This window comes from Microtus pennsylvanicus, chromosome 20 (genome assembly GCF_037038515.1).
Source record: "Microtus pennsylvanicus isolate mMicPen1 chromosome 20, mMicPen1.hap1, whole genome shotgun sequence".
In the NCBI taxonomy this organism is placed as follows: Eukaryota; Metazoa; Chordata; class Mammalia; order Rodentia; family Cricetidae; genus Microtus; species Microtus pennsylvanicus.
The window spans coordinates 32563610-32678669 of NC_134598.1; the positions used below are offsets into that span (position 1 = coordinate 32563610).

The 115060-nt window shown below is 43.9% G+C and overlaps 3 protein-coding genes, 1 non-coding gene and 1 pseudogene across 7 annotated transcripts; 3 read left to right on the plus strand and 2 right to left on the minus strand.

Moving 5' to 3' along the window:
* The first annotated feature begins 12575 nt into the window (after nt 1-12575).
* Nucleotides 12576-20022, plus strand: Slc25a3 (solute carrier family 25 member 3). Of its 3 annotated transcripts, none has more exons than XM_075954009.1 (8): nt 12576-12727; nt 12953-13101; nt 14344-14468; nt 17357-17536; nt 18134-18315; nt 18740-18912; nt 19486-19596; nt 19682-20022. In XM_075954009.1, exons 2-8 carry the CDS (start codon nt 12957-12959, stop codon nt 19840-19842), a joined length of 1077 nt encoding a protein of 358 aa, XP_075810124.1. In that variant the 5' UTR covers nt 12576-12727; nt 12953-12956; the 3' UTR covers nt 19843-20022. The 3 variants fall into 3 exon arrangements, with proteins under 3 accessions (XP_075810124.1, XP_075810126.1, XP_075810125.1); XM_075954011.1 differs by lacking the exon at nt 14344-14468 and adding an exon at nt 14636-14757; XM_075954010.1 differs by having other exon boundaries at nt 12610-12731.
* On the plus strand, nt 18426-18669 carry LOC142839075 (small nucleolar RNA SNORA53). Its single transcript, XR_012908682.1, has one exon. It is a non-coding gene; the product is annotated as a small nucleolar RNA SNORA53 (small nucleolar RNA).
* Nucleotides 20023-26965: 6943 nt separating the features above from the next.
* Nucleotides 26966-45547, minus strand: Ikbip (IKBKB interacting protein). 2 transcript variants are annotated; one of them, XM_075954786.1, is made up of 3 exons: nt 45265-45547; nt 36482-36599; nt 26966-27823 (listed from the first exon to the last, which is right to left on the minus strand). In XM_075954786.1, the coding sequence occupies exons 1-3, from the start codon at nt 45432-45434 to the stop codon at nt 27074-27076; spliced, it is 1038 nt and encodes a 345-aa protein (XP_075810901.1). In that variant the 5' UTR covers nt 45435-45547; the 3' UTR covers nt 26966-27073. The 2 variants fall into 2 exon arrangements, with proteins under 2 accessions (XP_075810901.1, XP_075810900.1); XM_075954785.1 differs by lacking the exon at nt 26966-27823 and adding an exon at nt 34859-36004 and having other exon boundaries at nt 45265-45546.
* A 306-nt stretch (nt 45548-45853) lies between these two features.
* Apaf1 (apoptotic peptidase activating factor 1) lies at nt 45854-114646 on the plus strand. The gene is made up of 27 exons (XM_075954784.1): nt 45854-46413; nt 48215-48393; nt 48522-48711; nt 49897-50094; nt 59621-59804; nt 61762-61874; nt 62001-62132; nt 64050-64288; nt 65149-65316; nt 66714-66845; nt 68153-68266; nt 69329-69513; nt 70895-71021; nt 72374-72499; nt 73559-73690; nt 75071-75196; nt 78268-78429; nt 83110-83238; nt 85955-86080; nt 87751-87870; nt 92677-92793; nt 95405-95530; nt 103632-103751; nt 104859-104984; nt 106837-106962; nt 108826-108972; nt 112254-114646. The coding sequence occupies exons 2-27, from the start codon at nt 48256-48258 to the stop codon at nt 112398-112400; spliced, it is 3750 nt and encodes a 1249-aa protein (XP_075810899.1). The 5' UTR covers nt 45854-46413; nt 48215-48255; the 3' UTR covers nt 112401-114646.
* On the minus strand, nt 99049-99148 carry LOC142839065 (U6 spliceosomal RNA; annotated as a pseudogene).
* Nucleotides 114647-115060: the final 414 nt, after the last annotated feature.

Below are 115060 nucleotides of genomic sequence, written 5' to 3' on the forward strand. Positions count from 1 at the left end.
TTCCTGTTTTTGTTTCCTGTCTTCCAAACAGCTCTTCCTTTGCCATCACGTGCCTCCTCATCCACTTATTAGTAATAGTCTCCGCAGGAAAAGGCTCTGACGCTTGCCATTGGTCTGGATTCTTAAATTGCACTTGCTGCTTTCCATGGTAACACGTTGGCCTTTGTGTAAGAAAGTTTTAGTCCCACATTGCCATGGACAGGAAATAAAATTCTCGTCATCAAATTTACCCAGTTAGATGGCTAGCCCACCAGTGCCCTATGGTGTGTGAAGTCACTACCCCCTGCCTGAATGCAGGAATAGTACTTCATTTTAAAAAAGTATTATTGTGTGTAGGCACGTGGGGGAGGCACAAAGGGCATCTTTATTAACTTGGTTCTCTCTTTTATGTGAATTCCTTATTCCAAACTCAGACTCTGGCGAGCGCTTTTACCCTCTGAGCCATCCACAGGATCCCTTATGGCCAACTCATTTCCAGGGCTCATGTTTTCTGCTGTTTAGAAATTTGCAAGCAGACTGGGAAAACGCAGCCCAAGGGCTCCCCACCGACAAGTGTTGAAGAATGTGCTTGGTTAACTTTGGCTATAGCCCAGGTTCTTTTCAAATAAAACATAGAATGTTCTGCTTAACTCTACATTTTGAATTGTCCAATTCCTCTACAGTAAGCATATCACACTAGTTATTTTAACAAAATGTTTCATATGGGAATTGGTTAAAGAGGCACTGGAGACAAGTCAGAGGCTACACACAGAGACAATAACTGAAAACAGTGGTTACCACACCCAAGGGAAGACGCTGGTTTCCTGGAACTTCACCATGGGCAAGAGAGGAGCCTCAGACTTTGTAGAGGTCGGGTTCTGTCAGATAAAAGCAGTCAAAGTTACAGAAACCACTTTCTAGCCACTCAGGATATCTACAGAGCACCTTGAGAAAGAAACCCTGGGACTCGTGAGATGTTTCAGTGGGTAAAGATGCCTCCCCATAAGCCTGGGAACCTGAGTTTGATCCCCAGAACCCACACTGGTAGAAGAGAACTTGTAAGTTTTCTTCTGACCTCCACCCTTGTGCCGTGTGTGTGTGTGTGTGTGTGTGTGTGTGTGTGTGTGTACGTACGTGCATCTACTTGTGCATTGACAATAAATTTTAAATAAAAAAGGACACTAAAGAATAACCTTTTAGCCTGGTTCTAATCCAATATTTGGAAACTGCCGGGCAGAGAAGTCTATTTTGAGCTGTCAGTAATGTGACAAGTGACTTTGCCCTGTGGAGATCTTTGGACTTATACTCGGAATGAGAACTCAGATATCTCCAAGGTGGACTTGGTTATCATTCAGTCAGCATTTATGGAACAATTTCTGTACGTGTGCTGAGGATCATTTGATAAGCAAAACCAGTCCTTGTAGAAGATATATAGATAGGTAGATAGATATAATCCTAATATATATCTTAATTATGTGTTTGTGCTTCTGTGTGGGGTTTAGAGACAGCCAGTTACCCACAGAGGCCAGAAGAGGGCACCAGAGCCTCTGGAGTTGAGGGCACTTGTGCGCCAAATGAAGTGGGTGCTGGGAATCAAACTCAAGTCCTCTGTAGAAGCAGTGCATACTTAACCTCAGGTCCTTCTCTCCAGCTCCCTATCTCCCTCCCCTCGTGTAGGATTTATCTATCTGTTCAAGTGTGAGGGAGTAAACCACTTCTCATCTTAAGCAAATGCCTTTAATTTCATTCTGTGATTTGGAATGGTGGGAGTGAGTAGATTCAATAGCCTGAGTCCTAGCCAGGTGTGGTGACACACACCCATAATCCTAGCACTCAGGAGGCAGGGAGGGTTGCCATGAATGAGCATGAGGCTACCCTGGATTCATTAAAAAATTGTCTGGAGGGCTGGAGAGATGGCTCAGTGGTTAAGAGTGCCTGCTCTTAACCTGCTCTTCCAAAGGTCCTGAGTTCAATTCCCAGCAACCACATGGTGGCTCACAACCATCTGTAATGAGATCTGGTGCCCTCTTCTGTCCTGCAGGCATACACGCAGACAGAATGTTGTATACGTAATAAATAAATATTTTTTAAAAAAATTGTCTGGAAAAATAAAAGCAACTAAATAACGTAGAATATTATTTTCAGGTGTGTTGCTTTTGTTTATGCTGCATTTATTTAACTCTGTGAAGCTGTGATTCTTTGCCTGTCTAAAACACCTGATGGTCTAACAAAAAGCAAAAGAACAGCCAGGCGGTAGTAGTGCAGACCTTTAATCCCAGCACTCGGGAGGCAGAGGCAGGCAGATCTCTGTGAGTTCAAGGCCAGCCTGGTCTAAAAGAGCTAGTTCCAGGACAGGTTCCAAAAAGAATCATGAGTATGAACTCAGGCATGGTACCTCATGCTATTAATCCCAGCACTCCAGAAATTAAGGCAGGAATTATCACAAGTGAAGCCAGCCTGGGCTACAGAGTGAACTCGTCTCAAAACAGGGCAACAAGAATCATCTACTGACGTGAAGATTAATGAGAGAAGGGTTGATGAGCAAACTATTTCATGGTTTCCGAAGTCTCTCCCCACAAACCACCACCTATCACAGAGGGAAAGGAAACACCCTAATGAAGAAGCCTGACAGGGAGCCCAGAGCCCTGGGCGTCAAAGTCCACCTCATCAGTAACGCTTCACGCCAGTCACGCAGGCCTGCCCTTCTGCCCTTCTGTGTCATCAGGCCATCGTGCGCAATCTAAATTACTTCCTTTGAAAATATCACAGACACCAGAATGCACCCGGATCAGGACAGTGTGCCCTGGGCTTTTCAAAATGCCAAGGCCACAAGCAATGAAGAAAGAACTGCTCCAGGCTGAAGACAAAGAGAATCAAGGCCAAGTGCTGTGTGCGGTCCCAGAGTAGCTTGTAGACTGGGAGAAAAGTAGCTTCCGCTGCTCTGTTTTGTCTTATTTTTTTTTTATTTTTGCTATAAAGTATAACAGCAACAACAAAAACGTTTCTGTAGGGGCTGGGGAGATGGCTCAGTGGTTAAGAGCACTGACTTCTCTTCCAGAGGTCCTGAGTTCAATTCCCAGCAACCACATGGTGGCTCACAAACACCTGTAATGCCCTCTTCTGGCCTTCAGGCATACATGGAGGCAGAATGTTATATACATAATAAATAAATAGATAAAAACCGTTTCTGTATGTATTTTAGTTTATTTTAAAGCCAAGTTCTTGGTCCAGGAGTAGTAGCACAGTCCTTTAGTCCCAGCACTCAAGAGGCAGAGGTAGGTTGACCTCTGAATTCAAGGCCAGCCTGGTCTACGGATCTAGTTCCAGAACAACTAGGACTAAACAAAGAAGCCCTGCCCCGTGGTAGAAGAGATGGCTCAGAGGTTAAGAGCATTGGCCACCCTTTCAGAGGCAATGAGTTTGCTTCCCTGCAAACACACGGTGACTCACAACCATCTATAGTATGTTCTGGTGCTCTCTTTTGGCCTGCATGGAGGCAGAATACTGTACTTTTTTTTTTTAAAGTAAGTCTTCAAAAAAAAAAAAAAGCCCTGTCTCAAAACACCAAAACCAAAAAGAAGACAAGGTCTCAAGTAGCCCAGGCTGGCCTCTAGCTCTTTCAGGTAGCAGAGGATAGCCTTAAACTTCTAATCCTGCCACCATCACCTCCAAAGCTCCCGGACAGCAGGTGTGGGCCACCACACTATGTTTGTGTAGTACGGGGCTCAGACCCAAGCCTTGGACAACCAATCTACCAACTGAGCCACGCCCCAACCCAGCACGTTCCTTCTGCTTATTTGTGAGACAAGGTCTCACAGTGTAGCCCTGGCTGACCTGGAACTTTCCTTTGTAGACCAGACTGGCCTTGAACTCAGAAGTGTTGGGATTAAAGGTACCCTTTCTAAACCCAAGCCGCCCTCAGTTATGGCGTGTGTTAATTACTCTTCCATTGCTGTGATAAAACACCATGACCAAGGCAACGTACAGAAGAGGTTTGTTATATTGTAAACGTACAGTTGGCTTCAACTGTGGCGCATCCATTTGTGGGCAGACCCCTTAGTGTCCACAACATAAAGGCATCCTAAGTGGTATGGGGTTTGAACTATGACATGAGCCATTTTGCAAACCGGCTTTTTTTTTTTCTTCTCCCAAATAGCCTCTAAGTTTTCTCCTAAAATGGTCTGTGTCTTACCAAATCTGTGGCTGTGCCTATCTATCTTGGAGCTTATACAGCCTGTCCCTTTTGACACCTTTGATTTTACATAATCGAGAAGTTTTTCTGCTCTGTGTGGGGTACTGATGTGCTTGCCATGGCTAGCAAAGGGTTCATTGGAAGCAGGGATTCCTTTTGGGTGTTTTTTTTTCTTCGTTTCTGAGTTGCTGAGTTAGAACCCCAGGGGAACTTCAAGCATAACAGGCAAATACTAAGCCAGTTGCATTACATCCCAACCTTGGGGACTTAGTTTTGGTAACTGAGTATTTTCCATGCCCAGTGAAGTAATTCAGGATGTGATACCATTGTAGAAGCTCAGTGAGGCTTATTCTCCAGGCGTTATCCCTCAGCCGGTCTCCAGTCCCAGTCCCCTAGACGGTCACATCTCAGACACATCTGATAATAAGAATTTCCTCAAACTCCTCATTTAAAAAAAAAGATTTATTTTGTATTTGTCTGTATGAGTATTTGTGAGAGACAGTGTATGCCCATGTACCCACAGAATCCCGAAGAAGCCACTAGCCTCCCTGGAACTGGATTAAAGCAGTTGGGAGCAACCTCACGTGGCTGCTGGGAGCCATACTCCAATCTGGAAGAGCAGAAAGTGTTTTCCTAAACATTGAGCCGTCTTTCCAGCCCTTTTCAGAAAAAAAAAAAGATTAAAAAATTGTATGTACGTGTGTGAATGTATGCACCAAGCATGCAGGTGCCTGTGGAGGTCAGTAGGCATTTGATACCCTGGAGCTGTAGTTACAGGTGTTTGTGAGTTGACTGATGTAGGCTTATCTTATTTTTGTAAAATACATATTTATTTATTATGTATACAATATTCTGTCTGTGTGTATGTCTGCAAGCCAGAAGAGGACACCAGACCCCACCACAGATGGTTGTGAGCCACCATGTGGTTGCCGGGAATTGAACTCAGGACCTTTGGAAGAGCAGGCAGTGCTCTTAACCACTGAGTCATCTCTCCAGCCCCCTGATGTAGGCTTATTTTAATTTAATTTACCATTTTGTGTGTGTGTGTGTGTGTGTGGCTGAGCAATGGTGGCACACTCCTTTAATCTCAGCACTCAGGAGGCAGAGACAGGAGGATCTCTGAATTTAAGGCCAGCCTGGTCTACATAATGACTTCTAGGACAGCCAGGGCTGCACAGAGAAACCCAGTCTCAACGCACCCCCCACACCAACTTTTTGTGTTTATGTGTGTGAGAATAGGTGCCCACTAAGGCCAGGGGGGCAGATCCTGGAGTTCCAGCAGCTGTGAGCCATTCCACATGGGTTCTGGGAGGCAAACTCCAGGGCTATGGAAGAGCAGCAAGACCTCTTAACTGGGGGCTGGAGAGACGGCTCAGTGGTTAAGAGCACTGCCTGCTCTTCCAGAGGATCCAGGCTCGATTCCCAGCACCCACATCATGGCAACTCAACAACTGTCTGTAACTCCAAGATTTGACACCCTCACCCAGACATACATGCAGGCAAAACAAAAACGCAAACAAAGAAAAAAATGTAAGTAAATCTTTTGAACTGATGTATCCAGCAGTCTTCATTAGAGTTCTACACCTGAATCTCCAGGCAGCAGGAAGAGAAGGAGGGCCAGGGCCTGGCTTGGGCTCCTGAAGCCCCAAAGTCCACCCCCAATGACACATTTACTCCAACAAGGCCACACCTCCTAAAACCTCTCAAACAGTGCCATTTCCTAGTGACCAAGCATTCAAATCTATGAGCCTATGGGTCCCAGTCTGATTCAAAACCACCACAGGTCTCCATCTCTTTTGTTGCTGTTGGTTGGTTTGTTTGTTTTTGGAGACTGGGTTTCTTTGTAGAGCTTTGACTATCTTAGGACTAACTCTGTAGACCAGGCTGGCCTCTGCCTCCAGAGTGCTGGGATTAAAGGTATAGGCTACCAACACCTGGCCCAGGTCTCTATCTCTTGTATCCATTTTCAACGAAGAGGAGAAAAACACCTCGAAACATATTATCAGATGCTAGGACTGAACTGACATCAATTCTTAGAGATCCCAAATGCCACGTAGGTCACCAGCCTACAAGGAGACCTGGGGAGTCTAAAAATCAGTAGCTGGTGGATGAAATCTGTCTCACTGGGTCTCACCCATTGACCTTATGATATTTCTCTGGTTTTGAAATGCACGTTTAAAATGTATGAACTCAGCATTGGCAGAGTCCCTATCCTGGGCCTTTGGTCTGTGGGGTAAGGAGAGTTATCGCTAGAAATTCCAAAGCATCACAGTTATCACTAGACCAAAGCACTGACACATTCCTGCAGAGATCACAGACATTAATGTAGCACAAATTCTAGTTGGTCCTAATAATAAAAACCGAGTCAGATATAGGGGTTATATAGCAGAGAGACCAGATGCTAGAGTTCTTTTACCTCTACCAATGTTCAGAGCGAAGGGGCCATCCTGTCCTCAGACTGCATCTCCAGACTCCACCTGTGTACACCAAACCTCAGACTGCACTGAGCTCCTGTCTCCTCCTGCCTTATATTCCTGTCTCTGCCCAGCCGTATCACCGATGCCTCCATCTCCCTAGTACTGGGATTAAAAGTGTGTGCCTTCACTCTCTGGCCTCTAGTGGCTTAGCTCTGCACTCTGATCTAATTTTTAAAAAACATAAACAAACTATTACTACAGATTAATTCCACAATCAAGGCTTTATTATTTCTTTCTTTCTTTCTTTCTTTATTTATTTATTTATTTATTTATTTATTTATTTATTTTTGAGACAAAGTTTCTCTGTGTATCCCTGGCAGTTCTGAAACTCACTTTGTAGACCAGGCTGGCCTTGAACTCAGAGATCCTCCTGCCTCTGCCTCCCAAGCGTTGAAATTAAAGGTGTGTGTCATCACACCTGGCTAAGAACTTTGTTCTTTTTTTAAGATTTACTTATATTTTATACAAATGAGTGCTTTGTATATATACTTATAAGTATACTTCAGACCTGTCTGGTGCTCACAAAGACCAGAAGAGGGCACTAGATCCCAGGAACTGAATTTACAGATGGTTGTAAAGCCCCACGTGGCCCCTGGGTACTGAACTCGGGCCCTCTGTAAGAACAGCAAGTGATTTTAACCACTGAGCCATCTCATCTACCCACATCAAGGACTTAAAAGATGCAGGGATAACCAGGTATGTTGGTGCACGCCTTCAATCCAAGCATTCTAGAGGCAGAGGCAGGTGGATCTCTGCTGAGGCCAGCCTGGTCTACAGAGTGAGTTCCAGGACATCCAAGGCTACATAGTAGGATCCTGTTTCAAAACAAAAAGCAAGCAAACAACAAAACACCAAAGATACAGGGATGATGACTTCTACCATGTCCCCATTCAGCTGCACTGTGTGACCTGTGGATTCTAATAAAGTTAATAAGGCGGCTTATTCTTTGGCTCCTGGTTTGAAGATATTGAGGTGGCGGATGTTTCTTTCCTTCTTCCTACAAGTAAAGACATTTAGAAACACTGTACTTTTACCTAGTAGAGCTAGCCATGTTTTATCACTGTCTCTCTCCAGAGCTAATTAACTCTCCAGTTTCATGTCACAGTCCTCAGTGACCTTGATTATCTCCCCGTGGTGACCTACGTGTGGGTGCGGTGTGTGTGAATGTCTGGAGAGGTCACAGGACAACTTTGTAGAGCTGGTTTTCTCCTTCCATCTTTCTGTGCATCGTGGGAATCGAACTCAAGTCCTCAGGCTTGCTCAGCAGGCGTCTTTACCTGCAGAGCTAATCTCACCAGCCCCATGACGTCTTTACTGGCTTGTAAAGCTGCAGCTGTATTTCCCAGAATTCCTTTCCCTACATGGTTTTGAGTTGGGGTTGACTATGAGGAAAACTTGTACACTACTGGAAAAGTAGAAATGAAACAGCAGCGGTTACCATCCGAAGGTCACCTTGTTAGCAGGGCAGATAAGCACAGGGCTCTGTCAGCAAGCCCTGGATGTCATGCACCAAATTCCAGGCAAGGTGCCTATATAGCTCTGCGGTGAAGGGCGCCAGCTTTATCCAACTATAACAATATTATCTGGTGTTGGGAGAAGGGAGTAGAGGCAGGAGTAGAAAAAAAAACTTTATGAAATTTTTAAAAATAAAAGTCACCTTATAAATCTTCAAGACATCCTCCATCTATATCAGATCAAATTGTGTAGATGAGCCTGGGAAGTGGGGGCACAAGGTAAGCAGTCACTTTCACCTTCTCTGTCACTACCCCCTTTCTAGACCCTCTCTACCCCTGAATTCTTTCTGAGACTTCTGCCAATTGGAAAGACGCAGTGTAAGGGGCAGGACACAGCCAGACAAAGTTGCTAGGAGACAGCAGTGACACTGTGACCTTTCTCTGGCCAATAAAACTTGCTTGTCTGTTAATTAACTCAATCTTCCTGGAACACCAGCTCTCACCATCCACTTCCTGAACGTCTAAGTCCTACCTGTGTGTGGGAATGCAGGTCTGGTTGCTGTCACATCTGCGGAGGGATTAACATCAGACAGCTGTTTAACGATAGAACTTGGTTGACAAGCAATCCACTACTCTGGGGAAAATAAGTTCTTTCAATATTCCTTTGAGACCTTGTTAATAAGTAAATGAAAATTTCATCTGTGTCTTCTTAAGTGTACCTCCCTCATTCTTGTATTTTTTGTGTACAGCATTGGGCCTTATTTATAAGGGCCGACTTTACCTTAATATATACCTACCTGTAATATTTAGGGGGCAGCAGAATTTAGGAGGCTGTTGAGACAAAATGAAAGTATTTGCCAAGACTTGCAAGTGAAGATCCTCATGATAGAGGAAGACGATCATCTAGAAGTTGTTCTCTAACCTGTGTGTGTACATACGAGCACACACACACAAACACACCACACACACACAAAAATACATAAAATTTTAAGAAGCGGGAGTTTTAATATCTTGCCTAGATAATATTTTTAAAACATTTTACATTGGGCGGTAGTGGCCCACGCCTTTAATCCCAGCACTCGGGAGGCAGAGGCAGGTGGATCTCTGTGAGTTTGAGACCAACCTGGTCTACAAGAGCTAGTTTCAGGACAGGCTCCAAAGTTACAGAGAAACCCTTTCTCGAAAAACAAAAACAAAGCCGGGCGGTGGTGGCGCACGCCTTTAATCCCAGCACTTGGGAGGCAGAGGCAGGCGGATCTCTGAGTTCAAGACCAGCCTGGTCTACAAGAGCTAGTTTCCAGGACAGGCTCCAAAACAAACCACAGAGAAACCCTGTCTCGAAACCCCCCCCCCAAAACCAAACAAAACAAAATTTTACATTTTACGTGTTTATTTGGGGGGGCAATATGCACGTGAGAGCCATGACACATATGTAGAAACCAGAGGGCAACTTTTGCCAGTCTGTGGGTCAGAGAAACCCAGTGCTGGATGTCAGGCTTGAAGGTAGGCACCTTTCTCTGAGCTATGTGGACGTCCACCTTCTTTTCTTTCTTAGTGTTGGGGATGGAACTCATGGCCTCTCATACCACTGGGCTGTGTCTCCAGCCCTGGGATGGTTTGACTGAGAAATGTCCTCTGAAGTCTCTGGCACTTGTTGCCTTGGTAACACTGTTTGGGGGAGGCTGACCAATCTTGCTGGAGGCCTCATGGACCTTCGAGTAGGCTTGGAGACGAAAAGGCCCCGCCTACTTTCAGTTTCCTCTCTCTGCTTCCTGCTTTTCACTGAAGCTGTGAGCTCTTGGTTTCCTGTTCTTACCGCCATGCCTGCTGCGTGTTCATCATCAGGCCCACTAATTACTAATTATAAAAGCATGGCCTTTAGCTTAGGCTTGTTCCCAACTAGCTCTTACAACTTAAATTAACCTGTTTCTATTAACCTACTTTCTACCACGTGGCTTTTTGCCGCTCTTCCATTCTGTAAGTCCAATTTATTCCGTGGCTTGTTGGTGTCTCTCCTGCACCTAGATTCTTCTCCAGGTCCTCTCTCTCCCCAGAAGTCCTGCCTACTCTCTCCTGCCTAGCTATTGGCCACTCAGCTCTTTATTAAATAGATCAGAAGACACCTTTCACACAGTGTGATCAAATATACCGCAACACTAATGTAAGCCTCCCAAGTTTTTATGGAAAATGTTTTGTAATTTCTTCTTCTTCTTCTTCTTCTTCTTCTTCTTCTTCTTCTTCTTCTTCTTCTTCTTCTTCTTCTTCTTCTTCTTCTTCTTCTTCTTCTTCTTCTTTTCTCCTCCTCCTCCTCCTCCTCCTCCTCCTCCTCCTCCTCCTCCTCCTCCTCCTCCTCCTCCTCCTCTTCTTCTTCTTCTTCTTCTTCTTCTTCTTCTTCTTCTTCTTCTTCTTCTTCTTCTTCTTTTTCTTCTTTCAGACAGGGTTTCCCTGTGTAGCCTTGGCTGTCCTGAACTTGCTTTGTAGACCAGGTTGGCCTCAAACTCACAGTGATTCACCTGCCTCTGCCCAAGTGCTGGGATTAAAGGCATGTGCCACCACTGGTTGGCAAATTTTTACTTTTTCAAATATTTATTTGTATTGTGTGTGTGTGTGTGAGGGTATGTGTGCATGAGTGCAGATGCCTGTGGAGGCGAGAAGATGGTGTCAGATCCTGAAGCTGGAATCACAGACTGTTGTGTACTGCCCAAGGTGGCTGCTGGGAACCAAACATCAGTGCTTTGAAAGCGCAACAAGCACTCTGTTTTTTTTTAATTGAAAAAAAAAATTTCCGCCTTTTCCCAGCTTCCCATTTCCCTCCCTCTCCTCCCACTCCTCTTCCCCTCCCCCCACTCCTCTCCCCCTCCCTCTCCAGTCTGAAGAGCAGTCAGGGTTCCCTGCCCTGTGGAAAGTCCAAAGTCCTCCCCCCTCCATCCTGGTCTAGGAAGGTGAACATCCAAACTGGCTAGGCTCCCACAAAGCCAGAACATGAAGTAGGATCAAAACCCAGTGCCATTGTTCTTGGCTTCTCAGCAGCCCTCATTGTCCGCCATATTCAGAGAGTCCGGTTTTATCCCCTGCTTTTTCAGTCACTGTCCAGCTGGCCTTGGTGAGCTCCCAATAGATCAGCCCCACTGTCTCCGTGGGTGGGTGCACCCCTTGTGGTCCTGACTTCTTTGCTCATGCTCTCCCTCCTTCTGCTCCTCATTGGGACATTGGGAGCTCAGTCCGGTGCTCCAGTGTGGGTCTCTGTCTCTATCTCCATCCATCGCCAGATGAAGGTTCTATGGTGATATGCAAGATATTCATCAGGGGCTGGAGAGATGGCTCAGTGGTTAAGAGCATTGCCTGCTCTTCCAAAGGTCCTGAGTTCAATTCCCAGCAACCACATGGTGGCTCACAACCATCTGTAAAGAGGTCTGGTGCCCTCTTCTGGCCTTCAGGCATATACACAGACAGAATATTGTATACATAATAAATAAATAAATATTTAAAAAAAAGATATTCATCAGTATGGCTATAGGATAGGGTCATTTCAGCAACAAGCACTCTTAACCGGAGCTAGGTCTCTAGCCCTGTTTGCAAACTTGTAGACATCTTGTCAGTGTTTCCTAAACTCTGGAAGTATTTCTTCTATCCAAGACCAACTACATAATTTGAAGAACCTAGTACAAAATGAAGGAAAAACGTGGGGTCCCTTATTTGTAAATATTAAGAATTTTAAAATGACCCAGGAGAGCATGAAGCACAGGGGTAGACCTGGTGCACTCCAGCGGTCAGCCCACGAGCCAGCTGTGTTGGTGGCTTGGGTTAAATGAAAAGGGTTAGGAAAGATGAGGTAAATTTCCCAGGAAAATGCTAAAAGCAAGGTCTCGAACAGGTTTAATCTCTGCAGAACTCTCCTCCGTGGAATTAGACCACTCCTTGTTGATGTTAGGGTGATGATGACCTTCCCGAGCCTCAAGGAAGGAAGCCTCTATTGACTGTTTCCTTGCGACCAGGACGTTACTGTGAGGGAGAAGCTCTTTCGGGTATTGCGTGAGTTTTCCTGCCTATTCCTTCCACCCTGAACCTGGTGGAAAATTTAGACAGGCCTGTCTCTAAAGTCAGCGAGTGTAATTTTTTACAAGAAATACGATGGATGGCAGGAATTGAGACTTGATAAGATCTTGTAGCTACGGCCTAGCTTCGATCCATATAACATAGCACTTAAGCATTCCTGCTTTTACAAGTTCACGCCGGCAATCACTTAAAGACTCGTAAAAATTCCTGGCGCCAAGGAGACACACCTGAAGGTGAAGGGACAAAGTGGGTAGGTCACCTGCCAGGCCAAGGCCAAGAGTACACTATTTAAAAAAAAAAAATGCGCCTGCGCAATGCGGATCCGCCTGCGCACTCGCGGAGCCGGAAGGGCCGGGGGCGGCCAGGGGCGGGGATAAGGTTGCTAGGAGGACGCGGTGACGCTCGGGCTCCGCGCTGCTCTCCGCTAATGAGCGGCGCGCGGCGCGGTGACGCCGCGCGTGCGTCACGGTGACGGCGCGCGAAGGGCACAGATCTTCGGGCGGGGAGGACATTCGGCCTCTGTGAGCCGCAGCCTTGCCGAGCGAGCGGTTGAGTGTTCGCCATCTTAGGCAAGTGCGTGCGCCCGGGCCTGGCCGCGGAGGGTGCGGGGCGCAGAGCCCTGGGTCCCTGGTGGCCGCCGTCTTGGCGGTGAGCCCGGCCGGGCTCGGCGTCCCTAGGGGAAGAAGCTGTGACCTCCTCAAGGGCGCGGAGCCGGCGCGGCTCGCGGGGGCTCCGGTGACATTGCCCGGGGCCGGGGTCTCTCACCTCCTCCCTCTCTCCCTCCCCCGCTGCAGGAGGATGTTCTCGTCCGTGGCGCACCTGGCCCGGGCGAACCCCTTCAACGCGCCGCACCTGCAACTGGTGCACGATGGCCCCTCGGGTCCCCGCAGCCCCCAGGGCCCGACCCGGCGTTCCCGCCACCTGGCCGCCGCCGCCGTGGAAGGTGAGGTCACACCCTGCCCTGGTCCCGTGGTGACCCCCCTGCTCTGCCTCCCAGGCTCGGGCTGGAAGTCGGGGTGAGGACGCGCCGGCCCTGGACCGGAGGACCGGTCTCTGTCACTCGCCCTGCCCCGGGATGTCAGCCCTGCCGCCCTAGGCCGCCGTCGGATCCTTGGCCCTCCCTCAAGGGCGTGGAAGGGCCCAGGCCCAGCGCCACTCAGTGACCTCTATGTCCCCGAGGGAGTAGAGGCAGAGGCGGTGACCAACTTCTTTATCTCCCCCGTGAGCCCGCTTGGTCAGCCAAGTCAACTGGGTAAAGTCTCCTTTCTGACCACTGGCCAGCCAGAGTTGCAACTCCGTAACCTCTTCTTTGATGTGCCTCTATTTTCTTTTTCCCTTTATGGAAAAGGACCCCTTTGCGATCATACTTTCCAGGTTTTTTGGTTAGCCGATAGGAAGTCATCTTTTCTTGTGGTTGTGTGTGAGGTGATGGGAGGGGGTCTCTTGCTTTTGGTGCCACTGGGGAAGGAGGTGACTTGCAGATTATAAGAGGTGACGTCTCTCTGAGGTTATATTCTGGGATTCGAGGTGGTTCATTTAACGTAATTGTGGTTTTTAAATCCCAGTGGAGCATGGGTGCAGGGAAACCTGAAAACTGACGTGTAGGAGTCCGGAGAAGTTCTGTAAAACAGAAAGCCCCTCCCCCCCCAGTCATTCACGTGCGCCTGCTGTCTTAAGTGTGAACCGAAAAGCCCTTCCGCTTTTTCGTTTTATTTCCTACCATTTTCCTCTGATTTAAAAAAAGCCAAAGCAAATATTTGTGTGCTTAACGTTTCTGACTTCAGGAATTAAGCATATGTTGGTTAATAGCCGGGGTAAACGTTAAAGTTAAGCAGGTTTTGCATGTGTCAGATGCTCTTTTTGAGTTTGATTTGTTCCTGGTCCTCTTAGCAACTGCTTGTAGTTGAAGTTACCAGCGCAGGAAGTTTTAGAAAGTCGTCAAATTAAGAGGCAGTTGATATCTCACAGATACACTGACTAATCATTTTCAGTGATCTAATTTGATAGCGACTTTCTTGCAGTTTACTTATATAAGAATTCCTCTTTCCAGCTAATCGTAGCTGGTGCTAAAGCTGCATAGTAGTTATGATCCTTTTTCAAAAGAAAATAGAAATTTTTTTTTGATTTTCCCCTGGATTTCTCAATCTCTGCAGAAATAATTGATTCTTTTTCTTCAATCAAACAGAGCAGTATAGCTGTGAATATGGATCTGGCAGATTCTTTATCCTCTGTGGAGTTGGAGGAATAATTAGCTGTGGCACAACACATACTGCATTGGTTCCTCTAGATCTGGTTAAATGCAGAATGCAGGTTTGTGTTGCATGCTGGACTAATGCATTGTTGAAACATGGTTGCTAAGTTGTAAGATATAGACTGCTACTAACAAGAGGAATGGAACCCTAACCACCCTGGAGGTAAGTTGCTGAGCACTAATTCGAGTGTAAATTAAATGCACGGTGTGTCTTGTCTTATTACAGAGTACAGTTGTGAATTTGGCTCCATGAAGTATTATGCACTGTGTGGCTTTGGTGGGGTCTTAAGTTGTGGGCTGACACACACTGCTGTTGTTCCCCTGGATTTAGTAAAATGCCGCATGCAGGTTTGTATTGGCATGAGTGGTTTTATTTCTATTTATTCAATATATTTGTTTTTATTGCATAAATAATATATTTATATGTTAGCATGTGGGTGGGTGTGTATGGAGGTAAATAGACAGTCTTTGGGAGCTGGTTTTCCACTTACACCAGTTAGAACTGGGCTGTTCCAGGTTGTCAAGCTCGTAGGCAAGCGCCTGCCAACTTAACTGGCATGGGTGTTTTGTATGTGTGATTTATCTTACTAATTAAAAAAATTGTTTTAAACTAAGCCGGGCGGTGGTGGCGCACGCCTTTAATCCCAGCAGAGGCAGGCCTCTGTGAGTTCGAGGCCAACCTGGTCTACAGAGCGAGTTCCATCCAGGACAGGCTCCAAAGCTACAGAGAAACCCTGTCTCAACCCCCCCCCATCCAAATTGTTTTAAACTAAAACGTAATTATGTCACTTCCCTCTTCCTTTGGTCCCAACAACCTCTTTCACGCATCCACTTCCCTCTCAAATTGATGGCCTTTTTTTTTTTTTTACTGTTGTTACGTATTGTGCTAAAGATGGAACCAAGGCCTTAAGTTTGTGTGTTAGAAGCACCCTCAGCCACCAAGTTGCATCTCCAGACTTTTGTTTAGTATTGAAAAGGGTTTGTTTTTACTTTATTTGTTTGGGTGCTTTGCCTACGCTTATGCACCATGTGTGTGCCTGGTGCCCAAGGAGGCCAGAAGAGAGCATTGGATTCCCTGGAACCTGGGGTACAGATGGTTGTGAGCTGCCGAATGGGTGCTGAGAATCAAACCCAGATCCTTAGGTGGCTGAGCCGTCTCTCCACCTCAGTCCCAGCTATTTAGAGAGCTTCACAAACACGATGCAGAGGCCTCACAACTACTGAACTCAGGAAGCAAATTTCTAGTTCCTTTTAATTTTCCTTTTTTAAGTATGTGAATGCCCAAGGAGGCCAGAAGAGGTGTCACATCTGGAGTTAGCAGTGGTTGTGAGTTGCACCCATGGGTGCTGGGAACTGAACTCTGCTGGGCGAGCGATAGCAATATGGACTCTGAGCTTCTCTAGTTGTCTTTGCGTGTGCCTCTCACACGTGTGGGTGCTTTATTAATTGTTCTCGTTATAACTGCTGGTATTCAGTGCTGGCCAGAGGTCTTTTTCAAGGCCTACTTGTTTTAAAACCCTAAGTAGTCATTGCATAAGTATTTTATATATCAGAATGGGTAATCAATCTTCGTGAGTTAGGTGAAGTAGCTTCCAGTCCCTCGATATTGATAACCAAGGCAAAGAACATGTTCAGTTTGCGAAGAAGCTCTTATTGTCTTCATAGGAAAAACTTGCCTCTTCTGTATATTTATTTTTATTGTTTGAGATATGAGATGTCTTATAACTATTAAAACAAAAGTAATCAAACATTAAAAATTTATTTGACCCAAACAGGATTAGAAGTCTCCTTACCTAAAAGAGAAAGGAGGGTGAAATATTAGGAGGGAGAGAGGAAGGTGATGCATACCAGCCATTCTAGTACTGGCAGAGGTAGTGAGATAAGCTCCCTTTACCCACTGGGCATTACCTGGGTAGATAGGAAGTGTAGCTTCTCTGAAACATGCATGTCTTTGGGAGTGAATTTAATGTCTGAAGTGAAAGAGATTCTTAGAAGCTGTACCTCTAAAAATTGTATTTAGGTAATCTAATGTTAACAAAGGTTCATAGTGTAGTATAATCTATTTCCATATTTAGGCACTAGCTTTAAATTGTTTAAAAAGGTAGTGTTAGGTGTGGTGGGTGGCACATGCCCAATCCCAGCAGTTTGACGCCAGACTGGGCTGTATAGTGAGAGAGATCCTGTCTCAAAAAAGGTAGTAAGAAGTAAGAACAGTTTTATTTCTTGTTGTTGGGATTTTATAGCTTTGACTGCAGGTTAAGTATAACTTAAAGGAAGCTAGACCTTGATATAGAAGTTGTTTCTACTTACAAAGACAATCTTAAGTGAGCCTGGGAAGTGGCGGCTCATGCTTATTATAATCCAGCGCTTGGGAGGCAGAGATACCAGAGTTGCTATGACTGTAAGCCAGCCTGGGATAGAGACCCTGTTTTAAACCACCCAAATCTTACCAGTTTAGCTGGAAAGATGGCTCAGTCGGTAAAGTTAGGTTACTGTGAAGAGTTCAGTGATATCCCGAGCACCTGTGTAAAAGTTGGGCGAGTCTGTAATCCCAGTGCCAGGGAGGATACAGGAGGATTCCGCGTGTTTGCTGAACAGCTGGCCTGAGATAGGCACAGTAGTGGAGAAGATCCCAGGTGGAGATGTTCCCAGCATCAACTCTGGTCTCCACGTACATGCACATAGAAGCATACACTCATACATATACCACACAGATTTTTAGAAAGCAGAGGTGTTTAGCTTATATTAAACTGAGAACTGGCATATACCTTTTTTGTAGTTAATTAAATTTTAAAATCAAAAAGAAAAATATAGTAGAAAAAGGTGTGAAGTGTTAGATATTTTTACTTTTTATAAAACTCATTGTAAAGAACTTGCAAATAAAAACTTCCACATAGCTAGATAGCTAACATAGCTCTTTGATTTTATTAACGTTTCTCTTTTAAAGGTGGACCCTCAGAAGTACAAGGGCATATTTAATGGCTTCTCCGTCACCCTGAAAGAAGATGGTGTTCGTGGTTTGGCGAAAGGATGGGCCCCGACTTTTATCGGCTATTCCATGCAAGGGCTCTGCAAGTTCGGGTTTTACGAAGTCTTCAAAGCCTTGTACAGCAACATGCTTGGTGAGGTGTGTGGTTTCCTCTGACCCTAAAAGTCCTCAGTGTTAGGCTCATACAGGATCTTGTGCTTTTTGTTTGCCTTACCTTGTTTCATAGCTCAAGAAATGGCCCAGAAATGGTGAGCAGCCTGTCCCAAATCATAGAGATAGGGTGAAAAGGTATATTTCATAAAAATTCTATGCTCTTAGTATGCTATGTTGAATTTCTAGATAAGTGTGGTTGGTGTGTGTGTGTACGTTAGTGTAAGAGTCTAGAGTTATGTAGTATGAGATTAGCTGTATGTGTCCCATAGCTATTCAGAACATGTACATCGTATATAGTATATATTTGTAGTTAAACATTTGGTCATGAGCCTGAGAGACAATAGAAATTTATTCTGATACTGTTGTTTATAGACTCTATAATAAGAGGAGTTCAGACCAGTCAGGTGGGGGTTGTGTGTATCTGTTATCCTAGAAGAGTTAGTGTATGTGTACCTGTCGTCCTGTCGCTCAGGAGGCAGGAACAGAAACCAGGCTTAAAGACAACGGGAGAGGAGAATTTCCAGGGTCTCGAGTGCTGTCGTAGAAGGGGCGGTTCACATCTGCTGTGTCTTCTGATTCCAGGAAAACACCTATCTGTGGCGCACATCACTATATTTAGCTGCTTCTGCCAGCGCTGAATTCTTTGCTGACATTGCCCTGGCTCCTATGGAAGCTGCTAAAGTTCGGATCCAAACCCAGCCTGGCTATGCCAACACATTGAGGGAGGCTGTTCCCAAAATGTATAAAGAAGAAGGCTTGAATGCGTAAGTCACCATTCGTCAGTCCGGAAATGAGTTGATGCCTGTCTAAGATCTATTGGCTTGTTAAAACATTGCTAGTTAAATTGACAGTTAATTTGCATGTTCCGTATACCAACATGCTTCCTTAGATCCACCTTTGTGGATGGATCTTGAATTGAGTTCTGCTTGTAAACTTCTTGTTTCTTGTAGTTCCAGTTCAAGAAACATCCAGCAACTTTGTTGGTTGTACAGTCAAAGGTGCTTGAGTCATTGGCATGTGAGATCAATATACCTGCATGGTAGTCGTAGGTTCGGACGGAAATGACTGCATTATGCTGTCATGTGTTACCGTCAGGACTCGACTGGTGTGCGGACACTTGTGTAGCTGAGGGAAATCCCTGCGAGGTTAATTTAGGTGCCTATGTAAATTAGTGTCCTGATCTCTTAGGTTCTACAAAGGTGTGGCTCCTCTGTGGATGAGACAGATCCCATACACCATGATGAAGTTCGCCTGCTTTGAACGTACTGTTGAAGCATTGTACAAATTTGTGGTTCCTAAGCCCCGAAGTGAATGTACAAAGGCGGAGCAGCTGGTTGTGACATTTGTGGCAGGTTATATAGGTATGACTTACTTACATACTTACTTATTTACTTAATTATTTATAGGCAGGGTCTCACTATATAGCCCTGGCTGTCCTGGAACTCACCAGATGGCTTTAAACTCACTGAGATCCCCTCCCTGTCTCCCAAGTGCTGGCATTAAAGGTGTGCACCACTACACCCCAGCTGGTATGAATTATTTAGAACACACTTGTCCATCAAATTAAGGACAAAAGTTGTTTTATAGCTCCTATTATTATTATTATTATTATTATACCGCTATTATGCCTGAAAATGCATCTGTCTGTCTTACAGCCATCTGTCTCCATTTCCAGGGGATATGATGCCCTTTTTGTGATCTGCGGGCTTGCCATTTGTGGGCATACCAGACATGAATGTGCTATGCATATATACATGCAGGGAAAATACTCACGTGTAAAAATGAATAAATCTAAAATTAAAGATTTAAATAATAAAACTAGAGAGAACAATGTAGTGACACATAGCTATGATCCTAGCACTTGGGAGGCTGAGGCAGGACTCGCTGTGAACTTATCTTGATTTCCCCCTTCCTTCTCTCCCTCCGCCCCTCAGCTGGAGTCTTCTGTGCAATTGTTTCTCACCCTGCTGATTCTGTGGTCTCTGTGCTGAATAAAGAGAAGGGGAGCACGGCTTCCCAGGTCCTGCAGAGACTGGGCTTCAGAGGTAAGATGGCTTCCCCCAAGGAAGAGCACTGCTTGGGGGGGGGGCGCTCCTCCACCTGTTCACGTTTATTTCCTCTCTGCACCAGGCGTGTGGAAGGGCCTCTTCGCCCGAATCATCATGATTGGCACTCTGACTGCACTGCAGTGGTTCATCTACGACTCCGTCAAGGTCTACTTCAGGCTCCCTCGCCCTCCTCCACCTGAGATGCCAGAGTCTCTGAAGAAGAAGCTTGGGTTAACTGAGTAGATAGTACATCAGAGAAACATGGACTGAATCTGCTTGTTGATCAGTGTTGAAAAAAGTGCAAAGGAACTTTTATATATTTGACAATGTAGGAAATTGTCTGTTCCTGATATAATTACTGTAGTACCCTTGCTTAAAGCAAGAGTTTCAAACTTACTGCTAAATAAACCCATCCTCTCAAGATGTCTGAGTTTGTTATTTTAAAAGCTGGTATTGAGCTGGTGCAGGCCTTTAATCCCCGAGTTCAAGGCCAGCCTGGTCTACAGAGCGAGTTCCTGGACAGCTCAAAGCTACTCAGAGAAACCTTGTCTTGAAGAAACAAAACTAACAAAAAATTTAGTGCTGAAAAAAATGTAGTCATAAAGTAGCTTGAAGAATTAAGACATCCCTCGAGGAAAACAATGTAAACTAACCATTGGTATTATTCCTAAATTATCCCTCACTCAAGGAGGTCCTGTATCGAAGTTTTCAAAGCATAAGCACTCTTTTGTGGTTTTATTTTGACAAGTTAATTTTATACAGTTTTTCCTTGAAGTCCTTGGTTATTTGGTGAGGCCTATCAAACTATATAAGGTGTATCTGGGGGGGGGGGACTGGATTAACTCAGGAATTCTGTTGAGACAAGGGTTTCACTTTTATCTCCCTAGCTGCTGGTCTGGAACTCACCACAGGCCAGTCAGGTGATCCTCCCTCAGGGATTACAGATAAACGCCACCACAATTTGCAAGGATTGCAATAGTCAGAAATGCTCTGTCTGTAATTCTGCTTTCTAAGAACATGGAACTAATTTAGGAGCCGTGCATCTAGTTAGTTGCATGTTAATTCCTCTGCCATCACCTTACACCTTTACTGAAGAGAGAAAGGAAGGGTTATTGGGTGTGAAACTTTGAGTTGAAATTAGGTCTACCAGATGGTCACTGTGATACTTAGCGTCAGCCGCACGCCTTCGTTGCTGCCATGTCACAGAACACCTAAGTTGGGCACAAAGTCTCAATCATTTTGAAGTTTTGGGTCTTAACAGTCTTCAGCTTTTCATTTGTCTGGGTGGAAAGGTTCCCTGCCAGCATATTTCATTAGTGACTGTCTAGAATGTGGCTCCAGGGCAGCTGCGCTTGGTGTTCAAGGTCCAGTGATGCTCATTTAGGACTTAACTGCTTCAGAACCTTCCAGCAAAACTTCCTCCATTTGACAAATCCCAGATAAAAGAAAGGAAAACTGATTTTTTTGTTTGTTTTTGTTTTTAAACAGGCCCTCCATATATTCTGACTGGTCTTGGACTGACAGACCTGTCTTCCTGAGGACTGTTTATTGAAGGTGTATACCACCATACCTTGCCCAAGACCAAATGTCTTGCTGGGAGGGTAAGAACAAGTGGGACTGGAAATAGAAATAGATTGGTACAGCCAACCCAGAATAATCAAGGACCTAAGACTACTCAGGGCACACAATTAGCCATTTTACTGAAGAAGCACTCTCTGAATGGAGGAGTCACGAGCAGGCGTCATTCGTGGGTGGTCAGTGCGAAGTAGTTTGTGTCCAAGCTGAGAGAACTGCTCTCTCCAGTTAGAGTTCAAACCATTGCTGATTGCCACACAAGCGTTTGCTCCTCAAAATCCCAGTAAAATGTCCACTTAAAATTATATTCAATGGGAACGTCTGTGACCTCAGCACTTGTGAGATGGAGGCAGGAGGATTGTTAGCTTGAGGCCAGTCTGGGTTTCTTAGTACCTCTGATTTCAGATGCACTAATAAGTGTACTAATAAGAAGTATGCAAATCTAACTTAATACATGTGTTGTTGAGGGTGTTTTTTTTTTTTTAAACATTTAATCACGTGTGTAATGTCCATTCTGTAGAGAACATCTCTGAGAAAGGAGTACATGAGATTGGCAGGTCAGCTGAATTGTGTTGGAACTAAAAGGTGTCTATACTAATTTCCAGAAGCTCCAAAGATGATAATTACTTTTATGAGCAATTAAGATCTCAAAGTCTGATTTTGCTAGATTGTTTGCACTGAGTGTAACAAAATCAAACTGATAAATGCTTATGTAATGAGTTGGTCATATTTTAACTGGGCCTATTAACATTTCTGTGATACTGGAGAAGGGTCCAAAGTGTGCTGATGAGTCAGGAAGTCTTGCTGTTAACTTGGGAGTTACATGTTGCTTCCTTTGCATAGGAAACTGTATGGTTGTTTTCATAGTTTTTTATTATTAAGGAAAAAATCTTCTGTTTAAAACCTCAAGTACCGTTTATTATTAAGGAAAAAATCTTCTGTTTAAAACCTCAAGTACCGCACGGTGCCAAGACAGCCAGGGCTACACAGAAAAACCAAAAAGAAAAAAGAAAAACAAAACTGACTTTTATTGTTTTTGGAACAAAGTTTCTAAATAGCCCTGGCTATCCTGGAACTCACTGTGTAGACCAGGCTAGCCTTGAACTCAGAGACCCACCTGCCTCTGCCTCCTAAATGCTGGGATTTAAAGCTTTCACAATCACACCCAACAAGAAACAAACTGATTTTAAATTTAGAGGAATCTCTAAGTTTAACACAGTTGAGTGCTATGCCTTTCCTGAAATATTAAATTAAAGAGATATATAAGTAAGGTAGCTTTCTTTAGATTAATACACTGGTGACTCCCAACCATAAGATTATTTTTGTTGCTATTTCATAACTAACTTTGCTGTTAAGGGTTGTAATGTGATACCTACCTGTTTTCTAATGGTCTTAAGTGACCCGTGTTGGTTAGAGACTGAAGTGTGACCTGGCAAGTTTCCACAGTGCAGCAATGTCAACGTTTTCCTTCTCTCCTCCCCCTCTGAGAGATGATTTCTCTGCTTTATAGCCTTGGCTGTCTTAGAACTTGCTTTGTAGACCAGGCTGGCCTCACAGAGGTCTTTCTGCCTCTGCCTCCCCAGGGCTGGCATTGTTGAGCGCTAAGCATGCAGCAGTCACAATTAAGCTTGAATATACTAAATGACAGTTTTGGTGGGTCTCCTGTATAAAATACTGTTTCTGTCCAATACTGTGGACAGGATTTCGTGGCTTGCTTTGAGGGATGCAGTGATTTGAAGATGGAGCATACTCGATACAAGAGGCAATACCATTCCAAAACCCAAACCTCAGTACCAGGCGCTTTGCCCAACTTCTCACAAATGAACAGGCAGGCACTTGGCCAGCACTCCTGGATGAACTGTTGCTGATTTTATTGACTGCACATCTGGCTTGATTTGAAGTGTTTAAGGACATGCCACAGAAAGGCAAAACATCATCAAGACTAATTGCAGGAGGGTATTGGGAAGTACAGCCAGAGGACATGATGAACCTGAGTGGGATGTCTCTACCACTCGCTAGTGCGTTCCTTTCACGTGTGTAGTGAACATGTACCAATAAAACTTTTAAAGATCAGACAAGTGAAAAAAAAAAAAAGACAACCTCTCAGTAAGTATTGAAGTAATTTTCTACTGATAGGCAAGAACATAAACAAAGGAGGACCAGGTATCTATTACCACATGTATGTCTTTAACATTGTCAAAGGGGCCATAGTGTATAACATCCATCTGCCAGGTGGCGTTAGGCAACAGACCCCGGGGGATAACCCCTGCACATTGAAGCAGGTTTTTTTTTTTTTGATTTTTCGAGACAGGGTTTCTCTGTAGCTTTTGGTTCCTGTCCTGGAACTAGCTCTTGTAGACCAGGCTGGCCTCGAACTCACAGAGATCCGCCTGCCTCTGCCTCCCGAGTGCTGGGATTAAAGGCGTGCGCCACCACCGCCTGGCTCATTGAAGCAGTTTTAAGAGGGTAAGGGGGGCACAAGTGGCACATGCCTGGGACAAATATTTACATTGGGAAACTGGCAATTTTGGAAGAAGTTATACAAATTCTGTGGAGACAGATGGAGCTGCTTGTGAAGAGCCCTGGCTTTCTCTAGGAGATTCATACTGGCTGTTAATATGATGGTGTCTGTGCCCTCGTTTCCTTGAGTCAATATCGATAATTTGGAGTGAGATCTAATGTGTGAGACAGGTACCAGAGCTCAGTCCTCTGACTTAAGACCTCTTGGATGAGCAGCACAGTGTTGGCAGTGGGGATCAGCGAGCCTCTGACTTGAGAGAGAGGGCCAGCACACAAACTGCCTGCCCAGCATACTGACTGTCAGAAACAATGTTAACGGGCTGGGTCTGGTACTCCATGAGAACTCTGAGAAGGGCCAATAGCTCACCCAATTGGACGGAACCAGATAAGAGATAATACATGTAACATCTTTGGAGCCAGGATGCTGAATAAGAAAACGATATCTGTTTTTATTGGAATCTGAAAAGGCTAGGGTGTCATAAGGGATGAGAGTGGAAGAGGGGACTATGTGGGGCTGTGTCTTGATTGGAAGTGTGGGGAGTCCTGCCAAGACCTTGTCCCGCCCTCCCCCCAAATGATTGTCAATAGTTCCTGCAACCATTTCCTGAAACAAGATAAGAGTCTGCCCAGAGGGACTGGCTACTCTTTAAAGAAAAGGGGAAGACAAGTTTATCTTAAAGTACTGGAGGCTGCCACCATCTTGAATCTATTAATTGTGTTTTTACGCTGACGTCTAGGTGCCTGGGCTTGGCATGATTATAGATCTAGATGTTGGTTTCTGGATTTGTCTTTGCTGGGTGGGTGTTTTGTTCCTTGGTTTCTGTTTCCTCTCTGGATTTGTGGAGTGTGTTGGTGGCTGTGTGTTGCTTGTTTTCCTGGTCTGCCCAGTTGGTGTGTTCACGGAGTTCCTGGAGGCTGGGCTACTGGGATGAGTTGGAAGGAAGGTTGAAGAAGAAGGTCTTTGCCATCCGTTGAGGTCAGAGAGGAAAGAGATGACAGCAGGTTTTCTGCTACAGAGCTGGGGATGAGACTGGGGGGTGGGGGTGGAAAGCAGGAGAGACGTGGCTCCGCCTGCCCTGGGAGGAGCAGCCCTTGGGTTACTGGGTGCCTTCTTGAGTTGGGGGTTGGGACAGAGCAATGAGTAGGGGGAACGAGAAGGGGAAGATTAAAAACAAGTAGGAAAATTCCAATATTTTCTTTTTTTCTCTATTCTTATTCTCATTTCTATTTTTTTTTAGATTTATTTATTCAAGCCAGGTGATGGTGGCACACACTTTTAATCCCAGCAGAAACAAGGGAGGCAGAGGCAGGCAGATCTCTGAGTTTGGGGCCAGCCTGATCTATAAAGTGAGTTCTAGGACAGCCAGGGCTACACAGAAAAACCTTGTCTTAAAAAAAAAAAAGAGAGAGAGAGAGAGACCGGATTTATTTATTCATTTGGCAGATCCTCTTTTCTCCCTCTGTTCTCCCCAGATCCAGTCCCCCAGTCTCATCTCTATCCTTAGAGCAGAACATCTGTGGCAGCCTTCCCTGCACCCCCATTTCCCATCTCCTGTGGACCCCACAGATACTCCCCTTCTAACCTCCCTTCTCTATTCATCACTCTTATCCTTTTTTAATTTTAATTTTGGGAGTGTTTAAAATATTTACTTCAGAAAAATAATGTTAAGAAAAGCCTGACTTAGTGGCACATGCCTTTTCTTTCTTTTTTAAATAATGACTTATTTTTGTTTTATGTTCATTGGTGTTTTGCCTGCATGTGTGTCTGAAGGTGTTGGATCCTCTGGAACTGGAATTACATAAAATAGCGAGATGCCATGTGGGTGCTGGGAATTGAACCCAGGTCCTTCAGAAGAGCAGCCAGTGTTCTTAATTGCTGAGTCATCTCTCTAGTCCTGGCACAAGCTTTTATCCCAGCACTTGGGAGACATAGTCAGGTCCGAGTTTAAGGCCAGCCTGCTCTATAGAGTGAGTTCCAAGACAGCCAGGGATACGCTATTTTAAAAAGTCAAACAAATAAACAAAAGAATCACAACATGCAGACTGAACACTGTAAACACAATAAGTAAAATAAATCTTTTTAAAAAATACCTTTTTTTCTTTTATGTGTATGAGTATCTTTCCCTGAATGTATGTCTGTGTACCACGTGAGTGCCTGGTGCCAGCAGAGGCTACGCGAGAGAGTGAGATGCCCTGCCATGTGGGAGCTGGGGCTTAAACCCAGTGTCTTCTGGAATGGCAGCCAGTGGCAGTCAGTGATCTGACGACGGAACCATCTCTTCAGACCCTTGGTGTTTCTTACACGGCAGGCTCACACTGAGACAGCATCGTTCCTTTTCCCGTCTCACTAGCTCCGCGGCTCTCAACCTTCCTCATGCTGTGATGACCCCACCACCACCAAAGGGCTTCATTGCTACTTCATAACTGTAATTTTGCTACTGTAATGAATCATCATGTAAGTACCTGGCACGCAAGTAAGCAGGTTGCAACCCACAGGTTGAGAAACTGCTGCAGCCCTAGGCGCGGCTTTTCTTGTATGGCCTACCCTATCCCCTAAACCAGCAAGGACTCACTGTTACCAGATTGTTCGCCCGGCTGTAACCTTTCTAGTTTCTTTCCCTCTGATTGGGTATGCTGCTCCAGTCGTGACCCCTGAGGGGACTTTCGTCAGCAAGGGTCCCAATCACACACACGCAAGGCTCGGAGCTGGCTTGCCCTGTCTAGTTTCCCACTGCTAGTTACTCCTTTCCCTGCTGTGAGGAAGCACCTGACCAAAAGGGTTTATTTTGGCTTAGGATGTGAGGGTGCCGACTATCCTGGCAGGAAAGGCCTACCTGACAGAAGTGTGAGGCCCAGAAGCGGAGAGAGATGAGTGCGGGTCCCCTCCCTCCGTTCCTTTTTCTCAGTGTAGGACCCCATGCTCATACTCACGGCGCCTTCCCACCTCCCCTAAAGCCCTCTGGAAAGGCCCTCACAGATAGGCTCAGAGGTGTGTCCGCCAGGGGGAAGTTACAAGGTCCACCAATTCTTTATATATTCAAATGTTCAGTCTGTTTACCTGGAGAGATAGCCCAGCCTCGAGGAGTGCTTGCTGCGCTTCCAGAGGGCCCACCCTCGGCTCCCAGCATCCATGTCAAAGAACTCACACCTGTCTGTAACTCTAGCTCCTGGGGATCCGAGGATCCAATATACTCTCTGGCCTGCACAGGCACCCCTACACGGTCACACACATATATGAATAAGTTAAAAAATATTATGGAGTAAAATAGTATCAAACACAAAATGGAATTTATTCCAAAATATCGGAATTTCTATTATCAGTCTTTTCATAGCAGAAATATCATTTCTAAAAAGTTACCTCTCTCTAAATCATTCCAAACTAATCTGAAATACGCGTTATTTCGTCTTTAATATCCTTAATCTCAGCTTGGACTATTGTTAAATTAGACATTTTTTCCTTCAGAAAAGCGATTTCTTTCTCTCGTTGAATTAAGTCAGATCCTAGCCTCCCAATGCGTAGGGCTAAGTCACTCACTAGTGGCTCCAGGCGCGAAAAGTCCTTCTTCAGATTGTAGACCTTCGGTTTGAGGTCATTTGCGAAAGCCACTGCTTTCAGGACTTTCGCTCTGTCTCTTTCTAAGCTTAAAAACCGGTCAGCGTGCTTGTCGAAATCGCCCTGGAGCTCAGCCAGCCTCGTCGCGACTGAGTCGATTCTTCTGGAGTTTTCACTCGCCGTCTTTCGGAGGGCCGCTGTTCGGTCTATGCTACTTGAGAGGAGCTCCCCTATATTTTCGACCGTCGCCGTTTCTACCTTTCCGACTTTATTTTCCAGTTCTTGCACGGAGTCCGTTAAAGATGCGACTTCAGTTACCAAACCGGAAATGCGGCGTAGATCCGTCTTCACACCTGTAACCTTGAGACCCACGTCCTTGGCCGTGGAAGTTGTACCTTGGTCAACTTTTGCGATGTCTTGAGAAAGACTTGCTAACGTGTCATTCAGTGTACCATGTTTCTCGGATATCCTGCTGGACCAAATTTTCATCTCCTGAATTTCTTCCTGCAGGACCTTTAGACGAGCCGTTATCTGAAAAGCCTTTAGCTGTTCCATGAGAGTTTCACACTTCTGATACTATAAGGAAATAGAATACCACAGTGATTAAATTAGCCAGAATTTGACACTTAAAATTCAACATAAAGTTCATTGTTTTTTCTCCCCTTGACTTTATTGCTCTTTGGGAAAGCACAGCATAAAACACAGCTTTGAAAGAGCGAGCCTTGGGTTGGGGACTCTGGGTTTTGAATTCCAGAACTGAAAAGACAAAAAACACTACAAAACTCCAAAAGGAATTAGAAAAGAGGATTTAAAGTAATTCAAGTATATTGTTAATGAATAAGGAAAACACCCAGGACATTTCATAAAACATTATTGGAGTTGACTTCTGTTGATGTTCCTATAACATTGGTCCTCCGCTGTATAGAAACAGTGAGCTACCAGACACGGGCGTGTTTTCTCCATAGCTATGGAAGAAAGGATGTACCTAGGTATCGTTCCAGACTGAGGAGACAGCATATCCTCTTTTTTTCTCTTTTCTTTCCTTCCTTCCTTCTTTCTTTTTCTTTTCTTTTCTTTCTTTCTTTTTTTTTTTTGCCTTTCTTGTTTTTATTTTTCAGACAGGTCTTGCTGTGTTACCCAAGTTGATCTTGAACTTCTGGACCCAAATGATCTTCTGTCTGTCTTAGCTTTCTAAATAGCCTGACTACAGATGGGAGCCATCAGTCCTGGCTTTTCTTTCTTTGTGCTGTTGAGCCAGAACCAGAGCCTGGACATGTTAGATAAGGTCTGCCACACAGCTACATAGAAGTATTTTTTTTTTAATTTAAAGACACAGTCTTGAGTCTTGCTATGCAGTCCAGACTCGTGTGAAACTCCTGATCCCTCTGCTTAAAAAAGTTCTATTAAGCTATTTCAGGCATTAAAAAGGTATAACCAGGGGGCCAGAGAGAGTATGCGCTGCTCTTCCAGAGGACCTGAATTTGGTTCTCAGCATCCATGCTGGGTGGCTTGCAACCGTGTAGCCCCAGCTCCAGGGTACCAGGGTCCAGTCTCCCTGGGTACCTGTGTAGACATAGCAGACACACATACACTTTTGAACATCTTTGAATTGGCAGGGCCGATGAGATGCTCCGAGTAAAGGTGCTTATTGCCAAGCTGATGCCCCGAGTTCAAGCCCTGGGGCCCACATGGCAGAAGAGAACGGACTCCCCAAGGCTGTCCTCGGCTCGGCTGCTCCATACTGTACCTTTCTCCTGATGGTGAAGCAGTCTGAGCCAACTTCCCAAGCCGCATAGTGCGTGCAAGGAGGATCAGGGCAGTCTCTCATTTCGGGGAGCTTGCTATTGAGTTTTGGAAGCAGATTGTCAAGAAACTGATTATTTAAAACTCAGAAAAAAGACATGGAACAAAAAGAAGATCTGAGGGCAGAAAGCATCTTTCATAAGAATCGCGGTGTAACCTGCAGGCATGAGGTGTTTTCTAGGGTAACTAGACATTTCTTCAATGCTGTTGATGGGTCATTGTTCTTAGACAGCACTGGCTTTCTCAGTTACCCTTTGGAGATTGTTTAGGCTAACACATATGTAGTTTATCTAAGGAAAAAATGTAACACGCTCAGATTAGTCCTTTGTGTGTGTGGGTAGGAAATCAGTGTGTGTCTCAAGTGTTTTCTACTATTGCTCTCCATGTTTTTTCTTTTTCTTTTTTCTTTTTTTTTGAGATAGGGTCTCACTATGTACCTCTGGCCAGAAATGTCCTCTGTAGACCAGATCCATATGCTTTTGCTCCCTGGGAGCTGAGATCAAAGGCTGGTGCCCCCCTACATGGCACTACCTTGTTTTTTGAGATAAGGTCTCTCTATGAACATGGAGCTCACCAATTGGCTAGACTGGCTGGCCAGAGGGATCCTAGGTTCATCCTTTCTTCATCAAGAGCTGGAATTATAGGCATGCACTCTGTACCCAATTTTTTAAAAAGATGTATGTATGCATGTATGTATATTCTTTCTGCATGCATGCCCGCATTCCAGAAGAGGGCACCAGATCTCATTACAGATGGTTGTGAGCCACCCTGTGGGTACGGGGAATTGAACTCAGGACCTCTGGAAGAGCAGCCAGTGCTCTTAACCACCGAGCCATCTCTCTAGCCCTTAAAAAGATTTTTTTAAACATGTGTGTATACTTGTGTTACTTTGGGTATATTACATAGATCAGGAGCCCATGTGGGCCAGACGAAGGCCTCAGATGCCTTGGAAATGGAACTGCAGGAAGCTGTGGTCTCCATGTGAGCTCTGGGAGCCAAACCTGGGTCCTCTGCAAGCCGTCTTAGCCCCTGAGCCATCTACACCCCTCTACGCCCAAACTGTATGTGGTTGGTGGGGATCCAAACTCACTTTCTCAGCTTTGCCCACTGATCTATATCCCTAGTTCCCAGAATAGTATTTTTGAATGCAGATTTAAAAAGCAGTGGCTGTAACAGGAGGCGATTCGCTAAAATGAGGTAGACCAGTTAACTGAAAGCAGCACGGGGGCGGGGGGGGGCGCTTGCGTCATCACGTTTGCACCATCACGTTTGGTTTCGCCGTATATTTGATTTTTCTCGTCAATTTTTCTTTACGCTACATCAATGACTGGTAAAGTAGGTGATCAGAATGTGTTTTTGGTAGAGAAGTCTGCTTGTGATAAGGTTATTCAGAGCATGACATTAATGGGTAGCTACAAATAGGGAGGAAATCAAGTAGCAATTGCAAAATATTTTATTTTTAGGGACCATGTTTTGCAATACACTTATTTGCTGAAAAGCCTCCCATGGGTGAGAGGAACAGAAAGCTCTCTCTTGTCTATTTTATCACTAGGCAGTCACTGGCTAAGGCATCTACTTCTGTGGAGTATGTATTGTTTAACAGTATGGCTTAACTAAGACAGCTTAGGAAGAGTTCATTCTTAGGAGGCCGGGTCACTGCTTTGATTCATTTGGTGGCTCGGGAGAGGATTTATTATGAACTTCTAAAATGGAAACTCAATATGATGTGCTAACAGACTAGAAATGGTGAAGTTTTTTTTTTATTATTATTTATTTATTTGGCTATATCTCCTTCCTCCTCTCTCCTTCCCATCCTTCCTTTTCAGTGCTGGTGATCAAGTTCAAGTTCAGGACCTTGTATATGACAGGCAGGTGCTCTTCTCTAAGCTACATCATTAGCTGGTCCTTTACATTGTTGTATGTATGTACGTATGTATGTAGCACGGGTTCCAATTGGTCTTAATAATAAAGCTCTGAGTCAGCTATTGGGGGTGAGAGCTGAAGGATCAGAGAGGCAGAGTGCCAGCCACTAGAGTTCTTACCTCTGCCAATGCTCAGACCACAGGGGCATCCTTTCCTCAGACTGCATCTGTCTCTCTGAAACCTCAGACTGCACTGAACTCTGATAGTCTTCTCTTTGCCCAGCCATATCACTCCCGTCTCCACCCCGCTACTACTAGGATTAAGGGTGTGTGATCCTGAGTGATAGGATCCCCTCTGTGTGAGCTCTGTTTCTCTTTTAGACTGGATCAGTTTCGTGTAGCCCAGGTTGGCCTTGAACTAACAGAGATCCACCTGTCCCCGAGTCCTGAGAGTGAAGGTGTGTGCCTCCATTGCTTGGCCTCTAGTGGCTTAGCTCTGCACTCTGATATCAGGCAAGCTTTACCTTCTATCTATCTATCTATCTATCTATCTATCTATCTATCTATCTATCTATCTATCTATCTATCTATCTACCTATCTATTGTTTTTTTGAGACAGGGGTTTTCTCTGCAGCTTTGGAGCCTGTCCTGGAACTAGCTCTGTAGACCAGGCTGGCCTCAAACTCACAAAGATCCGCCTGCCTCTACCTCCCGAGTGCTGGGATTAAAGGCGTGTGCTACTACCACTCAGCTGCAAGCTTTACTTTTTAAAACACAAACAAAACATCACTACATATGTATACATGTATGCATGGATGTACATGTGTTTGTAGAGACAGAGTCACAGGCAGTCCAGACTGACCTTGAGTTCTTTATGTAGTTGAGGATAACCCTGAATTTATGATCTTCTTGCTTCCGTCTCCCAAGTGTGCAGGCCTGGTTTTATACAGTGTTGGGATAGAACCCAGTGCTTCAAGAATGCTAGACAGACACTCTGTCAGCTGAGCCGTAGCTCCAGCTCATCTTGTAATTTTAAAAATTCTTTGTCCGGGCAATGGTGATGCATGCCTTTAATCCCAGCACTCAGGAGGCAGAGACAGGTGGATCTCTGCGAGTTCGAGGTCAGCCTGGTCTTCAGAGCAAGTTCTGGGACAGGCTCCAAAGCTACACAGAGAAATCCTGTCTCAGAATACAAAAACAAAATTCTTTTATGATATCATGTATGTGGGTGTTCTGTCTGCACGTGTGTCTATGCAACACTTGCATGCCTGGTGCTTGTGGACGTCAGAAGAGAGCACCGAATACCCCGGAACTGGAATCACAGTTGTGAACTGCCACGTGGGTGCTGGGAATAAAATCCAGGTCCTCCAGAAGAGCAGTCAGTGCCCATGGAGGCCCAAAGAGAGCTGGATCCCCTACAGTGGGAAGGAGTTGAGGTCCCAGGGGACTGTGAACAGCTTTATCCAGTGGGTCCTGGGAACTGAACTCGGGTTCTCTGTAGGAGCAGCGTGCAGTCTTAACCACAAAGCTATCTCTTCAGCCTCTTATTCTGCAAGACTTTTGTCGTTAGTGTCCTGCTGTGTAGGCCAAATTGGCCATGAACTTGGACTCTTCCTGTCTCAACCTGGAGTTACAAACATGCACTGCCACACCTAGCTGGAAAACTGCTTTATATCTGTGCTGGCATTTTTAAATAAATGGACAGTACTCTCTATGAGCTAATTGGTATAATATTTACTATCAGTTACAGAGATACAAAAATGTATATTACAATATTGGCAATTTTCATAAAGCACAACAAAATGAAGCCTGTGCCATTACATATACCTGTGACCCTATTACTTGAGATGCAAAAGCAGGAAGATGGTGAGTTAAGACTAACCTGGGCTACATACTGAGACCCTGTCTCAAAAATAAAATAAAAAGCTCCAAAACACACACCAAAGAACAAAGGAAGATTCATTAAATGTATCTAGGTCTCTCCGATGACGACTCTGATAAATACGAAATTAAAAACATTTATTTTATTTTATGCATATGAATGTTTTGTGTATGTGTATGTGTCTGTGCACCACATACACGCCATGCCCGCTGTCTGCAAAAGTCAAAAGAGTGTGCCAGCTACCCTAGAAAATGAGTTACAGATGGTTGTGAGCCACCATACGGGTACTGGGAATCAAAGCCAGGTATTCTGCAAGAACAACCAGTACTCTTGACCACCGAGTATCTCTTCGGCCCCAAGGCAAATTTCTTTCTTTCTTTCTTTTTTTTTTTTGATTTTTCTAGCCGGTTTCTTTGTGTAGTTTTGGCTGTCCTGAAACTTGCTCTGTAGACCCAGCTGGCCTCGAACTCACAGAGATCCACTTGCCTCTGCCTCCCGAGTGCTGGGATTAAAGGTGTGTGCCACCACCGCCCAGCTCAGCAAACTTCTTAGCAAAGGAATACATAGACACAGATATTTTGATAGTTTTCTCATGTACTGTTTGCATTCTGCCTCTGTCTTCCAGTGCTGGTATTTCAGGCAGGCACTGCTAGACCCAGTTTCTTATGTCAGTGCTGGGTAAAGTCCTCAGCTTTCACAGCAAGAACTTCACTTACGAAGCTATCTCCTAGCCTTGTCAACTGATTATTATTATTATTTTGAGATATAGTCTCACTATGTAGAACAGGGTGGCTTTGAACTCATAGTTCTGCTTGCATTGCCTCTGTCTCCTGAGTGCTGGGATTAAAGGCATGCACCACCACCGCCCAGGCTGATGCTGGTATTAAAGGTATATGCCACCATGCCTAGCTCCAACCCTAATGTTTTAAAAATAAAATCAGTATGTAAAACAAACTTGGTTTCGTAAGTTGGGGAATCTTTAAAAATGACATAAATACATTACAGTGATCACAGTTTATTGTTATGTTGTTTTATCTTTAAAACAGGAATAGGCTTATTGGCATACTTTTTACTTGGTTATATTTATATATTGGTTATATATATATTTATATATTGGTTATATATATATAGGTTATATATATATATATATTGGTTATATATATATATTATATTTATATATTGGTTATATTTAGTTAACCCTAGTGTCACACAGTTCAAACTTTAGAAATTAAAGTCCAGGTAAAAAAAGGACTCCGAAAGCTCATACCTCAAAGCATAACCAGTTAACGGAAAATATTAATGAGGACAGAGTAAGCATATTTACTCACATTTTAAACCTCTTATGAGTAGCTGTAACACAGTTTAGAACCTTTGCGAAAGGGAAACTACTTCCCAGGCACCATGGTTTTCAGAAGGTGGCGATGCCTCACAGAAGAGCCCCCAGGCTCTCCTGCAGGCATATTACCTTTCAATTTACATAAAATCCCTACGAACGTGGCTGTCTGAACATAAAAAAGCTGCACAGGCAGGCATGCTATCAACCAACTGCAAGAACGGGTGACAGAAAAGGCATGAGAAACAGACACGGCTTTTAAAAACAGAAAACTGCCAGGCGATGGTGGCGCACGCCTTTAATCCCAGCACTCGGGAGGCAGAGGCAGGCGGATCTCTGTGAGTTCGAGACCAGCCTGGTCTACAGAGCTAGTTCCAGGACAGGCTCCAAAGCCACAGGGAAACCCTGTCTCGAAAAACCAAAAATAAAATAAAATAAAATAAAAACAGAAAACTAGGGTCACATAGAGAAATGGTAAGTGGTCTCAGTATTTGCTATGGATATATATATATATATATATATATATATATATATATATATATGTCTCTAGATACATACATATATCTCTAGTATAATAAATACAATTCATAATAATGTCTATTAATTATTGGAAAGACATGTAAATATTAAATATGTTGCCTAAAAAGTAGAGCAATATATATTTTAGAACTATTTTCTTGTTTTTCTTTTTCTTTCTTTCTTCCTTTTTTTTTATTTTTTTTTATTTTTTTGAGATAAGGTTTTTCTGTGTAGCCCTAGCTGTCCTGGAACTCCTTCTGAAGACCAGGCTTGCCTTGAACTCAGAGATCCACCTGCTGCTGCATCCGTGTGCTGGGATTAAAGGCGTGCACCACTACCTCCCAGCAGAATTATTTCTATTTAAAATGGTTAGAGTAAGTTTTACACCATAAAGGGATAAAAGTGTGATTATGTGGTCCATACTCCACTTATTCTCTGGTAAAGTGAGGCAGAGTCATTTCTTTAATGTAGAACTGGCTGATCTCCATTTAACAATACAGTCCATCAAAAGGTACACAGTAAACTTAATAGTCATCGGCTCCCTTATTTTCTAGGTTATATTTTCCCAAAGTCCCCTTTTCTCCTGAACTTGAATATGCTATGAAATCGTGAACTTTCCCTTTGAGAACCAGCAGTTCGTTTTGCATCTTTAGCAGGCTGTTGTCATACTGAATTCCCTCAAGGGTCTTCTGCATCTCCATTATTTCAGACACCGCCCTTAGCATATCGTCCTCCATGTTAAACATCTGCACAGTGAGGTCTTCCATTTTCTTTTCTGTCCCCATCAGGTCCTGAGAGACTCTGAGGACAGAGTGGATCGCATTTTCTATAGCTGGCAAATGGGCCTTGCACTCTTCAACTTTGGGTTCATAGTTGGCAAGTTTACTGGTCAGCTCCTCATCTCTGGCTAGGAGTGAATGTTGCTCTTCTTCTAGCTTCTCAACGGCTTTTGTGTCGGAGCTGAGCTGGGCCTCTACTCGGAGAAGATCCTCCTCTTCTTGTCTGTTTACTGTTCTGATGTTTCGTAGTGTGCTGTCTTCCAAATCTTTTAGCCGTTCAGTGAGCAGTTTCATTTCTTGCTCGGCTGAGTTAATTTTCATGGTAACTTGAGAATGTATATGCTTTGCTTCTGATTTGAAAGTGGCTGTATTATTGCTCATTTCTGCCAGGGTTCTCTCCCAGAAATCTGTAATGGTCTGGAATTTCTCATTAAGGCTTTGCATCTTCTGAGTGAGCATCTCTTCACTGTCCTCAATGTCATGTATGGATCTTTGGAGGCCAGACACTTCCTGTTCAAACTGGGTCATCAAAGCCATGGATGGTGCAGCTTCCTGCAGGATACTTTCAGTAGACTCCAGCTGCATTTACGACACAAACAATCCCGAGCTACTTAATAATTTTTATATTAGAGAAACATATTTTAACAATCAGGAGTATGATATATACAAGGTTCAAATTCTGAAGATACCTAAAATATCCAAGTACACCAGAATCACATGGACAGAAACATTCATCATTAATAGTTTTTAACAAATTTAGTAGAGTAGCCCTATGTTGGAAAAATATATTCTTGAACTCACAATCCTAGTTATTTAACATACCTTTTTCATGCGGGCATAGTTGAAAGAAATTATGTTCACGTTCTTGAAGTATACTGGGGTTTCCTTCTTCATGACAATGGGAAGTAATATAGGTGTCCTTTTCATGGCTATCTGGCTTTTAGGGAACTACAACTGCATAAGACTCGCTACCTCTCCTAAAGCCTACAATTTTGTTAGTTTCTGGCTGAAAGAAGACGGGATCATCTCCCCCAAGCAAGTTAATGAATGGATTACCTTGTCTGAAATTAAACTGATGGTAGTCTGTAGTCCTTGAAACTCTTTGCTTTCTATTTGCAGCAACTGGTATTGGGTTTCCAGCTTAGAAAACTTTTCTGATTGTTGAAATACAAGCCTGGAGAAGAAGAAAATAATGACTATCACTCGCTTCTGATAAGAACAAGGTGCATTCTCAAACGGTTGCTGCAGTGTCTGTGGGCTGACTTCACCATTCAGGTGCCTACTGAGTGGGAGGGGACGGGATTAACTCAATGCAAAGATGAGTCAGCTTTGCCTCTTTCCAGGGTTCACAGCTCAGTGAGTGAAGCAGAGCAGCATCTCTAATAGACGGGCAAAAAATATTTTGGAAGAAGTTAGGGTTGAACTATTTGTAATAAAATCTTTGATCTCAAAGCGCAGTGCTACTAAGCTACTACTAAGTCCCTCAAACTATCGTCCAGACTATGTTATCCTCACCTGTAATTGTATGTTTCAGGGAAGCAGAGGCAGGAGGACCATAAGTTCAAGGTCATCCCCCATTATATAGTGAGTCTAAGGCTCAAAGGTCAACTGGGGCTACATGAGACTCTGTTTAAAAACGGTTATAATAAAAAAATTACAGAAGAGAGCCATTGTCAGAGTGAGAGTAGAACACGCAAAGCAGGCTGTAAAAACTCTGTGTTTGACTATGCTCAGCAATATGCTCATAGCTATACTCTGCCTGTCATTCTACAGTAGGGGGACGGCCAGTTGATAAAGTGCTGGCCATGTAGGCATGAGGACCTGAGCACCATCCCTAGCACCCATTTAGAAAGCTGGGCATGGCGGTGCCCTTGTAATCCCACGAGGATCCGTCAGCCTTAGCTAATCAGTGAGACCCCATCTTAGTGGGAGGCCCTTACTCAAAGCACAAGGTTGTTGCCTCTGAGGAGGGATGACAGAGGTTGACCTCTGACCTCCACACACACACACACACACACACACACACACACACACACACACACTCACATGCACACTCACATACCCACACACAATTAGGGCTGAACGCAGTGGTAGGAAGGGTGCTTATCTGACGGGTAAAAGATCCCAGGTTGGAAGCCAGCACATATGCAAGCAAAGTTAGAGTGGTCTATTCATCTGGTAAATAGTAGAGTAGAAGCAAAAAAGGAAAAAAAAAATTATCCTTGGGCTGGAGAGAGGCTCAGTGGTTAAGAGCACCAGGCTGCTCTTCTGGAGGACACGGGTTCTATCCCCAGCACCCACATGGTAGCTCACAACTGTCTATAACTCCAGATCCAGGGGATCCAATGCCCTCTTCTCACCCGTACGCCACCAGGCACACATGTGATGCACATACCTGCAGGCAAAATATTCACACACATTAAAAAAAGCTACCCCAATCTCTAAGAATCCAATGTTTTACTGAGTTAGCCAGACACCTTATCCTAATCTCTGAAACAATGTCTCGAAAACAACAACAACAACAATAACAACAACAACAACAACAAGAAAAAAGTGCCAAGAGCCCAGGATCTAGATTAGTGGTTGCAAATCTTCCCTACATATTGGAACCAATGACCAGACAGCTTTAACACACCCCTAACTGGATCGCCATTTACAGAAATTCTTAATTAACTAGTCATGGATATGGCTTGGACACTAAATAGTCTAACAGCTTCCCAGTCAATCAATGCAGCCAAGCTGAGGATCACTTACTGATCATACTTTATAGTACTTTTCTAGTGAAAGACAAGAGACGCCAAAGTTTCAGAGTTGAGAGGCCTCTCAGAGTGCAGCTGTGTGTATCCTCGAAAAGGTGCCTGTGTTTTGAACTTAAAATGGTCTCACTGGATTGACTACTTGTAAGCCTGTGTAAATTTAAAATGGACACATTTGCTAAACAAATATTTACAGTGTTGGAATAAATAAGTTTCTTTTGATGATGCAGGTTAATGTCTATCATATAATCCCAGTTTATAGAATTAGCACAGCACTCAGGAGGCAGAGACAGGCGGATCTCCGTAAGTTTGACACCAGCCTGGTCTACAGAGCCAGTTCCAGGATAGGCTCTAAAGCTACAGAGAAACCCTGTCTCAGAACGCGCCCCCCCCCAAAGGAATTAGTAGAGATCAATTTCTCTTTTGTGTATTTATATAAACTTTTAAGCAAAACCCATGTAAAAAGCATGATTTTCCTAATTTTTAAAGTTGGATGATGATTAGACAATTTTTCCTTCCGTCTTTTTGTTTTTGTTATTTCATTTTTGTTGTTGCTGGGAACAAACCTACAACCTGGGGCATCCTGGGTAAGTACTCTCCTACATCCCATAATTGCTTTTGTCATATCATAATTTTAAGTGTTTTCCCCTCTTTAGTAGTATAGACTTACTGCCCAGTAAATGAGCTCATTTCAGTGACTAGTTTTATTATCTGTTATTGTATGTGTTACTCCACACACTTATCCCACAGAGGAGTAAGTTTACTCAGAACAAAAACATTACTACAGGAGGCTTTGAGTAAGAGTTGATCCATTATAAAAATGCTTTACTGTGCCTGGAAAAGGCGGTTCAATGATTCAGAGCTTTTGCTGTTATTCCAGAAGACCCAATTCAGTTCCCAGCAACGATGTCCAGAGGCAGACACCACACAGGCGCGCGTGCACGCGCGCGCGCACACACACACACACAGATTTAAAAAATAAAATAAAGCGTTACAGCACCTTTTTTTCTCTTTTGTTTTTGTTATGTTTGTTTTTGGAGGCAGTGTGTCATGTAGCCCAGGCTGGCCTCAAACCACTGTATAACCCAGATTAGCCTCTCCAGCCTCCCAAGTACTGAGATTATAGGAATGAACAACTAATGCCTGGCTGAAGGCTTTTGATTTTATTAGACATTTTAATGCTATCTACTGCTGGCTTTCTCTTCAGATTCAAGCATTAAGCAAGGCTTGAATAGTGTCAGGTGAGTGCAAATACCTCTGATACTTTTCTCCTCCTTCTCCTTTAGGTTAGCCTCTTGCCAAAGTAAGAGTCCCCCTTGTTACAAGTAGACAATACAAACAAGCAAAAAGCAGCATGCCGCTGACTTAGTGCCAGTGAGGAGAAGAAAAAGACGGTCCACAGTGCTGATGACTTGTAACACATTTTCCACCCGTAGATGCTGTGGGATGTCTGTGCACTGTGTGAAGGTGTATTGCTGTGATCGGTGTAATCAAGAGCTAAACGGCCAATAGCTAGGCAGGAAGAGGTTAGGTGGGACCTCTGGGACAGAGAGGATTCAGGGAAGAAAAAAGGCAGAGTCGCCAGCCAGGTGCAGAGGAAGCAGAGTGGGCAGTATAGAGTAAAGGTAACCGAGCCACATAAAAGAATGTAGATTAAAAGATAAGGGTTAATTTAAGATATAAGAACTAGTTAAGAACAAGCCTAAGCTAAGGTTGAGCTTTTATAATTAATAATAAGTCTTGGTGTCATTATTTGGCTGGCAGGACAGATAAAGACTCATTGTATGTTTATATTTCATAAGTATGGACTCATTTGAAATTATGGAAGAAAATGGTTTATTTTCTAGAAGTCAAGAAAGTATGCCCAAAGAGGGCTGCTTCGGCCCTGAAGAATCATGTTCTTCAAATGGTATCAGGTTTATGCCCAAGGTGTTTTATTCCTGTTAATGAGCCAGAGGCATCTTCTGACAGGAGCAATTCCCAGTCTTTGTCTTTAGACAAGGTTGTCAAAGACCTGAAATTAGAGTCAACAGCTTCTAGCAGAAGAAAGGTCTGATTCAGAACTGGTATGTGTGTGTGTGTGTTTACCTACATGTATGCATGCATGCATGTATGTATATGTATCACACATATGCCTGGTGCATGAGGAGGCTAGAAGTGGGGGTCAGAAGCTATAGACAGCTGTGAGTCATTATGTAGAGCTGGGAACAGAACCCGTATCCTCTCTGCAAGAACAGCAAGTACTCTTAAACCACTAAGCCATCTATCTTCTCCATTCCTCCATTCTCAGAATTTTCATTTATTTTCAAGACAGGGTCCCACAGTGTAGTCCTGGCTAGCCTGGAACTTATTATGTAGACTAGGTTGGCCTCCAACTCACAGAGATCTGCCTGTCTCTGGTTCCTGAGGGCTGGGATTAGAGGTGTGGGCCACTATGCCCAGCTTCGGAAACGTGATATTATTTTGGGTTAATACTGAAGGGAGGCAAACACATCACACAGGCTAAGTAGCTAGGCTGTTTTGTCTCTGCATTTACTGGTTGTATAACCAACCACCTTGGACAAATTAACTGTTTGGTTTGCTAGTCTTTCCTCACCTAGAAGGTAGGGAAAATAATATCTCACAGGGGTTTTGGAGACATAAAACAGGTTCATATTTATAGAACACAAGAGCAATGCTCGGAGTGTAACAAATCACTCGGGACCTCAGCACCCGCTGTTTAGTTCTGCCCCAGTGTCTTCCCTTTGGGGTGCAGAGGGTGAGACTCAGGGTGTCTTGGATGCTCCTTAGCCCTTCTTTTGGACCCCTTTGTGCTCTTTCTCATCTCGTCTCCATGCCAACGCTGCCTGTTTAAAGGCACGAGATTCCCTTCTGTTTGCTCTGGTCGAAGCTGTAAGCCTACCACTGAACTCTAAGCTGGACAGGGGGCTGGTTTGGTAACAAATGATCATCTGTAAGTCTCCATGGCAGCAGGACTTTGTTTTGGACCTTCTTCACTATCAGAAAGGTAAGGCCTTAAGTGTTAGATGTAGGAGAAAGAGACCCAGAAAGCAAACCAGCTTTTAGTGTAGGCCTTCCAAAAGCAATCTTCCTCACCCCTTCACATCCATGAAGTCTATTAAGACTTCGCACAAATTGAGGACCCCGTGTTAATGAACGGCACACAGCATAATCTCTGAGTGAGTTCTTACGTGGTGGCAGACAGCTGACTGAGAACTTATGACTAAGGGATTTCTCTGCCTCTTTCAACTTCATGAGAAAGAGTACATAATCACAGGAAGCAGTTATTATGTATGGTTCATTACAGGGCCACTATTAGGGTCAACGACCATCCATTATTTCATAGCATCTCCAGCTACCTAATATTTAAGGGAACACTGACTATATTCCATTATTTAAATTTTCAAAAACATTTATTATGTTTACAGTGTTTTGTCTGCACATATGCTTGCAGGCCAGAGGAGGGCACCAGATCTCATTACAGATGATTTTGAGCCACCATGTGGTTGCTGGGAATTGAACTCAGGACCTCTGGAAGAGCAGCCAGTGTTCTTAAGTGCTGAGCCATTTCTCCAGCCCCTATATTCTATTATTTAAAACCAGGGCAAGGTTGGGAATGGTGGCCCATGCCTGTAATCCCAGTCCTTGGAGGAGGAAGTACCAGGACTGCCATGAGTTTGAGGCTAGACTGGGTTACAGTCCACCTACCCTAAGACTCAGCTCTACCACTCTTGTGTGTATACTTAGTCCTTAATTGTGGAGCTGTATGAGAAGGATTGGGAGGTGTGGTTTAATGAAGAACTAAATAACCAATAGCTGGTCATCAGGAAGAGGTTTGGCTGGACATCTGGGGACAGAGAGGACTCTGGGAAGAAGAGAGGAGATGCCAGGAGACATGGTGAGGAAGCAGGAGGTGCAAGGTATGAGAGGTAACACCACGTGATAGAACGGAGATTAATAGAAATGGGTTAATTTAAGTTATAAGAGCTAGTTAGGAACAAGCCTACGCTAAAGGCAGAGCCTTCATACTTAAGAAGAAATCTCCGTGTCATTACTTGTGAGCTGGCTGCCCCCAAAATGTCCGATTGCAGCCTTGTTGGAAGAGGTGTGTCACTGGGTGAGCTTTGAGGTTTCAAAGCCCTTCCCATTTCTCCCTTAGTACACTCTCTGCTTCTTGCTTGGGGATCGGATTTAAGAACTCCACTACTGCTCCAGTGATATGCCTGCTCGGCACCATGCTCCCCTCCAATCATGGGCCAACCCTCTGCCACCATGAGCCCTGAATTACATGCTCTTATAAGTTGCCTTGGTCATGGTGTTTTGTTGTGGCAACAGAAAAGTTACTAAGACAGAAAGTAAATCTAAACTTCAGTGGAAAGGTGAAAGCAATATACCTTTAGGTTTGTCATGTACCTTGTACTTCCCAAACAATCTTCCAAACATTTATGGTTTCTGAGGACACACTGTCATCAGTGCAAGGGTTTTGAGATCTTTGCCCCCTGCCTAGCTTAAGCGTACCAAGTATGAGATGGAAAAGCAGTTTATGCTGATACAATTATTTTCTGTTTTAACAACCAGAATAGACTAAGTACAGTATTTAATAATATCTGGCGGGTCAATTTCTAGATCCTGAAGTATGTGTTAGAGGCTTACCTATGTGTTGTGTAGTGAGATCAATGACTGTTAAAATTCCAGAGTGCCATTAGCAATTTTATGAGATGGGAAATATTTGAGACACACTTGCAAATAGCCTGCTAGGTTAAAGTTTGTCCCTAAATTTACCATAAATATTTTCTTATAAACAGCACCTATATTCCAGTCTAGGGGTAAAATACGTCCCAAGAACAATTAACCATTAGCTGTTTTAGTAACAGTCAGAGGCTCTACCCATTTAAAGAATGCATAACCTTTTTTTTTTATCTGATAAATGATGTACATCAGGCAAGTCCCTTACCACCGAGCTACACTCTAGCTTCATAATTTTGATCTGGCATTTTAAAAATCACTTTGCAAAGACAGAGCTCAGCTTATACAAAAATCTTTTTAACGAGTAACATGTTTTGCCTTTCTATTTCCTAACACCACATTCCTGAGAGGAAGCATGACTTTTCAAGTTTTATTTCTAGTTTCCCTTTGAAGCTCGAGAGTGTGAATGTGTGTGTCTGTGTGTCAGAGACGGGGGCTGGTTGTCTTTCTCAATTGCCCTCCACTTTATGACTATTTTTCATTTGTGTGTGGGGTCTCAGATGTTTCACTGAGCATGTGTGGAGGTAAGAGGACAACTTTTAGGACTCGATTCTCTTCTTCCACCTCGTGGGTGCAGGGGATGGAATTCAGGCTGTCCTTTGGTTTGGCAGGGCATGAGCATTTACCAGATAAGCCATCTTGCTGGCCTTGCTGAACACCTTTTTGAACTCTCATAGAATCACTGAAAATGCTGAATGAGTTTTGTGATATAGTTTACTTCATGAATTATGAGGCTTTCTCTAATTAATGGGAACTGCATTAATAAATTTAGCAGCTAAAACCACTAATTAATTTAACTAAATAAATTAAGCAGTGGTTCCCAACTTTCCTAACACTGTGACCCTTTAATACAGTTCCTTATGTTGTGGTGACCCCAACTACAAAATTATTTTCATTGCTACTGTTATGAATCGTAAATATCTGTTATGTGACCCCAAAGGGGTTGCGACACACAGGTTGAGAACTGCTGTCCTAGAGTGAACCAACTCAGTAATATTCTTTTCCAATCCAAAATGTACCATGCCCCCCTTTACCTAAAAAAGGGCACACATTTTAAGGCATGAGTAGTTTATTTAAAACAGCAAATCCAACACATTTATTCTCTTCTGATAGAAATTAATATATTCCGCAAACACTAATGCCATCATTAAATAAGTCCCTTTTAAAGAGAACAATGACCCCCATTTCATTTTAACACGTTTTTATTAACTGGAAAAAACAACAACCCAGTAAACAAGAAGGGTATGGTGGCAAATACCTGTAATCTAACACTTGGGAGGCGAAGGCAGGTGGATCAGGGGTTCAATGTCATCTTCAGCTACACAGTGACTTCTAGCCCAGCCTAGGCTACCTGAGAACCTGTCTCAAAAAACCAAACCAACCACCCTACCACACACCCTCCAAAACCCCAGTTCTTGGGGTGTCACCAGTAAACTAAAATGGAAATGTACTAGCATTAAAAATGTTCTAGACTGAAAACTATCCGGAGTCGCTTCTGAATCTATCAGCTCTCTTACTAAATGATTATCAATGATGAAAATGTATTAACGTATCAGTTTTGTTACGAAGATGCAGTAGGTAAGAAATAGGGAAGAAAACAAAGTCCCTCTTACTTTAAGATTATTCCATATTACAAGAATACATCACCAATATATGCTTGGTTTCAACACTACAGATGTTTAGTCTTAAGTGAAAACAAGTATCCTTTACAATGCTACATACCGTTCAGCCTGTAATTAAGGAATAAGGCTATTGTCTCCGGGTTGGCGCGATGGCTCAGCTGCTCAGAGCAGGCATGCCTGGTGGCTTACAACCATTTGTAACCTCAGCTCTTGGGATCTGACACCCTCTCGTGGGTTCCTTGCACGCCTTCACACACGTGCACAAACGCCTTCACACACGTGCACAAACGCCTTCACACACGTGCACATACACACACTCATATATATACATATAAAATCTTTTTTAAAAAGGACTATAGTTTTAATGTAGGCACACTGTTCTAAATATGAGGATGCCTCATCAGCATTTATTGCTCAGCAACAACGAACTCTTTTTTAGGCTCCAGACATTTCCCTGGTGCATGTCTTTTGGGGTGCGGTGGGGTGGGGCAAACTCATATGCAAAGTTGCTGAGTGGACGGGAAGTAGCGGTTTTCAGCTATGTGCAAACTTGTGACGTGTGGACAGTAGGCGCGGAATAAAGTGTGCACCGCGTCTCGGGTGACTCGTTCCCAGACTTTCGGGGACAGCGACAGGAGCATGCTAGCTAGCAGAACAGTTAAGTGAGCGCATTCAAGCAAGAGTGGGTAGGCGGCCTGCGGCACCGAGCACTTACCAGGCCAGGCCCAAGCACGTCGCCAGCGACAGCAGGCTGAGCCCGGTGCGGGGGTCCGCCCAGCCCGCGCCTCCCCTCGCCTCGGGGTTCTTCCTGCCATCGCTCCGCTTCTCGGGATCGCCGGCAGCCCCCTTGGGCCCCGGCTTCTTCCGGCTCTTCACCTCGGACATGTCTGGGACCCTGAAGACCTCCAAGCTCGGGCTGCCTCACCGGGGGTACCGTGGGACGTGGCTGCAGCTCGGCTTCAGGAGCCCCGCCCCTTCCCAGGCTTGGCTCCGCCCACCGACAACCTCGCCCTTCGGCTCGCCCCGCCTCCCGCCTCCGGGTTCCTCTACCAGACCCAGTAAGGGGAAACTCAGACTCTCGGGCGCGCGCCGGCTGCGGAGACGCGACGAGAGGGGCGGGGCCTCGCGTGCCACGTCCGGGCTGGGCGCGCCCCCGCGCCCCCCTCCCGCGTCTTAGCCCCGCCCCTCCGCGCACGCGATGATGCAATCCCAGGGCCTGCGGGCACGCGCTGAGGGTAGCGTCGGTAGCGGGGTGGCGCGCGCCGGGCGGCCGGCCCTCTGGCGGCAGATTTGCGTGCTCGGGCGCGCGCCGTCCGGGCTGGGCTGGGCGGGGCCCAGCGGTGTTTGAGCGCTCCGCGGGCCTGAGGCGGAGATCCAGAGGTTGCGAGTGGGCGAGGCGGCTCTGTCCGCGCTCCGAGGCGTGGGAGACGGGGGTCGTCGGCGGGAGGTGTGTGCGGTCGGCGATCGGAGACGATCGGAAACGATCGGAGACCGTCGCTTCAGCCTTCGGAGCGGCGTCCGCTTACTGCCCGGGCAGCTCCCGCCGGAGGGGAGACGCGGCGGCCGGAGTGGCAGTGCTTTTGTGTTTGGGTCTAGCGAGGTCTCTCGGGTGCGGCCCGAGGCAACCGGTGGGGTCAGCCCGCCGAGGTGAACGTCCCTCGCCGTCGCTCGCAAGTCCCGGGCATCCCCTTGCGCCCCGAGCGGCCGATGCCCAGGTGAGGCACCTGAGGTATCGGGACCTGCCCGGGGCGCGGGGTCGCTGGAAGAGCAGCTGGGAGCCCCGGATGCACTAAGGCTCTCGAGCCTCAGCTTCGGACCCTCCCGGGCTCCTCTTCCCAGCACGACCTCGGTGCAAAGGTTTTGGGTAAGTTTGCCTCCCCTCTCGCTCTATCTCTTCCCACCCCATCTAGACAGGTTCTTGGTGAGAGTTCTGTTGCAGAACCCGGGGGCTGAAGATAAGGGAAGCGGGATATTTGATCATTCTGCTCCCGTGCCAGGAAGAGAAATTATGTAAGGAGGAAGTAGACCTGGACAGACAGACTTTATTTTGTGTTCTATGTCTCCGAACAGTTTGACTTTCTCTTTTGATGTGGCCTCCAGAGGTGTGGCACCGGGAGTTTGCCCATAGCATTTCAGTTTGTGTAAAGTTTGAAAAAAGTGTTTAGTAAGTTTAATAAGGCTAGAGAACATTGGAAATTAGTTGCAAAAGTGTGGTTTTGCTTAATTGTTAGACATAACCTAATATCCTTTGTCAGGATGAATTTCACAACTGTCAATCGAGACTAAAACTGTTAGCTTTGGAAATGATAGGCTTGCTTCTGATTTCTTTTCCCCAGTTAACTTCATTCCCCTCCTGGGCATTTTACAGACCTTGGCAAGCACAAACAGACGCATTTTTTAATTTTTATTTTTTTGCAAGTGCTACATTTGATGACTTTACAAAAAAAAAGTTTGTTTTTTTTTTAAAGTTGGATGATAGCCCTCTTCCGAGCTCTCTGAATGACTTCGTGCCCATCTTTGGTTTTGCATTAGGATAGTCACATTCTGATTGCTTCTTTTTTTGTTCTACTAGACTGTAAATTCCTTCAAGGATATGAGTATCAGGATATGATGAAAGAGGGCTGAAATTATGTAGTACTGGTGGTAGATTGTTTGCCCACCCTGCAAATTAAGGCGGTTGGTTCAATCCCTAGCAACACACACACACACACACACACACACACACCCACCCCATGTATTGAAGGAATGATTAAGCCTATTTAAGACGTTCACACTTTAATACATAGGATGGAGTTCTGTTAATGTTTTAGAACTTGCAAACAGTCAGAACTGGGCTTTATACCCGTGGAATAATTTCCATTATATTTTAGGGAACTTGTTAGGAAATGACAATATCTTTCTGTAAAGAATATCATCCTTTGTTACCGTAGTCCAAGCAATGACGTCGGAGGGTACTTCCTGTGGTTCTGTGAGTATGTGCTTTCCAGTGAAGATCTGGGACTGACAACTGCTTTGAGAACTCAGAGCAGCAATGCCACTTGGTTGTAAGTTGGATAAAGGAAACAAGTTTTAAAACTTTAGGTATGGTAACTTTTACAGAACCTCAACTTAAGAAAAGGAAGAATTTTTACTGTAAAAAGTGGCAATGTCTATTGAAAAGAATGACTATAAAATTACAAAAGAAAGCCAAAATCTTGCTATTCAGCCTCCCCAAACACTGATGAACAGCATTTAAGCATCCTCTTATAGATTGATGAGCTAGAACACATTTTGTGCTATTTGGGGTTTTATTTCTCGTTTTTAAATAACCAGTGCCAAAAATATCTTTCCTTGTCAGTACATATAATGCATAGAGATATGTGCTATGTAATTTTAAATGGCTATGTAATGTTCCATTTTAAATAGAAACATAATTAAGAAATAAGAAGTCAGGCAGAGGTGGTACATGCCATTAATCCTAGCCGTTGAGAAGTGGAGGCAGGTGGATCTCTGAGGTCTCTGAGTTCGAGGCCAACCTAATCTACAGAGCTAGTTTCAGGACAAGCAAAGGCTGCACAGAAAATCTGTCTCATAAAACCAAAAAAAAAAAATCTTGTTTTCTTTGCATTTCTTGATTACACGTCATGTTTCTTGTCATGACAAGTGTGTTGATATGTTGTCTGTAGCTCATGCTTAGCAGTGAAGTGAGTACACAGACTTAAGGACCATGGATGCAAAGGCCCGGAATTGTCTGCTTCAACACAGAGAGGCTCTGGAAAGGGACATCAAAACATCCTACATCATGGATCACATGATCAGCGACAACGTTTTGACGGTAGTCGAGGAGGAAAAAGTGAGGAGCCAGGTAAAGCCCTCTGAGGCGTTCTATACGTCTTTAAAGTTTCCGGTGCCCTCAGGGCTTGGCCCAGTCTCCGCTAATTTGTGCTGCCGACGTATCCACAGCTGCATCCTTACTTATCTCATTTTTCCCAGACCACTCAGTACCAACGAGCCGCTGCTCTGATCACGATGATACTCAATAAAGACAACTGTGCCTACATTTCATTCTACAACGCTCTCCTGCACGAGGGATATAAAGACCTTGCCGCCCTTCTTCACAGTGGCCTTCCTCTCATCTCTTCTTCCAGTGGCAAAGACACAGACGGCGGGCTAACGTCATTTGGTGTGTATCCCTGATACTCCGTGTCACGGCGGCGCTGCCGTCATCGTGGCTCTGTTGTTTGCAGGTTTGATTGCAGTTGAACTGCTGGAGAGTGTATTTCCGTTCCTGGAAGGAAGCAGGCGCGGAAATAGTTTAAGTTCAAATCTGAATTATTTGTGTCCATGTTGATACAGGTTTTTCTCGTGTCGTGAACTACTTACTGCTGAGGGGTAGCATATGCACTCTAAATTCTAGAGCTAATAAGAGCGTTTGCAGGGCCTCAATTATTTTCTTAATTTGCGTGTTGTATAGAGTTTATAAGACAGGAAAAGAATTTTTAGAAATTTACGTTTTTTTTTTTTTAAATTTCATCTTATTTGTCTGCCTGCTCTACCTGCATGTATGCCTGTGCACTGTGTGTATGCCTGGTGTCCTCAGAGGCCAGAAGAGGGCGTTGGATCTTCTAGAACTAGAGTTACAGACCATTGTGAGCGGCCATGTGGGTGCTGGGAATGGAACCCTGGTCCTCTAGAAGAACAGCCAGTGCTCTTAACCATTGAGCCATCTCTCCAGCCCAGAAGCCTATGTTTTTGAAAGGAATTCCATAACCATTGTTCCCTTTACATTCTTTCCAGAGTTAACAAGTTTTTTGGTTTTTTCTCATTTATTTATTGTGTGAGCTGTGGAGCCCAAGAAGAAGTCAGAGGACGACCTGCGGGAGTTGAACTCAGTTCCTCAGACTTGAACCATTTTGTTGTCCTCATCCTTCCCGTTTTCTTTTTTTGTGGTGCTTGGGATTAAACCCACAATCCTGACCTTGCAGACTTAGCTGCTGGACTGTACCCTTGGCCCTTCCCATTGTTCTACACAGACAAAAGAGGCTGGAGGGTCAGGGAGTAATCGTGTGTATAAGGCAGGGATAGATGGAGACTTCCACTGTGTGTCGTGATCTTGAAGACTATAATATGCATACTCGTGTTCTTTGTGTTATGAGACATTGGAAGGGTGAAATTCACACCTAATTTTTATATATATATATATACATATATATATATACATACATACATATATATATATATATATATAATTTTGATATTCGTCTTGGAAATTTTGAGGCTAAGCATCAGCTTCGCTTATCCTGGTTTTCCAGGAGGGTTACTCACCAGTTTTGCAGCTTTGTTCATCCTTACTTGTTTGGGCTTTCAGTGAGGACCGTGCTGTGTGAAGGTGGAGTACCACAGAGGCCGGTGGTTTTCGTTACTAGAAAGAAGCTGGTGAAGGCGATTCAGCAGAAGCTCTGGAAGCTGAGTGGCGAGCCAGGGTGGGTCACCATATATGGAATGGCGGGCTGTGGGAAGTCTGTGCTAGCTGCTGAAGCGGTTCGAGATCACGCCCTCTTAGAAGGTAAGTTTCATCACTGCAACACTGCTTTTCAAGATTTTGTTTATTTGAGCACTGAAATTCTTATTTATTGTTGCTCTTAGGCATTCCTGTGGCTGCTGGTAATAAATGACCACAAATTTAGTGACTTTAAGTAACGTACATCTCTTGTCTTAAGGTTTTTTTTCTTTTTTCTTTTTTTTCTTTCTTTTTTTTTTTTTTTGTTTTTCGAGACAGGGTTTCTCTGTAGCTTTGGTGCCTGTCCCGGAACTAGCTCTTGTAGACCAGGCTGGCCTAGAACTCCCAGAGATCCGCCTGCCTCTGCCTCCCAAGTGCTGGGATTAAAGGCGTGCGCCACCACCGCCTGGCTGGTTCTTTTTCTTTTAAACTAGATTGGAGTCAAAGTGTTAAGACTGAATTCATCTGGAAGCACTTGGGACAATTCTGTCCTTGATTTGTTTACCTCCAAGAGGGAGCCTCTATTTCCTTACCTCATAGCTCCATCTTCAAACCCAGCAGTGCATAGCATTACATCTTCCTCTTTTTTTTTTTTTTAAAGATTTTATTTATTTATTATGTATACAACATTCTGCCTCCATGTATGCCCGCATGCCAGAAGAGGGCACCAGATCTCATTACGGATGGTTGTGAGCCACCATGTGGTTGCTGGGAATTGAACTCAGGACCTCTGGAAGAGCAGTCAGTGCTCTTAGCCACTGAGCCATCTCTCCAGCCCACATCTTCCTCTTTTTGCCTACCTCTCTTTCATAGTGATTTGCTTCTGTCCTCTGTTTCCTTTTCTGGGTGTTTTTGAGGGTGAGTCATCATAGGTGCTGGGGATCACACCCAGGGCCCCTCACATGCTAGGCAGACGTTCCACCAGAGTTACAGCCCTTGTCCCTCCCTCACGTTATTTCTTCCTCTTTTTTTTTTTTTTTTTTGAGATAGGGTTTCTCTATGTAGCTCTGGCTGTCCTGGAGATCACTTTGTAAACCAGACTGGCTTTGAACTCACAGAAATCCACCTGCCTCTGCTGGAATTAAAGGCCGGCACCACTATAGCCCAGCTTTTTTGTTTGTTTGCTTTTGAGACGCTGTCTCTCTACAGACAGAGCCCTGGCTGTCCTGGAACTTACTCTGTACAGCAGGCTGGCCTTGAACTCTGAGATCCACCTGCCTCTCTCCTAAGCGCGTGTCACCACCCCCGGACACATTGCTTTCTGACTTTCTTGCTCCCCTCTTTATGAGGGCCCTGTGACCACACTGGGTTTACTATATAATCCAGAATCTCATCCCAGATCTTTAATGATCGGATTTATGAAGTATGTTTTTTACCATTCATTACAGTAAAATATTTACCATTTTGTGGCCGTCTTTAGGAGACCATGATTCGGCCTACCATGGGCATGTGAAATAGGATTGTTTTCTGACTCGTCTGTCACAGTGCCGCTTGCTTGTCTCCCAAAGGGGCCAGAGACCCAGTGCCCCTTGAGAGAAGCTAGCTGTCTAGCATTGCAGTGGCTTGGGGGTTGTAGGCTTGAGAAAGGATCGAAAGGTTGTCCTTTCAGGCAGGAATACAGTTAGCACCTTTTGTTCTGGCATGCAGTGCTGTAGGGAAAGAGTGTCTCAGAAACTCATTTCTACTGGTGACTGTCCTGGTCATTGGTTTCCCATGGTATTTGTAGCCGGTATTAATTTAACAGTTACTTCCATTTACTTATTTAAAAAAATAAAATCGTGTTATTTATTTGTGTGTGTGAAAACATATGGGTGTGTGCCAAAGCATGTATTTGGAAGCCTGAGGATACTGCATGGGAATTGGTTCTCTCCTCCTACCATATGGGTGGGTTCCCAGGATCAAACTCAAGCTCTCGGGTTTGGCAGCAAGCCCCTTTCCCTCTGCTCTCTCTCACCACCTCTTCCATTTCTTTTTATTTTTTCCGATACAGGGTTTCTCTGTAGCTTTGGAGCCTGTCCTGGAACTAGCTCTTGTAGACCAGGCTGGCCTTGAATTCACAGAGATCTGCTTGTCTCTGCCTCCCGAGTGCTGGGATTAAAGGAGTGCGCCACCACTGTCCTGTCCGGCTCAGTTCTTCTATTTCTGTAATTACTTCTTTTTCCTTTTTCTTTCCATGCATTGTCCTAGTTAGGGTTTCTATTGCTGTGATGTAACACCATGACCAAAAGCAACTGGGGAGGGAAGAGTTATTTGGTTTATGTACACTTGCTGTTCATCACTGAAGGAAGGCAGGACAGGAACTCAAGCAGGACAGGAACCTGGAGGCAGGAGCTGGTGCAGAGGCCTTGGAGGGGCGCTACTTAGCTTCTTATTGGCTTGCTCCTCATGGCTTCCTCAGCCTGCTGTCTTAGAGAACCAGGACACCTGCAGGGATGGCACCACCCTCCATGGACTGGGCCCTCTCCCATCTATCACTAATTAAGAAAATGACCAACAGGCTTGCCTGCAGCCCCATCTTATGGAGGCTGCTTCTTCTTCTTCTTCTTCTTCTTCTTCTTCTTCTTCTTCTTCTTCTTCTTCTTCTTCTTCTTCCTCTTCCTCTTCCTCTTCTTCTTCTTCTTCTTCTTCTTCTTCTTTTTCTTCTTCCTCCTCCTCCTCCTCTTCCTCCTCCTCCTCCTTCTTCTTCTTCTTCTTTTTCTTCCTCCTCCTCCTCCTTCTCCTCTTCCTCCTCCTCCTTCTTCTTCTTGAAAATAAACTGTCTTTTTTCATTATATATATCAAATCCAAGTTCCCACTCCCTCCCCTCCTCCCATTCCCTCCCCTCCTCTCCTCCCATTTCCTCCACATATCCCCACTCCCCAATCCACTCCTCACTACTATATCTAGGCTGAGCGAGGTATCATCCAAAGAGAATAGGTTCCCAAAAAGCCAGTACAAGCAGTAGGGATAAATCCTGGTGCCACTCCCCTCAGTCTGCCCCAGCCATGCAACTGTCACCCACATTCAGAGGGACTGACTAGTTTTGGTCCTATGCGTGTTCCTTTCTAGTCTGTCTGGTGTTGGTGAGGTCCCATTAGCTTAGGTAGATTGTTTCAGTGGGTGAACCATCATGGTCTTGACCTCTTTGCTGATATTCTTATTCCTCCCACTCTTAAACTGGACTTTGGGAGCTCAGTCCAGTGCTCCGATCTTGGTCTCTGTGGAGGCATTTTCCTAATTGAGGTTCCCTCCTCTCAGATGACTTTAGCTTGTGTCAAGTTGACATAAAACTATCGGGCATATGTAAATATTTGTGTGGCATGTATATATGTATGTTTGTATGTGGATACATGATGCATGTACATGTGAGTGTGTACATGTATGTGAAAGCTAGAGATTGATATCGGTTGTTTTCTTTGGTCATTCTCCCCTTTATATGTTGATGTAGGCTCTCTGACTTGATTCCAGAGCTCAGTGGTTTAGTGGCTATAAAGAGCTGCCTTGCTCTGTGGATCCTGTCTCTCTGTCTCTTGGAGTGCTGGGATTGTAAGTGAGCCACTTCGACCCCCTGGTATTTACATGGGTGCTGGGGATCTGACTTCAGACCCTCAAGCTTGTAGCAAGTGCTTTTACCCACTGAGCTGTCTCCTCAGCCCCTTTTTTTCTATAATTATTTCTGTTAGTTGCTTATCTTTTTTTCTTTTGGGGGTGGGGTGGGGTGGGTGTAGAGGGAGAGACAGAGCTCAGGTAAGCCAAGCTAGTCTTGAATCTGCTATGTACTTAAACTTCTGTGCGAGTCTTCCTTCTGAGTGCTGACATGACAGGCGTATGTTACCACATGCAGTTTATATGGTGTTGGGAGGAACTGAGCTCAGAGCTTCATGCCTGCTCGCCAAACACTCTGCCAACCGAGCTGTATCCCTCAGCTCTAACTGTTTATCGTTAAAAATTAACATCTTAACCGGGCGATGGTGGCGCACGCCTTGTGAAATTCCCAGGAAGGAAACCCGAGGATTGACTGCAGCCAGAGGAATTTTTAGGAGTGGCTTTAGAGCTCCATTTATCTGGTGACTGACTTCCCTCTCCTTAGGTATTCAAGTCTACAGTAAATAGCTGAGTGTCTGTTGTGTGAGGGGCAGTGTTGAGCATGGGAAATCAAACAAAGGCTGTGCACTTGAGGGACTCATTCATTGTCCAGTAGGGGAACACTATACAAATTATTGTGTGTGAGAATTGAACGGTAGAAGAAAGTACACGGCACGCATATGGCTGTTAGTTTTCATCTTGACTACACCTGGAATTAACTACACACCCACACACACATACACCCACCCACGTATAGGTAACTATATATATAGACCCAGCTATATATGTGCATATGATATGTATATACATATATATATTAATTCTATTAGTTCTGTTCCTCTAGAGAGCCCTAACTAATACAGGGTATTTACCAGGTGGTGGTGGTGCATGCCTTTAATACCAGCATTTGGGAGGCAGAGGCAGGTGGTTCTCTGAGTTTGAGACCAGCCTGGTCTTCAAGAGCTAGTTCCAGGACAGGCTCCAAAACTACAGAGAAACTCTGTCTCGAAAAACCTAAAAACCGAAACCAAAACAAAACAAAATAACCTAATACAGCTGGGTGGTGTTGGCACGTGCCTTTAATCCCAGCACTTGGGAGGCAGAGGCAGGCGGATCTTTGTGAGTTCAAGGCCAACCTGGTCTACAAGAGCTAGTTTCATGGCAGGCACCAAAACTACAGAGAAACCTTGTCTTTTAAAAAAAAAAACTAAAAAAACCCCCCAAAACAACAGCAACAACAAACCAAAACCAAAACCAAAAACCTAATACAGGGTACAAAGTTAAAAGGAAGGAACGCTCACTTTCTAGAGGAAGCGGTTGGATAGGATGGGTTTCCTGAATGAGATGGCATTTAGTTGAATTTTAGAGAAGGAATAAAGTTTGCTAAGCAGACTAGGAATGGAAGAGTAGGGAAGGGAAGTCAGAAGGGCAGCGAGTGGTTAGTGGAGAGGCGGAAGGCTTGCTGGGCAGCAGAGGGTTTCAGATTTGCTGGCAGGGTTCTCAGGATATTCATCAGGAATAAATGTACATCTGCCCCAGTGTTTGGCTTCCTCCATTCTTTCATGATTCCTTAGAATATTTATTTATTATGTGTGCATACTTGTGTGTGTGTTCACGCACTTGTGTGAAGGACAGCGGACAGTTAGTGAGAGTTGGTTCTCTCTTTCCATCATGTAGATTCTGGGGATCCAGGCTCAGACTATCAGCTTTGGCTGTAAATGCCTGTGTGTCTCCCTAGCACCTTCATTTTTCAGTGAGTCCTATTTGTTTATCACAGGAAGGGAATCCAGATAAGTTTCTGACTTCTAGTGAGCATGTTAAATTACACGTCTTAGTCAGCAATCGGACAGTTTAATAGACCTGTGGAGATCGGAAAGATAGAGTCTAGAGTCCAGGCCACGTCTTTGTGCACGAGGATTTACTTTCTAACTTCTTAGCTTTTCTTAGCGCTATTGATGGCAGTTTTGACAGGATGCTCAGTCCTTAGCTCTTAGTGTGTGTGTGTTTGTTTTCCTGTTATAAGAGAAGTTTCTTGAGACTTATTAGCTCTTTGAAAGTCTCCAGAACCTCAGAATAGTTTTTAAAATCTCTTCGGCTGTCTGGAAGTGTGATGCATGCCATTAATTCCAGCGCAGGAGAGGTAGAGGTCCATGGATCTCTGCGATCAAGGCCAGCCTGGTCTACATAGTGAGTTCCTTGTACAGAGAGAATCTATTTAAAACAAAATGAAACAAAACCCTAAAAAAACTACTGTAAAATTGGTCACTAAAGATATTTCAGGACTTTTAAAATGGGCTTCAGTTCCTTTAGGATAAAGAAATGATTCATTTCAGTTTCATGGTGAACTTTAAAAAAATATATATATTATATATGTGTGTATATATAAATGTAAAGTATATCTCATTTAAGTTGCTTTATATTATGATGAACTTTTAATTTTAGAGACTTAGAGAGTTAATGGCTCAGGAAACATTGTGTAATTTAACCACTTTGTGTGTGTGTGTGTGTGTGTGTGTGTGTACATGTGCTTGTGGAGGCCAGAGGTCAACATACGGTATCTTCCTCAATTGTTCTCCACACTTAAGACAGGTGTCTCACTGAACCTACAGCTTAGTGACTGAGCTGGGCTAGCTAGGCAGCCACTCATAGAGATTAGCCTTTCTTACAGATTTTAAGCATGCCCTGTCAACCCTCCCACATCTGGTGTTTTGCATTGGTGTTAGCGATTAAATTCAGGTCCCCTTGCTTGATGCTTGTGTAAGCACTTGACAAACAGAGCCATCTCCCCAGTCCCTAACTGCTTTACTCTGGGAAAATTCCAGATACACTAATAAGTCTTTCATACATGTGAACTTAATTTCTATTTCTCCTGTACTTTGGTGAGGTCCAAGTGATAGGATTTTCACTGCCTGTCTATGCATTTTTTTAAGTATTTATTTATTTATTATGTATACATTATTCTGTCTGTGTATGCCCACAGGCCAGAGGAGGGCACCGGACCCCATTACAGATGGTTGTGAGCCACCATGTGGTTGCTGGGAATTGAACTCAGGACCTTTGGAAGAGCAGGCAATGCTCTTAACCGCTGAGCCATCTCTCCAGCCCTGTCTATGCATTTTTAAATAAACCAGTTTTCTTTGGAAAGTTTGGCTGTTTCATACACAAACACGCACGCACATGCACTCAAACATGTACACATATAGGAATTTTCAACATGTCTTTAAACCAATCACAGTACTCTGTGTGTGTGTGTGGTGTGTGTTTATGTGCGCATGTGCAGATGTATGTATGCCATGGTCATCACTTCTCTGTCTACCGTGTGGATTTCAGGGGTTGAACTGAGGTTGTCAGGATGGTTTTTACTCACTGAGCTGTCTTGCCAGCCCTATGCTGTGTCTCTAAAGCATGGGAACTTTTTCTATAGGCTGCCTACATGTTTGTTTCTGTCCATTCCAGGATTTCTTTGATGCTATTAGATTATTATTTGCTACCAGGAAAAACCTCATGTGAAAACAGAATGTAACCCCCCCCCCCGAATAAATGCAGTTTTTCTTTGAATAAATTTCTCTGAAGTAGAAGTACAAACTTCTTTCAAGGCTAAATTGCTCCCTCTTGTGCCCATTGTGTCCATAGTTAAGATGCTGAGATTCATCTAAAATGTGGAAACAGCAGTTCATTATTAAACTAAATGCTGTACTATAGATTTGTAGATTAGTTGATCACTTAATATTTTTGTCTACCTTTCTTTTTGAAATAAATAGTGTTTATTTTGTTTTTTCTTGCATATGCTTATAATGCTCCAATGTAGTTTTAAATTTAGGATAGGAAGGCTTTAACCTAGGAAAATGCCTTAAATATGGAGTTTATCAGGTAGCCCAGTTGAGATACTTTACTTTTTTATTTCTGGGATAATCTTTAAAACATAAAAAAAAGGATTAAAATTTTGTTTAAGTCTTATGAAAGTAGAATTTTTTATTTAAAAAGAAGTAAAACCACACTAAGGGTGGAGGTGTATTCAGGAGTCTGGGGCAGGAGAGTTGGGCTTTGAGGCTGATGGCGTCTACAGACCGAGATGCTGTCTCAGAGACACCCACCAAGATGGCTGCACTAGCTCAGCGGGTGGAGTACTTGGCTAGCATCCATGAGAACTCTCTTGGTTTGCTGGTCTCCCAAGTTCTAAATTTCTGTTAACAGCCTGGGGTGAATTTTGGAGCATATCTGCAGTGTGTTTCCAAATACACATACACAGAACACAGCTATAGGGCCTCCTGCTTCATCACAGCCGAGAACGTTGGGAAGTTTCTGCCGTAAAGTGATAGGGTTTCTTGTCTGCTTTCTAAGGTACGCACTAATCAAACCAAGCTTTCCAGCCTTGTCTCTTCTTAACCTATCTCTTTTAGTTAGCACACAAAATAACGAGCTTCTTTTAAAAATTTAAATATTTAAAAATATTATTATTATTGGTTTTTTTCTTTTTAAAGATTTATTTATTAGTTATGTATACAGTATTCTGCCTGTATGTATGCCCATACATACAGGGCACCAGATCTCATTACAGATAGTTGTGAGCCACCATGTGATTGCTGGGAATTAAACTCAGGACCCCTGGAAGAGCAGTCACTGCTTATAACCTTTGAGCCATCTCTCCAGGCCCCTCTTTTTTGTTTTTTTTTAGACAGGGTTTCTCTGTGTAGCCCTGGCTGTCCTGGAACTAGCTCTGTAGACCAGGCTGGCCTCAAACTCAGAGATCATCTGCCTCTGTCTCCTGAGTATTGGGATTAAAGGCGTGTCCCACTATGCCCGACAATTTTTTTAAAAATAAGATTATTCGTGTATGCATGTCTTTCTGTCCCTGTGAGTGCATGTGTGTTTGTGGGTACGCGTGTGCCACAGTCCTCATATGAAGGTCTGAAGACAGCGCTATGGAGTCCGCCCTTTCCTCCCACTGTTCTCTGGCTTCCAGGCATCAAGCTCAGGTTGTCGGGTCTGTGTGGCAATCATGTGTACCTGCTGTACCAGCGTGCCAGCTCAGAATGATGAACGTCACTGTGTATTCTCAGATGGGGCTAGCCTGGAACTCGGCTGTGTAGATCAGGCTGATCTTCTCTGCCTCTGCCTCCTGAGTGCTGGGAATAACGGCATGCACCACCATGCCTATCACATCTGTGTTGAAATTCTCTTAGCAGTTCTGTAGGAAGTAGAGTCATCCTATTTCAGTGTAAGGCATGGGAATAACCAGAAGGGATGTGCTGGAAGTCACAGCTAGTGAGCAGCGGAGCCGTTCTCGAGAATTCTCAGAGGACCCTACTGAGTGCATCGTGTGTTCATAGATGTTTGTTCCTTTTAAAAAATACTTATTTGTATTTATGTGTGTGTTTTGCAAACACGTATATGCATGCACCGCATGTCTGCCCCCCAGAGGCCAAAAGAGGGAGTCGAATCCCCTGGAAGGGGAGCTACAGAAGGTTCTAAGCCACCATGGGGAACTGGGAGCCGTAAGGGGATCATCTGGAAGAGCAGCTGGAACTCTTACCCACTAAGCCATCTCTTTAGCCTTGGTGTCATTCGTTCTTAACTGGATGATTTCTTCACCCCTGTAGGGGTGTTTCACAGTGCTTAAAGATGGTTTTGGTGTCAGTACTGATAGGGAGACTCCTAGCATCCCAGAGTAGGGATCAGGAGGCTGTCAGTCATTCTAGTAAACATGGGAAAATCGCTCACAACAAAGAATAACTCAGCCCCATATGGCAAGGGCACTGATACTGAGACACGGACAATGCTGGGAACAAAGATTCTGGAAGTTGTCTTGGTAAAGCAAAAATAGTTCCCTGAAAGCCTCAGATATGTTCCTAACTTAAAATCTTCAGTTTTTCTTAGATTTAGTTTGTAGTTCAACAGTAAACTATCAGAATTTGTAGCCTGACTCAGAGAAGGTGCAGATGAGATTGAAGATGAGCATGAAGATACACGACAGTAGAGCAGTTCAGAGGGCCGTACCCTCACACATTTATCCTTTCTTCCTTCTTAGGTTGTTTCCCAGGGGGTGTGCACTGGGTTTCAGTTGGAAAACAAGACAAATCTGGGCTTCTGATGAAACTGCAGAATCTTTGCACACGCCTGGATCAAGAGGAGAGTTTTTCTCAGAGACTTCCACTTAACATCGAGGAGGCTAAAGATCGTCTCCGTGTTCTGATGCTACGCAAACACCCCAGGTACAGACGGTCAGATGTGGTCAGTGTAGGGGACTTACTTACTCCTGAGAACGCCATGCCCTTTTTCAAGAGGCGTTGCTTTCCTACTGTTCTCTTTTTTAATTTTAAAAAGGAAAGTAGCTACCACTTGGTCTAAAATGCTCATTTTTCATCGTATTGCTTCCTACATGCCATTGTAGGGTTTTGAGAAACAGTTGGTAGTTGGTGAGTAGTCTTTGTTAGAAACTACAAACTTCTTAGTTTGAATAAATTGGTTCCATTGGATAAATGTAGAACAAGATAAAGAAAACCTAAACAAATAAGTTAAAGAGTGAGAATGGAAAGAAGGAAGGGATCTTGTTTTTATGTGGGTGGGGATTGAACCTAATTCTTCATCCATGTTAGGCAGTGTTTTACGACTGCGCCATATCCCTAGCTGAAAGGATTTTATTTTAAAATTCATTGTGTGTGTATGTGTGTGTATGTGTATGTGTTGGTGTATCTGTATGTGTGTGTGTGTATATAATTAGACGACAGCTTTCAGGAGTTGGTTCTTAATTTCTGTCCTGAATTATGGGAATTGAACTCAAGTCTGGGTCATCCCACTGGCCTGAGAAGTGTGTGTGGGGTGTGTATGTGTGTGCACATGTGCCTGTGTGTGCACCTGAGGAGGTCACAGGAATGATAGGTGTTTTCTGCTATAGCTCCGGGTTACTGGGTCTCTCACAGAACCTGCAGCTTCTGGTCTGTTTGGCTAGACTAGCAGATCCCAACAATCTTATCCCTTCTGCTGCATCTCAGTTGGTGGAACAGTCCCACAAGCCTCTTGTCTTAGTGACCTTTCTGTTACTGTGAAAAAACACCGTGACCAAGGCCATTTCTAGAAGGAAGGGGTTCTTTTGGACTTACAGTTTCAGAAAGTTAGAGTCCATGATGGCAGAGTAAAGCATCAGAAACAGTCAGGAATTCACCTGGTGAGTCACAAATGGGAAACAGGCACACTGGGACTTACAAATCCACACCCTTTCTTTCTCTCACTCATTAGAAGGGGGTATTGGATCCCGTGGAACTGGAATTGCAGACTATTGTTAGCTGCCCAGTGAGTTCTGGGAGCCAAACTTGGCTCTGCTATAAGAGTGGCTAGTTCTTTTAACTGCAGAGCCTTTTTCTTTTAGTTAAATTTATTTTGTGCATGCATGTGCATGCATACTTTATTGACTTATTCTTGTACTCTTGCCAACCTTGACTTCTGTCTTGTTACATTCTGTTGCTGTGGAGAGACATCATGACATCATAGCCAACACAGCGCTTATCAAAAGGAAGCCTTTCATTGGAGGCTGTCTTCCAGTTTCAGAGGGTAGTGTGGTACCATCATGGCCTGGAGCAGACAGGCATGGTGCTGGAGGAGTAGCTGAGAGCTTTACATCTTGATCCACAGGCAGCAGTCAGAGAGCAAGAAACTTGCCCTGTCATGGGCTTTTGACACCTCAAAGTCCACTCCTAGTGACACACCTCCTCCAACAAGGCCATGTCTTATCCTTCTAAACAGTTCATCAACTGGGGACTAAGCATGCAAGCAAATGGAGCCTTACGGGGGCCATTTTTATTCAAACCACCACAATTCCTCATGTTTTTCCTTTCTTTTTCTTCTTGAAGTTTTTCCTTTCCTATCCTGACTCTTCCTGTTCATGGAGACACATGGTAGAAACTTCCAGTCTACCATCTTACCCTTGCCTTTGAATTTCTTTTTAAAGGGATGTAAAATAAGAGTCACTAGTGATTTATTTGTTTGTTTGTTTTTTTTTTTATTTTTTGAGGCAAGGTTTCTCTGTAGCCCTGGTTGTCCTGGAACTAGCTCTTGTAGACCAGGCTGGTCTTGAACTCACAAAGATCCGCCTGTCTCTGCTTTCCTAGTGCTGGGATTAAAGGCATATACCACCACTGCCTGACATGATTTCATTTCACTTTTTAAACTTAGGTGTCTGCTGATCTTAGATGATGTTTGGGATCCGTGGGTGTTAAAAGCTTTTGACAACCAATGTCATATTCTTCTTACAACCAGAGATAAGAGTGTTACGGACTCTGTAATGGGTAAGGCTTTTCATTTCCTTGTGAGTGCTGTAGTAAACTTCTTACATCAAAAGGCATTATTTCATTCAGTGCATGAACACAGGTGACGTAACGCACTGCTTCCATTGTGTTACAATTTTGCTGCAGGTCCCAAGTATGATGTCTCTGTGGACAGTGGTCTAGGGAAAGAGAAGGGACTTGAAATCTTATCGCTTTTCGTTAGCATGAAGAAAGAAGATTTGCCAGTGGAGGCTCACAGTATTATAAAAGAATGCAAAGGTACGGCTGCTGGCGTGTGTGTGAGGGAAGGCTGTGCAAATCCTGATGCCCTCTTTATAAGGCAAGCTGGTGAATATGCTAATTTAGCACATGAGCACCCAAATCTGTTTCATGGCATTTGATATTTTAGGTACCTCTCAAACCTTAAGTGAAGATGCTTGGTATTTATTCTATATAATAATGTTACTTGTACCCACCATGTGGTAAAGAGTATGCTCATGAGAAAGATGAAATGAAGTTGAGATTTTTACTGTCTGTGAAACAATATTATGAACACTATTTAAAAATTATTTTGTTTGGAATTTTATAAAATTAATGCTTTGGTTTGGCGAGTAAGTGCCAAACTCCGACACCACATGTCCTTTTATTTAATTCTTAAATGGCTTCCGTGGAACAAGTGTCTATCCTACAGGTTGAAGGATCAATTCCTATGACTGCCGCTCTCTTCTTCCAACTCCAGATACCAGTTAACAGGCTCTAGGTTGTTGTACCCGTGCTTCTGACTCAGCAGCTCCCATTCCGTCCTTAAGTGTGGCTAACTTGTTTGAGCAGCTCACAGAGACCAGGGACTTACATTTATTGCCTCATAGAGGGTGATGCAGAGACAGATGAGAGGTGTGCTGATGGTTTCGGGAGGAGGGGTGGAGCTCCCAGCATTGCCTTCATTGTTGCGCCTTTCAGGGCTCTTCCATGTGTTCAGCCTCGGCAGTTTTCTCCCGTTGCATGGGTGTGACTGACATGTGGACAGCCATGTAGCGGAGGGATTGCACAAAAAGATAATGCAAAGGAACTGAGCAAATGATGTAATGAGTATCTGTCCGCGAGACCTGTCTTATTCTGATGATTTCCTTAGAAGACATGCCTTGAAGGAAAGTGACCAGGAGTTAGAAGTGCTCCAAGGCTTGGATAGCTTGTACTGAAAATTGTTTCTTGTGCTGGTGAGATGGTTTAGTTGGTAGAGATGCTTGCTGCCAAGCCTCACCACCTGTATTTCATCCTCAGAATCTTCCTGGCAGGATGGAACTCACTCCTCCAAGTTGTCCTATTACTTTCACATCCTCACCCCTACCCACACCCGTCTTCTTACTCCCCCCCCCACTCCTCCAAGTTGTCCTATAACCTTCACATCCTCACCCCTACCCACACCCGTCTTCTTACTCCCCCCCCACTCCTCCAAGTTGTCCTATAACCTTCACATCCTCACCCCTACCCACACCCGTCTTCTTACTCCCCCACCACGCCCCCACCTGCACTCACACACATACTCACACTTACCTCCGTACACACACTTTGGGGGGGAGATTAACAATTTTAAATTGTTTAGTGGTGTAGACAGAAGTTTCTGTCCCCCTGGTCCCATAGCTGCTCAGTTCCAAATAAACACACAGAAGCTTATATTAATTACAAATTGCTTGACCAATACTCAGGCTTATTATTAACTAACTCTTGCAAACTTAAATTAATACAATAACTCTCACTCTCTTCTTTTCTTTTTTCTTTTTGTTTTTTTGAGACAGGGTTTCTTTGTAGCTTTGGAGCCTGTCCTGGAACTAGCTCTTGTAGATAAGGTTGGCCTCAAACTCACAGAGATCCACCTGCCTCTGCCTCCTGAGTGCTAAGATTAAAGGCATATACCACCACCACCTGTTAGCCTCGGGACTTGGTACCTTTTCTCAGTAAGGCATTCTCATCTTGCTTCCTCTGCTTCTGACTGGGGACTGTGTCTCTGCCTTTCCTCTTCCCAGAATTCTCCAAGTCTGGTTGTCCTGCCTATACTTCCTGCCAGGCTACTGGCCAATCAACGTTTTATTAAACTAATACAAGTTACAAATCGTTACAGTGTACAAGGGCACCATCGCACAGCGTAGTGGTGATTTTAAAATAAGATGATATTAACATAATCACTTTTACCTTCAGGTTCTCCTCTTGTGGTGTCTTTAATTGGTGCACTTTTACGTGACTTTCCCAATCGCTGGGCGTACTACCTCAGACAACTTCAGAATAAGCAGTTTAAGAGAATAAGGAAATCTTCCTCTTACGATTATGAAGCTCTGGATGAAGCCATGTCTATAAGTGTTGAAATGCTCAGAGAAGATATCAAAGATTATTACACAGATCTTTCCATCCTGCAGAAGGATGTCAAGGTCCCTACAAAGGTAATGGACTGACCAGCATTCCTTGTGGTTGACTATATATGGTATGTGAACTTTGATAATGGTACTGATGTGACAGGTGACAGTGCCAAAGTCCCTCAGCTCTTGGTCTCCGTAAAAGGCTCTGTTGATCTTGTGAGTTCCTTAATTCCCAGTGGTTCTAGAGAACTGAGAGAAACATCTAGTTCCTCTTTTTGTCCTGAGAACTAGCTGAACTTCTTAACACATGGAGACATTCTTTTTTTTAATATACTTTTTACATTTCTTCTCTCATATATTGCATCCTGACCAATGTGTCCCTTCCCTCCTCACCTCCCAGTTCCCACCCCCTACCTCTCTTCTCCCTCAGATCCACTCCTGTTTCCCTTCAGAAAAGAGCAGGTCTCCCAGGGATATCAGTCAAACACAGCATATCAAGTTACAGCAAGACTAGGCACATACCCTCCTATCAAGGCTGGATGAGGAAACCCAGGAGGAGGAAAAGGGTTTCTAGGGCAGGCAAAGGAGTTAGAGATACCTCCCGCTGCCATCATTAGGAGTCCTACAAGTTACACAGCCATAGTGAATATGCAGAGGACTAGGTCAGACCCATATAGGCTCTCTGACTGTCGGTTGAGTCTCTGTGAACCCCTATGAGCCCTGGTTAGTTGATTCTGTGGGCTGTGCTTTTGTGGTGTCTTTGACCCCTCTGACCCCTACTATCCTTCCTCCCCCTCTTCTACAGGATTTCCCCAAGCTCTGCTTAGATGTGGAGACATTCTTATTCAGGGCTTTCAAATCATATGTATTGGTTAGAATACTTTATCTATAGGACTTTCTACTCATTGTACTTCGGTATATGAAATGTTTAAAATGGTTCCTAGGTGTTGTGTGTTCTCTGGGACTTGGAAACTGAAGAAGTCGAAGACATATTGCAGGAGTTTGTTAATAAGTCTCTCTTATTCTGCGATCGAAATGGAAAGTCATTTTATTATTATTTACATGATCTTCAAATAGATTTCCTTACAGAGAAGAATCGAAGTCAGCTTCAGGTAACGTAATTTCACATACGTTTTTACTTTTTGTTTAGAAACAGTTTAGACTTGATATACAGAGATAAACAAAATATACTGCACACTTCCTATGTGTAAACTTTTGCTTTGTTTCTCTTACTGCTAACATCTTACACAACTAGAATACAATCGTCAAAACCAGCAAAATTGTCATTGATATACTATTATTAGCAAATGCACAAGTTTTTAAAATTTTACCACCTTCTCTACCAATGTTCTTTCTACGGTCAGATCCAATTCAGGACCCATGAAGTATCTGATCATGGTAGCATCTTTTCCCTATTTGCCATCTCCCTAATGTCCTCAAACTTGTGAAAGTTCCTTAGTTAATTTTAACAGTGTTTCCTCATTTGGTGTTGTCTGATGTTTTCTGAGTGGGGAGAGGGTATACCTATTTGGCTACAATAACACAAGCACTTGAACCCAAGTTCTATTCCCAGCACACATGTTAAGCAGCTCACAACTGTCTGTAATTCCAGTATCAGAGGATCTGACAGCCTCTTCTGACCTCTAAAGGTTCCTACAGTCAATGTGCACAAATGTACACACACAGAGAGATTTTCTTCTTCTTCTTCTTCTTCTTCTTCTTCTTCTTCTTCTTCTTCTTCTTCTTCTTCTTCTTCTTCTTCTTCTTCTTCTTCTTCTTCTTCCTCTTCCTCTTCTTCTTCTTCTTCTTCTTCTTCTTCTTCTTCTTCTTCTTTTTCTTCTTCTTCTTCTTCTTTTTCTGAGACAGAGTTTCTCTGTAGACCAGGCTGGCCTTAAACTCTTAGTGATCTGCCCGCCTCTGCCTCCTGAGTGTGGGAGTAAAGGTGTGTGCTATCACCTCTTTGCTTAGTTTCTTTTCTCTTCCTTCCTTCCTTCCTTCCTTCCTTCCTTCCTTCCTTCCTTTCTTTCTTTCTTTCTTTCTTTCTCTTTTTTAAAGACAGGGTTTCTCTGTGTAGCTTTGGAGCCTGTCCTGGAACTCACTCTGTAGACCAGGCTGGCCTTAAACTCACAGATATCCTCCTGCCTTTGCCTTTGAGTGCTGGGATTAAAGAGGCTCTCAATTCCTTTCTCTCTCTCTTTCTTTTTTCTTCCTTCCTTCCTTCCTTCCTTTCTTTCTTTCTTTCTTTGCACAGAAATGGTGCTGTGCCTTTCTCACACCCTGTCAGGGATTGAGGTTGATGTGTCTTAGGAATAATGTAGATGCTGATTGTTGATTATTGTAGATGCTGGTTAAAGGGGTATTTACTGGATTTCTCCACTGTAAAACCACTAACGTTCCCTTTAGTAACTAGCTTGTGGGGAGATTTTCTTTTCAGCTTTGGAAATGGGAGACACTGTGCTGCTCAGGTTACATTGTTTGTGTCCTCAGACATCTTTTATCTGTGTTTCAGGATCTACACAGGAAGATGGTCACTCAGTTTCAGAGGTATTACCAGCCACATGCTCTGTCTCCAGATCAGGAGGACTGCATGTATTGGTACAATTTCCTAGCCTATCACATGGCCAGTGCCAATATGCACAAAGTAAGATGACACAGTTGAAAATTAGTTCACTCTACTTTTTTTCATGTATTGTAAATGTGTTTTTTATTTATTTTTCTTAATGATTTTGTGTATGAGTGTTTTGACGTCTGCGTATATGTGCATTTTGTGTGTGCAATAGTACCCAGGGATGCCAGAAGATGGCACCAGGCCTGGAACCAGTGTTTCAAATGGTTGTGAGCTGCCTGATGTGGATGCTGGCTCCAGCTCAGAGATCCACCTGCCTCTTCCTCTTGAGTGCTGGGATCAAAGGCGTCACCACCGCCCAGCTGTAGCCAGTATTCTTACCATTCCTTCAGTCTTAGCAGTTCAACATTATAGAAGTGGTAAATCCTTCACTTCGATTACTGGTAAAATTTTGATTATTGGTTATATATACATTTATTTTGTGAATTAGCTCTCATTCTTTTCTTTCTGCATTTACCTTATTAGGTCTTTCTGTGCAGCCCAGGCTAGCTTCAAATTTGTGATCTTCCTGCTTCAGCCCCTTGAGTGCTAGGAATCTAGGTGTGTGGCACCACATCTGAGGCTGCTCACCATCTGCCTGGTTTTTCTTTTTCCTTGTAGGCATTTATCTTTTATTGTTTCATTATGGTTTTTAATAAAGAATCATATGAAGCCCTACTCTTATGTGTTATACTAATGTTTATTTGTATATTTTTAATGTATGTATTGCTTTTTACTGCAGAATAGTTGAATTTTTATCTAGTTAAGTGTGTGCATGTGTTTGTGTATGTATATTTGCACATGTGAACACATGTACATGTGTTTATGTTTCGTTTTTGTGTCATGATTGCGAAGATTCCCTGTGCCTCAGAGTTACAAAAATAATTTACCTGATCTCTTGTATGTTTTTTAACAATTTCTGTTTTGCTAGGTGTTGGTGGCACATGCCTTTAATCCCAGCACTTGGGAGGCAAAGGGCAGGTAGATCTCTGTGAATTTGAGGCCAGCCTGGTCTACAAGAGCTAGTTCCAGGACAGGCTCCAAAGTTACAGAGAAACCTTGTCTCGAAAAGAAAAGAAAAAACAAAACAAAAAAAAAAACAAAACTTTTTTTTCTGTTTTCTGTTTAAATCCTTTGTACAACTAAAGTTTCTTTTGAGTTAAGATGTGGCGCCCATTTTATTACGTGATCATTTTACCATCTTTCCTCTGGCCTTAAATTTTGAATATCTGCAAAGTGTTTCTCAGTAGTATTGGGATGATGAGGCTCTAGTTGAAAGTCTTGTTTTTTATTTTTTTTTTAAAACAGTGCCCCCATCTTACTATTTTTTCTTTATTTTTAAGGAACTTCGTGCGTTAATGTTTTCCCTGGATTGGATTAAAGCAAAAACGGAACTTGTTGGGCCTGCCCATCTGATTCATGAATTTGTGGAATACAGACATATATTGGACGAAAAGGTACATATTAGTGTGAAACCTTAGTATTTATTTTTTTGTGTTTGTTTTTTGTTTTTTCAAGATAGGGTTTCTCTGTGTAGGTCTGACTGCCCTGAAACTCACTCTGTAGACCAGACTGGTCTCAAACTCAGGGATCTGCCTGCCTCTGCTTCCCGAGTGCTGGAATTTAATGGCATGAGCCACCACCACCTGGTGATAATGAGATTTTTTATTCTTGAGTTAACAGTCAGTAGAGGATCACTGTATATTTATTTATTTATTTTTAGATTCAATATTTCCTTTTTCCCTGCTTTCTCTTGAAATCTCTTTATGAAATTAGTCCAAAACTCTTCAACTTAGCCTCAGGCAGATTTATAGGACAAGACAAGAAAACAGTTACATTCTTTGCTAGAATATCTAAAAATAGACTCCAACCCAGTTGCTAATATTGTTTTGCTCCGAGACTTGTGAAGTTGGCCTTCCATAGTCCACATTGTTCTCAGCACTGCTGTCTTCCAAGTTCAGCCATGGCATTCAGCTGCTTCTCTAGCCCAGAGTCCCATTGTCTTCTGTACTTCTCCAACATCCGGTATGGGCAGGTATGGGCAGCCTGTCCTGCAATACCAGTCCCTGGTAACTACTTCAGTCTGAAGTACTTGTCTCTTGCTGTGAAGAGATGCCAAGGCAATTTATAAAATGAAGCATTTAACTGGGGCTTGTATACGGTCTCAGAGGGCGTGTCCATGACCATTAGGGCAAGGAACATGCAGGCACGCAGGAGGCACCGCTGAAGCCATGACTGTCAGCTTACATGTTGAGACAATGAGCTTCCATGTGAGCAACAGCCGGGAGGCAGAAAGAGAGAGAGAGAGAGAGAGAGAGAGAGAGAGAGAGAGAGAGAGAGAGAGAGAGAGAGAGCATGCTTACATTGTGTAACTGCATTTATTGCCTACTGGTTGGCTGTTACATTTTAGTTCTTGCAGGGAATATTTCATTTAGATTTTAAAATATCAAGATCATAGAAGGAAAAAGATGTCAGGTTTTGCTCTGGCTATGTGTCTAACAGATTTCAGTTTATCCTAGGACTGTGCAGTCTGTGAGAATTTTCAAGAGTTTTTGTCTTTAAATGGACACCTTCTTGGACGGCAGCCATTTCCTAACATTGTACAGCTGGGCCTCTGTGAGCCAGAAACTTCTGAAGTCTATCAACAAGCAAAGCTGCAGGCCAAGCAGGAGGTGGATAGTGGAAGGCTTTACCTGGAGTGGATGTGAGTTGCTGGAGAGAACAGACTCCGTTATTAATCGTTCTTTTCCTGGTGGTGAATAAACACACCCTGTGAGATTTAACTACCCTAAAAATTTGATAAATGTTCCAGCTTGGTGGAAAGTTCCAGAGAAGTAAGCATAGGATAAAATAATTCCATTGTCACAGATCCTAGAAATGGGTGAAGAGGTCATCCTAAATATTAATGTCAAATGCTGCTGTCATCTAGGGTGGTAGTGATGGCGATAGACTTGGAGCCACAGACCTACCTAGGTTTGCGTCTCCATACTAAAACATTGTCGTTTATGATCTTTGAACAAACCGCACTTTACTTTCTCATGTGTGAAATGGAGATAATAGTCCTTTGAAGGAAATACTGCTTTAATGAAGATTTAGATGAGATGATGCCTATAAAGTCACTTTTACTTTTCTTTGCTGTAGAGATTTTATTTAATGAATTTAATTCTTCCATATCTTTTTAAAAAAGCATTTACAGTCTTTTTTTTTCTTTTCATGATTATTTGTGTTTTGGTGTGCATCCATGAGTGTATACATGTTTGTATGTGTGGTGCGCATGCATGGCATGTGTCGGCTTGTGGATGTGGAAGACCAGGAATCTTCCAGGATAGCTTTGGAGCCTATCCTGAATCACACTCTGTAGACCAGGCTGGCCTCGAACTCACAGAGATGTGCCCGTTCTGCCTCCTGAGAGCCACCACTGCCCGGCTGATGGCTCAGCCCCATTCTGAGTGGAGTTAGAGGAAAATGTTTTAAAAGTCTGTTATCATAATGGTGGGTGATTGTCATGTGTAGTGTGAGTTTCATTCTTCAAGGTTTCTTTAATTTTAAAAGTGTTTCTAAAAAAGCTTTGCTTACATATATTGTATTAATATATCAAAAGAAAATAGAGGGACTGGAGAGATGGGGGGTGGCTAAGAACACTTGCTGCAGAGAACCTGGTTTAGCTCCCAACCATCTGTAGCTTCAGTCCTAGGGGATACGATGCCTTTTCTGACCTTTGTGGTCGCTGTATGTACACGGTGCTCAGATATGCGTGCAGGCAAACCACATATAAGTAAAATCCTTTTTTTAAAAAGGGAAAATAGAAAGTGGCATGTGTTTGATCATGCAGATTTCTCTTAACTCGGTGGTGACATTTGTGACACACACCAGGTGACTTGATGTAAGATAGTACTTCTCTTAAAAACGTCACTTCTGTTGGATTACCTTGTTCTTTAGGTGTTCTGTACTGTCATTTGCAGTTAGTAATCCAAGAATTTTGTATGTGGGAGAAATACAGCCATGTTAAAGACACTTAGTATTGAAAGAAAGCATGACTTTTATCCTCAGTCACTGAATTTCTCTTCATGTCTCACTGTGTTTAGAAACAAGAAAACCATCAAGAACCTCTCGCGCCTTGTTGTTCGCCCCCACACAGATGCCGTTTACCACGCATGCTTCTCTCAGGATGGTCAGAGGATAGCTTCTTGTGGAGCCGATAGGACCTTACAGGTAAGGCACATCTCTTGGGAAAAACCGGAAGAGGCATGTGGCCCAATTGTGCAGATTAGAATATGTTTATATGCTTACTGGACATGAAGAGGGCACCAGATCTCATTACAGATGGTTGTGAGCCACCATGTGGTTTCTGGGAATTGAACTCAGGACCTCTGGAAGAACAGTCAGTGCTCTTAACCTCTGAGCCATCTCTCCAGCCCCTAGAATATGTTTAAATACTAAGTTAGGAAAATGGCAATTTAGAAGTAAAGAAGAGTAAAACTCCGAACATAGAAGCTTCTTCAGAATGTTGAAGATGTAGCTGTTTTTAGTAGTTCAAGCTTGCCAGGGACGTTGAGGAACTCTTTACCTGGGCTCCATCCGTTTGCCAGTTACGGGCAATGAGAAGACAACAGTTCTTAACAGACAGGCCGATGGCATCAGCAAGTAAAACTCCACTGAAAGCCGTTGGCTGAACAGATTGTCCAAGACTGAGACAGACTTCGGACTGTCATGGGAGATAGACGAGATTACTGCCAGAGGTGCTTTGTTGCTCCCTTTGTGGAAAATACGAGCAAATGAATGAGTGCCTTTCCCCTGCGTTTGTTCCCTGCCTGCATACTGAAGAAAACAGAATCAGACCGGTACAGCCTTTATACTGAGACTAGCTTGAGACTTTCACGGTCATAGCTGTGTACTCATTTCTCTAGTACTTGATTACTAATTATATTAATTTTGGCCTTAAAAAAATTCCCCTGATAGTGCAGGAGATGGAACCCAGGGTCTTGTGCCTGTTGGGGAAGTACTCTATTACTAAACTATCTATAGCCTTGTTTTTTTTTTTTTTTCATCCCTAAAGAAAGCATTTTTGATTGTTTAGACTTTGTCAATCTAATCCCAAGACCGGAAGCTGTATTTCACCACTTCTTTTTAGTGACATTTAACAACACTTAGCAAGGGATATTTCTGGAGGAGACCCGATGGATGGGGATGGATGGGGTGGGGTGTTGGAGTAGCCTACCTGCAGGAAACTCACCTGCTGGTTGCCTAGAGAAGCCGAGGCAGGTGGGGGAGGAATCCAGGGTTTTGCCCTAGTATGGAGGGTTTAGAGAGAGGGGTGCCCCGCCGGGTGGGTGGTCACTCTCCTCCTGGTCCTCTCTGTGTAGTAGCAGGCTGTGTTTCCTGAGTACTTCTGTTTATGCTTACACTTAGGAATTCTGACAGATTCTGATTTTGAGTCATTTTTCTTAACTCTCATTTCTGTTTTGAAAATAACAGTGATTAAGAACTTTCAGAGATGTGTTTTCATAAATGATGCCCTATGGATGAGTGGTTTACAGTGAAAAAGACTTCCTGTTGTTGCGCAGGTGTTCAAAGCCGAGACAGGAGAGAAACTTCTTGAGGTCAAAGCTCACGAAGACGAAGTGCTTTGCTGTGCGTTCTCCTCGGATGACAGTTACATAGCAACCTGCTCAGTGGATAAAAAAGTCAAGGTACGGTGCTGGGCTGGGGCTCCGTGGTTAAGAGCTCTCACTGCCCTGGCGGAGCGCCCACGTGACCTCTCATAACCCCTGTCACTCCAGTTCCCGGGGACTCGGTTGGACACTGCGTGTACCTGCAGAATACTTAGAGACGTAAAAATAAATTAAGGTAGAAAACCATTTTCGTCTTGAGTGGAAATTGCAACAGTTCATCTTCTTCTTCTGATTTATTTTTGTTTAGTCGTGTGTGTGTGTGTGTGTGTGAGTGTGTGTGTGTGTGTGTGTGGTGTGTGTGTGCAGAGTCCAGAAAAGGGCTTTGGTTCCCTGGAGCTGGAGTTATCATGGAGTTATGTATGGAGCTGACATTTATCAGCCTCCTAAAATGGGTGCTGGGAACTGAACTTGCATCTTCTGGAGGAGTAGTATGTACTCTTAAATCATTAAGCCCAAATCTTTTTATTATTCAAAGAATATTTCCCTCCCCTCTACTCCACCCAGTTCCTTCCCACCTCCTTTTCCATCCGGATCTACTCCCTTTCTGTATCTTACTAGAAAAGAGCAGGCATCTAAGATAACAACAAAACATAACAAAATAAAATAAGATAAAACAAAAATCATCACATCAAAGTTAGACAAGGCAAACCAACAGAAAGCATCCCTAGAGTTACCAATAGCACACTGACGTCAGTTCTAGCCCCGGGCTCCACTTCTTTGCTGCTGTCACATGGGAAATCTTGTTTTCTTGTGTGTTTTTTTTTTTTTTTTAAGACAGGGTCTTACTCTGTAGCCCTGGCTGTCCCAGAACTCACTGTAGACCAGGTTGGCCTGCGATTCATAGAGCTCTGCCTGCCTCTGCCTCCTGAGTGCCAGGATTAATTAAAGGTGTGCGCCTCCATGCCTGGCTCTTTGTGATTAACTTTTTAAAGTAAGGAGAATTTCATCGTATTTAGCGAATAGGAAGGAGATTCACAGTGTCATGCTCAGTGGGGACGTCTGTCCTCATAGGAGATAACACCTGCAGAGTGATGTCCGTTTGGAAATAATGTATTCTATTTCCTTTGTCCTCTTCAGATTTGGGATTCTGCGACTGGGAAGCTGGTGCACACCTATGACGAGCACTCAGAACAAGTCAACTGCTGCCATTTCACTAACAAAAGCAATCACCTCCTTTTGGCCACCGGCTCGAGCGACTTCTTCCTCAAAGTGAGTGTGGCTATGAAAATGATGCAGATGACTTTGTGACACTCCAGGGCATCTCCTTTGATTGTCTCCTGTGGACCAGGCTGGCCTCGAACTCACAGAGATCCGCCTACCTCTGTCTCCTGAGTGCTGGGATTAAAGGCGTGCACCACCACTGCACCCTGCTGTTCATGTCAGTTCCTTATTTTTGACCCTGCTGTTAGGGATTGGCTCAGGACAAGAGCTTTATATATCTGGCTTGTGTTAATTTTCTTATATGTGGTCTCAAACCTATACTTTCTACCATATTATTAGAATCAGAATCCAAATAAAATTGACACTTGGTGGTTGTCCATTTTATTCTGTTAAAAACTCTCTTTTCTTGCATTTCCTTTTCATACTGTTGGTTTCCCAGACAAATAGAATTACTTGTCTCATGGACTGTCTCTGATTTCTTGAGTGGCTTACTGGAGAGTTATTTGACTTGATCTTCTAACCCCTGTAGCTCCTATATTATGGTATAGGTTTTGAAGTTTTTAGGACTGTTAATATAGCTTTTAGTCTGGCTAGTTATCTCAAGGTTTGGGAAGTCCTAGAAACATGTGAATTTTGCTTAGACCATTTTCATAACCCAGCATTTGAAAGTAGGGATATAATTTACACAGTGCTTACTGATTCTTGTAGCCAGTTAAATATGATGATTCTAAACCACCCTGTTAACAATAAACAACAATTGTTCAGTTAATTTAGTGTTCAGACTAAAAGCCTCCCCAGGCCTTAAGTCCTGTAGTGGATTGAGATGCTGATCCAGAAGTTGCCCTGTTACTAATCACAAGTTTATCTTCCTGTGTGATATTTTTGTGTTGCCGTGAACCAAAACCTCAGATCAAGAGGAAGAACTGAGTACAATTACTGGCTTTCCTTGTTTAGTTTAGATTCATTTTTTTCTCTTTTTAAATTAATTTTAATTGTGTGGATGTGTGGGTGCAAATGGAGGCCAGAGAAGGGGACCCTGAATTCTCTGGCACTGGTATTACAGACTGTTGTGAGCTTCCGGTGTGTATGCTAGGAACTAAGCTTGGGTCTTCTGGGAGAGCAGCAAATGCTCTCTAGCCCCCATTTAGTATATATTTCAAGATCTATCCTTTGACATTGTGATTCACATATACAGGCCCAGATCTCCCTCTCGCTAACGTTGGAACCACCTGTTCCAGTCTCCACTTCCTCCTTCTGCCTTAATTATAATTTTAAAGGGGCCAGGTGCCTGGGCTGCTCTAGAACTTTGGACTTCCAGTGACCCTTCTGGTTCAGCCTTCAACGTACTTGGAACTGTAGGTGTCTTCACCACACCAGTCTCTCCAGTACTGGCTAGTTTTTACATGTCTTCTTTTTCTTTCCAAATAGCTCTGGGACCTGAATCAAAAAGAATGCCGCAATACTATGTTTGGCCATACAAATTCAGTCAACCACTGCAGGTTTTCCCCGGATGATGAGCTGTTGGCCAGTTGCTCAGCTGACGGGACGTTAAAGGTAAGCTTTTGCAGAGTAGAGGGGTCTAAGTTTAGAAGAATCCTTAGGATTTGGTTTAGATATAAGTTTCTGTTGGTGTTCATAATGTTCCAGAACTCTGATCCAATACCTGAGATCAGCATCCTGAAGAGGGAAGGTCTGTCTTTGCAGCTTTGGAGGTTTTGTCCTGACCCTGTTGTCTCTGCCTTTGGCAGGGAGTGAGATCAGCAGCCTGAAGGAGGGAAGGTCTGTCTTTGCTTGCAGCTTCAGAGGTTTTGTCCTGACCCTGTTATCTCTGCCTGTGGCGGGGAGTGTGTGCCAAAAGCAACTGCTTACCTAAACAGTGTCGTGGAAGCAAACAGGGAGACAGGAAGGAGCTGGGGTCCCACTGTCACCTTCCTAACTTGGTTTCCTCTAGGCCCCTCTTTTTCTTTTTTTAAGTTATTTTCTTTTTAAATCTTTTTTAAAAAGATTATTATGCATGAGTGCTATCTGCCCGGTTCACCTTTATGCCAGAAGAGGGCATCGATCCCACTATAGATGGTTGTGAGCCACCATGTGGTTGCTGGGAATTGAACTCATGACCTCTGGAAGGTCAGCCAGTGCTCTTAACTGCTGAGCCATCTCTCCAGCCCCTAGTGCCCCCGCCCCCCATTCTTAAGGCTCCAAACCTCCTGATACAGTGCATCAGACGGGGAGCCATACCTGCAGCTCATAAGCCTTTTGCAGTTTCTAGATCTAAACCATAGCTTCATTATCTACCTGTAGAAAAGAGCCTTTTCCTTCAGCTTCTAAGACTCTCTGACATACTGTTATTTTTGAACGGTCTGTAATCTAATGTTTAAATTCTTTTGGTATATATTACATTCCAAGCACTGTGTGTGGGGTACTATACTAGGCTTTTGGGTGTGCATGTGGGCCCCAGCATGCGTGTGCGTGTGGCCAGAGGCCGGCTTGTAGGAGTTGTTTCTCTGCTTCTTACACAGTTGATTCCAGAGAAGGAGCTCGGGCTGTCGGATTTGTGCTCTTCCAGCTGAGCTGTTTTATTGGCCTGCAGGTCCATTCTTGTGCGGATTCAGTGCAGGCCTTTGCAGCAGATGCTGTGATTGCTGGCTGCATTCTTGCGCAGAAGATGGCATTTTGCTGCCTTTCTCCCTGTCTTCTGGCTGTTGCATTCTTTCCGCTCCCTCTGTTCCCTCGGCCTTAGAGGGCATGGTCTGAACGTCTTGTTTAGTACTCCCTTGTCACTCATTCTCAGCGCCTCGCCAGTCCCGAGCATCTGCGTCCACCACCATTCGTCAGGAACATGCACTACATTCCTATGACCAGCCATCAGCAGATGGACACGTAGGCAGATCCCAGCAGCGTGGTCAGTGCAAAATCCTGAGCTGAGAAATTTGTATGTCGTGTTGCTCCCAGACAGGTGTTTGACTTCTAGTATTCACGTGTGAGTGTCACCGGCAGTGGGGACAGGCATCGCTACACTCTTGGGGAGAGCTGCCTGTGTCGGTGATGGCTTCCCCATGGTGCTGTTAAGTCTGTGTCACTGGCTGCTTCGCGCAGTGACGTGCAGAAAGCAGAGGTCCTGCAAAACGATGCTAGATAACAGTGTGTCAAGGCCAAAGCCTGGTGGAGCTTTTCCCGTCTGAGGGAATAAGAGCTGTAAAAGCATTTTACGCCCCAAAGGCTCTGGGATTTTCCCTAAGCTTGTGATACGGCATCATGTTGACAAGCTTGTGCTCCTTTGGACCTTAATGAGAAAACATTTTAAAATGTTTTATTTAAAGATTGTTAGTTAAAGCGTACAAGGGCATATGGTGCACAGGGACCCTGGGTACAGTCGGTGGTCTCCTCAGAATGCAGTGGTGTGGTCTAGATCATCTCCCATTGTGTGAGATTTTATCATGGCTGGCGAGGGACTGAGTTAGGTGGAGAAGTGAATGTAGTGAGATTCAGCTGTGTCAGCTTGTTTGTTTGTTTATTTATTTTCCTAAACCTAAGCAATGGTGCCTTGTGTGTCCTATTTACAGTATGATTTCTCGATTCTGTGTGATGTGTCCAGAAATTACTCTTGTGTGTGTGTGTGTGTGTGTATGTGTATGTACATAAAGTGTTTGGAGCTCAGAGAACAGCTTGGGGGAGCCACTTCTCCCTTCATCCTGAGGGTCCTCGAGCTTGAACTTAGGGTGTAGACTTGGCAGGCGGTGTTTTCGCCCACCACTGAGCCGTCTCGCCTGCCTTCTTTCCCGTGTGTTAGGAAGGCTAACCTATCAGTGCCTGCTGTCTCCTGTTTTATTTCACACAGTGGAGCTACAGTTGTCCCCTGGTAAAGTGTTAGGGTCGGACAGCTTTGTGTGTGTGTGTGTGTGTCTGTGTGTGTGTGTGTGGCCAGCCCTTGGTCTGGGACATGGTAGCGCTTGTGAAGCCAGGACATTGCTCCAGTTCTGAGAGAGCAGAGAGAACAGCTATCTTTTCAGAGGCTGTTGCTTGTCGTACTTGTCTGACTGCTCTAGAATAAGGCTTAGTGTACCTCGTGCCCCACTTCTCAGGAGCTGGTTAGCTCTGCAGCGCTGCACAGCCCCACCAAGCACAGCGGAAGCCTTGCTTCCTCTCAGGATAGCTGTTCCTCCCTCTGGGGTCTCTATCTCTGGATGCCCACCAGGCCCTGGGCAGAACAGTTTCCTGCTGCTCTTGTGGTAGAGGTGAAGCTCAGCTTATGCCCAGCAGAGGGCAGCAGCCGCCAGCTGTGAGGCTTCTAGGCTTCTCACTGTTCACACCGTCTTCAGCCACTCCACACTGTACCAGGCCCAGTTACCTTTTGAGATGAGATCTCATGTAGCCCAGGCTGGCTTCAAACACATGATCCTCCTGCCTCAGCCGCAAAGTACTAGCGTTACAGGTGTGCCAAACTATGTGCAGCTCAGTTAACTTTGGTGTGAAATGGAATCTGGACTTTTTAATTTAAAAGCCTCATAAAAAGTCGGATGTTTGTAGAAAATTTCATGAGGAGAGTACGTTTGTGTGATGTGTAATCTAGTTTAATTCCAGAGGTGTGGGCTGGGAGTAAAGCGATTGTGTTGTTTTGAAAACAGCTTTGGGATGTGAGATCAGCAAACGAGAAGAAAAGCATTAACGTGAAGCGGTTCTTCCTGAGTTCAGAAGACCCTCAAGAGGACGTGGAAGTTATGGTGAAATGCTGTTCCTGGTCTGCAGACGGCTCTGAAATCTTAGTGGCGGCCAAAAACAAAATTCTCGTAAGTCAGGCCATCTTACTTCACTCTGACGGAACAGTTTCCACTTTCTGGTGTGGCTCTGTGATTGGAGCAGGCTTCCCAACTGCTCACGATTCTCTGGAGCCCTGCGCTCTGGGGGATACGGAAGGCCTTGTGAGAAGCAGTCAGAGATACTGTTTATTTTCCCAAGAAAGAGAGTGTGAAACAACTGCTTAAAGCCAAACAGTGCAACAACAGTTCGTAATGTCAGGTCAGTGTTCCTCCAAGGCGGTATTTTTTTACTTCTTTATTTTATGTGCATGGGTGCTTTGGCTGTGTGTGTTTTTGCATCATGTGTGTGCAGTGCCTGTTGAGGCCGGAAGAGGGCTCTGAGTCCCCTGGAACTGTAGTTACAGATAGTTATCAGCTGCCATATGGTGCTTGGAATTGAACCCAGGTCCTTTGGAAGAGTAACCATTGCTTTTCACTGCTGAGCCATTTTTCCAGCTCCACTTCAGTTTATTTGAAACAGAATACTCTCTTCATTCATCACTTAAAATAATTAAAATACCCACTATTGCTAGGCGTCTTAACTGCGGTCATCCTTGTAGATTCATGGGAGATTCCCTTGTGCTAAGTTTTTACCTCACCCCCAAAGGCCCCCCCTGCTTCTAGTAGTCTAAGTACTCCCCTACCAATCTGATGGCTCATGTTCCTGTCCCCACCCTCTCTCAGTCCACTCATGAAATCTCTTCTATTTCCCCTTCTCAGGGAGATCGGGAACCTCCCGCATGAGCCCTTCTTGTAGCTCGGTCCTCTTGTGTCCCCAGCAGTGGGAACAGTGACTGTTCTAACTCTTTACTGACTTTTGAGACCCTGCTCCTCACTCAGTACTGGGGATTCTCGCCTAGCCTTAATGCATGGGGAAGTGCTGCTTCTTCTTTTTGTAGAAACAAGCTTTGGAGCCTGTCTTGGAACTTGTTCCATAGACCAGGCTGGCCTCTAACTCACAGAGATCCACCTGCCTCTGCCTCCCGAGTGCTGGGATTAAAGGCGTGCACCACCACCGCCCAGCCACTTATTTTTAATGCAGTTTAATATGCTATGTTTTGTTGATATCCATGGGAGACCTGCCCTTTCCTGAGCAGAAATGGAGTGGGTGTGGATTGAAGGATGGGAACAGAGGGGGATTGGGGGCAGGGGCTGGGAGGAGAGGAGAGAGGGGAAACTGCAGCTGGGACGTAAAATAAATAAATTAATTAAAATAAAAACAAAAAAAAGATTGATTTTGATGATTTTCAAAGTACTTAAAAAAGATTTATTTTTAGTTATGTGTATATGTTGTGTCTGTGTGGGGATGTACATGTGACTGAATGGAGGTGCCTGCTGATGCCAGAGGCATTGGGTCCCCTGAAGGAACCAAACTTGTGTATTTTGAAGGGCACTGAGTGCCCTGCTGAGCCGTCGCTCTAGCCTCTTGGTTTTTTTTTTTTGTTTTTGTCCCTCTTCCGATTTGATGACGCTAATGAGAGAAGAGCTCCTTAAGATCTAAATGAGACAAGGAGATTTTCATGAAGTAGGGTAAGACATACAAAAGAGTAAATGGTAAGAAAACACCTCCCTCTTCTCAGATCTCATGCTGTGTGTGTGTGTGTGTGTGTGTGTTCTGAGTACTCGTCAGCATCCATAACTTAAAATCTAAACACCCAAGAGATGTGGTAGATTGCCGTAGCTCTGTGGTCACAGTGGGAGAACTGGGCTCTGAGTAGTCACAGTGGTTTGTCCAAAGTTGGATTGTGAGGAGGGCCAGCTCTGATTTATGGCTCATGGATAGTCGTCTTGACACTAATCTTAGAAGACACGACTGGTAGGTATTACTGTTTTAGACAACATGAGTCAAGGGACCATATATTTATGCATAAACTCACTGGGGGACTGGGTACTTGATCCAGTAATTGTGGACCTGGGTCCTTGGTTGCTTGTGGATTTATATCCCTTTAGCATGGAACTAAGAAGAAAAGTACTTCCTTTTTGTCTTAAGTGTGTTGAAAAATCTTTAAAAATAATCATTGCATTTGTAAAATTCAGAGATTAAAAATTTGATTTTTGTTGTAATATATAATATAAAATTTTCCATTTTAAACTCCCCCCCCCCCCATAACTAGGGTATTAAGTTAGAGGCTTGAAGATAAAGGCAAGCACTTACTTCTTCACTGAGTTACAACCCCAGCTCTTTTTCATTTTTATTTTGAGATAGTATCTTGCTAAATTGCACAGGCTGGCCTTGAACACACTAGTATAGCCTAGGCTTGCCCCAGACTTGCAAACCTCTTGCTTCAGCCTCCTCAGTAGCTGGAATTAAAGTTTTCCAAACCATTTTTAAATGTTATAATTGGCATTATAATTATATACATTATGTCGTATAACCATTACCACAGTATGTTTCTCTCTTTTTTCCTTCCTTCCTTCCTTCCTTCCTTCCTTCCTTCCTTCCTTCCTTCCTTTCTTTCTTTCTTTCTATCTTTCTTTTTTTTTCAGAATTTCTCTTTGAAGGTCAGGTCTGGCTGTCCTGGAACTCACTCTGTAGACCAGGCTGGTCTCAAACTAAGAGATCCCCTGCCTCTGCCTCGCAAGTGCTGGGATTAAAGGCACATGCCACCATTGCCTAGTTACCACTGTATGTTTCTGAAGGCTTTCATCACTCAGACAGAAACCCATTAACCACTAATCAGCTAATAATCCTCCATTCTTTATCCCCATTCCCTGGTGACTAACAACATGACACATGAATTTGTCTTCTGGAGACTGTGCAAGTGGAATTATATAATGCTTGGTTTATTTATGCTTGACTCATTTCCTTGAGCACAATGTTTTAAAAGCTTATTTGTGTTGTAGAATGTGTCAGAACTAAACAGTCTCTCTCGGTATGTGTATACTCACGGCTCACCCTTCTGTGCGGGCTCCTGCTTCCTTCCACCTCCTAGGTGTCGTGAATGATGCTGCAGCAGACGTGGACACAAGCATCTGTTTGGGATCCTACTTTAATAAGATTTTTGTCCAGTCCTAATGGAGTTGCTAGATCACTTTGGTGATCTCGGAGGAGGTGGACTTTCCCACAGTGGCTTCATTGTTTCCTTTCCTTCCAGTAGTTACAACAGCGTTAGCTTCTCCAGTCCTTAGAAACACCTGTTGCTGGTTTCCACTAAAAATCTTACCTACTTTCCTTTAGAAATTTAGAGCCATTGAGTAGGTGTGAGGTGGCAGCTTGATTCGCACCTATTTATTTATTTTGTATTTATGTATACAGTGTTCTGTCTGCGTGTGTATGCCTGCACTGCTGGCCAGAAGAGGGCATTGTAGATGGTTGTGAGCCACCGTGGAGTGGCTGGGAATTGAACTCGGTGCCTCTGGAAAAACAGCCAATGCTCTTAACCCCTGAGCCACCTCTCCAGCCCTTGATATACATTTTCCAGATAACCAGTGATGTTAAAGAAAAAAGCTTCTCTCTCCCTCCCTGGCTGATGAAGAGAATTGAACCCTGTGCTAGGCAAGCCCCACCACTGAGGTCAATCCTCAGTCCCAGAGAAAGATCATTTTAAAACATTGGAAGATCTGTTCTAGTGTGAAAGGAAACTTTATGTTTCGTGTAAAACATCTTGTTTTAAAACCTATTGACTGGATCCCTGTTTGTCATCCTGAAATGATTGCCTTAGTGTTGCCCTTGCCTGTAGGTCCCAGTTTTTCACTCTCGTTCTCCTCTCGTTCTCCCCTTCTTTCAGATCTTGTATTGTTAGTCTGCGCCTGTCGTCAGACCCTTTCTCTTCTGTCATCCCCAGCTGGGACAATTCCTGTTTCACATTTGCCATTTTTTTTCCTGTTATTCTTAGCCACTGATTTTTAAGAACAACCTGCCCTGGGAGACATTTAAATATGATTCCCGTTGTTTGTTTTTGGCCTTCCCTGCTGTGCTTCTTGGCACCGGCTTGTGTCCCTGTGCTGTGCATTTGCTAAACCTCTTTACGGCTCCCACTGGAAGCTTTTGTTTTGTTCCTGAGGACTGTCTAGGTTCGGTCTTAAATAACTAGACTGTATCAATATACTGTATGTGTGTATGAAGTATACACAGCCTTACTATTTGGCAAAACCTTTGGAAGAATATATTCAACATTTGAAAATCTTTCAAGAATTGAAATGAAGGTTATATTGATAAAAAATAGCCTTTTTGGTTCAAAAATGGGAAAGTGATTAATTGTAATGGAATGATTTGATAGCTCTGGAGAGAAATAGATTGGTTGAGCTTATATTTTATTTTTGCAGGCCTTTGCTTTATATTATTTTGACCGACTTTGCTCCTGGCTATACGTTTTCTCCCTTGGATCAGAAGCGCCACAGAGAACTGCACTGTGCTAACTTGACTTCTTTGTTTCTGTTCATGCATTCACAAAGGTGGTTTCTCTCTAGGCCAGCTTGAGAGATTATCTGTGATGAACTTTCCTCTATAGAAGATAGCTTTCGAGATGAGCTATATTTTAAAAGTGATATATATAGCAGTTCATGTCTAGGTAGCTATCAGCGTTTATGCCAGTCACCAGTAACTATAGGTTTTCAAGACTTACATTTTACATCTGAGATATGAGGAACATCTTTTAAAAACAAATTTAGATTCAGCGTGGGTGTAATTTAGGATGTTTTGTTTTTATAGCTATCTCTTTATTTTGACAGCTCTTTGATATTCATACTAGTGACCTATTGGCAGAGATCCACACAGGCCATCACTGCACCATCCAATACTGTGACTTCTCCCCCTATGACCATTTGGCGGTGGTTGCCCTGTCCCAGTACTGTGTGGAGGTGAGTAGTTGAGCTTATTCAATGTGGTCTCTAGAGAGCCAGGCATGACAAAGAACGGGCTACCGACACCCTTACTGCCGAGGATGCTTTCTTGTACAGTTGTGGTCTCTTCATAGCCTAATGACGTGTAGCTTTGAGATGTTCAATTATATGACTATGGTGGGATGGGAGAACCATTTGCCAAGCATTTATTGAATATCTAGCGTACGGAATGATCATTGGTTTTCTAGGGTAAGATAGGGCATTTCTTTTAGTTTTACCGTGTGTGCACGCGCGCGCATGTGCATGCGTGTGCACCTGTTCAAGCACATGCAGAGGCCTTACTCCCTTTTCTCTTTATTTCTTCAAGAAAGGCTCTCTTGCTGGCTGTTGGCTGGCAGCTGGCCATGGAGCTTTGGAATTCAGCTGTTTTTTTTTTTTTAAACTTTTTATTTAACTTTATTATGTTCGTTGGTGTGAAGGTGTCAGATCTCATGGAACTGCATTTTCAGACAGTTGTGAGCTGCCATGTGGGTGCTGGGAATCGAACCTGGGTCCTCTGGAAGAGCAGTCAGTGCTCTTAACCGCTGAGCCATCTCTCCAGCCCCTGGAATTCAGCTGTTTTTACCCTTAAATGTGATGACAGGTACAAACGGCCACGCTTGAGTGTTTGAACCTGGGTTCCTAACGCTTGCACAGAAAGTGCTCTTACCCACTGAGCCATCTCTCCAGTCCCAGATACTGTTCTCTTTAAAATCAGTTAGTTCAGATTCTTAGATCCTTTGAGTAGGGTGAGATGGTAGCCCTGTCATTGCCATGCACAAACAGAGTGATTCTTACAAATTCCTTGTTCTTGTTTACAGTTTGGCACTTCCTGGTGAATTTCATGGTCAATTCCTTCTCATTTCTAAGATCCTTACCTCTGTCATTCTTAGAAAGGTCCAGGAAAGAATGTCTTCCTTCTTGGAATGTTAGGAAGCTCCAGGTGACAGATGTGATAGGTGTAGTTAAAGAGAAAGAGGAGGGGGACTCTTGAGAGTGCACCTGTGGATCACTTTAATTTCTGTCCCTTTTTGCTGCATTTTCCAGTTTAGATTATTTAGAGATAAGGCAGGCTTTTCATAATCATTTTGTAACTGGAGCTCAGCAAGTGAAACCCATTGGGCATGTGATGGAGCACTTACTTTGTCCATGCTAATTCTGCAATCATGAAGTAGGCCTGTAATTCAGAGTGTAATGAGGGGCACGCAGGCGCATGTGGTACTTCGTTAGACTGGAATATGTCTGAGGAAAGTACAGCAGAACCCAGGATGCAGTGAGGATGGTGGCGACTCCCACAGTTTGTAATAAGCATGGATGAAAAGAGAAACGTGGACATGCTACAATTAGTGTGCTCATTTATTGTAGGGCTTTGCAGCCAGTTCAGATGAAGGTTGGATGACAGTATTAGAGGGAAATAATCCTTCTATGGAAGCTGCTTATGTTCATCCTGTTATTTTTAGATTGATTAAAAAAGATAAAACATGTACACGATTTCAGATTCCAAGCATTATAGTAAGTCATTTTCAGAGAAATCTCATTGTCATCTGATGTGGGATTCCCCTCTGTATGCTGTGAATACTGTGGGTTAATGAAGAAACCAGCTTGGCCTGATAGGGTAGAACAGAGCTAGATGTGGAAAACTAAACTGAATGCTGGGAGAAAGAAGGGCGGAGTCAGAGAGAAGCCATGTAGCCCCGCCAGAGACAGATGCTGGAACTTTACCTGGCAAACCGTGGCGATACACAGATGAATGGAGATGGGTTAATTTAATATATGAGTTAGCCAGAAATACGCTTAAGCTATTGACCAAACAGTATTGCAAACAATATGGTTTCTGTAACATTATTTTGGGGCCGAGCAGCTGGAAATGAATAAGCGGCCTCCTACAACAGTCATCGTGACCTCTTTCCTTCCCTCATTTTCCATCTCACAGGCAGCATCTTTTTATATATCTAGGCAGATTTCTGTGTGCATGTGCATGCTTGTCTATAGCCATCTATATATACTTCTCTCTTTTTTTAAAGACAGGGTCTCATGTAGCCCAGGCTGGTCCCAAATCCTCTATGTAGCCAAGAATGACCCTGAACTTTGATCCTCTGCCATCTTGTTGGGTTTTATATGGTATTTGAGATGGAGCCCTTTTGTGCATGGATTCCCAGACTTCGTAGTTCTTAAAAAAAGTTTTTATTTATTTTTTGAGCATTTCATACATGTAATTCCTAAATAAAAGGTAATATTTGTTCTTCATTTTCTTCTGTTAACAGTACATCTTAGAGCTTAAGTTATTGGGCAGTATTTTTCTTATTCCATTTTGCATAGTATTCCATTGTGTGATTAATTATAGTATATTCATTTAGTTTGCCTGCTGCTTTCAAGTGTTTTCCTTATGTATATGTTCATGGCTTTTTGTGTGAATGGGTGTGTGTGTGTGTGTGTGTGTTGTGGCCTGAACGCAGGGCCTTGTGTTCACTAAATGTGAGATGTACCAATTGACCTATACCCACATGCCAATTTTTGTTATCTTTGTTTATTTACTATTAAAAATGTAATTATATAATAAATAATCTTATGCATAAGCAAGTTTTAAATTTTGATAATGTGTTTTGAGGTTTTATTTGTAGAAACAGTATTGCTGTGTCATCCTTATTTTGAGTGTTCTTGTTACATTAAACTGTGTTCTTTGTTTATCCTATAGTTGTGGAATATAGATTCACGCTTAAAGGTAGCTGATTGCAGAGGCCATTTAAGTTGGGTTTATGGCGTGATGTTTTCTCCTGATGGGTCATCATTTTTGACGGCTTCTGATGACCAAACAATACGGGTGAGAAATATTGAGATTTTCATTTTAAACATTTATTTTTTTGTTTTCGAGACAGGGTTTCTCTGTGTCGCCCTAGATGTTCTGGAATGTACTCTACAGACCAGGCTGGCCTCTAACTCCTGAGTGCTGGGGTTAATGGCATGTGCTACCACTGCCTGGCTCATTTTAAACATTTAAACTAAATTCATAGAGAAATAAATTGCTGGGAAGTATTAGGGGAGGTAAATTAAGAAACTACTAGACACTTATTTATCCTAGAAAAGTGACTGCTTGTTACCTGGATTAGATCAGTCTTGTTCATCTTGTTCATTGACTGTTGACTGTTCCTGGGGTCAGGTGCTGGGCGGAGTCCAGTGAGTAAACTGATCTGGGAAGACGTCTAACTTTCCCTCTTAGTTCTCCTGTTTAATTACGTGGTGATTCTCGTTGCTCGTATAGTTTACCTTTTAATTTAGTTGTCATTTATCTCTTCTTTCCCATTCCTACTGTCCGTGTCCAGATCCTCATCATCTGTTCCCTCTCTGGTCCTAGGCTCTGCTGTGTTTTCTTTCTTATTTGACTACATGACATATCTAAGATATTGTATTATGTGCAGTACAGTCTCACTATTATTTTGAGACACACCCATTTCTGGTTCCATCAGTTTTGCTCAGATACAGATAGTGACTCTTGTTCATCAGAGTAAATAGCTACCATTCAGTTCCTCCACAGTGTGATCTCTCTGGGAATCAGTCTGTCCTTCATTTTATTCCTGTAGATAGCGTTTCCCAAATGCCTTGCTTCTGTTCCTTTCCTTACATATATCACCTCATATGCTCGGAATTCCTTCCATTCTCTACCATCCTGAGATCTGTTCAAGCCCTCTTTGTTTAGGGGAATATCTGTCTCCTTTATGGTTATGTAATTCTGTGTCACTTTGGATTGATGCCTGTTGGATTGATGTCTTAAAATATAGATTTGATTATACTCTGTCTTTCCAGTATCCCATTGCCCCCTGATTTATTTACATATTTTAGAATTACATCCAGCTGTTTGAGTCTAGGAATCCTAGTTGTGCTGGTCACATCCATACAGTGCTTTGTACAAATCATAACTAAAGTTTATTTAATGCTACTCTTTGTTAGACGTCATGCAAAGTACTGTCCGTGTACTGATTTGCTAATCCTCATAATGGGAAGAGAGCATGACATGGTAGGTCCAGGAAAGGCCCGGAAGGGCCTGTGCACTTACTGTGTCCTCTTCCTAGACCTGAGCTAGACGATAGATGAGCTCAGTGCTTCTTTCTGGGAAGAGGAAGAGAGCTGCAGTAAAGCACAGGTTGTCTACCCACCCATCGTTATGTTCTGCTGTAAGCTCTGTGTCTATTGTAGATGGGAGTCAGCCAGTCCTCACCCTCAGATAGCACTGGGCTGACCTCTCTAATGTCACAGGAACATTTTGATTGCAGAGCCCACAACTCACGTAATAGTGACTATTTTTTTTTACTATAGGACGTGTTAATAAATATTTATTGCTGTTGTATAGCCTAACAGGTGAATTTTTTCTACCCTAGGCATTTTAATTTCGAATCATAATTTGTTATCTTGCTTTGAAACCGAGAGTCGTCTTTCCAGTATATCAGGGAGGACTGGTAATATGTTGTTACTTTAGTTTCTTTATCTCTTACTCAGGTCTGGGAGACGAAGAAGGTGTGCAAGAACTCTGCCATAGTGTTAAAGCAGGAAATAGACGTCGTGTTTCAAGAGAATGAGATGATGGTCCTTGCAGTTGACAACATAAGAGGCCTGCAAGTGAGTCTGCTTTAGACAGTGTTGGAAAGATGGTTGACCACATAAGAGGCCTGCAAGTGAGTCTGCTTTAGACAGTGTTGGAAAGATGGTTGACCACATAAGAGGCCTGCAAGTGAGTCTGCTTTAGACAGTGTTGGAAAGATGGTTGATCACATAAGAGGCCTGCAAGTGAGTCTGCTTTAGACAGTGTTGGAAAGATGGTTTTGGTTGGACTCATCCTTTTTCTTTTTTCTGTTTGTATTTTGGGTACAGGATCAGGCGTAATTGGTTCTAACAGATGCCTTCTAGGCATTAGTTGAATAAATACACGACTCTTGAGTTGAGGTTTGGATATGCCAGTACTTAGAATTAAATTATATGCTATTTAAAAAGAAATAACCTCCTTTATTAACCTTGTTTCTCTCTTGCTGTCTGTGATCACTTCCCTTGGGGTCTTGAGAATCCCACAAAGACAAACTTTAGCTTGTTCACCATAGTCATTTGGATGTGTCTGATAGGGGAACAAGAGGTAAACATACTAACGGAAGCATTTTTTTCCAGGGGAAGGAAAATAGGGTCTTTGGGAGAACAAGAATCATCTTAAGCGGAGGAGTCTCAGTCATCAGAGCTGAGGTGGCGGGAGCTGGACTTCCCATACTGAGGCACTCCTGCTCACTAATTCACTTACTCACACATCTGTCCAGTTGTTTTTGAATACTCACTAGTCCTGGAGAAGGAAGGGATTGTTTTGATAATATTAGAATAGCTACATTGCTGGAGATTCGAACAACTTACCTCAGACTGACCAGTCCCAGGGGTCCCATGGCATAGGAAAGGTACTTAAAGCCTCCGAGCACTTGTAAGAGAGCTAGCAGGTGACCTAAGTGATGTTGCCATCCAGGAGGTCAGCGCTGCTGAGCCAGTGGCCTCTGAGCAGAAGTCCGTTCAGCTGGTACCGTCCTGATAGAGAAGCCCTGGAAGTGAGGGTGGCATTGTGGGTGCTGGCCACAGGAAGAACGCTTCCTTCACCCAAGAGATTGTCTTCATGATGGCTGACCCCTGCAGCACAGCTGGATGGTAGACCTTCCTAGGAGATACCATTATGAGCAGCTGAGTGACAGTGAATTGTGGCTAAAAGGGGTGGCAAGGGCAGTGGCCAGAGAAAGCATGTCCCTGGGATCAGTGTGGCTGTTGCATGAACAAGCAAATGATCACTCTCGCCCTGAGATTCTCTTGAGAGATAGGCATGGAGAGGACAGAAACCCTGTTGTAGCAGAGGGTTAACCATCCTCTAAATGATTCTTGTATTATTTTAGAGCCTCTCATTTGCTCTTAGATCAAAAACACAATCTGCAGTAATCTCAGTTTTTCCCTGTGGTGGTCCTCAGGATCAGACCCAGGGTCTTGAGCTTGCAAGCCCAGTGCTCTAACACTGAACAACTATACCTCCAGCCTTAATAGTTTCTAGGAAAGGCTTTATGATAATCTGATCTGTTGGACTTTCCTTTTCTTTTTAAAAACTTTATTTTTATCTTATATATTTTAGTGTTTGCCTGAGTATATATCTATATGTATTCCATGTGTGCATGCCCACGAAGGCCAGAATTGCATCTCACGGAGCTGGAGTTACACACCATTTTGAGTTACCATGTGGGTGCTGGAAACTGCACCCTGTCCTCTGTCAGAGCAGTAAGTGCTCTTCTTAACCACTGAGCCAGCTCTCCAGCTCTCCAGCTCTGGAGTTTATTTTCTTGAAAATTTGTTTTTATTAACATTAGGGAACAGGAGCATGTGTGGCAGGATGGGACGAGAAAGTGAGGTAGAACAGGAGAGAACAGGGGACCAGCAGGCTGCGGGCAGAGCTTGGAGCTACAGCTGGAGTGCTTGGGTGGGGGTGGCAGAGGAAACCCAGTGCCTGGCAGACTAGTTCCAGCTGGCTCTGAGATGACGGAGCTTTGCCACTTCTCTGAAGCTCATTCTGTCCCTGTTAAAGCCCTTCTCATCTTCAGCAGCCTGGGAGCTGGTTACAGGGTAAGGCAGAATCTGATTTTAGGAGACCCTTATCTGGGAGTCCAATGTTTATGGTATGTGGTGACTTGTCTCCAACTGCCTTGAGTTTTAGAGTCAAGTTATAAAAATCTTTAAATGTGTCCCAATTTGTATTTTATACGTTCACACACCATCTTCTCAATATGTTGATCAGTGTTCTGTATTTACGGGATAAACGTGGATAGGAACTTGAATGTGAATTCCTTCCTTACTGTTTTTTATTTATTTATTTTTTTTAATAGACTGAGCTTTTGCTTGGGGTATCTCTACTGTAGTTCTTTCCAAGTTCATTGTTCCCATGCTTGTTGTAGTAGGAGCGGCGGGGCTGCGTCCCCGGCACCCAGCCGCCCACATGGCTAGCTTATGCCCCGAAATAATTACATGGAAACTGTATTCTTTTAAACACCGCTTGGCCCATTATATCTATCCTTTTCTCGGCTAACTCTCGCACCTGGACTAGCCCATTTCTAATAATGTGTCTAGCCCACGAGGTGGCTTACCAGAGAAGATCTTAACCTGCGTCTTTCTGGAGTGGGAGAATCATGGCGACTCCTTGACTCAGCTTCTTCCAGCATTCTGTTCTGTTTACTCCTCCCACCTATGTTTTAACCTATGGGACCAAGCAGTTTCTTTATTACTTAACCAATGACCTTCCTCCATCACATGCTTGTATTTTTTAAAATCAAATCTATGCAGCGTTTCAGTAACAGTTGTCATAACCAAAGGATGATGAGGTTGCTTGACTATAAAATGTTATCTTACTGTATGTCATAGTCTGCAGGAGTTGAGAGGACAGTATAACTGGCAGGTAGTAGTTCCGTTAAAGTAAACACCGAATTTTTAAATTACCAATTAGAAAAGTATTGAACTTGATCTTTGTGGAGGAAAATACTTAGTTGTCAGCGGTCAGCTTTTTAAGAAAATATTGTTTAATAGTTTTATATGTGTGTATAGTGTGCATTTGGATCATGTATACTCCATTACCCTCTCTTACCTTCTCCCACTCCCATTGAACCCCCTTTTCCAACACGTTGTTCACCTACTTTGTGTGTGTGTCTACTGAGTTAAGATGGCGTTCATGAACAGGATCGGGGTTAGTTACTGGAGCATGGCAGTCCGTCAGTGGTGACACAGCTGGAGAAGATGGCTTCCTCTCCCTGGTAACCGTCACCCTCCTGGAGGGGGGTACCTCCTAAGTTCCTCGCCCATTAATAATAGACTTGTTAAAGGGCCTAATCTCATGCAGATATTATGGAGGTAACCATGGTTACCGTAACTTCATGCATGCAGTGGTCATGCCATATCTAGGAGACGGCATTTTACAGCACACCTCTCTATTTCCTGGTTTTACATTCTTTTAGTCCCTTCTTCTCAGATGTTCCTAGAGCCCTGGAGGGGTGATGTAGTTGTCCTACATAGGGTTAACACTTGATAGTCACTTAATTCTCAGCACTGTACTCGCTGTGGGTCTCTGCATTAACTGCTTTCCATTGCAAAAGAAACCTCTTTGACCGGGACTGAAAGCAGCATGAATTAGCCCAGGGGCATAAAAATAGATGTTTAGACTGCTCAGAAGGCAGTTTGACGACATCTGTTTAGTAAAATAACAGAAGCAGGTTCCCTGCTGAGGGCCTGCGACCTCCTCAGCCATGGGCTTTTGACCACCAGATTTACAGTACCAGATAGGAGTTCCCATTACGGAGCAAGCCACGAATCCAATCAGAAAGAGGCTGGCTCTCCCCACAGCAGCCAGGCCATTGTTTCACAGTCTTACTTAGCAGGTCTGTGTTGTGCACAAAATGCCCCCAGTTAGGTGACAGTGTTGATGATCCTTCTTCCCCAGCAGCCTGCAGAATTTAGTCTTGATTTTAAATATGTAATAGAGCAGAGAATTTTAGCAAACTGTTGTTATAAAGGAAAAGCTACATATTCTTAATCAACCTTATGTTCAGAATAGCTGAAACAATTTTATTGCATGTGCCATGCTGAGAAATAATTGAGATTTTAGATCATAACACTAAGTTAGAAAGGTATCTGGTAACTGATTGAAGCTTGAGAAGTATCTCCTGAGGTCTTATCTTTTAATTGAGGTACTAAGGAACTTCCTAAGGAACTATACTTTTTTTTCCCCTTAGGATTTAAAAAAAATCCTTAGCATTAGGTAGAGGCTATAAAATTATAAAATTGGATAATCTTAGTTTAAATATTGCAAGTCCACTGTCACGAATAATGCTTTCAAGTTTCTTCTGCAAGATGTACCTCTCCGCCCTTAAAGAAGGAAAGAATCTTAATTTATCCTGATTTGTGAGCGACTCAGAGTATATAAATTTCAATTTTGACTTATCATTCTGTGCAATGTCTGTCTCAGTTCTGCTTCATAGCCCTTTGAAGATTTCAGAAAAGTGGATTATAACAAATGATAACCCTATTAGGAAAAGGCTTTGTGAAGAAATGAAAGACAGGATGTGGGGCTAGCTGGGAGACGGTGTATCAGACAGATGTGTCTCAGGTGGTGGGCACCGCAGCTGCTTTGCAAACCTTTTAAAAGCTTCTTTTATTTTATGAAAATGTATCTGAGCTGCATCAGTGAAATAAAAGGAGAGCACCAAATGCTAAATGCGGCTGCTGAGTTGCGATCAGTCTTTGTTGTCTCCCTGAGAACTCTTGGTTATTTTCCTTGCTTTCTTTTATTTTTCAATTGAAGTCTGTCTTCTGAAGAATAGCAGCAGAAAGACACACACACAAGCTAATGACTGACTGTGCCTTCTCCTTCATTAGCTCATTGCTGGGAAAACAGGCCAGATTGACTACCTGCCTGAAGCTCAAGTCAGTTGCTGTTGTCTGAGTCCGCATCTTGAGTATGTTGCGTTTGGAGATGAAGATGGAGCCATCAAGGTATTCAGTTTTCGTCCTCAGAGCTGTGGCTAGCGCTGTTTATTTAGAACTAATCATCTACTTGGCATTGTATTGCACACCTGTACACCAAACTGATCTCCTGTGGTCTAGTAGCGATTATTCCGTAGACTGACCATCTCAACCTGGCTAGTGTTTCCTCACATGACCTTTATTGCTGCTTCTCGAGCTTTCTGCGTTCCTTATTCTTATTAGTTGTTTTATACATATTTTAAAAAACTAAACAGGTTTACCCAGTTACACAAAACACATTTCCCCTCTTACAAATAGCCATGTGGTATCATTTCCAGATTCTCGAGAATGTCAGTCTGGGGCCCGCTGTGCCCACTGTCCCATCTTCATTTCTGTATTTGATGTTAGGTGTGTCTTTTTTCACCTCCTGAAATCCTGAACGTACCCAGCAAGACCAAATAGATAAAAAGAACCAGGTACTGACACAGAGAAGGTATTATAATGAAAATCCTCTTGTATAAAAATATTCTGACCTTTATCCCATGCAAAGCTCATCACAAAAGCACTTGTTATCTAGTTATAAACCTTTTAGAGAACCTTGATTGGTCTTTCTCATTTCTCCTCACCTAGGCTTTTGGGATTGTTTCCTAATTTATTGAGACCTTGGCATTAGGCACATTTATTTTACCATGGATTGTTTTTCATAAGGGATTACCCAGATGTCCTCCAGGTCAAATAACCACAGGAGGAGACTAAAGGCTTGAACACAGTGGGGAGGAGGCGATGCCAGATTCTCCGTCTCCCTTAGCACCTAGAGTGTTGTGTATCAGTTCAGGTTGTGGGCAAGTGTCTGACACCCGCTTGTTAAGCACAGGATCGTTGCATAACCACAGATTTCCTTAGTTTCCTCTCAGCCCGTGTTTTGTATTTCTATGTAGCATTTATTTTAAATGGGTCCTTGCTTTTCTTTTTACTTGTGTTGCCAACTCAGCATCTTTCTGTTTTTACCGTTTTAGTACTTTAAAGCTGCCTTTCAGGTTGTTAACTAATAAGAAGAAAAACACCTAATAAAACATGCAAGCTTTGGGGCTGGAGAGATTGTCCCGAGGTTAAGAACGCTTAACTCTCTCAGAGGACTTGGGTTGATTCCCAGTACCCACATGGTGACTAACAGCTGCCTGGAACTCCACTCCTAGGGGATGAAAGGTTGTCTTCTGACCTCCACAGGCACCAGACATACATGTGGTACACTTACATGCATGCAGGCAAACACTCACACTTGTAGAATAAAAGCCAACCTTTAAAAGGTTTAAAGAATTCATACATCTTTTTTCAACATTCTTACCTTCCTCCAATCCTCACATCATATAAATTCTGAACCGTATGACAATACCAACAGCTGGCTATTTTCGTTGATTTTAATGTTTAAAATGGCCATTTTAGCAGGGCGGTGGTGGTGCACGCCTTTAATCCCAGCACTCAGGGGGCAGAGGCAGGTGGATCTCTGTGAGTTCAAGGCCAGTCTGGTCTACAGAGCGAGTTCCAGGACAGCCAAGGCTTTTACATGGAGAAAACGCTGTCTTGAAAAACCAACCAACCAACCAACAAATAAATAAAAATTTTTAAAAAGGCAATTTCAAATGGCACTGCCCAGCAGTACTGTTTACTGTTCCAGATGCTCTCAGACATCCAACATCTTGGATACTGTGATTTTTGTTTTAGAGATGTCTGACCTCCTAATTCCCGCAGCTTTCCTAAGTGGCAGAGCCTCGTGAAGGAATTGATCTGTGAAGGAATTGATCAACAATCAGTGCTACCCTGCTTTCTCTATAGGAACACTGACTGTCCCACTCTTTGGAGAAGACCCCAGTCATAATATCTCTTTTGCTTTTTTGAGGGCTCATTTTCTCCCCAACATATGGGTTAGATTTCTAGAACCTTGTGTTACAGCATCATCTAATACATCATTTTAACTTGGGCAAATAAAAATACACACATGCACACCCCCCATATGAGTTCCTTTAAAGTATTTTTGGTATAGTCACCATGTTTTGAGCCTGTGTTACAACTTAGAGAAGATTTTTATGTCTGTGTGTCCAGGCCACAGTATGGTGTGGAGATCAGAGGCTTTGTTGGGGGCATCGTCCTTCCACCATGTGGTCCTAGGGGTCAAACTTGGGCTCTCATGTTCATGCAGCAAGCACTTTATCCCCGGGTCCATCTCATCAGCCCGTTACTACTTTCTAAATCTCTGTATTTGGCCTTTTTAAGGCTTGTTACTGGTGCACGGTTCTCCAGCCTTCCCGATTCCCTTTCTCCCTCGGCATCCTTTATCTCATGGGAGTTTTTGTTTTTGATGGAGAGTTTGCCTTGTGTCACCCAGGATTTCTGTCCTTTCTTATTCATCATAAACTGCCATTTTTATTTTGGAGGTTGAGCCCAGGTGGTCACTTGACGACTCAGGTAGCACTCAGAAGAACCGTTGGTTCCTACTGCCATTGACTGTTCTAGTGCACCCTTGATGGGGGCTGGGGGGCGGTAGGCGTGCAAGGCGCATGCGTGTATACACTGTGGGGGGTGTAGTGCCTAAGTACTGCTTAATTTCTTTGTGTTGATTTTTTCGTGGTTTTCTGTTTTGAAGATTATAGAACTCCCAAACAACAGAGTTCTCGGCTCCAGGCTCGGGCACAGGAAAGCTGTGCGGCACATCCAGTTCACAGCTGACGGGAAGACGCTTATTTCAAGTTCCGACGACTCTGTGATCCAGGTGAGAGGCTGAACAGAACTGTGCTAAGCTTGGTCACTTCAGCCTTCCGACCAGACACGTGGGGTTCAAAGGGTCTGTTGTAGAATATCGTTTGAAGGTGTGTTACTTTTGTTTACGCTCTGGAATGTTTGTTTAATGATGCAAAGATGTGTTTGAGCGAATACAGTCCACCTGTGGTCTGGAGGCTGCGCCAACGACTCGCTGACAGAAAGTAGTGGGGAGGCGCCAGGTGGAGAAGGGGTTATAACGAGGGGCGAGAAGAAGCACGAGGACCTCTTGGGGGACGCGAGGAGGCGAGCGAGGTGAGCTGCTTGCTCTTCTTCAGCCTCTCTGGGAAGCAGAATTCTACCTCGGCCTTTGAATCTTGAGTTCTTTAGTGGGCAGCGATTTAGGTAAGTTCTCTTGGTAGCTGTGAGAGAGTCTGTGTCTGAGGGAACAGAATGTCTTCAGACTGCGGCTCCTGCGGCCTAGCCGCTGCTGGTAGCCGCGGAGATGCGGTTGCCAACTATGATAGCCGTAGTTTAAAAGGCAGACGACTAAGAAAAAGTCAAGAGTCCATTCATGTTTCATATCTTTTCGTGGGTGTGGCATGGTGGCAGTTCATCATTGAGAAGGTTGTTTATTTTGAATTAAGTATTCATTTGAATTCATCCTATCTTGATATTCATTTTTAAGTGTGTAAATATATTTTTGCCACATTTATGTAATGTCTTTTATTTTCATTTTTTTTGTTTGTTTGTTCCTTCTTCTTTTCCCGAGTCAGGGCCTTGCAGTGTAGACCAAATGGCCTAGATCTCGCTTTGTGCAGCCCAGACTGTCTTTGAACTTTCAGCCATCATCCTGTCTCTGCTGCGTGGGTGCTGGGATTGCAGACACGTGCCACCATGCCCCGCTCCAATTCACAGGATTTTATTAAGAATATTTATTGTGCTAATAAACTTTTGCCAAAAACAAGTGTAGCTTGCCATAATTATATATATTGAGACTTGGAGCTTACTCTGTATTCTTTTAAAATCCACTTTTTATTAAGTTCTAGTATGCATACTTTAAATCTGTGATATTCCTGTGGAGGTTAGACTTTCCCCATTTCTTATTTTTCAGAACTACTACTGGTGGCTTTTGGATATTTAGGTATTTTTAGGTCCTTGGGATCTTGTCTTTTGATGTTCACCTTCATGTCTCCATATGGCATACTTGTAGTGCAATTTTTAATTTTCCTCTCGGGGAGTTGCTGTGTTCAACACATGTGCATGCAGATTTACACCCTGACCCATTTATCAGACTCTCCGTCACAACAGTTTGACAGAATTGTGTTTAGGCCCTAAGTATCATCACTGTGACCACGCAGACTGTGTACCAAAGGGTATCATGAATGCAGTTCCTGTCTTTTCTTTTCTTTTTTTTTTTTTTAAAGATTTATTTATTACATATACAATGTTCTGCCTGCAGGCCAGAAGAGGGCACCAAATCTCAGTATAGATGGTTGTGAGCCACTGTGTGGTTGCTGGAAATTGAATTCAGGACCTCTGGAAGAGCAGCCAGTGCTTAGCCTCTGGGAGCCATCTCTTGACTCCTTCGTGTGTGTGTGTGTGTGTGTGTGTGTGTGTGTGTGTGTTTTAATCTAAGCTCTTACTATGTAGCCAGGTTGTCCTGGAACTCCCTATGTAACATAGGCTTGTTGGTCTTGAACTCGGAATCCTCTCGCCTCCACTTCTTGAATGCATGCACAATCACTCCTCATGGTTGAAGTTCCTATCGTTTTATAGTTTAGAAAAATTTAGTCTTTGATTTTGTGTGGCTGGACATTATTTCACCTTAAAACTTTATATTAGGGGCTGGAGAGATGGCTCAGAGGTTAAGAGCATTGCCTGCTCTTCCAAAGGTCCTGAGTTCAATTCCCAGCAACCACATGGTGGCTCACAACCATCGGTAATGAGGTCTGGTGCCCTCTTCTGGCCTTCAGGCATACACAGAGACAGAATATTATATACACAATAAATGAATAAATATTAAAAAAAAACCCTTTATATTAAAGATATTGCCTCATTTATTCCTTAAGTTCCAAAATTTATATTGAGAAATTTAAAGTCGTTTTGTGTGTATGTTATCGAGACAGGATCTCACTATGTAGCTCTGCCTGGCCTAGAACTTGCTGTGTAGACCAGGCTGGCCTTGAATTCACAGAATCCACCCGCCTCTGCCTCCCAGTGCTGGGATTAAAGGTGAACCCTATCATTTTAGGTTTTAAATCTTTCTGGAAGATTTCAAAATATTCTCTGTGGATTTCATGATGGTGTGCCTTCTATTATTTTGTTCATCTTGGCAGTTTCTTTCAAGGAAACTTACTCTTGAATTATTTCTTCTTTTCCATTTTCCTTTTCTGGTCCAATCCGATTCTCTTTTTGTAAAACTCATTATTCAAATATCAGTTCCCAGGCCAGTCCTCCTGTTCTCGGTTTTGGTTTATTGTTTGAGGCAGGGTCTTTTACAGCCCAGACTGGCTTTGAGCTTACCATGTAGTCATGGATGACCTTTATGATTCTTTTGTCTTCATTTCCTGGGGTTAGACATGTGCCACAACACATTTCTTTAGTTTTTTCCATTTTTAATGCTCAAGAATTTTTTTTTTTTTTTTTAAAGATAGGGCTTACTAGGCAACTCGGGCTCACCTCAGTCTTGTTACCTTGACCTCAGAAGGATCCACCTGCCTCCACCTCTGGAGTGCTGGGATCAAAGGTGTACATCTCTGCTCCCTACCCTAGCCAGTGCTCTACTTTTGGGATGTACTCCTAGTTTTATTTAGTACACCTTTCTTGTGGTGGCAACATTTAACTATGCCTTTAAAAACCACTTAAAAAAAAACAATCTTGCTAAGTGTATCTTTATGAAGGTGTAGGATTGGAATGAAATTTGGCTCCAATACAGAAATTTTATTATAAGCTCCCATGATGCTTCTTTATTAGCTGTGAAACTCGTATAATAATCACATTTCTTTCTCTCCAGATGTCTTTGAAGTGGGGGAAGTTTAACTACATCAGATAAATCCTGTTGGGACTTTGTATTCGGGCTGAGCTTAAATTCATAAGGTTTTATGACCTGTTTGTAGATATTCTTAGCCAGAGGAAAAAGTCATTTTTAGAATAAGAGCTATTTTTAAAAATACAAGTTGTACTTCATCTTCTCTTTCTGGACTGTTGAGAATGGTTTTTAAAAACACATACAGGACTTTTAAGAGATGCACCTCAGGGAGTCATGTGAGCTCATGGGTGGTCGGAGTGCAGGGTGCAGTGTGCAGGAAATTGTTCTCTTCTATCATGTGAATTCCAGGGATGCAACTCAGCCTGAGAGACTTAAAAAATATGGGATACTGCTGGGTGTGATAGCGCACACCTTTAAACCAAGCACTTGGGAACCAGAGACGGAAGATCTCTGTAAGTTCAGGGCCAGCCTGGTCTATGAGGTGAGTTTCAAAAGAGCTGGGGTTACACAGAGAGATCTTCTCTTAAAAAAACAAAACAAAAACTAGGGACAGCTTCATGAATTTGTATGTTGTCCTTGCACAGGGGCCGTGCTAATCTCTGGTTCCAGTCTTAGTGTGTGTGCTGCCACAGCAAGCACCATTTCCAGGGTTTAAGAGGTCCTATAATGAAACTCTTTTTTTTTAATTTTTTTTATTTTTTATTTATTTATTTATTTATTAAAGTTTTCTGTCTCTTCCCCGCCACCGCCTCCCATTTCCCTCCCCCTCCCCCAATTAAGTCTCCCCCCCAGCCCGAAAAGCAATCAGGGTTCCCTGTCCTGTGGGAAGTCCAAGGAACCCCCACCCCCATCCAGGTCTAGTAAGTTGAGCATCCAAACTGCCTAGGCTCCCACAAAGCCAGTGCGTGCAGTAGGATCAGAAACCCATTGCCATTGTTCTTGAGTTCTCAGTAGTCCTCATTGTCCGCTATGTTCAGAGAGTCCGGTTTTATCCCAGGCTTTTCCAGACCCCGGCCAGCTGGCCTTGGTGAGTTCCCGATAGAACATCCCCATTGTCTCAGTGTGTGGGCGCACCCCTCGCGGTCCTGAGTTCCATGCTCGTGCTCCGTCTCCTTCTGCTCCTGATTTAGACCTTGAGATTTCAGTCCTGTGCTCCAATTTGGGTCTCTGTCTCTGTCTCCTTTCATCGCTTGCTGAAGGTTAATATTCAGGAGGATGCCTATATGTTTTTGTTTGGGTTCTCCTTATTTAGCTTCTCTAGGATCACTAATTATAAGCTCAATGTCCTTGGTTTATGGCTAGAAACCAAATATGAGTGAGTACATCCCATGTTCCTCTTTTTGGGTCTGGCTTACCTCACTCAGGATAGTGTTTTCTATTTCCATCCATTTGTATGCAAAATTCATGAAGTCCTTGTTTTTTATTGCTGAGTAGTACTCTAATATGTATAAATTCCATACTTTCTTCATCCATTCTTCCATTGAAGGGCATCTAGGTTGTTTCCAGGTTCTGGCTATCACAAACAATGCTGCTATGAACATTGTAGAGCATATACTTTTGTTGTATGATAAGGCCTCTCTTGGGTATATTCCCAAGAGTGGTATTGCTGGGTCCAGGGGTAAGTTGATCCCGAATTTCCTGAGAAACCGCCATACTGCCTTCCAAAGTGGTTGCACAAGTTTGCATTCCCACCAGCAATGGATGAGTGTACCCCTTTCTCCACAACCTCTCCAACAAAGGCTATCATTGGTATTTTTGATTTTAGCCATTCTATAATGAAACTCTTGGTAGAGATTTCTAAGAAATGATGGATTGAGGTTTTCTTCTTCTGTGATTTTTTTTTTTAAGTCTGGATCTCATGTAACTCAGGTTGGCCTTGAGCTCACCGTGTAACCAAGGCTGGCTTTGAACCCTGGCCCTTCTGCCTCTTTTGCCTAAATGCTGGTATTATAGGTGTGTGCTGCCATGCCTGGCTTTGTTTTAGTAAATGGCTGAATGAAGTTTTGTTTTAACCCTTTGTATCCCCAACCTGAGAAAGGTTTAGGGAATCTCTGCCGAGTTAATGTTATTGCCAGGATTAGAAGAATAAACCCACCTGACTATATAGCGCTGAACCTTGTGGGAGCTGAGTCCTGTTTTGGTAGCTTTTGATTCTTTACCGTGAGGTAAATGAAGTGTAATGTATTGGCTATGCTTACCCAATATATAGCAATGTATTGGTTCTTACGGGTTTAAGAAATCTAGTGTTTATTCACTACTGCTTTTGTGTTTTTCTGCCAGAGTCTTGAGTCTTGATATGTAGTGTGGGTTGCCTTCACACTTGGGGTCCTTCTTCCTCAGCCTCTCTCAGTGTTTCCATTATAGGCATGCCCAGCTAGCTTTTTTTTAAAAAAATGAACTTTATTTAAGCAGTTGAAAAATTCTATCGTGTGTCCTCACAAATATTCTTGATGATGGTAGGCATCTCCAAGTTCAGCTTCAGCACGGTCGATGAGTGCTGGTCAGATCCTTATCTGTCATAGCAAGATGATCCCGTTAACTGGGTATGGGTTCAGCTAAAGCACCACTTATCTGTCATAGCAAGATGATCCCGTTAACTGGGCATGGGTTCAGCTAAAGCAGCACTGTCATTGGCCTGTCGGAAAGTGTCTTGGAGACAGCAGTTGCTCGCCTTTCCGAGGCTCTCTGGTTTCCTGAGGTAGACAGCAGCAGGAGAGCCTAGCCAGGAGAGCTCTGACCTAGACACGGCCCAGACTGTTGAGACTGGAAGAGTATGAAGAGCAGCCATTGATCCCCAAGTCTGCTCAAGCCAGAAAGAAAGGCGGGAGCCAGGACTTTCCTAGTGGAAATGGCTTAGAGTATGCTGTGTCATACAGGGTGCCCTGACGTTTTGGTATGATTTGGGGAGCCAGGAAAGCCCCTGTTACTCCACCTTACCACAGTCCCCAGCATACCCCTGACCCGCCCATGTGCCTTCAGAACACTGTCACTTCCAGTCCCTCTTCTGCGGAGACTTGTTTGCACACAGCACATCCGAGTCCTGGTGATTGTGCTGCTTTGAATGAATGTCCCCAGCTAGAAGACAGGAAGAGATCCAAGAGCCAAGGCGGTGATCGCTGCAGTATGTGGCAGAGCCTAAGTTTTGGCACTGCTTTTATAGCTTTGCTTAAACCTGCTAGGAAAGGGCTTGAAGTCACCCCTCCTCTGTTTGACAGTCGCTCACACCAGAGCCAGAATGTCAGTAGTGACACACCTGTGGGGTGCTGGGGCTGCTTCACGGATTCATGTTCTTTTGCAAGCCATCTCATTACCTGTATTCACTGGACTTTGACATGTGAGACTGTTTCTTTCACGATTTTTTTCCTTTTTCTTTTCTCATACACTACATCCCAACCACAGCCTTCCCTCCCTCTACCCCCCTACTCCCCTCTCCCCAGACCTACTCCTCCTTAGCTTCATTTCAGAAAAGAACAGGATATCAGCCAAACATGGCATAACGAGATTAAATAAGACTGGGCACAAACCCTCATATCATGGCCGGATGAGGCAACCCAGTAGGAAGAACAGGGTCCTGAGCACGGACAAGAGTCAGAGATGACTCTCCCATTGTCAGGAGTCTACAACACCCCAGGCTAAACTAGCGCAGCATGTTTGCAGAGGGCCTAGCCCAGACCACGCAGGCTCTGTGAGCCCCATGAGCCCTGCTTAATTGATTCTGTGGGTCTTCAAATACTTTCCCAACTTTGTTATTATTATTCATTCGCTGCCTTTGAAAAGTTGAATCATTCTTTGCTTTTTTTCGAATAATTTATTTTTATTTTATGTGCATTGATATTTTGCCTGCCTGTCTATCTGTGAGGGTGTTGGATCCCCTGGAGCTGAAATTGAGACAGTTCTGAGTTGCTATCCGGGTGCTGGGAATTGAACCCAGGCCCTCTGGAAAGCAGTCTTTGCTGTTAGCCGCCGAGCCATCTCTCCAGCACCCCCCACTCAAACTTTTAAAAAGAGTCATTTGTTTTGTTTTGTGAGTCCTCACATTTATGAATGTGCATAGTGTGTGTGACTGGTGCCTTTGGAAGTCAGAAGAGGGCGTTGAATCTCCTGGAGCTGGAGTTACCGATGGGTGTATGCTGAGAGTGGAGTCTCAGTCCTTTGCAGGAGCAGTACCCCGAACTGCAGGGCTTTCTTTGCAGCCCCACCTCCTCGCGCATGCTTTGAGTGCTGGCCTCTGCCAAATCATTTAGAAGGAATCGTTTTGAATTTGACAATACTTTTGCTTCAGTAGCTAATATCTTTGTGTAAGATTTTTTTTTAATTTTATGTCTCATTTTGTAGATTTGCTCATGGCAAGTCCTTGTTTGAGTGGCATTCACCTTACTTGGAAACATGTTTGCTACATTAATTGACATCAGGAATTTAGAGGCCAGTGGACACTGTTGCTCTGCTGTAGTAGGATGTTCTGCATATTGACACAATGCAGACGTCTCTGGTCACTGCTGTGCCTCAGATGCTCTTGTCTGCTTGGTTTGTTCCGGTTGCTGGCACGGCTCCAGCTCTTCCTTCTCGCTGTGGCCGTGAGCCTCCTCCCCAAGCTGCATCTGAACTCATAGTGCCTTTTGCTGCTGCTTCTGTTCCGACAGTTGCATTAGGGGCTGTCTGAGACTTGTGAACTTGAGAACTGTGCTTACACTTGTCTGGCTCCCTGGACCTTCGGGCAGGAGGGCGAGCGTCACAGGGGCCGGAGTCTGCAGGCTCCCTCGATGTCCAGGCTTGTAAGTCTGCAGACATGTAATTGGGATAATTTTCTCTGGAAAATGTAATCAGGCGGTGAGCGCACTGACATAGTGTACGTTTTTTTCCTGTCTTGTTGTTTTAATTACTCTCTAAGCAACTGAAGAAAACAAATTTGATTTAGAAGAAAAAGTGTTTTTATTTTGCCCACCCCCATCAAGCTAATTAGCTTCAACTTTTTCTCTTTGTAAACATAGAGACAATGTTCTTTGTTATTTCTCTGATTGAAATACTGAGAAGATAAAAGACTTTAGATGAGAGAACACATGCCTCTTTCCAGTGGGATATAATTGGGGAAGGTTTATAACAGACTTATTTCTTTAATACTCAGGTATGGAATTGGCAGTCAGAGGACTATATCTTTTTGCAAGGCCATCAGGAAACAGTGAAGGACTTCAGACTCCTAAAAAATTCAAGATTGCTTTCTTGGTCATTTGATGGAACAGTGAAGGTAATTTGAATTCCAGATTTTTTTAGAATATATTTTTGTTTTTTAAGTTATTTTGAAAATATTCTTTAAATGTATTTTATTTCACTGTGTGTATGGCTTTCATGTATGTCTGTGCACCACATGTGTGGCTGGTGTCCACGGAGGCTAGCATCAGGTCCTCTAGAACTGGAGTTACATGTAGATGCCTATGAGTTGGGTGCCAAGAACTGAACCCAGGTCCTCCTGAAGAACGGTTAGGGATCTCAGCTACTGGGTCATTTTTCCAGACCTGAGTACCAGATTTCAAAGGAAGTTATACATGTATGTATATATGTATTTTGAAATAGGATCTCATTATATAGCCCTGGTTGGTCTGGAACTCGTTCTGTAGACCAGGCTGGCCATGAACTCAGAGGCATGTGCACCACCACACCCAGCCTCAGATTGTCCTTTTAAAGAAGACATGCTGATGTTGCAGTAATTATGCTGTGGTGGCTGTAAAGCCCATGAATGTTCATAACTGAGTGCTGTGCCTGGTTTCCTTCCCCGCAGTCCCCTGCATCCGCCGTGTGTCTGTAAGCGCGTACACTAAGGGAAGCTTAGACGAAAACTTATTGCTCTAAAAACTTGTTATACATGTATGTTTTTTAGCTGGTTGTGTTCTTTTTTTAAAAAAAGATTTTTATGTGTATGAGTGCTTGCATGTGTGTCTGCACTGAGTGCATGCAGTACCCACAGAGGCCGAAGGCACTGGGTCTCCTGGAGTTGGTTGTGAGCTGCCTTGTGGGTGCTGGAAACCAAACCCAGGTCCTCTGGGAAAGCAGGCAGTGCTCTTGACTGCTGAGCTGTCTCTCCAGCACCTCATTGTCCCCCCACATTTCAAGGTGTTCTTCCTTCCCTTCCCCTCCCTCTCCTTGTTTTGGGGGATTCTGGAATCAAACAGGAGACTTCCCACAGGCTAAGTGAGCACTTTACCTCTGAGCTCCTTGGTTTTCTTAAAGTACCCTGTTGGCCTTGAACTTGTAGAACTTCTGCTTCTGCTCAGCCTTCCCTTGGGTTACAGTTGAATTCCATCATGCATGACAAAAATGTCTTTAAAAGTGTCACCTAATCTTTTCTCCCCCCAAGGTGTGGAACATCATCACTGGAAGAATAGAAAGAGACTTCCTTTGCCATCAGGGTGCAGTGCTTTCTTGTGATGTTTCCTCTGACACCGCCAAGTTCTCATCTACCTCTGCCGATAAGACTGCGAAGGTCGGTCAGCCGCTTGAACGTCTGCATAGAAAACTTGCAGTGTTACTTGTGTATTATGAATCCAGTGGACGAGGCAGGGGAGTGGCAGGTTCTGTTCACGTACCTGTATCATATGTATTTTTAAGAGTTTATTCATTTATTATTTTGTGTGTGCATGTGGCAGAGAGGGAGAGAAGGAGCCTGCGTGCGTCACGATGTACGTATGTAGGCCAGAGGACAGCCGTTGGGAGTGGGTCCTTTCCTGCCACCTTGCCGAGGCAGGGTCTCCCATTATTTCTGCTGCTTGTGCTGTGCTGTGCTGTGCACGCTAGGGCCAGGAGCTTCCAGAGTTTCCACCTTCCATCCTGCCACAGGAATGCTGGACCTACAGATGCAGGTGGCTGCATCCAGCTTTTTCCTTGAAGTTGGGTCGTTGGGCTGGTGGGGCCAGTGCCCTGGCTAGTCATCTTGATGACATCCATCTCCTATTTAGGGCATGTGGTGCTAGGAATCGCGCTCCTGTAATCTCACTTGATCTTCACATCTTGAGTTGTTGTTCCAATTCTGCACACACAGAAGCTGAGCTAAAGGCTCGAGGTCACAGCTTTTGGAGAATGCCTATTAGCATTCATCTGGCATTGGGTAGATGATTTAATAGTTCTGATTTTCCTTTATGGAGAGTTAAGATTAAGAAAAAGATTATTAATTTCTCAAATTCTTAATTCTTACAGTATTAAGAAAATGAAAAATGATTTTTTATTTATAACTAATCAGATAGACTGCTGTATGTTACGTTTAGTAAAAGTATTTGGAAGGGGCGTGAGCAGAGTTTGTGTTCACTTGGTGTGAGTGGAAACTTCTGACATCCTCTGAGTTGTGCTTCCCGCTGGGGACTCGCAGCCCTCCATTCCCTTCTCTTTTTCCCATCTTTGTTAATGACGTCATGATCTAGCTGTCTTTGTGCTGTTCATTGCTCAGGGTTTTAGTTCCATCTGCTTTTCCTTGTTTGCAAAGACCGTACTTTCTTCCCTGTTGACTGGTGGGCGACTTCCTGGGCAGCTCCTTCACCTTATCCTTCCTGCTACCACCTAAGGTCTCGTGATCCACCTTTCTGTGCTGCTTTCCAGGCAAGCTCTTTGACCATCGCCACCTTTCTCTTCAGCTATTCTCTGTCTGTCTACCTCCGCCTCCGTCTTGGTGTACAAGTTGTGACACATCATTTTAGACCTGCCTTCTTGATGGCTCCTCAGCAAAGCCTTCTCTGGCTCTCAGGCAGCATTAGCTGCTCTCCCTTCAGAGTTTCCAGTGTGGTGTTTTTGTGGTTTTTGAAGCAAGTGCCCAAGTGCCCCTGAGCCTGCTTCCTTGATAAACTATAAACATCAGGGAAAGGGACTGTGTCTGCTTCGTCTCACACCACCAGTTCTTAGTTGGTAGGGCCTGACACATAGCAATTCAGCGGGTCCTGGCTCAGTGGTCAGAGCAGAATCATAGAACACTGGAGGGGAAAGGGCATTGTCCCCATTTTTCAAGTGCAGAAACTGAAGCTGGAGAAGCTGTGGGCTACCTTAGGCCACAAGCATTTAGGAGAGTGCACTGTCTGCCTCACCCTGTAAACTGTTCTGAACCGATTCTCTGTTCTATGTGTGAGCATTAATACAAAGATAAGAAAGGTGGCTCAGGTTCTTGAGCAGTTGATTAAAGAGAAGTCCCAAGAACTTGACAAGGTGGCAGGTTGGATCTGGGCATCTTGTGAACGTTTATGCATCACCAAATGTCCTAACTTGCATGCGATTGACTTTTTGGATGTGTAGCACTTAGGTCGGGCCTTGTAGGTGTTGGAAGAGTGTGCTTACCATTCCTAATTGCCTTCCAGATCTGGAGTTTTGAACTGCTTTCCCCTCTCCATGACTTGGAGGGCCACACCGGCTGTGTCCGCTGCTCTGCCTTCTCTCCGGATGGCATCCTGTTGGCAACGGGAGATGACAATGGAGAAATCAGGGTAGGGTGTGCTGACCGCGATAGCGTCTCTCCTTTAGCGCGGGCTGGCATTCTTCCCACGCTGAGGTGGTTTGTTTGATGTGTTTTTGAGAATCTTGTACTACATCTTAGACTGACCTGAATGAACTGTTTAACCTTGCCTGGCCTGACTCCACATCCTGGAATCCCAGCAGCTTCCCACTGGACAGGAATGCACAGGTCCTGGGGTTTTGGTTAGATGGAGCATTCTTTGCTCCGTTTCTGTGGACACCATGCTTCTAGGCACCTTCACAGCAGGAAAAAACATTTCAGAGTTAAATAAATCAGGTGGCATGTTGGTGCACACCTTTAATCCCAACACTCAGAAGACAGAGACAGGTGCATCTCGATTTGAAGCCAGCCTGACCTTTATAAAATGAGTTCCAGGCCAGCCAGGACTATGTAGTAAGACCCCATCTCAAAAAAATAAAACTAAAAGTGTTACATAGGTGAATAGATATTTGTAGTTGTTCCCTGCTGTTAGTTTGTGAAAGATTTGCATTAATTTTTAGTGGTAGCTAAAGATTCTTTTCGTGGCAGAATTTAGAGAAACGAATTTTGTAAATCATTGGTTCATACACGAATTTCAAACTGCTCTTCTCATTGTTCAAAGTAGGGATCTTTTTTTAGACCCCTACCCTTTAGTCAGCATTTTTCCGGGGATTGTTGCGGTCCTCGATGGACTGTCTGTCTTTGTTAATGCAGATGTCCTGAGGCTCACCTTTCCCTCGCGGAGTCCAAGTGAGCAGCCAGTTTTTATTACCCTGAACTTGCGAAGGTGCAAATGTAAACTGTGCCAGCGTCACCTAGAAAAGAGTTTTCTGAGAAGTAGGACGCACTGTTCTCTTGTGTCTGTGGAAATAAAGGCTGGTGTTGAAAGTATGGTGTGCCATAGAAGGTCAGAGACCATGGAAATCAACCAGACTACTGGGGTGTGAGAATTGTGAGGAAGCGAAAAGCCTCAGCCCCGGGGATGCCGCTTTGACAACTACTTTTTTTGTAAACTTTTTATTTTCCTATGTGTATGGGGGTTTGTCTATGTATGGGCTGCCGTGTGGGTGCTGGGAATTGAACCTGGGTCCTCTGGAAAAGTAGCCCGTGCTTTTTGCTGAGCCATCTCTGCAGCCTTGGAACCAGTAATTTTGAGGAAAATGTCTTTATTTCTGGTGGTGGTTTTGTTGTTTTTGTTTGCCTTTAAGAAGAGGCACTAACACTTGGAGGTTCAGTGTAATACAGAAGGTCCGAAGGGTTTGGATTTGCAGGGCTGGAGCGTCTCCCAGGCCTTCCAGGAATGTCACGATTCCTCTGCTTTGATATCTCTAATCCACACATTGTCTAGAATTTCTTTTTTCTTTTTTCTTTTTAAAAGATTTATTTATTTATTATGTATACAGTATTCTCAGTACTCTGCCTGCAGGCCAGAAGAGGGCACCAGATCTCATTACAGATGATTGTGAGCCACCATGTGGTTGCTGGGAATTGAACTCAGGACCTTTGGAAGAGCAGGCGGTGCTCTTAACCACTGAGCCATCTCTCCAGCCCCATTGTCTAGAATTTCAATGATAAAAAACCTCCTTTAATTTTTTAGTTTTTGGATACAGAGTCTCATTACGTTGCCCTTGGCTGTGAACTCAAAATCTTCCTTCTTCAGCCTCCTGAGCAGCTAGAATTAGAGATGTGTGCACCTTGCCTGCTTTTCTCTCCTCATTCAGTGGAAATTGGTAGCATTCTGATCCATAATGCTATTGTTTTTGCAGATATATTGCAGATAATTTGTATGTATACTTTGAAATTTGTAAACCTTCAGGGTCACCCTACTAATGAATCATGTATCATGTTTATCTAGATATGGAATGTCTCAGATGGCCAGCTTCTTCATCTGTGTGCTCCGATTTCAGTGGAGGAAGGAACTGCTACACACGGAGGCTGGGTGACCGACCTTTGCTTCTCTCCCGACAGCAAAATGCTTGTCTCTGCTGGCGGATATCTTAAGGTAAGCGTTACCCGAGGGTGCGTGAGGAAAGAGCAGCCTGCGTCGTGTCGAAGTGGTTTTCACTCCGTGTTCTTCAGCTGGGTTTCCTGTAACCCCGCAGAGTAGGGGAGGCTGTTTGTGGGACAACAGCTTTGCAGTGGTGGCTGACATCTGGAAGGCTGCTTTCCCCACGTCTCTCAGCGTCTTTGCTGACAGCAGTAGCAATGTGAGGCTCTCACCTCCCCATCTGAGCCTGCATGACCCAGCTTCATCTCTTGTGGCACACAGCAGTAAATATTTTGGTTGGAATTATTTGTAAAATATATTTGTGAAATTGTCTTTTTGGTAATAATAGTAGCAACATATCATTTATTATCTATAGACTTTGGGTTCTGCCAACACACTTGTCAGTTTTGTGATGGCCAAGTTTTACTCCCTTTGGGTTATAGATGAGCAAGACTGATTGTCGTGGAGTTCATCACCTCTCCAGAACTTGGTGATTAGTAGCTCCAAGGGCCACTGTCTGTAACGACTTGACTTGTGCATACTCAGTAGTGACTCTTGGGGTCAGGGCTTAGGCATATTGTAGGGTTCTGATGTCATTTATTATCTCATGTATCCATTCAGTAAGACTATGTTCAGTGGCTGTTGTCTTGTGGCACACATTTAAGGCTTGTCCTTTCCCAGTGCTGGCTAATGTTCTAAACAGGAAGGAAATGGAAAATAAAGTCCCTAAAACCTAGGAGGTCCTGAGAGAAGTTTGCAGGGGGTAAGTGGAGGCAGAAAGGAGAGGGATGGACAGAGTGTTGGAAAAGGATGCTGCATACCATGCTGACCACTTGGGCATTCTGTAAGCTTGTCGTTGACAACTGATCTCACAAGATTTTGTGAGGCGGTTGATCCTTCCTGAAAACAGCCAAGTGAGGATGATCTCATTATCTCACAGTACAGATGTTCAGATGTGTGTGGATGAAGCCTTTGTTGCAAGGGTCCACAGTATTGTAGTGTCACTCAGCATAAACATCTGGCTTATAAAAGGTAAATGAGGGGATTTTTTTCAATTTGCGCAAGGTACCTCTGCAGCCTGCATTGGAAATAGCCTCCTAATGCTGTGTTTGTTAATGGGCATCTTTTGGGGCATCCTTTGATTCCGTCGTGCATTGCTCCTGGGCTATCAATGCTGCTTGTCCTCTAGTGTAAAGGTAAATAACTCTGAGCTCGGAGGATGGTGCTTAGAGGAGAGACGTTGCTGTCCCTGTGTTGGAAGCTGAGAGCCGCTGATTAACGCAATTGCCCAGCCTTGACACCAAGCTTCTAGAATCTCTGGACTCCCTGGAGCAACTCTGCATAATCGTGTCTGGCTTTTAGGGTACTGCGAAGATCAGTGAGCAGCCTTGACACAAAGTAGAAGGACGGGTCTGCTGCTGCACTGTAGAGGTTATGTCTCGAGGCCAGAAGAAGCCATGCCTGTCTGTGTAGTCTATGTATTAACATAGACTACAATCAGCGCTTTGCCTTCTGTTTGATTACTAGCATAGTGAAACTAATTATGTTATAACCCAGCCCGCATCTACCAGCATGTTAATGAGACCATCCAAAGGCACAGAACAAATTAGGAGTAAGAAGAACCAGCTGCTAGAGCGGCCAAGAAATTAGGCATTTTGGGTCTGTTTACTTTAAAATCCGAGCAATGTAAATTGAGTGCCAGTAAGATACTAGGTGTCTAGTAGCTAAAATGTTCTTACCTCTCAAAATTATTATAAATGGAAACATAATATCACTTAGCTTCCACTGAGGTCGTGGATGCCACAGAAAACAGGCTGTTGGACTGACAAGTTCATATGAATTCCTACACTGAAGGCCAAGGCTGATGTAAAATGTGGAACAGAAGAGTACTGTTATGACTGGGGAGTGGGTTTTGGGACAGTCCCCAGCTCTGCCCCTCACTAGTCACACGTGTGACTTTTCACAAGGTTGTTTTGTCTGTAAGATGGGTGCAGTGCTAATATGTGCCATAGTACAGATGTTCTATAGCTTTGCTGCCGTCCATGCTCAGGCTTGTTCCACTATCAGCATCAGATCGTCATGTTTATTGTCACTGATGGGTTTAACCCGATGCATCCTCACCTAAAGTGATTGTTGACGTGAGGATCAGGCTTGCTGTTGCACACTTTGTGTTATTGGAGAAACCTCTGATGGCCTGTGTCTACAACTATAGACTCTATTGACTAATTCACCACCCTGAAAATCCTGAGCTTGCTGCTATGAAATCTTGTATTTCCAATCCACATTGAACCAGTGGCTGCTGTAAAGTCCTTTTAATGATGTGGGAGACGGACAGATGGACGGACACTGCATTTGGAAGTCAGAAACTGTTTCTCCTCTGCTGTCTGTTCCCACTGCCCTCTGAGTCTTGATTCTCTCAGGAACTCGGTTTCTCTCTGAGCCCTAGTCACTGGAAACACGTTCTCTTGGGCTGGACTGTGTTCTTGTGCTCTTGCTTACGGTGCTGTTTTCGGAAGTGCGTGCTGCTTTAGTGAGCTTTACCAAGCCCTGTGACATACACATTTACCAGGTCCTACTACCGAGAGTAAAGAAAATACTCTAGCCTGTCCCATGGCAAGGCTGAGGGCTAGGCTCTGTCCTGAGCACATAGGTGAGAAAGTGTTGGGTGTGTGGCGCTCAGGCTCCTGATGCACTGTAGGCCTTTTGAGAGCATCTTCTAGTGCAATGTCTCCTGCCCTCAGTTTAGCTCTGAAATAGGATAGTAAGTTTGTGAACACCATTTGGTAAGGATAGTGTTAAACTCTTGGTGAATTTGGTGCTGGAGAGGAGAGGGAAGGATGTGGTTAGAGCACCTACTTGGGAGGCGGTTGGTTTTCAGCATAGGTTGTCACATAGCAGCCTGCATCACCCCTGGTGAAAAGCGTTCTCGAGGAGGACCACTCTCCTTCCTCGTCTGTACTGTAAGCAGTCGGGGTGCATATCTGTTGGGGTACAGTTCGTGCTCCAGAAGGGTGTCTTTGTGTAGGGAAGCAGTCATATGCCCATCCCATGGAGAATGTGCAGACAGCCCCAACCCTTCCCTACATACTGTGTTACTTAGCTCTCTAGCGGCCTTGCGGTGGCAGTGGTGCAGACACGGCTGTGAGGCTGTCACCAGGTCTGGAGCAGTAACCCTCAGATGCGCTCCTGCTCACTGCCTGGCTGAGGAGCGGCGGGGTAAAGGAGCTGGTTGGCGCTGCACGTCGCTGCATGGTGGAGTCACCGATCTAATGAAGGTTTTCTTTTTCTCTGAACAGTGGTGGAATGTTGTCACTGGGGAGTCCTCACAGACCTTCTACACGAATGGAACAAACCTCAAGAAAATCCATGTGTCCCCTGACTTCTGCACATATGTGACTGTCGATAACCTCGGTATTTTGTACATTTTACAGGTTCTAGAGTAAGATGCCCAAGCGTTAAGGCAGTCAGCTCCTTACTTTTGAGTTGGAAGAGAATTGATACTCAGAACACCAACATTTTATAATGCTGTGAATCGTATTGTGGTATTGTGCTCACGTCGAAAGTGTCTGTGGCTGGCTGAGTAATGTCAGTTCAGCTGTGCACACAAGCGAGCACACTTTTGTTCTAATTTTTTTTTATCATCATCGTTATTAACAGTTTTTTCTTAGCATGGAAATGAAATGTAAATATGTGTGTTGTCACACCATTGGTAAACTTCTTCCTTGATGCACTCAAAGTGGTTGGCATGATTAGTGAGAACCGTTTGAAGGAACTGTGTGTCGATGCTGTCTTTCACTGTGCAGGCTGTGCTGCAAGGTAATGGTGGTCGGTTTCTGAGCCACACTTACCCCAGGGGTATGGCTTTCCAAATGCAATCATGTTGCTTATTTGCACTCTTTCAGTTTGCTTTAAAATATTGTGTCGTTGTGCTCTGTCTGCAGTGCTTGTTTCCATAGCTCGGTGAGTGCTGTGTCAACAGGTCTTGCTGTGAGCTGGAGTCTTACATTAGAGAGAGCTCTCTGTAGCCAGTGACAGCCTGTGTGTAGCTGGACTCTGGTTGTCGTTGTCTGAATTGGGCACCACCCTGCACACTCTGTTTTGTTTTTAAAGATGGGGTTTCTCTATGTAGTCCCAGCTGCCCTGGAACTCACTCCATAGACCAGGCTGGCCTCGACACACACAGATCCACCCACCTCTGCTTCTCCAGTGCTGGGACTAAAGGTGTGCACTTTCCATGTCTGGTCTCTGTTTTTTACTTTTTGCTTGACTCTGTTCCATAGTTAGCTGTCAGTAAGTCAATGAAATGTGAAATAGTAAATCTGTTTGCTTCTGGGCCAGTGTTATTATCAGGGCTATTCTCTTTATGACTTTCAAGAGTCCATGGTTTCTGTGCAGTTCTACAGAACTCCCCGAGACGCTGGAAGAAGATGGCTTTCTCCTTCTCCCTTCCTGTTTCCTGTATTCCCCCCATCCCCCAGCACCCATTTCCCTGGGAAATGAGGGTTCATTGTATTGCGCAGTGATTGTATTACACAGGTTCCCGTGGTCCTCCTGCACCATACTCCTAAGTAGCTTAAGAGTTTTGTTTTTAACCTTCTTTTAGGATCTTTACTTGAAGCTTAAATCTGATCACTTTCCCCAGAAATATTATTAAGGACAATAGAGATAAATTAGTAATGGATGTAGTTTTTGGGTTTGTGGGTTTTTTTTTTTTCAAGGCAAGGTTTCTCTGTGTAACAGCCCTAGCTGTCCTAGAACTTGCTCTGTAGACCAGGCTAGCCTTGAATTCACAGAGATCCACTTGCCTCTGTCTGCTTAGTTCTGGAATTAAAGGTGTGTGCCCCCACTGCCCAGCAGCAATAGAGGTAGTTTTCATATAAAATACAAAATCAAATATCTTATTTTGCAATAGGAATTAGTGAGTACTAGCATTAATCGTAGATAGTCAGTGAAGCTGTTTCTGTTGTCAGTACTTATTACTAGCTGCGGTGTGGGCAGAGGGAAAAATCCACTCATGCATTTTAGTTTCTGTTTCTTTGTGGTGCCGAGAATTGAAACCAGGGCCTGAAACACGCTAGCCAAGCACTCTGCAGTGCCCTGGGATCCATGTGGCGTTTCAGGAGCTGTGATTGGAGTGGACAGAAGTTTGGACATTTCTTTTTTACGTTTTTTGGTTGGTAGGTTGAGGAACTGGTTTACACACTTACTGTGATTGAAGCAGATGTGATAAGTGAAGATGAAAATATTTATAAATATAAGTATCTGAAAGTTGTCTTAGAACTTGGCGAGAATGAGCCAACTGCTTCTCAGACAGCATTAGTGCCTCATCCGTTCTGCAGCTGGGTGTGAAATAGTAAACATAGTTTTTAAAAAGCCTTGATCTTTGTCTTAAAGTGGAGAGGAAGACACAATAACACAAGAAGGAGATGGCTTATCACTGCTCTCGGAGCTGGTGACAAGGCTTGGCTTGCAGCCTGCGGATGAGCGCTTTGAGCCTTTTCTTGGCTGTCCTCTATGTGAAAAACAGCAGAACATTGGCTTTTGTATATGTGAAGATGGTTTGTATCATGTGTTCTATGCGCTTTGAAGACTTTTTGTATTTATAATTTACATGTGTTATTTTTTTGCCTTGGAATACTGTTTAAACAAATTTTGAAGACAATAAAATTTCTGAATTTTTTTCAAAAAACATTTTGGTTTCAAACTCGTTGCTTGCCTTTTTTTCTACTGCTAGGAGGTTGATAAAACAGATTTTGGGGTGGCCTGGGGAGGCGGGCTCAGTCATTGCAAATATGAGGACTGGAGTTGTTCCTCGCAACCCCCACAAAAAAAGCCTATAATTTCTATGATTTCGGCCCTAGGAAGGCAGAGACAGGAGGATCCCGATGATTTGCTGGCCAGCCAGTGTAGCTGACTTGAACTCCAGGTTGGCAGAGATATACAACCCTTCCCAAAAATAAGGTAGAAAGCAATCAAGTAGACACCTGCTATTGGCCTCAGGCCTCCACACACATGTGGACACACCTACATGTGCACATGCATGTACACGCGCACACACAGCCTCCTGCGTGGTGGCTGTGAGCTGCTTTAGTTTATGCTTTTC

Coding starts and splice junctions, on each gene's coding strand:
- Ikbip (XM_075954785.1), bottom strand. CDS start 45,434: ATGTCCGAGGTGAAGAGCCGGAAGAAGCCGGGGCCCAAGGGGGCTGCC. Junction 36,600..45,264: donor ACGTGCTTGGGCCTGGCCTG/GTAAGTGCTCGG, acceptor CTTCTTCTCCAG/GCTTGTATTTCAACAATCAG. Junction 36,005..36,481: donor TCAGTTTAATTTCAGACAAG/GTAATCCATTCA, acceptor TCGTAAATGCAG/CTGGAGTCTACTGAAAGTAT.
- Slc25a3 (XM_075954009.1), top strand. CDS start 12,957: ATGTTCTCGTCCGTGGCGCACCTGGCCCGGGCGAACCCCTTCAACGCG. Junction 17,537..18,133: donor ACAGCAACATGCTTGGTGAG/GTGTGTGGTTTC, acceptor TTCTGATTCCAG/GAAAACACCTATCTGTGGCG. Junction 19,597..19,681: donor GCAGAGACTGGGCTTCAGAG/GTAAGATGGCTT, acceptor TCTCTGCACCAG/GCGTGTGGAAGGGCCTCTTC.
- Apaf1 (XM_075954784.1), top strand. CDS start 48,256: ATGGATGCAAAGGCCCGGAATTGTCTGCTTCAACACAGAGAGGCTCTG. Junction 71,022..72,373: donor GAGCCGATAGGACCTTACAG/GTAAGGCACATC, acceptor GTTGTTGCGCAG/GTGTTCAAAGCCGAGACAGG. Junction 75,197..78,267: donor CAGCTGACGGGACGTTAAAG/GTAAGCTTTTGC, acceptor TTTTGAAAACAG/CTTTGGGATGTGAGATCAGC.